The sequence below is a fragment of the Myiozetetes cayanensis genome, unplaced genomic scaffold (assembly GCF_022539395.1).
Source record: "Myiozetetes cayanensis isolate MyiCay16 unplaced genomic scaffold, myiCay2020 scf16, whole genome shotgun sequence".
Lineage (NCBI taxonomy): Eukaryota > Metazoa > Chordata > Aves > Passeriformes > Tyrannidae > Myiozetetes > Myiozetetes cayanensis.
Genome location: NW_026087270.1, coordinates 2,505,374 through 2,649,552, shown reverse-complemented (window position 1 = coordinate 2,649,552; position 144,179 = coordinate 2,505,374). Strand labels below are relative to the sequence as shown.

The window sequence follows — 144,179 nt, the reverse complement described above, 5'->3', positions numbered from 1 at the left end:
CTCCCCAAAGGTAGGAGCTTGCTGAAAACCTATAAAAGGAGCACTGTGCAAACCTATAAAAAGGGGTTGGTCCCAAACCAAAGAGCTTATAATGTAAAGACAACAAAATATTTGATGGGGGGGAGGGGTTATATAAAGCATGTAAGAGGTGCTGAAAGAAAAGAGTGTCTCTGAAATATTATATTATCATGATCTCTACAGTCCCATATCAAACCTAAAATGCAGCAATTAATTCATGGTGGTAGGAGATGTTCAGACATTGTTCAGCCCCAGTTTTGTACTGACACTGAACAGGTTAAAGACCCTTTAATCATCACAAACAACATCCCTTTCTACAGTCGTATTTTCTTTAATAAAAGCTATTTGTATCATATTAAAAAAACAAATCACCTCCTCCTAGTTCACTGGAAGCAGGCAGTAATGTACCATAGGGTGCCTACTCCAGGAGGGCTCTGAGCCTGGAGCCACCCAAAAATTCAATAGAACATCCCACTAATAGCTTTGAAACCAAAGATTCTTGAGACCTTCTTAAGTTTCTCTATGAATCCTGTCGTGCTTTTCCTGACCAACCAAAACAACAAAGTACAAGTCCATACAAGTCAGAGAGCTGCAGGAAGACCTGGTGCAAGTTAAAAAACAAAAATTCCAGTGTTGGTGGGCTCCAGTCCTGGAGTATTGTGAACTCTGTGAAAATCTAACAAAGCAGACATGTAAACAGAGAGCCATGTCTGCAGCATTTGGACTGGGTTTCTTCTGGGGGGCTGTTATTGCTTTAGCCATACCATATGTACAACAAAGTGAAACATATCTTGGTCTTCCCTTGGCTTTACTTCTTTCAGAATTAAGTGCAATGTGAAGCTCAGCTTCAGGGAGGTGATGGACAGAAGTACACCCAGGCTGCTTTCATTGTGTGTACTCACCTTCATTAGCAACAGAAGAAATAAAAATTTAGAGTGTTATTACTCCTTTTCCCCTAATCCTTCTCACCCCAGCTTTATGTCTTTTCAGCAAAAGGTCAGTCTTCTAAAGCATGATTTAAAATGTGCACTCATGAGAAGAGAACAGCCAAACCACACAGATCCTGCATGATAAAAATATACTCCTCTGTAAAGTGTGCATTCCTCCTGTGTCAAATACACACTCCCTTGCTGAGGTCGGGCTGTTTTGTAGAGTTGTGAGATATGTCTGTGAGGAAAGAGCTGATACAAATGATAGCACAGAGGAGCAAATGAAGGAACTGAGATCCTGATCATGTTCTTCTGTAAGACTACTAAGGAAATGGAACCTTAATAAAGATTCTTGAAAAAAGAGCCATATTTAAAGAGCATGACTTGGGAGGGGGCAGGTTGAATATCTCCAGAATTCTCATGGATCTGCTAGGTAAGATCCACATGCTTTGCTGCTGCTTCCCCGAAAGCACAGAACAACTGGGGCTTCATGCAATGTTTTCCTGCTGCTCTCCAAACTCCACTTTTAAGCAGCCCCACAGCCTGGTGCCATTCTGAAGAAAAGTCCTATTACCTGGAGACCCCAGAGAGCTCAGGCCCGCAGCAGAGCTGCCAGGAGGCACAGGGTAGACAATGTGTACACTGCAAACATTAAATAATGCATAGAAAGAAAAATAAAATGTGGGGATTGCACGTGCCACAGAGAGGAGTGGTGCTTGAGGCTTGGTAATGCCAACCCTCTGGATGGGGCCATGGTGTCTGATGTATTTAGGGCTCAGCAGTTCCTCTCTGGAACAGCTGGAAATGGAGGTACCTTAAGGAAGGGTCTTGCAGTGCTTGCTTTCACCATCTCCTGCCATAGGGACATTCCCTCATCCTGAAGGCCTGGAGTGATCTGGCAGATAAAACAGCTGGCAGAGGTGTGTGTGTGAAAGCAACACGCTGCTGCTGAAGCTTCTGCAGGCGCTGGAGATGTGGGAATGTGGGGAGTAAATGTGCCCTGCAGCTCTGTCTGGCGTGGGCAGGCGATGGGAGAGGACAGAGTTGCTGCTCTCAGGCAACGAACCAACCTGTGTGCTTGGGACTGGGTCCACTAAGTTTGCTGACAGTGTGTGCAATCTTCTTAGAGTGGCAGTAAAACTCCAATCTTCCAATTTTGCATCCACTGAGGCTTTTAAAAACGCTGTGAATTTATCTCTAGTCATTTGCAGGGACATTTTAATGGAGAAAGAGACATCATTATAGATTTCTTTACCTCACGCAACAGGGAAGCAGGGCACCCACTGGCACAAAGCAGAGCCAGAAACAAGAGAATAGTCCTCTAGGGGACCGGGAAAATACAGTTCTGCCTAGAGATAGTATTTTTTATTTAAAGCTTTTATTGTGTAGATTTTCCAACCGAGGCTTCTGCTGTGTGAGAATGGGCTGCCTATCGTGTGTGTTTGGGTTTTTGCTGTTGTTTTCCCAGGGATGTTTGGCGTCCTAAAGGAATCTGCAAACTACAGATGGTGCCCAAAGCAAGGAAATGTGGAATGTAGCTTGGAGTGCAACACAAATGCAGTGTCTGAAAGGCTCCTTGTCTGCTCCTGCGGGCCAGGGGAGCAGTGCAGAGGAGACTCTGTGCTCCTATTGTGTTATATCAAACTGTTTGCTGCAGGACTGTTCATTTGCCTTTTCTTTCTCTCCATTGTCCACCCCAAAAAATCTAAACACTTAAAAGCCCAGTTTGAAGAGTGGAATGTGTGGTACATTCTTGTCTTGCCTGATGGGACAATGTCTGTGCCATGGGGGGTTGCTGAGGTAATTCTTTATTGACCCTGAGTAATTCTGGGAGCTTATTGTTATAAAGTTCCAATGAACTGTATTGTGCCAAAACGATGCTTAATTTAATATCTAATTTAATTAACTTTTGTATTCCCTGTGCTGAAGAATGTTGATATGGGAAGACACCTCCCAGGAATAGGGCATTTCATGGGTTACACTTGCTCTTCAGTGGCTTGAGCTGGTTTTCAATTATTATTTTGGGTTTGGATTTAGGAGTTTTTGCATACAAGTAGAGGTCACTTTTAAGCAGCAAAAGCAAATTTAAAAACCCTAGTGGCTTTTTATATTGTTAAAGAAAATTAAGAGTAACTGTATAACCTTTGGGGTTTATTTATTTTTTTTTTTATTTTTGCATTCATCTGTCAAAAACAAGGGTATTGTCTAAATGAAGACAGAATTCTTGTAAATAAAGGGGACTGGTTCTTTGGTCTGCAATCCCACAGTGAGGCATCTGCCCTCTCTTCTGTGCTATATTCTGTCATACCATGGTGCAACAAACCAGCCAATAAACCAACCAAACACAGCTGATTGGGACAGAAATTTCTAGTCTTCTAAAAACATTGAGATAGCCTAGAAAAGAAGTCCTTTGGCTCAAGACGTAATCACAGGCTGTTAATTATTTTGAAGAAACTAAACTCTGCAATATACCTTGAGTTCTCTCCAAAAGTTGTTTAAAAAATTCAAATAAAACCAGGTCTTTCTAAGGTCAGGCATATTCAAATGGAACATTCAGACACTTTGCAACTCAGTTGTTTCTACTTCAATAAAGAGTTTGTTGTCACCTGGGTATCACCCCAACCCCGTCCCTAACACCACATAGCCTGGGTACCATTATGCAAGATGCCAGATTATGTTTTCCTTGTCAGCTGGGGGTCATGGCTAAAGAAGGTCAAACCAGTCAGTGATGTGACCCAAACAGAAATATTTTAAAAATTTGTGTATTGAACTTTAGAAAAAGCTGAACCTGTGTAATGTTGCTTGTGTCTGATTTAACCCCTCTCTGACAGCAAAACACTGCAAGAGGAACAGAGTGATTTAAATGCAGTCTGAACATGAGGTTGCTGATGTAGCAATGACATTCAGATATCTTGAAGATGTACAACTTCTGGAATACAAGTAATCAAATTTGCTAGATAATTTAATTCAGATGTTTTGTGGTTACTGGAAAACAAACAAAGACCACAAACTGAGAGAGAGGCCTAAATATCCTCTAATGATTTATTAGGAAGACTTTCAGCCTACATAAGTGTTCCTATGAAGTTGACTTAATAACTGAGATACGAAGCACAGTAAGACCAGATATTTTTGTCTTACAGTTCAGTGTAACCATATCCTACAGCAACATTCTGAAAACTCAAGCAGATGTTGTTTAAATAAATTGTTTCATGAAATGTGCTGCTCTTTTCTTGAGAAGAAATGTCCCTTTGGCTGCACTTTAGTGGAGACACTTTACTGACTTCAGTGGATGGCAGAAGGAAGACTGACTGTATTGACTAAAGGAGACATTTTCAGCTCAAAAACCATAATAATAATATAACTGAAGACCTCAGTGAGATGAAAATTTATTCCTTGTTAAAGCTCCAGAGTCAAAGACAGAGACATGATTCTCTAGGCATCATCAGGGCACCACGTGACAGCGAGGGAATATGGACAAGCCTTACCTAACATGTGTGTGAGTGAATGGGAAAGACCATTCCTGATTTCAGCAGCTTCTGCTGACTTACTAAAGGATCAATGATCTTCAAACCTGAGTAAAAGCAACAGAAGCCTGGCTGCAGGGAATGATGCCAGGGAGCTTTTCTTCCCATGCCCATTAAGGAAATGCTTTTATACGCCTGCAGGTTGCAACAGTAGATTCACTCAACGACATTTCTTGCCTCCAGTGTTTCTTAAAATATATATATATATATATACGCGCACACTGTGTCTCACCTAAAAAATCCAATGCGCAGGCTGGAAGGTGGAAAGACCTTCCCCGGATCTTCGCTCGCGAAGACTGGCCATTATTATTGTTTCTTAAAAAATCCCTTGTGGGCAGGTGGATTTCAGGCAGTGTCAGCCACCTGGGTAGGAAGTCCATTTTCAAAAGCCTTTTTTATTTTTTTTTACTCAAAAAGTGAGATTTTCAAAAGCCCTATGCCAAACCTAAAGGTTCAGTGTAGCCTGGGCAAAGCTCTTGGAGTTTGGTGGGGATTTTGATTTAAGAATCAGCTCTTCAGATCCTTAAAAACTTTACCATGCTGAGATGAAGAAATAATGATTTAAGCAGTCAAATTTCTCTCAACTGATTTGTTTGCTCTTGAGAAAGACTCTTCTGTGACATGTCCTTTGGAAATGGAATGTCTTCTGTGTCCTGCAGTGCACGTGGCAATGTTGTGATCATACAGTGGAATAAATGGAATATTAATCCATATTAGTAAAGGATCCTCTGCCAGGCAGGAAATACAGGGAACACTCAATTTGCTCATCAAAAGGTGGCATTCATGATTATTATCAAGCAGACTGTAAATGTGAATTATTCGGTGTCAGGTTCTCTGTAAAACAGAGGTGATATTTATCACTAAGAAAACTCACTGTGTTGATGTATATCAGGCAGTGACAGATAAGAGCTGTGGTATCAGAAATGGGTTTTCCCTGTACAATAACAATAATTTAATCAGCATTTCAGACGTACAGGACATCTCTCATTTTTCAGGATGTGCTAGTTTATAACAGCTTTGTGCACACGCCCTCAGACAAACTTCTATATCCTCTTCATGTCTTAGTCCTTTCAGTTGACAGTTCTTGCAGTTTTTTGTCTGTAAGTGTACAAATTTTCATTTGATTTGGGGAAATGAAAAAGCACCAGGTCTTAAGATGCTGTGTATGGGGCACAAAAGAGGCTGGGCTTACATTTCCCCCAGTGGGAACACGTGGCTGTAGTGGTCAAGAAGTTCTGCCAGTTGTTCCTCTGTACAATCTCCAGATGGCTTATGCTTGATAGGATTTCCCTCTGTGTCCCCGGCTGGAGTAAATCAGCTAAAACCTTTTGCCACTTAGCAAAATAACAGTGATTTACATTCTCTTCATCATTTATTAACATCCATTTCTGCTTCAGGGGAATTTGATATTTGGTAACTCATTTTGTTTTCAGCTCTAGGAAACCTGTCCAGTGGTGTCTCTGAGCCTCAGATCTGTGGTGCAGGAACACAAACATGGCAGGTGTATGAAAATAGAGAATTTCACTGGGAACAACCGTTACTGAAGGTGTAAAATTATGGAAGTAAATTGCCATCAGACACTAAGGCTGCAAGCTGCTGGAAATATGGCAAGAAACAAGCATCCATCAAACTCAGAGTTCTTATAATGAAGGTGCTTCACAACAGTACTGGTATTTCCTTTTACTTGAGAGATGAATAGAAATTACTTGCTTGAGTTCTTCAGGAATGTGTGTTATAAATGATGTACCAAGCACCTGTGTCTGTGCTTGGTTTTGTAGTTATATATGTTTTAGTGGAGCTGTTCATAAATGGGGCCTTTTCTAGAAGAAAAAAATTCCACAGAGGCCTTTTTTTTTTTGTTTAAGTAGATGCAGAAATTCAAGTGAAGAGAATTTCAAAGACATCCACAATTCTTGTATGTACTATAATTGATAAATGGTAAATTTGTATTTGATCTTATGAAAAAAAAAACAACCTTATGACAAAAAGTTCAGAAAGCTCAAAAGCCCCTAAAATTCTTTCCTCTAGAAACAATTCAGACTGTTTGGAGGAGTTGTTTCTTTAATCATCAGAATCAGACATCTCTTTTATGTGTTTGGCAAATTTTTACCTTTTTTTTTTTTCCTTTCATTTTGATTTGATTAATTAGACCACAATGAAGACATTGGAATAAAATGGACTGGTTACTTCTTTCTTTGTTTGAAAAATAAACATTTGGTTTGAGATCACATTTTTCCACTTGAGTGCATGAGAATATACTTTCAAGGGGGCTTGATTTTTGAAAATTTATTTGAAAAATATCAAACATGTTTCTGTTTAGCTTGCTTTACTTTTTATTAATCTGTATTATTTGAACCATGTTCATGTTCTTTGGAATATACTGTTTAGCAACTTTAAGCTACTGAGCCCTCTGATAAAAGGATGATGAGAATCTTGTCAAATTCTAGGGGAAAAAAGAAAGAATAAACTTACCTTTTTTCCACAATTTTAAATCTTTCCATCTCAGGGCACACAACTTGTACAGTCATCGCAGACTTCTGAGACATAACCATGTGAAATTATGAAAATATATGGGGTGAGAGTACCACAGCACGATGACAGCTGATTCTTAATTTCATCATTCATTATATGTCTCTTTGAGCGGCTTGAGATAAGCTGAGTTTTGTGGTTGGTATATTTATAGTTAACATGTTGCTGTGTTTTTGAGACATATGTACTCTGCAAAATATGTTAACCAGTGAAAGCGTCTGAACTAAATAAAATAAGGATAATTTAGGACATGCTGAACCCATGTAGAATTCCCCCTTCTTCTGCATCTGCATAAGGAATGAGCCATGAATCAGACCAGGAAAACAAGTTTGACAGTTCTCCTTTTGCAGGCCCGCTGAATAACATGGAGAAAGATGGAGTGAAATAAAGAAAAAAACCCAGCTACACACAAAAGTTTTGATTGTTTACCTGTTTTTCTGTGAGTCAGGCTAATTTAACATCATCATTTAAATAGCCAGAGAGGAAGAAAAGGAGAAGCCTCACCAGTGTCCTTTGACAGGACATTTGCACTCCTCATTACAGTAACAGCTTCAGTATTTGCTGGGAATCAAAGCAAGGTGGTTCTCCAAAGCCTCATTTCAAAGTGCTGTCTGCTTGCTAGATTCCACCTAATTATTGAATGATAACCCACGATCAAATACTGAAATAACAGGTGAGAATGGGCCTGCAGTAATTTCTCCACTGTGATCATGTCCTTCTATTGTAAGATATTTTTTTAATGTATTTTATGGTATGCAGCTTTTCCACATTAACATTTAAACACTTAACTTTCTATCTCTGTAGTCTGATCTTATTCTTATATCCTTCAGCCTTTCATTACATTACCATTATCTGATAAATGCACAGTTCTCTGTTCCCTTTGAAGTAGTGAATTATTATACACTATGGACTAGATCATCCATAGATTATCTTCCATGCAGCACAAGCCAGGAGATTCTCGAGAGCCTGAGCAAACACTGCATCAGGCTGCAAGGTCTGGTTTAGTACTTCCTCCAATATTATGGAAGTGAATTTTCCTTGTCTGGCTTCATCTGTAGCCACAGGCGCCTGAAGGCAGTGCAGGAATTAGAACACAAACACACAACAAACAAACATGCAAACATCACAACAAACAGCAATTAATTTGTTTTCTCTGAAGAGTGGTTTCATCATCTAAGAGCAAAAATTGTCCCTGCTCTAAGAATAGTCAGTCAGAACTAGAAGGAAGTTCCAAATTCCAAAACTCTGATTTGTAGGTCCAATATTTAAAGCTTATTACGAGCTTTAGTGACGGTAGTAAGAAGCAAGTAATGTCCCAACTTCCTTGAAATCATGTGGTCATTTAAAGACCTTCAATCTAAAAAACCCCACAAGTTTCCAGAAAATATTTATCTGCACATAATTATTCATGTTTCCCAAGTGGAAAACTCCAGCAGACTGATCTTCTGTTCTTTGTGCTGGACAATTGTTTAGAAGCTTATGGTCCATGGCCAGTTCCTAATAACTTTTTCCACTCCACACAGAGTCAAGTGGTGCCCTTAGGAAATGTGTGATTTGGTCATTCCAATTCCCTTTAATTATTAATTTCTAGTCTTCATTTGTATTTCATTGAACTGCAGAAAATCTCCAGTCACCACAGTGCCACTTCCATCTCTTAAGAGCCTAAAATATTTATTAAACTCATTAAGCTCCAGTCTTGGTAGCTAATTACAACAAATATGTTTATGGAAGCAAATCTAGCTGTGAAGATTAGATTTGAATGAGAGCTAAAAACTCCTTGCCTTCAGAGATTTTTGGTTTTCCTCTTTTTAATCTGTCATGCTGATTTGTAAAGCTTCCTCCTTATTCTGGTAACATTAGCACTGTTGATAATAACAGACACTGTTTGTCTTGGAGAAGTGCCAGTATTCTAAGTACATATCTAATTTGTCCAGACAGTTTTAAAGTCTCTTGAATTAAAATTATAAGTATAGCCTGAAGAGTTACAACAGCCAATTATGGATTAAAATTTGGAATAAGAAATTTCTAAAACAAATGAACCACCATAACTCTTAGAAGTTACAGGCACTGAACAAATTCAATCCCTTTTGTATAGTGAATGTCACCAACCCATGTAGTTGATCAGGGATCTCAGAGGGTTGAACAAGTGGAGTTAATGCTGTTTACCTAAACCTGTGTGTTTGTATTTACTGGGATAGAAGAACACATTGCTGTTGCTGGAGGTTCTTCTGGAATCCCAACCTAGCTGGACCTCCTCTGAAGCATCCTCTGGAGGGCCACCTTCCTCTCCAGAACTACAGACAGGCTACTGGGATGAAACCTTTAGGCTGTCATAGGAGGCATTCCAGAGTAGTCTTCAATCTGCCTTCCACAACAAAATCACAGAATCGTGGAATGTTAAGAGTTGGAAAGGGTTAAAGATCATTTAGTCCAAATGATCCTCATTATTTTTTCAGCAAATTCTTCCCATGAATCTAGAAAAGTGTGTTTAGGCAGCTGTAGGAGAAGTGTTAGTTTCTTGAATATTGACTCATACTTGTTAAGGATAATTGCCTTCACTTCTACCTGTGAGCCTTTCTGGAAGCTGTCCCCAGAATGACTGCTGTACTTACACAGTGACTCCCCATGAACCACCAGAATAATTCTTGTACACAGGCTGTCCAACACTTTCTGTGAGAGCAGTCTCCTCTCTCCTTCAACAGAAAGGCAGCAAGCTGAAATGGTATTTTTAAATAGCATCTTTCAGCTTGAGACTCAAAAGGTGAAGGCCAGAGATTTTTAAAAAGGCAAAAGGCCTCCCACATAATCACCCTTGCAATGGAAATATTCACTGGTATTTTTTAATACAGCTGTTTTCTTCTTGATTTATATGTTGACTGACTCTTGGGGATGATCCTGTGCAGGGATAAGGGTTGGACTCGATGATCCTTGTGGGTCCCTTCCAACTCAGCATTTTATGTGATTCTGTGAGTTCAGTAAATGCCCTGAAAGGAACAGCAGAGTGTGTAACCTGAAGACCAGTGATCGAGTCTCTCTGCTGACATCTGCTGAATGGAATTCCCAGTTTACTGGGGAAGGGAATTGTATCTTGACTTGCTTCTCAGCTCCAGTGGAGTCAGGATATAAAATGTTACAGTAGTGGAGAACAGAAAACTTCCTTTATGCACATATCAGGTCTAGCATATCCTTCAGATGCTCTGGGTTCCACCATTTCCACACTGGTGTGCTTTTCAGTCTAGAGCATGCACAGGGACTGGATGCAAAAGGGCTTCTGGGTTTGAGGTTGCCTGATTCTTAACTTTTGGATTTGGAAAAAGTGCTTAGCATTATTTTCATACTGTTTTAGAAATTATTTGCGACTATGCTTTGAGTTAAGTTACTTAGATAAATTTGGAATTGAACAGGAGGTGTCCCTCTGGCATTGTATGCTGTGATGAGACAGATTTTTAGGAGAAAGTGGCCTTTTTTTTTTTAACCAAAGAAATTAGAGTCAGATATCATAGCTTGATAACCATCTGTGTATATTGCAAAATAAAATCAGATCATGTCTGAAAGTGTTTCTGTAACTGCCAGTCACTGAGTATGTGTGTGGTGACACCAGTCAGGGCTCCAAGAAGGAGGTGACAGTGTCTGTGGTCGCTGCTCAGCCACACTGCAGTAGCAGGTACTGCTGGCTCCACATCCAGTTCTTTCCTTTAGTCTACTGCAATATTAATTGTACACTGCTGAGGATATAATCACTTCATCATTTGACTTTCCAGGGCTGTAGTCCAGGACAGGGAATGCGGGGATGCACAGCAAGTGCACATTCTGGAGTTCCAAACATTTCAGTCACTCTGAATACGGAGGACTGTCCCCATCCAAGGACTGCAGAGCCTCTTCAAAATACAAATACATTGAAGTGCATTTCCAAAAGTGCTGAAAGTCCTTAAAATTTATGATTAAGATCAGGCTTTTTAATGTATATTAGTCAAACACAAATTTAGGCTGGACAGAAAATGGCTTTTTGGGTCTTTAATGTTTCAAGAAGGATCTTTCCCTCTTGAACACCAGCAGTTATTTCTATGCCTCTGTAGACCAGAATGGACAATCACATGTTTTTCTAATCTCACTCTGTGGACACTTAGGGCAATAAAATGGAATTCTCCATTTCAAGTATCTGTGGATACCATTCCTCTTTTTTTTAATTCTGATATGAATGGTATCTTCAGGTGTTTCTCTAGCATACCAAACGAAACCTGTACTTACACAGTTTACCTAGGGCAGCATCTGACTTTTTCCAGGTATGTTGTCTTTTTCTACCAGGATATTTTGTCTAGGAAAAACTGAGATACTGTGAGGCCTGTTTAGTCATCTGATGAGTGGATCAAGGCCACTTGCAGACACCTCTATTGCACGTGGTCAGGTCTATTCTGTGGTACATGGGCAGTGGACCTCATGCATTGGGGGTGCGCTGGGATCTGACGTGTGTGCACTGAGTGGGTGATCTGTGTGAGCACAGCAAATCCAACTCACTCTGAACTTACTGTAAGTGCATAAATCAAGGATGCATCCCAGACACATTAGTCTCACTGCATTTCATTTTGTCTGGGAAAACCTGGACAGAAATATGGTAGCCCTAAGCTTCCCACATTCCACACTCCACACACACACATAATAGGTTCATGTCTTGAACCTTTAGTCTCTCTCGGGCTTTCCATTATTGTTGATACAACACATAAATCTCAGGGTAAGTGTTCTCCTGACTTTGCAGTTATTTGCCATTTTCCTGTAGGCCCAACAGTCTTTAAATCCTTTTGAGTTGCTTATTAGAGTTTTAGGTGGGAAATAACAGATGACCCTTCGTTTAGCTCTGAGGCTGATTCAGGAGAAATCTCTTCTCTCTGGAATGCCCTGGTATCCGACAAACCACTCTGAGTGATTTTTGCAGACGTGGGCATTGTTCTCTTTGTTTCATGTTCTCTGTTGTTTTCTTAGCCAAGTTGCTTTGGTATTTATTAATTGAGAGTTGTAAGTAATTCGGTTAATCTAACCCTTGATCAGCAATTTCAAATCAACATTTGAGAGGGAACGTGCCCTCAGGCAGTTGTTATTTATTCTGGTCAGGTAACTCCTTTCTGGGCTGTTTAAACAGCAACATTTTCTGTAACAGTGAGGCTGCCCAACTTAGGAAAAGAGTTTGTAAAAGTCTGCCTTTCTGTTCCTTTCAAAGTTTAACTAAGTAGACTGCTTAGTGTGATAATGATAACCGAGTCCTGAGATGGGCAGATAGCAGCATAATTAAGAATATGCAACACTGCAATATAAAGTCCAGGCATCTGGTAAGGATTAGGTTTGCTGGTAATACAAAATCATGAAGATACAAACCATTTTGACAGATCTGATAGAGAGAAGAAAGATGAATACATTACCATCTAAGCTGCCCTTGTAGCACTGAGAAATCCTGTAGTGCTGTCCACTTAAAATATTTTAACATCAAAAGCTAAACATTTGACTCTCAGGGAAAACTTCTCATATTTACACGTATCACCCATTACTAAATTTCCCCTTAAGTATTTTAAGTATTTTATTCCTCTGTGGAGGAAATATCAACCAATCTTGCTCACATTTGGGGTTTAGGAGATTTTTTTTTCTCTTTTTGGAATTTTGTAGTATGGGTAAGTCTGACTTGGCATTCCAAAGATGTCCAATAGTCATTGAAGCTCCATAGAGTTGCTTCTAGGCAGCCCATAAGGAAGAAGTTAAAATAATCTCACCAAAATATGAAAGACTGAGCTACAACAAAAGCACTGTGATAATTCAGGGGCTCACATCTACAAGCCACATTTGTAGTTAATAAACAACCAAGCTTTAATCACTGCAAGGAGGTTGCTCCCTTTACACCTATTAAAAAGTCCTTTGAAAGTTAAGCAGCCCAGGTACTCAGTGACAACTCTGACATTACAAAAGTTAGACCTTGTCATATTTATCAACAAGGAAAAGCCATAACACAAGCCTCCATTCTCCCTTTCCTTCCTCCTCCCAAAAACAACAGCCAAAAGCATTAAGCTCTATTTAGTGAATCATTAGAGCAGGTTTGTCCTGGACCTAATAAGGCAAGTGTCTGCAGCTCCAGAACGAAGTGGGAAACTGAAGAAAGCTTTGAATTTCAAACATCTTTCAGTGAGGAATTAGTTTTAAAAGACGTACAACAATAAGCCATGAAATAAGTCCAGACACCATAATTCAGGGATAGAACATGCTATGAAACTGGCAGGCGTCCAGCCCAGAGCCAGGTGCCTGTTTTGGATTAGATTCAAGTGGCCTTAGGCCACCTACGGAGCTTTCAGGTAGAATCTGGAAGCTGCTCACCTCAATCTGCCCTGCCTTACTTCTATTTCAGGTACTTGTGAAGGATTCCCAGATGGCTGGCGCTCGTCCAAACCCATCTGCTCTCAGCTCTCATTGTCTCTGCACTGTCATGAGGCAGGTTGCAGGAAAAAAAAATGTATCTGGAAAACAGAGACTTAATAATTAACTGCCCGTTTTCCTCAGTTTGCAGTGAGAAAATTGACTCATGAGAGCAGCATTTGTGTCTTGCTGCTCTTGACACCCTTAGTGGGAGATTACAAATGAGCAAGACACAAGTGTACATATATAATCAAGGGGACACAAAAGGCAGATACTGAAAAAAAAATGTCTTGCAGCTTAGACTATTATAGGTCATAAAAATAAAAGTGCTTTGACAATCTAATTCATGTTTTACCTGTCACATTCTTCTGTTTACTTTTAATTCCGTTTTATACTGGATCAGGAAAATAGGCCAAGGCAACTCAAATCCTGGACTTCAGCTGTAGAATTCTGACTGTAAATAATTTCTGCCTGACCGTGGCTGAGTCCCAGACATGAGCTGCTTTCCATAGTCCTCTGGAAGATCCAGCGCCCGTCCCAGTTTCATTCCATGAGGGTGGCAGGCGGTGCTGGCTGGTTGGGCAGAGCTGGAGACAGTTTTTCCTGCTAGATGCAACTCAGTAAAATTATCCTGTGGGCATGGGTAAAAACTAATCAGGTTACCCTCGAACAGACTAACCAGCTTCAGTTTCTGGTTATGAAGCTTTAGCACAATGTTGCAGTGTCTGCCTTGCCAAGAAGGTTTAAATCTCATTTAAATTCAAGCTGAAAAAACCCTGCTCTCATTAAAAGTGAAATGATTGAAAAGGCCATGAAATCACTTTTATTAATGTTTCAGTCTTAAAGAGTTCATCCATGGAGCAAAACAACAGCACTTTCACAGTATTTGGTATTTCTTAAAGGGGAGGAAGGGGAGGATTTTGGTCATAAGGTTCCTCCCAGCAAACATAAACATGCCTAGATTTAGACTCATACATAAGGTTGAGGAAAGCTTCAACCTGCAGGATTCCAATTTTAATGAATATTCTACATTTCTCTTATTGTAATAGGACTAGAAATCACTTCTTCTGTAACTCTCTCAGCTACCTTTCATTTGTGCTTCACTGCAGCACTTGTCTTAATACTCAAGGTCAGAATTGACAACATAAAGACTCAACTCATCCCTTACTAAACTCAGCTGGAAAAGGACTGTTCTTTTCAACACTTTAGATGTACAGCCTGAAACGATTTCATTCCCTTTTCTTCCCAACATCCATCTCTATTGAAAATAGACAAAAATCAGATACTTTCCACTTGGTACACACACACAGTGTAAGATATTATTAGATGTTGTCACAGCAACCAGTGCAAAACACTGAGTTTGTAAAACAACTGTTTGACTCCTCAACATGCTGAAATCACTTTGGAAATCAACACCACAGTCGGGGATAGTTTTGTTTGCAAATTAGGAATGCAAAGAAAGCTGTGGTAAATTAAAAACTGTAAGCTGAGCTCTTGGGATAGGGACCAATTTTCTGTTCTGCATGTGTTCAGCACCTAGCTCAAGGAGCCCTCTACAACGACTGCTACCATATTCTCCATCTGTTGTCATCATCTTTTGGTACTAAAAATAACTCTATTTGCAGAAAAATAAGAGGTGGGTCACAAAGGTCCTGTTTGCCTGGTAAAAGAGTATAAAGCAATTTAAAGGGAGTTAATACCCTTATACAAATCTCTGAAGTGATTGCTCACTGCCATTGTGGTGCAACATAGCCCTCAAGTAATGAGATTCTGGTCCTCAAAAGATACAACTTTCCAATGTCTAACACAAACCCCGCTCTCGTTATGGTACAAGAGTTTAGAGCCTTTCAGTGAACAGCAAACAGAATATCTATGCAGATCTTTCAGACAACACCTTCTTTGTGTAGTATTGCATGGTGCTGCAAGCCCTTTCTTATAGAAGCAAATATGGAACAGCTCCATAATTCTGTGGGAGACCTTTTCCTGTTTGATTGCCAAGCTGTAGTTAAAATTCCCGCTGAGAGGTCCAGCTGGGGTAAGAAAGAGATGAAGGTGGTGGGTCTGGGCAGACACCTACAAAGAGAGGATGAACACACACTGAACCAGAAGTAAAAGCATCTAATTTTCTTAGGAAATGGGCTGATACTTAATTGAAAATGGTAAAACAAAGTATTTGTGGGTACACTGCAACTGTTCCATGCAAGGGACTGAAAAGGTCCCTGAACTCCTTTGCAATCTGTGTTCCCAGCAAGAAGGCTGAAGTAACAAAGGCTCATTGATGTGAGAAGGGAGGGAAGTTTTTAATAGAGGAATCCCAGGAGCCAGCCAAAGAAGCATTATCTTGTATTAAAAAAATCTGCAAATAATGAAATTCAGAGAAAAGAGAAGCCAATTTTCTTTGCCTGACCCACAAAATTAGTAGCAAATAAAAGAAGAAACACATGTAAAAAGGACTGGAGACTAAATCTTCCCAACAACATTCTTCCTGGGGTATGTTGTTCAAAAGCATGCATGGATCCATGTTTAGAATTGCTCAGCAGGTTCAGTTCCTCTTGATCCCAACTAGGGGTGTGGATTCTTGGTACTTTGGAAAATTAAGCCCCCAGAGTACACTTGAAATTTTCATCCCAGAACTCAGACTCCCACTTTGAAACTAACTGGATACAAGCAGGAGAATTATCAGAGATCTTATCTTACACTGCAATGCAAACTGATGCTAACACTTGTAGTCACATCAGCAGAAGTCATCTTTCCAGTCCAGGAATAAAATAAAAAGCAAGCTAATATGCCAGGCTTGGGTGTGATGAAGCAACACTACCCAGAGCGGGGGAGAAAAGCACAACTTTTAGTCTCTGTTGGATGAAACAAATATATTTTGTTTACGGACATGAAAAGAAGGACCAATAAGAAATGAATGAGGAACCATTTCATCCCAATGCCATTTGTTTTGGGGGTGGAGTAACCTCATACATTCCTATCATGGAAGACAGAGGTTGAAACTTCCATATGGATTTTGTTTCTTGGCCTGGTTTATCCTTTTCTGGGGTGCAGATGCTGGCTGACTGTAACAGAGACTGAGCTTTCCTTCCTGCACGTGATGCCAAAGTACGTCTGAAACCAATACTGGTGTCTTAGAAGTAATTTGCAGGGGTTTTAACTGTGTCTTTGTGACTCTGTAGGCTGCCCAGCCTTCCGGGTAGAGTGTAAATCAGTATTTATTAAAAGCATTTTCAAAGTGGATCTTTGAACCTGCTGGACTGCACAGTTTCTCCCGTGCCATTTTTGATCCATTGTATAAATACAAATTTTGGCACGTGCACAACATTATAAACTGCATAATTGTTTTTATTAGAGTTCTGTGAGTTTGGAGGTACCTGTGCTTTAATTACACTTGGCAAGTTTCCAGGAAAACTCTTCTAAAATGTAGTGCTTGCAAAGCCTTCGCCGGGCCACCCACAATGACAGCTTTTATTTTTCCTCTATTAGTGATGGACATTTTCATTTAATTTTGGTCTGGGTGTGTGACAGAGCCCCCGTGTGCCGAGCTGCAGCTTCCCCCTGCTCACTCCCCAGCCCCAGAGTGCGTCGGGACACCGTGGCAGCAACTTGTGACGTTTGGACCCGAGCCAAGCAAGCGCTGTTTGCAAAGTTTTTTAGGTTGTCTGTCTTGCTTCCTTGGTCTCCCCTCCCCTTGTTAAAAGTCGCTGGTGACACTAGAAATGCAAGTCAGTTAATCTCTCCTAAAATCTGAGCACCAGCCTGCAGCAGAGAGGGCAGGAGAAATGCAGAACATCGCTCGGGAGGTTTCCCCACGGCAGCCGCAAGAACCCAGCACGGAGGTGGGTTTAGTTCCGCTCCCGAGCCCAAATCTCTCGTGTCGCAGGACAGAGCAAGGACAATGGTAACAAGTCAGCAGGATAGCTGGAACTTCATACTCCATGCCAGAAAGAGGGATGTCCAGCTAGCACAAATAAATGTGTAGAACTAATCAAATTAGGATGGACATGCTGTGCAATACAGAGAAATGCATGTAAGCAGAAAATTGTGTTTAATATTTGTAATCAAAAGCATTTATTTGGGACTATAACAGCCCAGTGCTACGTGCAAATTGGGTGAGGAAAAAATGTAAACATTGTTTCTTTGATTTCGCGGAGTTAGGGTGCAGCAGGAATGCTGGATCCTTTTCCAGGGGCTGTGATTAAAAAGCTATGTGAAATGAATTTAGGGGCTTATTGACAGAAAGATATCACTGTAAATGGTGGTGAAATCCTATTCCACAGAGACTAGTCTTCGCTGCGTGGAGTTTGCCAGAATTTATAAGATGCAAACTGAAAACTGTGGGTTTAGAGACAAGTTGAGGATACAGCTTCTGTCCTAGCATCACATTTTAAGGCTTCTGCAGAAAGAAGAATTTAGTAGAGAAACTGGTGAGACTGTGGAATTTTATTCTGTGATTTTTTATTCTTTCAGGCCCTTAAGGATCAGGAATTAATGGAGGAACCATGCTATGTCAACCAGTACATGTTTTTGTTACTTGCAGTTTCCACGTCAGCTGGAATATAGTTCCCCATAAACGCAATAACCAGTGACATGGTATAGCCTGTGCCACGTGTCACTGAAAAATGCAATTAGCCATCATGCAGAAGCAACTCTATTACAGTAGCTCACAATGTAAACTGAACACTGGCTAGAAATGCAGAAACATGCTTTTGGGAACACGCTAGACTAGCATTTTCCATGCCTCAGAATATTGTAGTCAGCTTCAGACTTTGTGGAAAAAACAAAGGAGTCCTTACAGTTTCGATTTATGAGAGTAGCCTTTATTTGGGGAGGGGGTTAAGAATATGATGTAAGAGTGGATCTGCTGTCAGCTGCCATTATAAGACTGTCTGGTACTGTATAAACCTGCTCTGTGGAAGTAAGAGCAAGTGCTAATGGTGCTGCAGCTGTGGGGAAGCTGAGCAGTGTCCTCAGGATGTGTCACGTTCCAGCTTTCCCCCCCAGTCCCATACCTGAGGGGTCCCCAGGGCAGGAAGCTGGGCACCAACTCTCTCTGTTTATAATCTCTGTTTTGCACAAAGGATCTTTCTGGCAGGGAGGATACAAAAGAATATCTTCTCAGGTTCTGTAACCCAGCCAGAGAGAGGAGCTGTGATCATTCATGCCAGCTGACAGGATTTGGCCTCTTCCTAAACTGTATGGTATTGATTGCATGAGTTTAGATAATGTACAGAGAGCCATGAGAGTGTGATTTGATACCAGGTGACTACATCCCTGCAACTGCACTAAATCTATACAAACCCTTGCCCAAGGTCTTTTCAAAGTTGTTCGTATTTTGTTCAACCAGCAGCCTTGTCCTGCTATGACTGTGTAACAGTTGCTGAACTCTTTAGACAAATTATATAAATCCAGAAAATGCCTTGAGATTATTGAATGAAAAATGTAATGGGAAAGAAAAGCCTCCTTAGCAGTTGTGGTGTATATGGAGCATAACCAAGTTTGGAGCATAATTTCACTTTGGAGCCTCTTCAACCCTGTGACAAAGATGAACTTGATGGGTTTTAAAGACTACCAGCTCATTCTAAAGAGGGTCATTTGTAAAGGGGTTTCTGTGAAGACTTCTCTGCTGAAAAGAGTTCCACCCAGCATGTGGTTAATCACCACTCACTATAAATGAAGGCAAAGGGCTTCTGTGCCTCTCAAGAGTGAAACATCTTCCTGAGGATAAACACAAAGAGAGCATAAGGATTGAGCTGGAAGAATCCTATGGAGCGCTTATGTGTATCCTGAGAAACACAACAAATATGTTATTTGGTAAAAAACAGTCACAGAAATGCTCAAATAGGAACGGACAGTTCAGAAACTGAATGCTGATTTAACAAAAAGAGTTCTGCTCTGATTTTACTATGTGTGTTCACTGAATATTGATTAAAACAAGCCCTCTCTGCACCATTTGCCATTGGAAGTACTCTGCCTTCAGTCATCCAGTCAGGTGTGATTTAAACATGGTATAAATTATACAAATTCATTATTATTACAAATAAATATGGAAAAATAATCTAGATTGATGGGGAAGAGGTGACAGCTCTCAGACAACAGACTTCTGTGAATCCCTCAGTTATCTCAGTGGTCATGAATGTCTCACATGAGAAAGAGTTTGCTCTAACAAAGATGGCAAAACAAACATGATGACATTTTAGTTCAAGGTTTATTTCTTCTGCGTGCCTGTCATTCATGTTACCAATAAGCATAGAATCATAGCACCACAGAGTGGTTTGAGTGGGAAGGGACCTTAAAGCTCATCTGATTCCACCCCCTGCCATGGGCAGGGACACCTTCCACTATCCCAGGTTGCTCCAAGTCCCATCCAACCTGACCTTGAACACTTCCAGGGATGCAGCAGCCACAGCCACATGAGTTCTGTGTGCAGCTAGACTATCACGATGGCCATGATAGGATAATTCTCAGGGGAAAAAAAAGTCTTTAGAAATGTATGAGAAAAGAGGGATTCCAAATTAGAAAAAAAATAGAATTATTAAAAATAATAATCCATTTTCTCTGGTAAACTCACAAGTGGAAACAAGAACATCCAGCATCTTTGCACCCAGACATCAAGGCAATGGACACTTTGCATGCAGGTGTGATCTGTCTAGAGTGGGGCTGTGAGATGTCCTGGTGAAACTCGGGCTATGCTCTTGTGAGCCTTGGTGTGGTGAGGCAGTAACTCACTGCAGGGAGTAGAGCAGCAACCACCTCCTTTTCCTTGCAGCCATGAAAGGAATCCTGATTTCCTGAGCATCTCTTCACACTGGAGATCCCTCCCAAAGGGTATTGCTACCTGTAGGGCAGTGCTGCTCAAGGCTGATGAGCTTCTACTGGGTCTCCACAATTCCTTATATTCCCTGGTAACGGAGGAGTTTCTCATGTAGGTGGAACACAAATGTCACAGGTGGATACAAATTAGTAGGGGAAAATAAAGATCTACTGAGAACCTGACAAAACTGATCAGCATAAAAAAGTGGTGGGAGCATCCAGCCTGACAGCTTAGGCAGAACAGAGTCCAGTGAGACTGTGGCATGGTAATGACTGTCTCTGAGGGGATACACACTTGCTGGTCATCTGGGGTGGGACTTGCTAGGGAGTGGGGGGAGGAAAACCTCCCTCTGGCTGCATTGTTTACTCCACTGCTGACTGTGGAGCTTCAGTTCTCTGAAGTTTTGCATGGTGAGTGTGTTTGCACATGGAACGAGCTGCCTGCAGGATTCTCTGATGTTTATGGCCATCACGGCTGGGATCTTGACTGACTCGGGGAGCAAAGTATGATGTTGTCTGAGCATGTTAACTGATCAGTGTTGCTGCCTACAGGCCAAGGAAGGCTGGGGTCCCCTGCCTAATGCCAACTCAAATTCAGACGCATGTCATTTATAGTCATGCAAAGCAGTGTCGCATTTTTTTCTTCTTCTTTGATCATGCCCAGAAACTATAAATCCCCAGGGTGAAATCTTAACTCTACAGAAATCCAGAGCAAACCTCTTTTCAGTGGAGCAAGGCTTATGGTGAAAGTTGTGGTTTTATTTTTTAAACAATTCTTGTAATTGCCAGAGAACTACATTTATTTCTCTCCCCTCATAGCAAATTAAATGTCAGTGTTCACCATCAGGTAGTCTACTGCAAACAGGCAGGTCTGTCTGTTCAGGGTGTTGAGGGCCGATAATTACAGCCCAATAATTTTCTATTTTTCTCCTATTATCTGCCATGCACAGCATGCTTTATGTGTTCTGCTCCACTGGGACCATCATAAACCCGTGGCCAGCTATTTCATTTGAATATACTCAGTGGGAGGTGGCAGGTGAATTTTTACAAAAAAACCTTGAAACTTTATCGTAATATATTCAGCAAGGTGATAATGTAAAACCTACAGGGAAATAGAGAGGGGTGAAGGAGAAATTTCACACCTGGGAACTTAATGTTTAAAGACAGGAAATGCTTTAGAAGGGAAAATATCTCAGATCTGTCTAATTCACTGCCCCAGACTAGTTACCACAAGACACTCGGTGGAGGAGGCAGGTAGAGGAGATGACCTCCCTCTCACCTCAGCTTCCATTGTGCTCTCCAGCTCCTGTGCCAACTGGAACAACAGGGCACCTTAGATTGACAGAGTTACCATTTATTTTCACAGTGTGACCCTGGGACAAGGGAGATTTTGAGTGAGATTGGACTGAGACATATACCTGAACACTCTCTGGCACAAAAGGAAGATCATGAGGTAAGGTACACTTTTGCAAGTGCAGCCAAAATCATCAGAAACAAGTTCTGTGTTGATTTCCAGCCTGGACCAGTCACATTCACTTCAATACTTCTGTTTTCTTTCAGATCATTTAGGCCTTTGATCCTTTACTGAAGTTTTCTGTAGAAGGGAATGTGTAATAGCACAACTAGATTGGTTGGGACCAGATCCTGGTGCTGTATTGGCTCAGTGTGAGAGTCACTGTGTGCAAGTCAGCTCCTTGATGGACACCAGTGCTCAGTATTCAGTTACCTGCTCGTGCCTGTCACACCTGTGTTTGCTTCCCAGGCATCTTGATCTTCATGTGAATTGCTTATTTGTTTGCCCATGGAGTGACTTTTAAAAATAATAGAAAACAACAGCACAGGTTATCTCCAGGTGAGTGGGGAGAAGCTGCATGGTTGGTCCAGCATCCTCACAAACCTCTGATCCTTGCAAAGAGGCAACTGAGAGGAGACCTCATCAGTGCCTACAAATACCTGAAGGAGGGGTGCCAAGAAGATGGAGCCGGGCTGTTCTTGGTGGTGCCCAGCAATGGGATAAGAGGAACGGGCAGAAACTGAAGAACTTTCCTGTGCAGTGACCGAGCACTGGAACAGAGACCAGAGCGGGTGCGGAGCCTCCCTCAGTGGAGATGCTCAAGAACCACCTGGATGCAACCCTGTGCCATGTGCTCTGGCATGACCCTGGCTGGACCAGACGACCCGCTGTGGTCTCTTCCAACCTGACCCCATCCTGTGAGCCCGCGCATCACCCCTCGGACCGCGCCCCCCGCACCTCCGCACAGGTGCGCCCGCCCGGCCCTTCCCCGTGTCCCGCGGCCGATCCCCCCGCCCCATTCCCGGTCCCAGGTGCCTCCCTCCGGCCCGGCCCGGCCCGGCCCCGCTCCTCCCCATTGGTCCCGCCCGCCCGTCCCGCGTCGCCCCCCGGGCGGCGGCCGCAGCGCTCTGCTTGCCGGAGGCAGCGCTGCCCGCGGCGGCTCCGGGTTAAAGCCCGGCCGGGAGCGCTGGGCCGGCTCACAGCGCTGGGCCGGCCGGGGCGCTCACCTGGGCGCCGCTCCTCGGGCTCCGCCGGCCGCCCGAGCGGCTGCGGGGCAGCGCCCAGGGCACCATGCGGGGCGGGCGGGCTGGCCCGCTCGCTCTCGGGGGCAGGTAGCGCCCGCCCGCAGCGCGGCCGAACATGGACTGTCTCCTGCTGGCCCTCTGGACTTTACCTGTCGCGATCCTCGGCGGCGGCGGCAGCTCCATGCAATTCCAGACTCTCCCGTGGCTTGGAAGCGCTGTAAAGGCAGGTCGAGAGCACTTTTCTTTTGCAGTCGCCTAGTGTGCTTTACCGTACCAGGTTGCTGCAGTCTCTGGTGCCTTGTCTTCTGCCTTCCCTTGTGAAGGAAATCTCGCCCAATACTCCTTTTCTCTCTCTCTCTCTTTTTTTATTTTTTTTTTTTTTTTCTCTTGCAGACCCTTCAGCTGTGCTGCCTCTGTTGCATGTCTCATGCAGCAACTTTAACCAGTGACAGCATCAGTGAATTGACTCATGGTTTGTATAACTCTTTCTGTGTCTGTCTATGTCAACATTTGCATGGATGCCTTTTTTTTTTTTTTTTTTTTTGGTGGAGTGAGCATTTAAAGGGAAGAAGCCACAGTGGGGAGCGTAAAGTGCAGGCAGGCTGGCTGCTGTGGGATAGCGAACCATGGGCAGGGATTAACTTGTTAAGCCCCGTGTGTTAAAGCTGAAAGGAACTATGTGTAACAGCAAAGCAAATGAATGGGATAGTAAATACATTCACGTTTCCATGCGTGATTAGAAAGATGAATGTGTGTGCAGCCACAACAGCAAAACCTCATGTGTCTGTTGTGGAAGCAGTGAGACAAAAGTAATGAAAATATTTGGGTGGGAGAGCGGAAGGAGCCGTGCAATGCAGGCTGAGGGAAAACAAACCTGGAGGGAAGGGACTCCTGTGAGCAGGAGCTCAGGAGCTGTTTGTTCCCAGGTCGCGGGGACTAACATGTAGATGCTGATGACTTTGGGATGTTTGAAGTGCAATATATGCTTTTTATTGGGTGTGAGTAGAAACAAAGTACAATAGAGAACCACACCAGGGTGCAGAAAGGAAAACCTTCTTGCGCCCTGTTCTCTGCTCACTGGGGATTCCCTCTCTCCAGCAGCTGCTCACATTTTTTGGCCACCAGCCTGCTTAGCGTCCTCAACTTCTGCTGTTGATTAACACCACCAGAGGAAAGTGAAAGCTCTTGATGTATTGTTTCCACTGTCTAAGGGAAAACAACCTATCAGTGGTTATGTTCTCAGCTTAGTGTGTGTCCAATAAAGTCTATTCAGGCAAAGAGATTGATAGTTTTTGCAACATCTGTTACAACACAAGAAGAAAGGGATTTTCCTCGTTTTTTAATGGTGTTATTTCAATTTAGGAAGAGAAATTAATTATTTTTTTAAATGCATGGACATCTAAGCATCCGTAGAGAAATACAGCCCAAAAACTAAATGGGGTTGGAAAGCAGTTTATTCAGCATGATTACTTATGTAACCAGGAATAGATGTGAAGATCCTAATTCAGGAAACAGCTAAAACCCTGGTTCTGGGACACAAGTAGTCTGTGCTAGGTCAGCACCAATGGTAATGTACTGCAGGCTTAAGACACCTGCTTGTACAGCCAGCTGAATCAGGGCCTCTCTTTTTTCCCCCTTTCTTAGGTGGTTTTGAGTAGATCTCAGCATTCTCAAAAATAGTTTTGTAATTTTTCGCATATTTTATCCAAAACAATAAACTTCTTTGACATGCAATTAGCGATGGCTGGCTAAAGGTTATTAGGTAGGATGTAATCTCTTTCTGCTGAAGGTCAGTTACAATTTGAAACCCAGTCTAATCAAGTCACTACAAAGAGATGAGGTCTCACTCAGTTAAGGCATTAATAAATTAATCTTTTAATCCATTCGAACAAGTGGTACAGTTCTGCAAAGTCTCAGTCATGGTTATCCCTAGAGTGATACAATATTTGCTGCATTCTTAGGGAAGGAAAAAGCCTCTCAAACCAGAACGGCCTTCACATTTGACAGCAATTAATACAGGGGGAGGGGAAAGTCTACAGATCTGCTGGTGATGACAAATGTCTTCAGAGGAGCAGTTGTGGGAATGTTCACAGCTATGCTAGTTAGTCTGTGCCTCTCAGTGGGGCACAAAGGAAACAAACACAGCCTGAGAGCCTGTGAGACTTACAGGGGTGAATTTATGCAGGCAAGGCTGCACACACAGAGCCTGCAGAGCTTCCAGGCCAGCCCCTGAGCGAGGGAAGGCTTCATCCCACAGTGAATGCCTGATGCTCCCCGTGTCAGAGTGGTGCTTACCTGGTTTGTGGGATACAAAAGCTGATGGCTAACTTTTTATCCTTACAGATTATGTGTTTGTGACTCCTGTCAGAGTGGATTCCAGCGGATCGTACATTTCACATGATGTTTTGCACAGTACTAGGAGAAAGAGATCAACTCAGAGTTCAAAGAGTTCCTTGCACTACAAATTTTCAGCATTTGGACAGGAACTTCACTTAGAACTTAAACCTTCGACCATTTTAAGCAACAGTTTCATTGTCCAGGTACTCGGGAAAGATGGAGTGTCACATTCTCAGGAACATGAAATTGAGCAGTGTTTCTACCAGGGATTTATAAGGAACGATAGCACCTCTTCAGTAGCAATATCTACTTGTGTAGGCTTGGTAAGTGTCTATTTAAAACAAATCAGCATTGAAAGTATTTTCATATGTGGGATAGTAGCTGAAGGTATGTAATTCATATAATATTCAGGGTACCATACACCATTTGCTGATTTTCCTAGTACCATTACTTGCTACTGCATTTAACAGAAGAGATTTAGCTAAAGACAATGAACTGCATCACACCCTTTGTGTTTGTTGACGACAGTCTTTCAGGGAATAAACAAATAGAAGACTGGCTGGTAGTCCTAGTAATTATCCCATAACAATTTGTTATAGTTTGTGATAGTTTATACATTTCTGCTCCTCTGAAGTATAAGCTCTTCCTGCCTTTGTGAACTGCTATGAATAAAGGAAAAAACAAACAAACAAACAATCCAGAAACTTGTGAAAAAATAACATTATACCTAGTTTTGTTAAGTGCTTTAAGGATGGGTGAATTTCCTAGCTCGGCAGGAGTCAAGAACCAGTTTCCCTTTGTTTCCTTTGATAATTCAAGCCTTATTTGGGTTTACAAGTCTTGATGAGTTGATCTCTTATGAATGTGTTAAATATTATCGTTGCATATTTTCCATTTGTGGCTGTCATCAAAGTTAATGAAAAATTGTTACTCAAAAGTGATTTTTTCAAGATGTGTTTGACAGTGCTCATTGCCTGCAGAGGAGTCTGCACTGATGTAATTTAGAAGAATCATCTACGGAATTAATAGTTACGGATGTTTTTTAGGCTTAAGCCCTTGCACTTGCAAAGCAGTCTGCTGTGGATGCAGAGTAAGGCAGCGTCATTTTGGCATTGGGTGTATGAAGTCATCTGTGTGCTTTGTGCTTGACTAAGGTCCAGAGGATATGTTGGGTCACCCTCTAGAAATCTGTTTTGCAAAGGTACTTGTCTCTAAGAGCTATTGAACTGTGTGACGGGACTGAAGAAGGAGCACTTGAGACAGCCAGTGTTTCCTTTGAAACTGGAATCAGTGACTTGAGAAGCCTGTTCATTAGGAAGGGCTGTCGATAACTGGTTGAAGTGGTCTGGGTTATATTTTGAATGCTCTACTCTTTTTTCTTTTTCTCAGCGAGTTAGAGGAATTAGTATCTTACAGTTCACTTGAACAGTTGCAAATGGGAGTTTGGAGCAGGTGCCCGGAACTGGAATGAAGCTTTCTTTTGCTTTTAAACTTGCGTTGTAGTGCTGAACTGTTAATACTGGATATGCTTAATTGTTTCTGGGGAAGCCTCATGTTCACAATTGCTGCTTTTTACCAGATTTACTCAGAAAATACCCTGTTTTCACTTATTTCAGTGTTTTGCCTTTTCCTCTTGGGGAAATGCTCTACCTACACACCACAGGTACAGTTTTGGGTGATCCCCCCTGTTTGGTCATGTCTTGGGTTTTAAACATGCTTTCTGAGCTAAGTGAAGTTGGGCTTGTCAAGTCTTGTCTGGAGAAGGAAGGTTCAAGCCTGCCTCAGGTCACAGAGGAACAGAATGTGGTGATCTTAACTGAGACTGAAATGGATCTTTTACCACTGTCTCGACACAGAGGTTGTTATGACTGGTAAGCTTCACTTAGGAAAGATCCAGAAGCTGATCAAAAGAGAATAAATATTGTGACGTGAATGAATTTATTCTGGCAGTACCTAGGTTATCAGCAATTAGAATCTCTCTTTAATTAGTTCCAAGGTTCAATAGATTTCACCTTAAATTGTTATTTTAAACTGGTAAATGAAGTAAACCTTTACTTACAGGAATTTCCTGTAGAGTAGGTATCCCAAAGTATAACTCCTTTATCCATCTCTTCATTTCAGTGCACCTAATGAATCCTAGGCAAATTATCAATAGGATTCTCAGTCTTTCAGTTTACAAGGCTGCCCTCTTAAAAATGTGTCGTCAGCTGTCTGTAATGACAACCACGTCACTTCTCACTGTGATCCAAATTCAGTAATCATATGTTAAGTCTGGACGCTGTGCTCTGATCAAGAGAACCTTGTGAATAGCTTCTATATCCTTTTTGCACCAACTACTTTTGTCACTTGGTTGCCCTTCTTTCCTATTTGCTTTGTTCACTGCAATTAAACCGAAAGTGGTGTTTCTTCTATATGGTTGGTAGCACTAATCTTTCCATTGTTCCTTTCATTAGCAATAGCTTCTCTACAATAAAGCTGCAGTGACCCATTCTTTCAAGCCTGGAACACCACAATGTGATTTGGAAGCAATTGCATTTCAATAGACTACAGGGACTCTTTGATCTAATTTTTTGGATGACCTAGAGTATTCAGTCATTCAGCTGTCTGTTATCTGCCATTGCCTGCAGAGGAGACTTTGGAGAGAGTCTATATGAAATGGTTTGTTAGGCAGGATGACCTTAACTTAACACTGGGAAGGAGCAAGACTTTCTTGCCTTGGTATAGATCTATTAAGAGTTGTGTGTATCTTATGATTTAATGGCTTAGTTGACAGGAAGGCCCCACATTTCTATTCTGATTTGTTGATTTGAGACCAAATGTTTCCATCTGTCAACACAATTTTCTTGGTGTGTCAGAAGGCAGAACTGGATCTATGCTCTTCATGCTCTGCTACAGTAAGTTGGCATTTCAGGAGGATGTGCGCAAGTTTACTACAGTAGTTCCTCTTTTCATCATCAAAATGTTTGGGTGCTTTGTTTTTCAACTGGAAACTTGTGGTTTTTTTCTGTTTTCTGCCCTTGCCTGCTTCAGTCAGCATCCTTTGCTTGCTGGGGCTTCTGTTATTCTGCAAGAAAGCTGTGCTTTTACTTGTTTTTTTTAAATGAAAACTGTGTCCTGGACTATCTGTGGAGAACATGATATATTCCTTCCACAGAAGCTGTGATAATTTTTTTCATGTATTTTATTAATACATTTTCACTCTCAGGGGCCCCTTTTTTTTAACTCTTACAACTTTGGGTCAATGAGTTTGTTTATGTTAGTAAATACACAACTGGCTTCTCTCTTTGGCATCATCTTAATGTGACCTGAATAGAAATGCAAAATGTTCCACTTCTTTCTCCACTGATATTCATTATGGTAATAAACCTCTTCTGTTATTCCTGCATGACTTCTTGGAGTTTCCTTCAGTCCTCTGTGCTCTCCCAATTGGTACATCCAAGCCACTGGTTTGTCCTCATTTTACATTCTCCAATTCAAACTGTTCATTCTTCCCAAATTCAATCTTTTTTTTTCCCCCAAACTGCTGATTTCAGCTAATTCTTGCTTATTCTAATTATATTTTTATTACTATTATTATTTTGTAACTAATTATTACTTATTATTGCCTTTAGCTAGCTTACTGGGAGGCAAACCATGTCAAATCCACAGAATGCAGTGGTTTTTCTGTTTTCCTGAAGGAGATAGAATCATAGAATCATAGAATAGATTGGGTTGGAAGAGACCTCCAAGATCATCAAGTCTAACCCCTGATCCAACTCTAATTACTATATCATGGCACTAAGGGCCATGTCCAATCTCTTTTTAAAAACCTCCAGGGATGGTGAATCCACCACCTCTCTGGGCAGGCCGTTCCAATGCCTGATCACCCTCTCTGTAAAGAATTTCTTCCTAACATCCAACCTAAACTTCCCCTGGCAGAGCTTGAGCCCATGTCCCCTTGTCCTGTTGTTGGTTGCCTGGGAGAAGAGACCAACCCCCACCTGGCTATAACTTCCCTTCAGGTAGTTGAAGAGAGTGATGAGGTCACCTCTAAGCCTTCTCTTCTCCAGACTAAACAACCCCAGCTCCCTCAGCCTCTCCTCATAGGACTTGTGCTCAAGTCCCTTCACCAGCCTGGTTGCTCTTCTCTGGACCCACTCCAGCACCTCAATATCCTTCCTGAACTGAGGGGCCCAGAGCTGAACACAATACTCAAGGTGCGGCCTCACCAACGCAGAGTACAGGGGAAGGATCACTTCCCTGCTCCTGCTGGCCACACTGTTCTTGATGCAGGCCAGGATGCCATTGGCCTTCTTGGCCACCTGGGCACACTGCTGGCTCATGTTCAGCTTCCTGTCAATCAGCACCCCCAGGTCCCTTTCTACCTGGCTGCTCTCCAGCCACTCTGTCCCCAGCCTGTAGCGCTGCAGGGGTTGTTGTGGCCAAAGTGCAGGACCCGGCACTTGGCCTTGTTGAACTTCATCCCATTGGAGTCAGCCCAGCTCTCCAGTCTATCCAGATCCCTCTGCAGAGCCCTCCTGCCTTCTGGTAGGTTGACACTCCCTCCCAACTTGGTGTCATCAGCAAATTTGCTGATGATGGACTCAATCCCCTCATCTAGATCATCGATAAAGATGTTAAACAGGACTGGGCCCAGCACTGATCCCTGGGGGACACCACTGGTGACCGGCCGCCAGCTGGATGCAGCCCCGTTCACCAGCACTCTCTGGGCCCGGCCCTCCAGCCAGTTCTTAACCCAGCACAGAGTGCCCCTGTCCAAGCCATGAGCTGCAGCTTTTCCAGGAGTATATTATGGGAGACAGTGTCAAAGGCTTTGCTGAAGTCCAGATAGACACATCCACAGCCTTCCCCTCATCCACCAGGTGAGTCACCTGATCGTAAAAGGAGATCAGGTTGGTCAAGCAGGATCTGCCTCTCCTAAACCCGTGCTGGCTGGGTCTGATCCCTTGTCCATCCTGTAGCTGCTGTGTGATTGCACACAGGATGATCTGCTCCATAACTCTGCCAGGCACCGAGGTCAGGCTGACAGGCCTGTAGTTACCAGGGTCAGCCTTGCAGTCTTTTTGGAATTGTTTTTTAGGACCTACTCAGTATGGTTGTGTCTGTATTCCTACCTCACTCCTCTTGCCCATTCTCGCCCACATGTGCTATTTAATCTGCATTAAAAACAGTATCTGCTATGTGCTGTAGGTTCAGCATCTCTAACTCTGCTTCCATGATGACATCTAAAAGCCTCACTGCTGCCTTCCTAGTCTGTGTATCCCTGTGTTGTCTCTCTTTATATGCCAGTTTTTGTCCCCTTACTTTAGGTTTATCTATACAGAATCTCTGTATACAATGGGTTGTTTGCAGTCACACAGTAAATCAGGGCAGAGTACAAGAGAACTTAGAGGTGTCCAGCTGTATTCTAGAGACACTCTCAAAAATAATTTATAACTGTGCATTTAGGAGCAGGAGTCACGTTCCCTTCTGAACAAGAACTCTTGCAAAGTCAAACAAGTTTTACTGTAGTCCAGTGCACAACACAGGGATTGGTGACCTAATGAGTGAGTGGTTTGCTATACGGTGTTTGTGGGGGCATTGCTGGTGCAGGAGACAGGGGAGGGTGTAGAGCAAGAACTACACATGTGCACAGAGAACCACTCATGCAATGTAAGGGACTCTCCTGCCATCAAGTCCCAGAGGAGATCTATGCGTGTTTTGGGTCAGAGAGAACAAGTACTGCTCAGTGGAACAGTTGAGATCCTTCAAAACTGTATGATACACAGTTTTATTGTTCAGGCCAAATTTAGCCCTAAGCAAACCCCTTAGAGTGGAGGCTTGAGAGGCTGCACCTGCCTACACCAGATGTGGATGTGGGCCATTCTCTCCCTTTTATTTATGTACTTTAATTAGAAGTAGTAGTAGTGCCCTCCTCTGGTTTTGGTAAGATGTGATTGAATCTGTCATTGTAAGGGGCCTCTTTCTCTTGTCTCAAGTTCTGTTATGTTTATTAGTGTCTAGTCAAGGGAAGAGAAAGAGGAGGGAAGGATGAATCATGTTACACTCGCTGAGCTGTCAGAGGAGTCCAAGATTGGAGAAAGGGTTAGATGTAGCACTGAGAGATATGCAGGAGATGTATTAATTTAGTGGAGGTTGTGTGTGCATGTCTAAGGGCACGACTTTGCTCCAAGTATCAAAGAAGCCACAAAATTAAAGCTGCTTAATGCAGTCTGGCCACCTAAGAGGCAGGCAGGGCAACTCATGTACCCGCTCTTTGTAGTCATTTAATTGCACCCTGTATTAGCATCATGTAAGTTCGTGTAACAACAGCTTCCTATTCCTAGAGCTCACACTTCAAGTCCAATTAAATATGTTGAGACAAATCCCAAGGCTCTTATGCAGACAAATTCCCATCAAACTCAGTGAGCCAGCCTGCTGGTGAGGGTACAAAATAATTGCTGGTTTCAGTGAGGTTGCTTTAGGAATCTACAGCTGTAAAAATACAACACAATTTGGCCCAGTGGGACCTTGAAGATAAACTAAGTACAGAGCTGGTGATTTTTTCCTCTTCTTAAAACTGGTTTTAGTCCACCAGAAGCCAATACACAAATCCTATGCTTTCTGCCATTATACCAGCATGACATGAGCAGCATCTGGTGTGAGTTCTTTGACTTTCTTTATATTGGTATATCATTGCATCTCCATCCTTTATAAAACACTGTTTCGATGAACATTTTTCCATTATTATTCCATTAGTCCATAATATAGTAAATATGAAAATAAGAAAAATCCCTACAGGAAAATGAGGTAACAGTGGGGAAGAGTCATATTTTTTATGATATTTTAAGTTATACTAGGCAAATACAAGACACTGTTTCTGGTCTCAGCATTGAACTGACTGATGATGACTTGTGAGATTAAGTTACTGATTGCCCTTCTCCATATCTGTCTGATAAGCTTTCTGTTTAACTCTGCCTTCAGCTCTGTGAGACACAGACAGTGTTATGCCAGGCCACACTACTGAGTCCTGATAGGTAAGAAATGGAATTAAAGAGGAATAATGATGAGAAATAACCTGCTTCTGCTTGACAGTTAAAGTAATAGAGGCTGAATTTCTTCCTGGTTTTATATTTAAAAACCTGGAACGTACATAGAGGACACATGGTGTCTCTGAGAGCACTTTACCTCCATCAGACTGAACACAGTGGGCTGTGGATGCACAGCAGCTCTCAAGTGCCCACAGGAGCTCGTTCTCTGTCACTTGTGCCTGCCCTGTTTTTGCACCAGTGGAGCATGGAAATGGTTTGTCAGTGCATTTCCAACCAGACTTCAGGCTGTTGTGAGCACTCGGGCTTGCACCCTTAGAGTGGTTCCAGAAACAGGGAACCATCCATTTGTACAGAGGTAGACAGTTCATCCTGGCCCTTCTCGTTAAGCTGCAGTCTCACCATCACTTCCAAAGGAAAGACTCTCTCTGTACTTGTAACATCAGCGTTTTTCTTGCTGTAGCAAAGTCTCTCCACAAAACTCAGTTCCCACACTTTCCCTAGTCCATTAGAGAGAAGCTTATAGACAAATGCCCTCATGAGGGTCAGAAGAGGGTGACCTGTCTGCACAGACTTGACCTCTTCATAACAGGATGCCTTTGATGTCATGAGGATTTTTATTTTAAGCGCCACTATTTTCATTTGGACCATACCATCCCCACTGCTGAGAGGCAGAATATTCTCTTCTGCATAGCTGTGAACTGCTGGGCATCAGAAATATTTCTCCTTCTAGAGGCAGATTCGAATAACTAATAGCAGCTTATAGTCACTAATAATTAACCTAAACAAGGTTTTATTTCTGTCTTTCCCCTCTTCTTCCTTCACTTCAGAAGTGTTTGAGGAAGGTACCAGGTTTGCAGACCTGGTGTGTAAAGACTTTTGTTTACCCAAAACACAATGACAGTCTGTGAAACTGTAGTTCAAGTCCAACTCAAGCTGCCCACTCCTGGAGCTCTGTACGTGACTCACGGCAGTGGAGCAGGAAGCACAGGAGTGCCTTGGTTGTTCCCTGATCCTGACACACTTAATTTGAGCAAATAGTGATATCAAAACCGGTCTTAAACACTGGTGTTTTCCAAGCTTGTTCCCTCCTTACCCTCTCTGCAAAACCAGTGCCCTGATTATGGTGACAGCTTTGTGATTTACACATTTGCACTCAGTTGGGGACTTCACTGATTCATTGTGGGCTGCCCAGTCAGAACTGGTCTAGATGGTAACTGGGAGTTTACCAGCTCTTGTAAGTCCCTACAATGTTTTGACACCTACAGTTTTGTTTGTCACAGTATTGTGTTTAAGTCCACAAGACATTTAAGATAATTTTTTCTGACTTGCAATTTTTTAGGGATGGGTTTGTGTGTCTGATGTACAGCATGTCCTGTACTCATTGAATGTGGATGGATCACTGGGATTGCTGCCCAGTACTGCAAAAAAAAAAAGCAGAGAAGGTTGGAGGTCTAAAGACTGTTTTCAGTGCCTGTGGTTTGGAAATTTGCAGTCCATGGATGGGGGCAAAAGCTGGGGCCATGCTAAGCAAAGGCATCCAGAGCAGTGATGCCCATAACATGTCAGTCCACTCAGACCATTTCAGAGCTATTTGCATTTGATTTCATTCTCTCCTGAGCATGAGCAATGCTGTTGATTTACAGCTCTCTAGGGATTTTCTAGAAGATATCTGCTTTCTCTTTTTGGAAGCTGCAGTGTCCAGTGGTAACCTGACAGCAGCCCCACTGATGTCAGCAGCCTTTTTAGTCACCCAGAGTGTTTCCTCTGAGTGGACTGCTGACCACACACAGGAGCTGTTAGCTCTGTGTGCCTCACTTTGTCACGGTCCTCTCCCAGTGAGCTGGCAGGAAAGGGGTTAATTTTGGTTATCTCTGCAGTGGGAGCTGGCAGTGGACCTACAGTCAGTTTTAGCAGCTGAAACTCAGACTTCAATATATTTTCTTTCTATTTTGTGTTAGAAAGGCTCTCACTAGCCCTTAAACGGTATCTGAATTGAACTTTAATGGATAATTCCATTACAAACAAGGTTTTCCTCTGTCTTTTTGATCATGTCACTGGGAGCAGAAATGTTGGTTCTTTCTTGCCTTTTCTCATCCCATTTTAATCCCAATTCTGTTGCTGCAGGTCTACCATAAATTACAGTATGCTAAAGGAATTTCCTATTGATTTGCTCTGACAGTGATTTGACCAGCTATGTGAATAGCTGATGGAAGCAGAACTTATTTTGGTTCAGACAGTGGAGCATTGACTAAAGCTCTGAGGTAAACATTTACAGAAGAAACCTGAAATCATAATGCCTTGCAGCTCAGCACAATTTACAAACAAGTATTAATTAAGCTTCAGTGCTGGCTTTACTCTGTGTTAGATGAGAACAACATCCTGGCTCATAATAGGTTGACATCAGTAACCTTTTATTGTTTATCATGTTCGGAAGTCACCAAGAATGAGGGTGAAGAAATGTCAAATAATCAGGTCAGATGCAAGTGAATGAGTCTTGATGGTTGAAGCTTGGTACCGTGGGAACCATTATTATTGTCCAGAGCAATTTCTGGAACATGCAAGTTAATTTCTTTTTTTTTCCCAATGTTAGTTCATAAGCTGGGGAAATCTGCAAACAAGTTGTACAGTCAGATGAAAATCCTTTTCCTGAATCTCATGTGTGGCTGCCCAGCAAGTTCCTGCCAAAAAACAGCAAAAGACAAAACGTTTGATGACAAAGGTAGTAGGTCTTGAAGTTAGTCTTACTGGAATAAGAAGGCCCTGCACAAACCTGCTTCATAGAGGAGGGAGCCGAGGCAATAAAGTGATATTTGCTTGCACAGACAATGGGGTGTTGCCTTTTCACTCCCCTGGGCATTAGCATTTCAGGCTGCCCCTCTCTGTACACAGCACACTCGGGGCTTTATTCTTTGAGGACTGGGTTCTTGCTGTTCACAGTGGGATCACTTGAATGCTTGTGCCTGCCTGCCTAATATATGTTAATTGAAGGACTTTTGTGTCTCAACATCTTTATTAATATTAATGGAATGAGATTTTTAATAGACCTATACAAAATATGCTTGACCTAGCTTGAGCCCTCACTTTTGTTTTTATACTTAGCAGCACAGTGTGGCTTCCAACTAATTTAAGAATGTAATATTATATTCTGTGGCAGAATACACAAACTAATGAAATATGGATTACTCTTCAGACCTGCAGTTTCCTTGCCATGAGATATAGAATTTATATGACACCAGAATATAATTAGTTCTTTTTAAATCATGAAATTAAAAACAGATTTTCTGTGTGCAAATTATTGCACTTAGTGAAAAGAGCGAGCATTTAAAAATAATTCTTTTTTGACCAGGCCCGTCTTATGCCACACACTCCTTTTTTTAGGAAGAAGTCATCGAAACAGTAATTCTTAAAATTAGGCTAGACTAAACCTGAAGAAATATTTTGGGTTAATATTGCTATTAAAGTAGAAGCTGGTCATGGTAAGGGATATGTATAAAGCAGCATTAGAGAAGAAAGTTTAAACTTCTGTATAAATATGGCTAGCCAGTGTAATTTTTTGTTAACACTTGACAGAAAGTTATGTTAGTTTATACTTGCATCTAACAGAATAAGTAACTATTAAAATATCAGTCTTGGGCTAGGGCTGAGGTGGGTTTTTTTTTTTTTTTAGAAAGACATTTTGAAGATGGGAAGCACCACTGGCTCATCACAAAAGTGAAGCGTGTTTCTCCTGGCGGACCCCAAAATGCACGCTGTACATAATCCAAGGGGGTGCTATCTAATCAGGTTTTGCTGAATCAGGAGTTAAATGGAGGAAAACAGGCTGCTGATGGGCTGACCCTGTGCTGTTCTCATGGACTTCTCAGACTTGTAACACCAAGCAGTGCAATGAGGCAGGAGCTCAGCCACTTTCCCAGAGAATCAGCTGCTGCTACTACTGCTAGAAAATGCACTCAAGTGCTTGGCATGTAGTGCCTGCAGTTGCCAGATATGTTTCAGTGTATTAGTGCCAAGTGTTTTCGTTCCACTCTGCTGCCAGAGTGTTCTGACAGTGAAGGAGCAAAGGAAGCACAGTGGCCACCAAAAAATACGAAGCCAAGAGTAAATGTAAAGAGGTTATTTGACCTAACCCAAATCAGGCCCTGATAAAGTCACGTCTGGTGTTGAGAGGAAAAGACAATGGCAGCTTTTGAGGCTTATTGCCCTTGTTAGACAGCAGAGGGACTTGCCAGTTCAATCTGCAAAAATGTGCAAGGAGACGATCAGTGTCATCCTGGAACACCTGTAGGGGACAAGACCCCTTTCATCTGCTGCTGGTGGTGGGAAAGCTGAGGAACTGCAGAGAGGAGAACACTGTTACAGGAATGGTTAATTGATTCCTGTGTTTACCAGAGAGAGTGGGTGGTCGTTTTAACTGCCTGAGGCACAGACAGTCCTGCAGGTCCAGCTTAATGAAGACCATCCGTGGTCCCAAGGACAGTGTGGGAGCCAGGGCAGGACAGGGTACAGTCGGTGCCACATGTCAGTGAACATCAGGTTAATGGGGTGGTGACAAAGGGTTGTGTTCTCCATCAGGCTGTGGGACAGACAAAGTACCAAGGAAAGGACAATTTGGACCAGAAACCTAATCATAGAGGCTGGTGCATCACCACAGACAGGTGAAGCTGGGAGCAAAAACGTGCCAGACTTGGCCTCTGAGTATTGCCCTGGTTCTGTTCTCAGCTTTTGGGTTACAGTGCCATCAGAAGTTTATTTTAGTTGTAATTTCCCAAGCATTTCTTGAAAACTAGCTTTCTGATGCACAGAGCAGCACCACAACACTAAATTACTTGCAAATAGCTCGAGGGCTGAGGGAATAGTGTATTTTTTTGTTGTGGCTGTTCACATGATTTATTTAGTTATTTGAAAGACTATAGATTGGGAAAGTCAGGAACACACTCTGATGTGACAAACAACACAGAAGGAAATGTTCACCCAGAATGAAGGTCTGTCTTCTGCAAACTGAAGCATTTGGTCGTTCTGCCTCCACTGCCCTACTCCTGTGTTAGGATTAACAGAAGAAGATGTGGAGGATTTCCCATGGGACTCTGTCTCCTGCCCACCATCAGCCTGCCCTGGATGGTGCCCATATGCTCCAAAACATCAACAGCTTAGCTTTTGGACCTGACTTCTTGTGTTTGAACTGCCATTAAAAAGGAAGAGGAATTTATATATTCACACATACTTTTCTATACCAATGCACTGAGTTAGTGCCAATTCTTTAATCTTTGTCTTACAAAGGATGGTGCAATTTGGCATCCATTGTCTGTTAAATACTAATCTATTTGTATATCCATAAAGTTGCACAGGGCAGTGCTCTTTTTGGCTGTTGTCTCTTCTGCAGTTCAATAACTGTATTATCTACTAGCAAAATAGTAATTATCATTTAAAACAACACCTTCTTCCTTCTTCCAGGAATAGACTTAAATTTTAAAGAGAAGGTAACTGTGATTTGTCTTTGATTTTTTGAATATGTGGGTGGATGTTGGGTTATTGTAAAAAAAATTACAGAGGTTGTGTATCAGTCTTGCATGACTTCCTTTATCATTTGTTAAAATATGTTAAAGGAGTAAGTCTCTAAATTATTTTTATAAATTTTATTTGCTATTGAAAACAAGATTAAATTTATTTCAGATTAGTGACATTTCTGAGAGTTAGTGATGGTATAAATAATCTGAAAAACTATGAAAATTCAGTATCCTATTCAAGTCCCTTTGGGGGGGTTCAGTGAAGCCCCAGAGAGGGGTGGAATCAAATGTGGAACCTTGGGCTGAAACTATTCTGACAGGATGGGGAGTGTAGCTGTAAACCCTCTCTTATCTTGCCAGCCTTGTCTGTGCTGGCTCTCCCCAGTAAGAGGCCTGATTGATTCATAGCAACTGATGGGCAGTTTAAAATTACAAAGCTTTCAGTTTCCTTGTTCCTAACAGATAAAGAGGGTGGGCATTTCCTGATTATATGGTATACACTCAAAATATTTAGGTTCCCCATGGTGGTATTTGTGCCTAATTTACTTCCAGAGCACATTAACACCGCTGGTTTTCTGCAGAGGGAGGAGTGTGTGGTGTAACATGCTGTGAAGAGAGGAAATGTTTCACAAGAGCTCCTTCTGGCTTTTCCTCTGTTTGCATTACCACCTGGAAAGAAGAAAAGGTGGAGTGACTGACTGATGATCCAGATGGATTGCAGGAACACTCATGTCTTCAGTCACAACTTGTGAAGTGGGGCAGACTCACACTGAGAAGTGCCAGGATTGTGCTTTTAACTCCTGGAAGCTTCTGAGGGAAAATGTGTAGGCACAAAGGGTGCTTGACTACCATCATGCCAGTAGTCTTTTGGCAGGCGGTGCCCCTTTAGAGGCCACTGAGCCAATTAGAGCCAGTTATTTTGGGGAAAATCAAGGATATGCTCATATGTGGGACAGGGCTTTTGAGGACAGGCTCTAGCAGAGAAGTTAGAATCTCAGAATGCTAAATCAGAGGCTGTGCAGGGCACGTGGAGCTTCAGAGAGACTGGGAATGGAAGGACCAACATGCACCATGTTTATAGATGTTGGTGGGCTTTGATGCACTAATTATTTGACTCGTGCAGCACTTCTCAGCAGACCAGCTGTGTCCTGATTTATTTCTAGGCAAGGACTCGATCCAAGAGCACTTCTCTCACTGCTGGCTGTGTCCCGTGGTGTCAGGATGGAGCAGGGAGAACACTCAGGCCTTGGGACCATGATCTGCATTTGAGGCTGAGGTGTCTGTGACTCTCACACACTTCCCTGATGTCCCAGAGCCTTGGTGACCCTGACAGCACATTCCTCCCCTTGGAGCTTTTTTTCTTAACCTGTGCTTAACCTGACCTTTGCTTAACCTGCTGTTCAGTAGATTCATTGCAGAAAGAAGGTCAGGCTGCTTAGGAAATTTTGCCTTCTAAATCTTCTGCTGATATATATTTATTTTTTTTTTACCATCCTTTTATAACTTTGCAACATACTGAGCTCCCTTGTCTTCACTGCATCTTTATTTCAATAGAAGGCCTGTAGTGGTAACATCTGTGCAATAGATATCTGGACATCTTAGACTAATTTAATATAAAGAATATCTCATGGAAAAAGAAGTTGCTTTCAGGCACAACCTTCCCTTTGTCACTTCAGTTTTCCTATTTTCTGAGATCTCAGAGAACATCACAGGGTTACTTAGAGCTTTGATGCTCCACAGACTGTATTTTGAGAGCCTGATATGTAAGGTACTGTGCTAAAAAACTACTGTACAAATGCTTTCATGAAGAAATGCTCTTCACAGTGTGTGCTTGCTGACAGGGATCCAGGCCCTCCCTTCTTGCATCAGTTCCTGTGGGACTGCAGAGATGGGGATGTGTCTGTCCTCTCTTCACCTTCTTCTTTGTCCTCTGTTTTCACTTCTGATTCTCAAAGGTAGAACTGATTTCTTTAATAAGAAGACACAAGTAAATGCTTCCACACCATCTTTCTTAGGACTCATCCCTGCTAAACCATCACATAATTCACAGGCTTACGCTGATTTTTGCCATCACCAGACTTTAGTATTACCTTTTGTGACCCCTTTAGTTCAGTGGGCACAATTCAAACATGGATCTGAATACCTGCAAACCACTCCAAATACTGGTTTAGGCTTGTGTTTTGGGCTCTGACCTTGTCAGCAGACAAGATGTCAGGAGAGGTAAATGGGTGCCTTAGGTTGAAGAATGGATCACTTTATGCTGAAAACCTGGACCAGTATTAAGGTAATATTTTTCTGTGTCCATTTTAAAGTAGTCATGGCATGATGTTTTATTTCATACCAAACCAGGACCTCTTTGTGGCAGTTTCTGCATGTCATCACAGTTATTTCTACTACAGAGATAAAAATAGTACTCAAAATTACTTCTGATCAAACTTCCATTTATAACAGTGTTATAAAATTCTCTAGTCTGGAACAAATCCAGGCTTCCTGCTTTTAACTTCAGCACAGTTTCTCCAGCAGAGCAGTTACACCATGCTCACCTTTGGGCATCATCTCCTTAAAACAGAAGTGCTGGCTAATTTGTGGGAGAGGAGTGTGAGTGTGTGCAGCTTTAAACCAGGACAAAGATGAGTGCAGGAAGACTGAGCAGTGCAGATTGGTAGCACTTGGCTACAAGGAGATTAAAAAAAAAAAAAAAAAAAAAGCTTTCTGGACCTATGGCACACTTGGCAATATAATCTGGGGAAGGCAGGTTTTGTGGCCGTAGGCAGGGCTTACAAAATGAGGCTTTTTCATGGCATGGAACACAGATGTGAGGTACTGCACTTATCTTAGTAAATAACTCCTTATTCAAATGTCCATTATAAACCAAGCTCTGGATGCTAAGGATGTTTGTATGGCAGTCGAAATGTTATGTGCAGTTGCCATTGTACAAGTTTCTTAATGTTATGGAAAACTGAGAAAATGATGAGGTCTTATTTAAAGTTGGTGGATCTCTAGGGTGCTGCTGCCCTGTATTTTGGGTTTAATCATGTGAATTGCAGTCAAGGTTTTACTGATTTACCTTTTCTTGGGTGGGGGGGAAAGATATTTGGAGGCACCGAGGCTGCTCTCCTGTTTCAAAGAGAATGTTAAAGCAAAAGAACAGGAGCACGGGCCAAGCTGCTGAGGGACATCCTGAAGGCTGGGGCTGTAGCTCAGAATGGGGCAGATGGAGGCAGTTTAATAGAACCACCCAGCCAGGGTCAAATGTGAACCTTCACAAGTCTCTCTTGAGCATTTTCTGGGTTGATTACAAAATCCTGCTTATAAAACTGAGACATAAGGAGCAGAGGAGCTGAAATGCTGAAGAACTGGGACTTTAATCCAGATAACCCAGGCGCCAGCCTGACATTCTCACTCTTGGGCCATCTTTGCTTCTTGTTTTCCATTCCCTTAATGGTCTAAGCTCTTTTGTTCCACTCCCTTCTCCTTCCCACATAGATATTTCAACATATGTATACGTCTGTGTATGTGGAATATCAGCAAAGCTGATACTTTGCTCCCTACAGAGTTCCTTGTGACCACTCTCTCATGTAACTAATCCATAGCAATGTATACTCCAACAAGGAAAATTAAAAGGTTGGGAACCACTGACCTAACTTCTTAGTAAGCAATACAGCTGGCAATCAGATGTAACCCGAGCCCCTCGTTATTGGAGCTGCCTGAGCTATTCATAGCAAAGCAGAATTGCTATGGGAATTGAGCTGGATTTATTTTGCTTGAATGCAAATTATCCCAGGTCAGACAGGCTCAGATCTTCTGCCCCCTCAAGTTCATTTGCATCAGCTCTGCCAGGCTGAAGTTTATATCTGGAGAATCTTCACTGGGGAAAAGTGGGCGTGGGAGGTGAATCACCACCGTGGAGGGCATTTGCTTGGGGCTTTGATGCAGTTGGTGTAAGTCACTCTGCAGCCAGGACTCCTGAACAGAGTGAAGGGGTTGCCATCAGGTAGCCCCATGTGGTGACCCAGGGCTTGGGCAAGTGTCTCTCTCTGTTGCCTGTAACCTCAACAGGGCTGTCTTGTAAGGGAGAGGGAGTATTTCAAGTTTGACTGCTACTCTCACTCATGAAGTGTTCTGAAAGGTCCAGCTGCCAAAGGCCCATCATCACAGGAAAAGCTGTGTTTTCACTAAAAAAAAAAAACCTCCACTCAAGTTTGATTCTAGTGCACATGATTGTAAAGGGTAAAAAAGCCTCTTAAAATCTCAGTTGAAAATTGTTCAAGAAATCAGAAAGAAAATAAAACACCAAAGCCCTTCAGCATTATTTTTTTAAAATCTCGTAATTTATAGTGTTGTTTCCTGCAAGGCCTGATTCATGACTTTTTAATGTTTGGAGTTGCCTGTCTGATAGGGAGGAATGTTCCTGATCAGAAACACTCAAGCAAGCATCTGTTAATGCTAAGTACCTATGGAAAGGAATTTCCATGTCCTGATTTTAGTTGTCTATCATCAGTTCTTTTTTTTTTCTTTTTTTTTTTCAGCTGTTCATTTTCAGTGTCACTATACCTTAATGTTATTGGTTTTGCCTTTATCACCACTTTAGGAGCAGAAGCTTCATTAAGAAGGTATGCACTTTCCCTAGAATATTGGTACATCTGAACTCCAGCCACGTAAAATCGATTAGCTGTACACAAGGGAGGAGGAGAACCTTGCCAGAACATTTTTATTTCATCTCATCCTTTAAGCAGCGTAAATAATTTGTAGCAAACCATCCTTAGGGTGAAATTCTGCCTGTCCAAAGATCTGATAAAAATCTGGCCATCTTGAAGTTAAATTTCAGAAATCTAAGAGTGACATAAATGGTGTTTAGTATGTGCTGTTACACAGAATGAGAGGACAGAGAGAGAGATGCATTTTCTATGGTTTTGAAGATTTCCAAGAGGTCAACCTCCTCTCACACCTTGAGCATTTTTCTGAGGCTGGGCACCCAGTTATGTGGGATGTATGATTAGGGAACTAAGCAAGCTACCCTCTGAAATCAGTTTTTCTGTTATTCTTGATGTATCCTAAGTAACTAATCAACTGTCAGACAGCACATGACAAATAGTAGGCTGCCTCTTTTTAGGAAAAGTGAAGCATAAATGCACTCATTAAATAATCCCTCTGTTTCCTGTTTGCTTTGTGATGGATTTCAGAGCTGTCATAACTAATAAAAGATGTAGATTTTATCTTACAGTTGCAGGGATTTGCTTAAACAGGCCATGCCCCTTGTACAGCTACCAAGGACAAATCTGAGCTGTTGGTTTTAGCTAATTGTCTTCCAAAACCTTTACAGGGAGCTAAAGAGCGCTACTGAAGGAATTGTAAATTAACTGATTCTGAGTGGAACTTGGTAAACCTCTGGCACTTCACTTAAATATTGCTGGTGTATAGTTAGTGTCATAATGCTGTAGTTTACATTAGTATTTTTCTTCTGTTCATTTATCATGCTCACTTCTGTGTTTTGTTTTGCTTTTTTTTTTTTCAAAAACCCAAAACTTGAGAAATGAGGGAGCTCACATACTGACAAGCAAGTATTTAATCTGTGGCAAAGCAATCAACTTTGTGTTAGTTCTAGAATATCTCATTACCCTGCAATAAATACCAATTTAATACATTTAAATACCAATGTGACTGGTCCAATTACTTTAAGTGGAGGAACAAATAAGAATATTTCCTTATTTGCCATATGCTGACAGGGGGTTGCATAAAGATGTTTGAAACAAGTTCAGTCAACTGCAGAAATACAAAGGCACTATTCAGAGATAACGCCCTCTTTGTGCATATAGGAATAATTAAAGACATGCAATTTTGTTACCTTGTTTTAATAATTGCTAAATGTTCTGTGTAGCATTGCTTTTAAGCAACCAAACAGAGTGGTCTTTCATGACTAACTCAGCCTGGCAATTTAAACATTGTACTCTCCTTCTGTCAGATCCTCAGGTAATAATAAAATGCTATATTGTTAAGAACTCGTAACATTTTACATTTGTAAGAAATTTATATTATGTTAGAATACAGAATAATTGAGTTATTTTTGTGAGTCAGATTCTAAAGAAAAATGTCATCTGCTGACAATTCTCAAGTCAGAATAGGCAACCAATGATTCTAATGCTTCTTTCACGATAAAAATATTTTAGTGTGTGTAAAGGCCATTAACTTAACCTAAACATTTGCTGTGGTACAGAGCCAGGTATTCCAATCTGGTGAAAATCAGTTAAGGTCTGCTGAGGTTATTCTCATCAGCCAAGGACCCAGTCCAATAAAACATCAGTTCTGTACTTCCCTGACTCTGGGATAGTTGTCAGGGGCTGCCCATTTACAGACTGGATACTGTTCTGAAGGATGGGCGCGTTTTTTTGGCAAATGTAAAAGCTAGGGAAAAGTTTAGTTAACTTAAATTCTCTCTTTCCTTCAGTGTGCCTGCATGCCTTTGTGCTGCCTGGTTTGGGATGGGATCAAAAATGAACATGCTCCGAGTTTTACTCGTGGGATTCCTGACTTCAATAATACATGTGTATTATTGGAAGCCTCATGAGAGTCCATTCTCACCAGTTTCCCAGAACATTTTCTTTCCCAAAGTGGTATAAAAGCACTCTGGAAATGCTTGCAGAGACAATGTTCAGCTCAATGGGAGCTCCTGGGTGCTTAACACTCTGTAAAAGTCTGCCATTAATTTAACAATCTGTGTATGGATTTAGGGTCCGGGCTTTTCACTTTTGGTTGGTGGATCATGGATCGTGTCCCTGTCACGGTGTTTCAGGAGCTTGTTTGACTTACCCAGTGCTTCAGTAACGTGGGTAACTGTGTAATTGCCCTTCTGAAGGGGGACAGAAACAGTGCGTGGAGGCAAAATCCAGCTCAGCCCTGTCGCTTCTGCAGCCACTCCCAGAAAAGGGGCTGAGGGTCAGAGTGGAGAGGGAACGAACTTGGTTAATTACTGTGATTTACTGCCATTGGCTTGGCTGTTTGCTCCTGATGCTTCCCGAGGGTAGAAATATCTTTCACCTCAGCAACACTTTTCTGCAATTCAGCTCCTTCTTTCTGCTTTCCAGATATGCTGCTTGTCATTTTTTTTTTCCTACCTAATTTCACATCTTAATTTGCTCATTTTGATTATATTTTCCAGAGCATTGACATTTTGACCCTGACTCGAGAGGGCCTCAGTTAAGCCATCTCTCAAAAAGTCAGTCAGTGCTATCGGGTATCTGCAGCCCCAGGTCAGGCTGTACGATACTGCTGGCTATAATTCTTGGAAGTAGTTTTGCTTATAACTGTAGTAAGGTTATAGTCTCACATATTTTTCAGACTACCAACTTAACCCATCCCCAGAGGTGAGTCTACTTCATTACACGTTCTCTAAAGAAACAGTAATTTATTTAAACTGCTTACATGGTGCAGGATTGCTTTGAACAGCCTCGTGTGATAGCACTGGTTGAATATCCTTGCTCTGGGGGAAGGAGGAATTCATATGATGAATGTCCACAGACTTAACAGGACTTTATTCTTCCTGGGATTCCTCGGCATGTGTGAGAAAATGATATATTTACCACATTTTCAAGGCTTGACCCAAAACCTGTCCTGAACAGCTGGCACTTTTCCTGCTATCCCGGCGGGATTTTGTCTCAGGCAGCCGGTGTGTGCACAGGGACTGCCACCTCCACATGGGGTGGGACACCTGAGCTAAGACAGTCACTCCTCCTTTGTGGGCAGAGATGGGTCTTTTGTGTTTCCTCTGGGGTGCCAAAGCAACAGAAATTTAGCTGAGCATCAGGGCAGGAAATAAGAGTTCGATTAAAATGATCTGCAGACAAGATAATTTCATGAGTTTTCTCTGCAAAGTGAATGAGGAAAGACTCCAGTTTGCTGTAAGATGAGATGGTCCCAGCACTGTGATGTGGATACTAGATTTCTAGGAATCTTTGACCTCGGATGATCTTAAACAGCCAGCAGCCATAGTTCTTAGGTCATCTGTTCTCCTTGTTCCTTGTATTTCAGAGAAGTTCTTAATTTAAATTTTTATTTGATATAAGTAGAACTAAAAACTGTACTTTTTGTCTCTGTACGTTCTGTAACTCTTGTTAGGATGTGTTTGACTCAGTGGTTTGGTGTGTTGTGTTTTTTTTTTTTAAGGGCTGGACATTTGGGAAATAACAGAAGTCTTGGATCAGTCCACTGAAGTCTTTGTGCCAATTTCAGTTGGCCTTTTCTCAAGTTTTTTAAAACTTTTCCTGAGTATTTGGAACAATTTAATGGGTGTGAAATGACATTTAACTCTTCCTTTTGAGGAATTTGGTATAGACTTCATTGATTTCTTTGGCCATTGTTTTAGCTGCTCTCAGTTTAGACAGTGGATTTTTAGCACCTAATTTTATGTATATCCTCATAACATTGAATAAGGCATTTCGGATATAAGTAGGATTCCTTAGAAAAAGACATGCATATTTTTTAGCACTTTGTTTAGCTGAGATACTCTTGTTCTTGTACAAACTGTAATTAACTTTACATCAATGGTTACGTTTAGCAGAGACATTGCAGTTCAATTATTCATCTGTTTTAAGTCTCAGTTTCATTTCATTGTGCTTCTTATCTCATTATTTGCATTTGGTTTGTGAAACTCCTCTAGGTTTAATATGCATAAAGCTGTTGCCTTTGATTTAATTAGCATGTAATGAAAATGCCTTGTTTGCAGACAGAGAACCCACAGCCATGAGGCTCATGTAGAGCAAGGATTTTTCTGATATCTCAGCAGCCAAAGTCTTCACTCAGAGTTTAAGAACACAGGGGGAGCAAATGGGAGCAGACTCTGTGCTGTTCTAGTAAGAGCCCAGTGAGACCTGTTGGGAACAGATATGTTAGGTGTGTGACTCTCAAAATTGTTGGGTTGAAAATTAGTGGAATATCTACCTGGTTTTGTATAGCTAAGATTAACTTTTTCAGTGGTTAAAAAAAAAAAATCTCCTTATTTTTCAACTTATAATCTATCTTCAATTAAAAAAAAATCTTGCTGCAGATACCACGCCATCATTTCCCTTGTCCAAATTTAATTCTGAGATTCTTTTTCCTTTTGTGACACACCAAGAAAACAGAACAAGTGCTGTACCTTGGTGATAACACCTGGATATTGAGGAATTTCACAGAGATACACTGGATCTGAAAATTCCTTTTAGCCCAGAGCTGAGCAAACGTTTTATAACAAATAAGAAGTGGGATGAATGTTGCCATTTTATCTCTTCTCAACCTTTCTGCAAACAAACTACAAGTTCCTCTAATTCACTGATTCAAAATTATTTGCTGACCACACAGGTCAACATGTGTCTTTCCATTTTCTTTCCAGTGGCATGGAATATCCCTTGCAGAAGGACAGCAAATATGTGTTGTGAGGGAAAAACAAGGGAACAGCGAATTCCAACTGAGCAATCTCTTGGGTGTTCCTTCCCACCATATTCTCACAATTATTGCTATTATTAGTGATAGCCACAGTGGGAGACAGAAGGAATAGACAGGAGTCCTGGCCTTTTTCATGCTGTGTTGTCTAGACTTAGAAGAATGTTAGATTTTGTCATCCTGCTTCCTCTCATGGTGTTATAATTGCAGAAAATCTGAAATAAAAATGGAAGTTTGACCTATGTGACCCTGTCCTCATTGTGTCCTGAGCCCATCAAGGTTAATGGAAAGACATCCTTGATTCGAGGAAAATCACATGTGTCCTGAGAGCTGTGCTGACAATGGGAAACCCAATGCGTAATTTTCCATGACGGCTTGGACAGTATTTGTTCAACTACTAAAGTATTTGAGCTGGATAAATATATTGCATCTAACAATTATGGAGATGTTTCATGGGTTTGTAGAAAAAATTCCCAGAACACCCAGGAGTACAAAGGAGGCCAAAATCTGGCCTTCAAGAAACTGGAATTCCTTGGCAGTGTAAAGTCAGAAAAGACGGCTCTGGGTCAGTCTCCTGCCTCGGTGCTGTGGCATTTCCCAGCTGGCACGTTTTCCAACCAGCACAACCATAGCCATAGGTCACTTTGCTTTACCTAACACTAAAATTCAAGAACCTACAAGAAAGTGCCTGGCAGTTGTTGCCCCATTGCCCCCTTTGCAGTGCTCCAGAGGTCTGCAGCTCTGTCTGAAGCCAGATCAGCATTCTCAGCATTACTTTGGAATTCCCAAAGTGATTATTTCAATATGAATCCTTGAAACCATCCCATCCCATAGCTGGAAGAAGTGGAAAATGGTCTGTGATTGAATGAGTGTCCAGACTGTTCTATGGCACTTCCCCTTTCTTCTTGACAACTTCATAAAACTGGATGTTATCAAAAGGAAGGTATCTTTTATTCACACAGCATTTTTCAATTTGGTGGATGAGTCTGATGTAAAACCCAAAGGAAAGAAGTCTTATTGGAGATTCAGGGTCATTTCTACTGGGGAAAAAAGGGACTACATTTGTAAGGCACTTAATCACCTACAGCCTCTGTAAAGGTGCAGCAAGACACATGCAGGGCCCAGAATGCAGTTGCTTCTTACCCACCCACCCTGAATTCTCAATCCACCCTTATAATGTTAAATATAGAAATGATGTTTGAGGCTGAAACTTGGTGTACATCAGGGACAGTTTCTTACAGGAAAATGTAGAAGCTGCCCCCCCCCTTTTTTTTTTTCCATATGGTTTGAATCATTTACTAAATGAATCCTACAGGAATAATTTCAGATGTGGAAACCTTTAAAATGGGGAAATAAAAACCAGATTCACTGCATTTCTGTTTTCCAGCTGAAAAAAACCCCCGCTTAGCAGCACCCAATTATCAGTGCATTCTAGTAGATAACGATTGCCTCTCAGAACCACTGGTAAATTGTGTGATGACACACATCATAAGGATTAAAATATCAGTCTTCTTCCCTACAGGAAAGTACTTTGTCATGACCAAATGTGATCTGACATTTGAAATATGCCAACTTATTGCAGTGGGCAGGCAAGTTAAATTCCTGTCAATTATTTAAATCCTGCCTATTATTGATGGAGGCAATTTTAACCTTCATTTAGAATGTTAAGTAGATACAGGCTGAGATACGTAATTATGAATTCATGTTGAAGAAAGAAGAGGGGACAAATTGTTGATCAGAATATCTTTTCTGTTTGTTTGGTTATTATTATTCAGAGGGCAATTAGACCCTCAGTTCATAATGTGAGATATCTTCTATTGTAAAAATTAAATTCACAGTATGATTTTATGAGCACTATTATTAGGCCCATGTGAAAGGTGCTTATTTTGGAGAGTACTGCAAAGTTGCCTTTGATTTGGAATAAGAGAAGTGAATTTCCATGAAAAGAGCATAGTAGATAACTGTAGACTGTTGAGGACCTGTAAATCTCTGATAAATCTCTCCAGCTGGAATTGAGTTAAAATCAGTGTCAGCATTAGCTTAGTAAACAGTTAAAGCTGTGAAGATTTCATGTGTAACTTTCTATTTTCTGTTAAGTTTTCCTCATGGGAAACAGTTTCTTAAAGTGCAGAAAATTCCACAGATCCTTAAAAAATACAGTGCTTACGTTAGACATTCCAGCTGCTTTCCTTCTGATACCCATGGGTATCCTTCTGGTACCCATTCTGGTCCTAGGATGTTAGGCTAAAGAAGAGCATCCATTTCAGAAGGGAATAGGTGATACATGTCTCTTATCTGCATTTTTGAAGAAGATTTTCTTGGGGAAGGAAGTGGAATCATGGTCTGAGAGGACTTGAGATGTTGGGCAAGACGGTTTGCAATTGACAGTTGTTTGTCTGCACATATTTTTCTGAAGCATAAGAGATATGTAGTCCTCATGGGATGTCAGTTTTGGCAGGAGGATGTTGGCACATGGTAGAGCCTCACTGATCCAAACCAAAAATCTGTATCTAGTATTACGTATGTAATGTAGTAGAATTACCTGATGAAACTTCTCCTTGGTTTTTGACTTGGTAAAAAGGAGTGTTTATTACAACATGTTTTACAAAACCAAGAAATGAAATAAAATCATAACTGATTAATGAGCTGCATGGAAATACTTCCTCAGTGCCACCCACATTTCCCTGGCCCTGATCCTGGAAACACTTCATCACATGTGCAGTTTTATGCACAGATACTATGTGAAAACTAGAGTGTAGTTTTCCCATACTTCTGTCTTTCAGGGATCCAAGAAGGCAGACAATTAGATACTTGCTTTCGCTGATTAGCTTTCTCTTATAGGAGGGTATAAATTTTAAACTTTGTTTATTATGATTAAATTGCAGGGAGTTGATTACTAAATGATGGTGCAAAAGTGTTCAGTTGCTTCAGCTTTTGCTACTGTCTTGTAATGTACGTTTCTACTTATAGCAACCTGAGGTCTGGGATTCCTGTTTGGTAATACCTTGTTCTGAAAACCCCCTGAATCTTAATTCATATATTTTGTTTTACTAATCTATGCTTTTATGAGAAGTTGAATCTTACAAAAGCATTTCCTTTTTATGTGAGACTGTATCCTGTACACACACACACATACAGATAACTCTATACTGTGAAGAATGGGTTAATATTGCATATGACATTATCCATGGTACTGTGTGAGGGTGCTGTGCTGCCAGTCCCACAGCATTCCTGGTTCTGTGTGTTACCAAATGTGAGGCCTGGTCATCTCCAAAGTGTAACGATGCATGCTTTAATTGGGAAGACTGTCCAGCTCATCACTTGAGTAAATCTAATTTAGAGGCGCACATTGCAACCCGTCTGGGCTCTGCAGGGAGATCGCTGCAGGAGTCAGCATTTTCCAGCTGTGAGCCTTGACAGTCCTGTCTCTAACTCGTGGTGGTGTTGCTTTTTTTAGTCAGGTTTGATAAGGACACGGAAGATCGAGTTCCTTATATCCCCATTACCTCAGCAGCTGGCACGGGAGCACAACTACACATCCCCCGCCGGACACCATCCTCACGTGCTGTACAAACGAACTGCAGAAGAGAAGGTGCACCGGTACACAGTAGAGTCCCATCCCAAATCCTTCCCTTTTGGCCGTGACAGAATGCACAGTTCCCACAGGAATGGTTACCACCATGGAAGGTTTCAAAAGCAGCATTTTTGTGGACGTCGCAAGAAATGTATGTAAGGAAACTTTCTCTCCTCTTTTGAGATAGTGGCTGTTACAGGCTGTGTGGTGATCCTGAGGTGTGCTTCACATCTCTTCGCCTCCCCTTGGCATGAGGATATAATAATTTTAAATTATGTATTTCCAAAGTAAAAGATGTATGAGAAATTGAGTTTTCCTTGAAATTCACCGAATCATCTGTTTTATTAAGCCATCAGAATCATTGGTTAGTTTCCTTGTGCTTTACCTAGATTTAAATATCCCTTGCTTGATTTTTTTTACATTGACATAGTTTTCAGTAAGCAGTTCTGCACAGTGATGGAGGCCAAGTCCCTGAACTACTCTCTGTTAGTTTGGGGATAAAAAACTAATTAGGCTTGCAAATGAAAAGAAAGTCTTCAAAATAATTCATTTCTGAGAAGATAGAGAATAAGTCTTTCAGAACTCACCATTTGATAATGAAATTTTCAGCAACTATGATCTTCAAAAAGAACCTCCCATGTAAATTGTTTAAATAAGGTTTTGGAGCCACGTCTTAAAAAATACATTGAAAGATATTATCCTGCCAAGATCTATTCTGAGTCTTTCCTTAGGCCCTCAAATTGCAGAACATTTTAGAGCCCCCTTGGTCCCTATATCTGTACTTCAGCATTCAGTTGATGCTTTTTGAAAGCTGATCAGCTTCGGAGCTGAGATTTTTAATGAGGGTCTCCTGGACTGCAAACAGTGTTGAAAACAGTGTCTCAATCCAGTTATATTCTTCCAACTTCCTACTCGAGTTCTGAGAAAATGAGCAGCTTCCTTTTCCAAAGGTGTGTAAGGAAGACAGAGAAAATAAATAGAAGGGAAGGAATGAGCAAGGAGTTAGTGGAAAAGGTGTCTGGCTGAGACTGAGCCCTCTATGAGGCCTGAAAACAAAGGGCTTGTTAAAGATTCCGAAATCCTTCCCCCCAGGTTTGAAAGCCAAACCTCAAGCGCCAGATGCACAAGCCTGTGAGTCAACCTGTAAACATTTGCATTCTAATGCAGTCCAAAACTCCCTCATTCCATCCTCCCTTTCCCTCCTGTCTGATTTCCCTGCTGCAGAGCAGGGGATGATGGTGCTAAATTAGCTCCTCTGCTCTACACTGTTTTGTTTTATTTGCATTGTCCTCCATGGTCTTGTGCCTTATTTACTGTTCCATGTCTGCTTGTCCAAATTCAGGATTATTCTTGTCCTCTTGAGCTTTTACACGGTGCTTATTCCTATAATAAATGAGAGCATTTGGAACACTGTATTTTCATGACCTCCTGGCATGTAAGAAGATATTATTATATTACTCCTGTCTTATAAATGGGACTCACAGGCACAGGAGAGGTCAGAAATAATCATTGCTTCTGGGTACCAAATCAAGAAAATGGGTTTTTCTTTATCAAATACATGCTTTTGTAATTCTGTTAATTCTATGTATATATCTGTATAGTCAATAATTTCAGTTACAGCTATGAGTTCTTAGCTGCATATTCAAGCTGGGTTTGTGTTAAATGAAGAACATGGAATTAGCACCCAACTGTGATTAGTGTAAGTGATTTACCCATCATAGGAACTCTGTGTCTGACACACTGTAAAAATCTCATTGAGCAAAATGGCATTTAATTACCCACAAAACTCTTCTCACATCCTGTGGTCTTTAACTCCATGCAGTACATACCTGTAACCTTCTGAGAGAAAGGAAGGAGTTCTGAACAAAACAACCTACTTCCAGATCCAGTCTTGATTAATCTGTAAGACAAATCAACCTCCTGTTCACTGAATGAATGCAGTGCTACAAATCAAATCACATGTCATTGTTTAATGTAGTAGGGGTAAAATACAGGATGCTGAAGAAATCACTGTAGTAAAGGGAATGCTCCTTCTATGAGGTTGTTTTTTTCTTCCTTTTTTTTTTTTTTTTAAGATGGTTTAAAGTTTTTACATTGTTACATATCTGGAGTCATATCAGTTTGAAATTTTCAGCAAAATCCAGTCTAGTCACCTGGAGTAGAAAATTTCAGCTCAAATGAACAGAGGGATGGAGAATTCAGTCTGACAGAAGGCAGTCCTCTGCTATTAACCCTGCCTAGTCAAGGTTAATTTATCCTAACCTAAGAACAAAATCAAACTTGCTGAACAGTAAGGAGGAAGAGCCCATTGCCGCTTTTGGTGTCATGAAAATAGGTTGTCCCACTCACCATCTTTAAAAATTTCATGTGCTGACGGTTTGTAAACATTAGACAAGCCAGTTACTCATCTTTCAAACTCTTCTTCACAACCTGTTTTTAGATCATGAGAATTAGCTGGACTGTAGTTAGTAAATCATGCATGAAGCATTGCCGCTGCTTATGTTTTATTAGTAGTGGTGCAGTTAATTCAAGGGCAAAACTTCAATGCTCATGGATATTTGGGTCCAAAGCCTTGGAGCTGTATTGCCTTCAAAGTAGTACTTGGACACTGGTGTGCCTTGAACTGAGCTCTTCTCTCTTGGGTGAGGATTCTCCTTGTGTCTTGATGTGCTTCCAGAAGAGAAAAGTTCTTTGAGCTTGTAAAGGACAATTGTTTAAAATGAGTGATACATTTCAAAATCTTATTAGCACAGTCCTTTGCAATGTTAAATGTACTTCAGAGTGACTGAGTTCTTGAAGGCACACCACTGTTGTGCATTCTGTGGTATCCTTGATTTCCCAGTTTGGCATGCAAGGAAGTAATGTCTGTTTTAGTTCTATCTTTGGAATAACTTTCTCATGAGGCACAGAGAGGATTTTTTTTCATTACCTGAGGCTCCCCCACTTGTGTCATGTTACATTCTCTGCCGAAAAACCCTTATTGTTATCCAAAGAGTAGGTTGAAGTGGCCTTTGAGCTATTTTTTTTGATGCAAAGGCAGTGTAGGTTTATGCAGCAGAAGCTGTGGATAGCAGGAGCACTGCAGGATGTGGGGCATAGATTTCTTTTCCCATTTTCTGGCCCTCTGAGTAAATGGAGTAGAGACCATTCTCTAACTGTGCCATTGGCCATGCAATACCAGCCAGAGGGAAAAAGTGCACCCTGGCAATGGGATATTGCCTGTTGTCAAGCCCTCCTTGCTGCTGCCTGACATTTCCCTGTATTAAATAAATATATTCCCAGCAGGAATAATCTCAGTTGCAGACTCGCATAGAAGGCTGATGTCAGTCACAATAACAGGCTGGCAGGAATCTTACTTGTGGTGTGTATCTGCTTTCTGTACTGACCGTGGACATCTGTTCTGGAAAGGACTTTTTTGCCAACTGCTGTGTAAGTAGCACATGCCAAACACCTCAGGAAGTTATCAAAAGGACAAGAAAAATGTATATACTCTGTTAAAAATTCTGTTGTATTTTTTTGCACAGATGCTACCATTTTATTAGATTAATTCCTTATTTCAAACTGCTTATTGCATACAAATGTGGTTCTCCCATTTCCTTCTCCCCCTGTAGCCATCCTTCCCTCAGGAATGGATCGGGTCTTTTTTAATAAATATAGAAGAACTTAGCCAGAAGTATTAAATCACATGCTGTAAAAATAATCTGAGGCTCTAAACCTGTGATACTTCATTTTCTGATGAAACAGTTCATGGGTGATCTGAACCCTTCCCAAAACAGTTCCATTTCCTTTTAGATGCACCCAAGCCACCCACAGCAGAGATGTACATTCGCTCCGATGAGTACGGGACTTCTGCGAGGTTCAAGAGGTCGTCTGCTAAAATTCAGAAAAACGGGAGTCTAAATGTTGAAACCCTTGTTGTGGCGGATAAAAAAATGCTGGAGAAACATGGCAAGGAAAATGTAACAACGTACATCTTAACAGTCATGAACATGGTAAGCTGTGGTGTCACTGAAGTGTGTTTTCTCTGCGGAATAATGTCATGTCAGAGTAGGTCCTTTCATTGGACAAGTGGTGGAACCAAAAAGAGCAGCCTTAATCTGATGTATTACTTATGTAAAAAAGCCTTTATAAATAGATCTTTAGATTGTCACAGCTCTGTCAACAGTACTATAGAGCAAAAAAATTGGAACATGTTTAAAATTTTAAATCCTGTGTAGTCCAAAAGAGGTAGATACTCTGAAATTGAAACTTTCATTTCATTTACTATCATAAGTCTGTTTTATCTGATGTGTCTCCTACAACCAAACATTTATTTGAGAGAGCACAAATTTATTTTCATAAAATTGATATAACTAGAAATACATTTTCCTGTTTGGTTTTGCTCTTTGCTTTTGTACTACAAAACTTGAGGTTGAACTTTGACCTTGATTACATCTGATCCAGGAGTCCAAGGACAGAGCAAAGCCCATTGAAGTCAATAGAAGGTTTTCAAGTTTTTCAATAAGTGTAGTGGGTTGGGGCATAATTCTTCTGACTTAAGCTCTTTTGGATTAATCCTACAAGGTGTATAACTCCATTAATTTGTATTGAAAATTCAAGTCCAAAGCAATAACTCAGTACATATGTTTAATCTGTTAAAAAGTATTATACATGTAGGTGATATTTCCTCTTCAATAATCATTGCAGGTCTCTAGTCTGTTTAAAGATGGAACAATTGGAAGTGATATAAACATTATTGTTGTAAGCCTGCTTCTTTTGGAACAAGAGCCTGTAAGTTGTGTTGGAATTTTCATCTTAACTACTTCATTTGCTCCTGTTCACTGGGAGCACACATAAAGCATGAGAACAGATTAAAATCAAAAAACCTTCAAAATGACACTTTCTGCATTTCACTGCTTCTTGGGTTTTGATACTAAATTCCTTCATTTCATATAAATGTTCTTTAGAAACATTGAAATGCTTCCAGTAAGACAAAACTTAACAATTTCCAGAGTTTTTTTTAAGAGAAATGTCTGGAATGAGAAATCTACTTAATACATATTTAAATAAATAGAAAGATCTTGAACTGGGATTTCCAGAGTGTGATGATCAGAAGTTGCTGGAATGAGAAATCTACTTAATAAGTAATTAAACAAATAGAAAGATTTTTAACTGAGCTTTCTAGGAAGTGGTGATTAGAAGTGGTAAGGAGCCAAAATTCCCAAACTGAAGATAGCATGAAACAAAAGGTAGCAGTGGAGCCAATTCTTGTGTCAAGGGTGCTGAGACAAAAGAAGAAAAAATCTCTTTTGCTGAAAAGAAATTTGTGATGGGTTGATCTACTTGGATTATACTTTTCCTCCCAAGAAATCACCAAACATTTTAATCACAAGATTGAATATGGCTTAGTGTTCAGCTTTCTCAGGAATCAAATATATTTGTGCACTGTAATTTCAACCACCAACTTTGGAAATATCTGTGTGTCTTGGGAGAGGTGCAGTTTTATTTTACAACTGCAAGACATTCACTCATCAACTGACTCAGTCATCACATGGGAATACATAAGTTTATGTAGAACAAGTACGAAAAAATAATTCCCTTTTCCCTGACCAAGTCTTATTCTTTCAATCCCCTTTCTGGAGTACTGATGGAAGCACCTTGTTTCTGTGTCTGTGCCACCCCTGCAGGGTGGGTTATTGATCAACCACCACGCAGACCAGTCCCTGAACAGCTTTTGCCAGTGGCAATCTGCCCTGGTGGGGAAGAACGGGAAGCGCCACGACCACGCCATCCTGCTCACGGGTTTTGATATCTGCTCCTGGAAGAATGAGCCCTGTGATACCCTAGGTATGATAGCAAAACTCGTGCTGATAAACTTGTGGGTGTCCACAGCAGAAACTGGAATGGTTTGAAATTTAAAAAGTCCATTTTTGCAGATGTTGTCAACCTCCTTGAAGAGGGAAGAGCAGAATTGTTTTTGCATGTTTGTCTTTGAGGTACCTAGAAGAAAAAGAGTGTTGCTGGTACCATTGCCCCTGAAGAAGTGGCATAATAAGCTCTCTGAAGAAACTCTTTTGGGTTTTCACCTCTTCAAGGAATATTTTTGATTTTGAGATTATTTCTGAGCCACTCTTTTTTCCCCCCCATTTTGTGACTAGTTGCCCTTTTTGAATGGGATTTCTCCCTAGTTTAGGAGCAGTAAAGGCATGGGAGGTGGCACGAGAATAATCTTTACAAGTAAAGTGGAGTTTGAGAGGTGAGGTTAGACTTTCACTTCTTACTTATTTTTTATATTATGTTATAATTTATATTTTATACGTTATTGTCAAATAAAAGTCTGCTGTAATTCCTCCATGATAAACCCGATGAAGTAAATAAGTGTCTTCGTGCACCGAAATAAACTGGTTTATTAGGAGCAGTGCAGATGATCTGTGTGTTTGGAATTCTGTAGAGGAACAAGCTACTCAACTGCTTCCTTCCTTCAGGATTTGCACCCATCAGTGGCATGTGCAGCAAGTACCGTAGTTGCACCATTAATGAAGATACAGGCCTGGGACTGGCTTTTACAATTGCCCACGAATCTGGACACAAGTAAGTTTCTTCTTCTGTAAACAAGTATGTAAGTGAATGGAAACAGCACAGTTAATATAAATCAGTTGAACAGAGATCATTTGGATTGGCTGATCCTACACACAGATCATTTGAAGCCTGGAGAGTGGTGAGGAGTTACACCCAGCTGGTGAATGGTCACCAGTGGTGTTCCCCAGCCAGGGATCAGAACTGGGGCCAGTCCTGTTGAATACCTTTATCAGTGGTGTGAACAAAGGGATCAGGCATCCCCTCAGAAAGTTTGCTGGTGACACCAAGCTGGGTGGGAGTGTAGATCTGCTGGAGGGCAGGAGGGCTCTGCAGAGCGATCTGAACAGGCTGGATCCATGGGCTGAGGTCAGCGGGGTGAGGGTCAAAAAGGCCAAGTGCCAGATCCTGCCCTTGGGTCATCACAACCCATGCAGAGCTCCAGGCTGGGGCAGAGGGGCTGGAAAGCTGGAAAAGGCCCTGGGAGTGCTGGTTGAGAGCAAGTGAACATGAGCTGGATGTGCCCAGGTGGGCAGAAAAGCCAGTAACACCTGGTCTATATCAGGAATAGGGTGGCCACAGGACTAGGGAAGTGGTTGTCCCTGTATCCTGGGCACTGCTGAGACACCTTGAACTGTGGGGTCAGTTTTTGCCCCCTCACAAAAAGAAGGACATGGAGGTGCTTGAGTGTGTCCAGGGAAGGGAACAGAGCTGGGGAAGGGGCTGGAGCAGCAGGAGCAGCTGAGGGAGCTGGGGGGCTCAGCCTGGTGAAAAGGAGGCTGAGGGGGGACCTTCTGGCTCTGCAACTCCCTGACAGGAGGGAGGAACTGGGGGGTCAGGCTCTGCTCACAGGGAACAAGGGACAGGACAAGAGCAAATGTTCTGAAGTTATGCCAGGCGATCTTTAGTTTGGATATTTTGGAAAATTCCTTCATCAAAAGGCACTGGCACAGGCTACCCAGGGATGTGGTGGAATCATCATCCCTGGAGGGATTTACAAGGTGCTTACATGTGGCACTTGGGGACATGTCTTAATGGTGACCTTGGCAGTGCTGAGGAAATGGTTGGATTCGATGATCTTAAAGGTCTTTCCCAACCTAAGATTCTATGATTCTATGACTCTGATTTATAGAGAGCTATATAATGATTAGCCATTGGATTTCCATTTTATTTCTGTTGTGGTAAGACTGTAATTTTCTTAAGAATCTGCTGCCTCATACAAATTCAGTAATAATCTTCCATGGAGCTTCAGCTATTCTTTGAATTGTTGAATTCAGGATGGTTAGGTTTTGTTCTACTGTTTTTTAACAAATCATTTAGAATTTCTTTTTCCCAACTTTGTGCGTGGTTTTGATTTTCAGTTGTAGCATAGTTCAGTCTGCAGTCTGTCTCCCCAGTGGCAGCAGAGAAGCACAGTTTTCTCTGTGTGGTGCAAACCTGAAATCAAGGTCCAGATAAAGCACAGGAACTTTATTTTGAGCAGCAACATTAATGCACAGAATATCTTTGAAAAGCAAGGGTATTGTATTCTGCTGATTGGTCAAGGCATGGAGCCTTCTCCTTGTGCATGACTGAACCAGGACTGTTCAGCTTTCATTGTACAAATATTCTCTGCAGTACATACTATGACCTAATGTCTACACGAGTGACCCTGTCACAGGTTTCTGTGCATCTGAAGGGAAATAAGGAATTAAAGAATAATCCAGCTACCAGTGAAGCCTGTGGGACTTGAGCCAAAGCATTCAAAGGGACTGAATGTGTAAAATATGTATTGTTTGATCCTCTTGTCACACTAATGCAATTTCAAGACCTCAGTACATTTTTATTGATCAGTATTAGGAGAGGATCAGGCCCATAGCTTATTTTTCAAGAATTATCACATTTAATCTCATAATGTTCTCCTCCCCTTTTATTTCCTTATTTGCTTTGAGAGATTATGCATGGAAATTTTTTATTTTTTCCTTTTTCACTGTTGCCTTTGATTTACATGTTATTTAACCTTTCTTTGTTACACTTCCATACTCCTGTCTAATAAAATGCATTCAATCTCCTGGGAAAAGCCTGTGCCAGATAGAAAATGTCTTTATGACCATTTGCTTGTGTTCATGTTCCTGAGGCTACCTAGTATGTGATGTAAGACAGCAGAATTTGGTTTGTGTCATACCTGAAAGAAAAAAAACCCAAACTTGTGACAGCCTTGGAGGTCCACTGTGAATATGTTAACCAAAGGGTTTCATAGGAGGAGAATGCTGTATGATGTACAGAACACAGTCTGTGGTCCACTGAGAAGCTTCAGTGGTTAGACATTTTAGTGGTTTGTTAGACACTTTAATTGTTTTCTTTACCTTGTGTTTTTACCTGAAAGGTTAACAGTTCCTCTGGGTGCTCAGAGCCCGTTGTGTCAGTGGGGTATAAACTGGGGATTCTCTGGCTGCAGTGCATGGGAACAAAGTATTTTATGAAGGATTCTAAAATATGAGCTCAATTGGTACTTCTTCTGTCCATCTACGGAAAGAGACATACATTTCAGGAAGTTTGGAGCCTCAGCTGGTGGCAACACATGCAGTAACTCTGATGAGCCTGTAGTGATTTATTGCAGTGGAGGAATGAGTCCAGTAAATTAGATATTCCCTGCACATGCACAGATTACATTCATAAAGTTGCCGAGGTACTGCAATATTGAAGCAACAGATGATGAAACTTCTCTCCAAAACACACTGAAATCCACAGACAGTACAGTGAGTAAATACAGAACAGTGAAAGGAAAGAACCTAAAAATCAGCTTTATTATATACATAAAATCCCCATAATTCATCATTATAACATGGGTTTTTTTATTATTGCTTATTATTCTTTGTATCATCCTAACACCTCTCCTAGTGAAAGCAGGGCCTCATGATGCTCAGACTGAGCAAAGAACCCCATAAGAAGCAGTATTCCCACTGAAGAGTTAAATTCTAGACAAAGTGAATGACACTGTATAACAAAGGTGAGGGAAAAAGAGCAGTTTGCTTGAGATAATACAGCAAGTTAGTGGCCGAAATTAGAAAAATAATAATGTTTTCACATTCACACCTTGTATTCTATTCATTCACGCCCATTTCTTCTGCTACAGGTTGAATGCAGCTCTCTAGGCATGAGCCCCACATTCCCTATGGAGTTCAAGCATAGTGTTGGTACCCTGGCAGTGTTTCTTCTGCCTCCAAATTTTGTCTTGCTTCTGTTTAATCTAGACTGTCACTCTGCCACCCGGTTCTCTTTTCAGCTTTGGTATGATTCACGATGGAGAAGGGAATGCTTGTAGAAAAGCTGAGGGCAATATTATGTCTCCCACGCTCACCGGAAACAACGGCGTGTTTTCTTGGTCTGTTTGCAGCAGGCAGTACCTCAACAAATTTCTCAGGTAGGTCACATGTAAATCTGGGCTGGTGCCAGGGAGCGCAGCTTTAGTAACTGGGCTTGAATTCTTGAACAGCATAAAAATGAGTAAAGTGTGAAATTCACCCCTTTTAAAATGTGCTCCAGCCCATGAGGTGTGTGAGCCCCCACACTCAGCGTGGAGGTGGTGTGGCGTGTGAGTGCTTTTGTCCTGCCTTGTTTCAAAAGAAACATGAATTTCACCCTCCAGGAATACCCTGCAGCAAAGACTGGAATATCGTCCTTTCCCAGGCATTCCTGTCAGCAGCTGAGTTTATTAGAGAATTAGTAGGAAGTGTACACAAAGGAGGGCAGACACAGCGGTACCAAAGTCGTTACAAATGTAAATTAACATCAGTGGCCTTTCTCACTGGAGTTTCTCTCTTGATCTAGCTCCTGACATGAGTAAAGGACGTTCTGCATTTTTCACATCCTGTTTCTGAGGGAAAGACAAAAGGAAAAAGAGAAAGATGCCAATAATTTCTCCAGCATGTTGACATAACTCAGTGATGCTTTTAAAGGAACTGGTTTTCAGTCAGTGTTTAATTCATCATTACATTAAACTTTGCCTTATTTTTGTTTGTTATATGTGGCTAGATTCTACACAGTTACTAAAGAATGTGTAGGCAGTGACCAAGAGCAACCCAGGTTTTAGATGTTAATTCCTTAGAGTGAGAATCAGGCACCTAAGTTGTTCTGTGGGTCTGATCCTTGAATTCCCAGTTAATATCACCGAGTAGCAGCCAGGAAGGTAACAGTTCTGGGTTTTTTTCCTGCTGCAGTGATGCAACATATTCTGAGTACAGAAGAAAATTGCAAACTAAAAAGTCGTGTGTCAGTCAATGTACAGAAAGTGAATGCTGGAATGGGACAGTGTGCCTGCTGATTGTGTGGATCCCTGAGCTGGGGAACCCATTTAAGGGAAAGAAGCAGACTAGGTCACCTTGCTCTTGGTTACCAAGGAATAAAGGGAGGAAAAGAATTTGACATCATTCTTTCTTGTTGTCACAACAGTCCCAAAAGCCTGGAAATTCCTGCTTCCTTAAAACTTTGCAGGTCAGGCTACCAACAAGATGTCAAGATCTTTTGGCTCCTGCAAGCAGATATTCTCATTTCAGAGCGTACCTCTAAAACTAGTTAAAGGTACTGTATACCATATTATGTATTTGTGCTGGTCTGTAGCAAATTAAAATATTTTGATATAAAGATCATAGTCATGATTAATTTACATTCTCATTATAGTACAGCTCAAGCTGCCTGCCTGATTGATGAACCTAAGCAAACAGGACAGTATAAATACCCTGAAAAACTGCCAGGGCAGATCTATGATGCTGATACCCAGTGCAAATGGCAATTTGGAATGAAAGCAAAACTATGCAACCTCAGCTTTGTAAAGGTACCTATCAATATACTTTTGAGAAGTTAAATGACATTAGAGAACTGAAGTACCCCGAATAAGTACAAGTAATACAGTGTTCTTCAGAGGCCTGGGCTGTTTCTCTGCCTTATCTTGCTTGGCAATTTGCTTTGAAGGTACTGGCCCTTTTGAGGAATATCACAGTCCCAGGGGAGTTTCAGAAGGAAATGTGTTCTTTCCAGGAGTCATAAGGAGTGCAGTTGGATGCATGTGAGCCATGGGCCCATGCCTGCTATGCTAAGGGGAATTAGCAGGCGGTAGAGTTTTGATCAAAGCTTGTGTGGGGTGTGGGGCAAGAAGGACTAAGTTTCTTGTGTTTTATACCTTGACAGCAAGAAGTCTGGAAGAGATCTGTAGGGTTATTTTAGAGCAATGAAATCCTCTTGACGTCATGATGAAGGATTAATTTAGGTTAACCCATTATTTTAGTGAGTGTTACACTCCTTACTGATCTCTTCAGAGAAGGCGTTTTTTTAAATAATCTGGGGTGCTCATTCTGAAAAGAAGTATTGTAATTTCTTTCAGTTCTGTTATTATCCTGGAGTATTTTGATTTATTTTATGCTAACTACATTTATCAGGTGATGGCAGCTGTGTTTCTTCTACAGCTAATAGACAAAGGAGAGTGAACAGCACTGTGCACAGACTGCCTTTCCAGATATCTTGTGTGGTTTAGAAAATCTTGTGTCTTCACAATATTATAGTCCCTGTAGACCTGATGAAATATTTGCCTTGAACTTTTTAACACTGTTTTTGTTCTGCTATAATCTCACACTCAAATAGATTTAAAAAATATATAGTGAAATGGTGCATAAAAAAGAAGGATATGGCTGTGCTATGAACCTTAAACCGAGGCTTTTCTAAATTCAGGAAAGAGTTTATTTGTATGTCATTTAAGGTACCAGAGGCATGTACCATTTTTAAATCTTTCTAAACACCAGGAAATAATTAGAATTATGAGTACTGCAGTGAGTACTTCTTCCTTTTCAGGATATATGCAAATCTCTCTGGTGTCACAAAGTGGGTCACAGGTGTGAGACAAAGTTCATGCCCGCAGCGGAAGGAACAGCTTGTGGTATAAGCATGGTGAGTTGTTTTATAAATACAACAGTGTCATGCTGACATGGTTTTAGACTGTTCTGGGACAAATACAAGCTCCCATCAAAGCCAGTTTTATCCACCCCCCCAGATTTGCTGTATGGGCTTCCAGATTGCTCTGTAAAAGCTTCCCTTGCGATGCACGGTCAGGACGGGTCCTCACAGTGGTACCTGTCTGATGGCAGGGTGTGAGGCCTCTCCCATGGAGCTGTGGGATAAGGTATCTCTGTCAAATCTAAATCAGTAAGAAAATAGACCAATTATAACAGAAGATAGATCAGTGCTTCAAATTCCACTCTCCTATGAGCATTCCTTAAGCTGTAAAATTTGCTGTACAGACTAAGGCCATCATGCATATTGTCAGCAGTGATCTCCACAAAAAGCACTTATTTGTTTGAGTCAAATTGCTAATTTACTCTCATTTTATTTGTTTGTATTTTCTCTCATCTTGTTTGTTTGAGTTTGAGTTATTTGTTTGAGCTGAGCCTTCTAGTTTACTGTCATCTGTACTTAGCCAAAATATTTTCTTTTCCTGTAATGTTTCTCCCAGTAGAACATTGTTTTGATTTTCAAGTTCCTGACAAATGTTCTATTTTGCTTTTTCTCATTGTGCAGTCTTTCCTAATTGAATCATAAAAGGGAGAAATTCTAGCAGGCTATTTGTAAATTACATGGGAAATCTTGAGGCTCTGCAGCACAGGGCCATAAAATAACATGGATTTTTTTGGGAAGAATGAGCCAAAAAATCACTCTCCAAGAGAACAGTTTTGAAAATTTGTACCTCAGAGATCTTCAGCTCAGAACTTGGAAAAATTTTAGGACATTACTTACCTATACCATTGTATGGAGCAATGTCCTACTTCAGAGTCCTTGTGGGTGACCTTACGTTTATTAAGGTCGAGCATTGGAGCTTTTAAATGTGGATTTTTAGGTTTCTTGCACCTACTAAGTAGTGCTAACTCTGATGGAATGTTTTTTGGCATTCTCTTGGCAGTGGTGTCGAAGAGGACAGTGTGTGAAATACGGGGATCATGGTCCCAAGCCTGTGAATGGCCAGTGGTCAGCCTGGTCCGAGTGGTCCGAGTGTACTCGCTCGTGTGGAGGTGGGGTCACATACCAAGAAAGACACTGCAATAATCCAAAGTAAGACATAGATGTGAAAAGGTATTATTTTTATACTGACTATTCATGTTTTTAGAACAAAAGATTAACAGAGTCCGTTTCCTTAGGGAATAATATGTGTGGAAATGTTTGTATGACCTTTCTTCCATGTCCAATATGAGCAGGCAGTGGCTGGAAGACAGGACTGTGTCCTGGCACTAGAAAGCAGTGGCTGTCAGGAGACTTGCTGGAGTACAGAACACCTGCAGCCCGACTTTGTCCTTTTATTTTGTGACACAACATTTCATGAAATCCCTGCAGAAGTAACGAAGGACCATGCAGACATATTCACACCTAATAGTCTAAGAACAAGGGGAAAAGGTCTTAAAAGCTGTTAGGACTTCTAATGAGATCATATTATCCAGGATAATAAACCAAAAATGTTTAAAGTCAATATAAAAATGGCTGTAGACAGATGTCTTTGTATCTCTGTCATGTTCTTGGCATCCTTTCATGTTTCGTGGGTCAGACTAAAGGTGCTGAACCCTAGAATTGTGTGCTAACTCCTGAAACATTTCTTCATCTAATTGATTTCTTATCACTGTGAATGCTACTATTCCTGATAATGGTATTTCAAAGCAAAGGTTAAATTGTTATCTGACCAGCATCTTTCCCAAGTCCTCAATTCACTGCAACTTACAGGTAAAATAAGAATTTCACTTTTTTATTTCATACGCAAATTCAGCAGGCATAGACACATGTATCCCTCATTGCACACAATAAAAACAGCATTTAAACTGCAGTAATAAAAAACAGAGAAAATATGACACAGTTTATATGAGGCTGTAAAGAAGCCTCACACCTACTATACAGTGCTGCAGTAATAATATCCACGCTTCATATACTGTGTTATAGGAAAATGTGAGTTAGTTAAAATAGCCTTTATTACCCTCAGTCAAGCGAATTTTTGCAGATCTGTAGCAGAGCATTTTCTCAACCTTTTCTGTTGTTTCTCAGTGTATTTTGATAACTAAAATTAGTTGGATAGTTTCTTTTATTAAGCTGCTTACCAAGAGAATGCAGGGTCTCAATTACAGGGGATATATATATATATATCACAGAACATGCTGAGTTGGAAGGAACCCACGAGATCATCGAGTCCAACCCTTAGCCCTGCACAGGACCATTCCCAAGAGTAACACCATGTGCCTGAGAGTATAAATACGTATATTTTGGTCTTCCTGGTTTTGTCCGTGTTTTCCTTGCTAAATTTGCATGTGTGCTCACTGCTCTTTGCATTTATTCATAAACCCTTCTTGCTCTCCTGATGTTACCAGGGAATGTCCAGTAATGGAAATGGTTCAGTTTGGTGCACTGGTATAACTGGTAAAGATTTCCAAGGGTCTTCCAACAGAAGCTCTTTAGAGTGAAGTGTGTCAGTCCCTGTAGCATTATGCATTTAGAACTTGCAGTCAGAGTGTTCTGTCTATTCTAATATCAGTAAAAATTGATGCAAGACTTGATGTAACCCAGTCAGCTTGATGCCAGAGCTGAATCATGCTTACACCAGATTTAATTTCATTGTATTAGTGATAACTCAGAGCAGAGAGAAGATAGTACAGTTCTCTCAGTTACAGTGATGGAATGACAGATTCATAACTAAGCCACACAACAGTGCACGAATATCCAAGTACCTGTATTTCCCATCACGGCATTTTATATGAATGTGGAATAATAAGAAAAATAATACCATCCATTTTCACATGGAACGATTTACAGCCTAGTCCCTGTTCATTGTTCACCTCTGTTTCACACAGAAACACAGAATAATGATTCCTTTCTTTTTGAGCTTTCAGATGTTTATGTGTTTCGGTACGTATATGTATATTATTTTATATGTGATATATTTATTTCACTTTTCCTAATCCAGATTTGCGTAGGAGGTAATGTTTATTTTGTTCCAAAATTTGATAGATTATTTTTGACAGCAAAATTTTGGAAATGACAAATAATGAAATTTCTCTAAGAGATTAGAACAAAGGGTGTTGAAGAACTGTGAAGAATCTGTGAAGCATCTGTGAAGAACTGACTGGACCCTAGAATGAAGTCTTAGTAATGGAATTCTTATGAACATCATGGGAAACTTCTCAGTTTCTGGTGATTTTAAGGGTGACCCATCTTACCAGAAACTTAAAGACAGGTGAACTACACAGAATCACCTGCATGTGTTTGTGAAATTTTCCTCTTGCAGATAATATCCAGTTCAATTCCCTTTCTCTGACCAATTTTCAGGCAGCCCCTGTGGTAACACCCACACAGTTCTGGCTTCGGAATTGCCACCAGAGTTGTGCACAAATTCCCACCAGCAAACACCCATGGGGGTCACCTGGAGTGCACAGAGCTGGGCAGATTTGCTAAAATCATTATGTTTCTGTAAATTGTCACAGTGTAATTTCACGGATCTGGTTTTCATACACCACAACACTTTACAACGGAGGTGCTTTTCCAAGATAGAAATTGATTGCATAATTTAATAGTTTAGCTGGGAAAGAACCTGAAGAGTGCCTGAGAGATTTAAATTAATACCTAAATCATATCTGTGGGACTGCATCCTACCACTTCACAATAGTGCATTGTTCAGCAAGAGCAGAATGGAGTTATAGGCATGTATGCAATCAAAACTGCTTGAACACTCTTTTGGGTATAATATCTGTAACAGTGATTACAGACAATGCAGATGTAAACTGATGCAAAGTAATGATGCCATTTAAAATGCTTCTGAAAAATGAAGACTCTGAAAGACCTTGTGGACCTTTCAGATTAATGCAGAATGAAGTAGCTTTGTGATACTATCGCAAAACAGCCACAATATGAGAAGAATTGTTCTTACTTGAATTTAAATGATTACAAAACATGAAAAAAATGGGAGTCCAGAATTTTGGAGTCTCAATTCCTTTGGTATTACATAAAATGCTTCCCTTGATCGGATTAATTCCAGGATTTCTCACTCTCTGTGTTGCATTCAGTGAATATCATATCAGATAAAATCTGTCCTCAGAAGGACACTACAGGATTAATTTAAGATACTCTTGTAGCATTTTATTAGTTGAATCTTATATGATTATTTACATCTTTGCACTTATAGTCCTTTTCCAAATCCTTTTTTGGCGATTGGTGGTTTTTTTGCTGGCCTTTCTCACCAAATTTCTCCCTTTTCCAGTTATCCTCAGCGAGGCCTCATGCATGTCAACCTGTACATGCCAGCACTGGGGAGGTCACAAAGGGATAAAGCTTTAGGCTCTGTCTGGATTAGGAGCACTGTACCACTGTAGAAGTATTGGAATACCCTCCCTGTGCAAGGCATTCCATTGTAAGGATGGCTGCATGAACAGTTTCTGGAGGCTGTCAACTCAAAATCTACTGGTGATAGAAACACCCTCCAAAAATTGTGATTTTGTCCGTGTAGATAATAGTCTTTTCTCAGAAATTTGGGTCTGTAGATCTCCATCTAGTTTCCTGTGAATTACTTAACTCTTACTGACATCTTGTTTATAAAAATGAAGGTGGGGAAGTTTCCATCTTCTCTAGCCAACAGTTTCAGTAATGGGAGTGTACTGTAATATTAAAATGCTGTAACAGATCTAGGAAACAGAATGCCTCTTTCAGAGCTCTCCTAGTTTGAGGAAATTTTATCCCATCCTCAAATGCAAGAGTGCAGCTAGAAATCACAATCAAGCCATAAATAATTCTATTATATTGCTTGTTTGGTGCCATTTACTTGGAAAGGGGCTGCTTCTTTTCCTTACACTGGAGCAGATTTGTTCTCTGAGGCTGAAGGAGTTCAAAAATCATGCATGTGCTGAAGCTATAAAGAAAGTCTGTAGAGACTTGAGTCAGGACCCAAGGGTTTGACTGCCTTAACTCAGAGCTCTCACCAATTGCACAAAGTCAACATAAATACTCCCTGACTTCACTGATGTTCCGTATCCTCCCTACCCTTCACAGACTGAATCGACACCAGCTAGGACAGAAAATTTGACTTTAAGACTTTCACCATTATACCCATTGTCAGTAGCTAGCAGGTGGCCTCAAGAAAAATCACTGGAAGTTGAGGGGTTTTTTTCCCCCGGCACATTTTGCTTTAACCCAGTTTTAAGTACAGCAGCAGGTGGGTTTCCATCTCTTCCTCTGAAAGGCTGCTTTTTCTTTCCAGAATTCTGGAAGAGGCAGATATTGGGTATTCACAGCCAATTCAAAACATAAAAAAGCAAGTCCCAGCTTGGTTAGAGAGTTAGACATAAGAGGGTTAGGATTTATAACAAAGCAAACAGAAGAAGCACCTGGATTTTCTCCTCCATGTTCCACTGAACTGTCTCCACGTTACTCCAGGCATGACCATGTCAGGAGAGTTGCATGGGATACTTGGATGTGGGGAATAGTCTTTAGGGATTTAAACAAACAATATGTTGCAACTGTGTCTTTTATACTATTATTATTTTAAATTTATATTGTTTGTTAATATATTACTGTTTTTCAGTATCTTTTATATTATTCTAGGGTTTTTTCCTTAACTCCTGTGTAATATGGGCTAGTTGTCCATGGAAGTTTATAGCTTGCCTTCCAAATATGTATGCTCCCTAATGTTTAAAAAATCAGTATATAAATGAGTGCTGGTGCAGCTTTGGTACATTTCTTTTCACTTGATGCAAGAGTCGTATAATACAACGAGCAGTTCTTAGAACCTGATGTTTAGAAGATTTGGTTCAGGACTTGCAGATGGGTATCTGAGCACTGTGAAACTGCACAAATGACATCAGTGAATTCCCGAGTTAAAAAGAGCTACTCTTGCATTTTGCATTGTTTCACAATGCCCATGCACAGACCAAAGAGTTAAAAAACTAGTGTTCTGATAATGTAAGATACTAGCAAAGTAATAGAATATGCTCTTTCCATTCTGTCCAGAATGAAGGGAAATATCCAGGTAAGGTTTGCTGAAGTGGATGTGACATGTTTAAAATTATCCCTGAATTCCAACATTTTCCTAAAGCAGGATGCACAGTCCTTGTTTCCCCTGTTTAAAAGCACATTTTTTCAAAACAATTTACAAAAGAAATGAACAAGCAAATGTAATCATTCCTTCTCTTTGTGTTTGATCAGTGTTATGTTATTCTTTATTAACTCTAATTGCAGTAGGTAATTCTTTGCACATGTTCCTGGGTTACAGCAGAGTAAAAATAGCTCTATAACAAGATTGAACCAGGCCAATACCAAATAGCCCTATAAATTTAAATTACTGAAAACATGACTCACCTCAATGGTTGCATCTTTGCTGAGTTTGCAGTGATCCAAGGAGATAATTCATGGCAACTGCTTTGCTTCGTTTTAGGAACCATGAAAATTAATGGCCCATGTAAGAAATACTGATCTCCCAGGACAGTCCATCCAATCCTGTTCTTTGTATTCTCATACACGTGTAACATGCCAATCACACAAAAAGGACATTTTGCAAAATCACTTTTTTCTCTCTTTTGTTTGTTTGTTTGGGTTTTTTTTGTTTGTTTTTTGTTTTTTTTTTTTTTTTTTTTAAGGCCACAGTATGGTGGCAAATTCTGCCAGGGTTCCAGTCGTGTTTATCAGCTGTGTAACAACCAGCCCTGCCCAGCAAACAGCCTGGACTTCCGTGCCCAGCAGTGTGCAGAGTACAACAGCAAACCTTTCCGGGGCTGGTACTACAAGTGGAAGCCATACACCAAAGTGGAAGGTAATTATGCCACACAGTCACAGGGAGCTCGAATTCACCCGTGTTCTTTGGGCAAATATCACCCCATGTAAGCAAACACACAGTCAGTTGGTTTGTTTGGGATGTGTTTGCTTTCCAGCAGAGCTGAATCCAGCCTCCTGTGTGATCCTGTATAGACAAGCAGAACTGATTTGGGTTGTGAATCCTGATCCTTGTCCTCAGAGTGACTCCCTGGCTGTTGCTGCTCCCCTCTTTCATTTTATATTATATTGGTTAATCTGAAACCCAACCAAAACAATTTCCATGGGTTTTTCAGCATGGGAAATGTAAGCTTCCACAATAGCACCACCAGAATCTTCCTTCCTTTGGAATGTTCTCAGATTTCGAAACGTAACAGTAAGTCAACCTTTTGACTTTTCTTCTGGTGTAGTCCCATGGCAAGTGGAAAAACAAACAATGTACTGGCATACATTTTTTTAAAGTCATCTTTTACTAAGAGATCTTTATCAAGTTCAGATCTCAATAACTATTTATTCTTCTTTGTGCAAGCAAGTTTATTTTTACTTTATGCATCTTAATTTGTGGGTATTTTGAATCAATATTTGCTTTTATCAGAGAAAACAAACGTTTTCTCCAGTCTGAAAGCCCAATATGTAGCTGCAAATACTTGAATAAAAGTGTGTGGATTATATCACATTGTAGCTGCTTTGTTTAAGCACCTGTACAAATTTGCTTTTGGTGATAATAAGTACATAATTAAATATATATACACATACATGTACATGGAACTTTCATTCATAGCCTGATTATATTGTTTCCAAAAGTCTTTGCAGACAGTTTTGTGGGTGTTTAGAAACCTGTGTCCAAACAGCCAATGTGAACATTTCACAGCATGTAACAGTGGATGTTGTATAATAGGCAGAATAATATATCTTGTTTAATAGAAATAAAGGTGGCCTACACTGGTTTTAAAGGTGGGGGCTGCATTTCGTAAAAGGAGCTTAAAATTAGGGACAATATGTGTAATTTTCCAAAGCAAGGTGTCCCCAACTGACTCTGAACTTGAAAATGCCTCTCCTTACTCTCTTAGCTGCTTTAAAAATCTCCCCTGAGATCTGCATTTATAGACCCGAAAACATGAGCTGGTTTTCAGAATTGTTACAGGTGCTTTTCCTCTCTAGAAAGGGCTATTGGAAATCCAGCTGCTGACTCAAGAATAAAAAGATACTATTTTGAATCCAGTTTCATGTTATTCAAAACTTAGTTGTGCTTTTTATTTGTCGCAGTTACTATTTGTATTAAAATTGTGATAATATTTACAATTGCATGACTGGTTTTGTCTGTGCAGAATTAACCAGCCCTTTATAAACCTAACAGACCATCCACGTGTAAGAAGAAATTTGACAATGGCTGGGATTTGCTGGAGGAAAAATGCTTTTATTAGGGGGAAATCTGGCCTCAGTCCTAGCTTTCAGCTGAAAATTTTCAGCTGACTATTTTACCATGTTATACCTTTTCCAAATTTTAACTAAACTTCAAATAAAATTATTACAGTCTCCCATTTCTCCTAATAAAAATTCCGTTTGAACCTGTGGAACTGAAATCCGGGCCCAGCAGCAGAGCTGAGGCGATGTGCATGTTTTTAAGCTGGGTTTGGATTCTTGGTTCTGTGTGCAGACAAGCAAACCCATTTGTGCATAGCATATAATATAATATAATATATAGCATAATATAAGCCACTCTATTTAATTCTATTTCTGCCCATCTTGGTGTCCTGAGATGTCACCATGCACAATTAATCCTTGTAGCATGTCCTTTAGGATTCAGGAAGAAACAATAGCAAGGTGCTTTTTTTCCCCCTTTGAAACTGTGCTGCAGGTCTGCTAATGCTTCCTTGTCCTTTTCTGTTTGTTTGTTTTTCCCCAGAGGAAGACAGATGTAAATTGTACTGCACAGCTGAAGACTTTGACTTTTTCTTCGCAATGTCCAGCAAAGTGAAGGATGGAACCCTGTGTTCTCCAAATAATTTTGATGTTTGTATTGATGGAATATGTGAAGTAAGATAAAATTAAGTTTCTTACAATCCTATTGTCTATTTTTTTTTTAAGTGGGCAGTTGACTCCTTTATGGAAAATGCAGCTGTTTCTTCAAATTCCCTTGTGTCTGAGTCCTTCACTTGTGCCTTTTGGTTGCAGCAAGTAGGGTGTGATCATGGACTTGGTTCCAAAGCTGTATTGGATGCTTGTGGAGTTTGTAAAGGAGATAATTCAACGTGCAAGTTCTTTAAAGGCCAATACTTGATCCAGCACAAAGCTAATGGTAAGGAAAACTGTTCCACATGATCATCAACTCATAGCTCTGCTCTATCCACATGTAATATATTTGACTCCTTGCTCATTTGGGCAGTGGCTGAGGGTCCAGATGTGAACTGAAAATCACAGGGAGAGTGAGAGGAGAGTTCACATTTCTCCTGTTTCTTGGTAACACAAAAGCTATGAGCATAAGTCTTGGTCAGTTGAGCATTCCTCCTGTTGCTTAAGCCACATTTTCCCTGAACGTGTGAATTTCCTCTTAAAAGAGATTTTAGTATTCAGACAAGTAAAAAAATAGCTGTCAGCAGCTCTGACTGGAATGGGACTGTAGAGCATATAAAAAGCAATTCAGAGCATAATGCCAAACATGACAGTATTTCTGTGTCTATTTTCAAATTAAGTTGGCTGGAAGCTGTCCAGCTGATTCAGTGGAAGATCCAGTCACTGGGAGGTGGACATTTCTTTAGTGGAACTGTCACAGGCTTCTTGGGAAATAATGTCACTGTCCTGCAGTTTCTCAGGCATAAAATGAAGACAAGATTTCTGTACCCAGGGGGCATTTCGAGAGTACATTTGTTGCTGATGATAAGATATGTCAATACTGCAGTAATATAAGCCAGGAAATTGGTAAGGATGTAGTAATAGAGCACTGGCTGGCAACAGGGAGATCCTGTGGTATCCAGGGGTTTGTGAAGGCTCTGTACATCCCAGTGCATCTCACCTCACAGCCCTTGTCCATGATGGAAGTATAGCTTCCAACTGCTGTAGGGAACTACCAAGAAAACTTGGTAAAACAGTTACAGTGGAGCCACCGTTAGTGTGTTCTGCATTTTTCTGAGGTGAACTTGCTTCTTCTTGTCTTTAATCACAAAGAAAAATTTCAGGGATTGACATACCTCAGAGTTACTCTGATCACAGGCTCCATAACGTAGCGGGGTTAAAATCAAAACCAGTTTTTCCTTGTGAAATCTTGGTGGATCAGAACAGCTGTCTTAATTAAACTGCAGTAATTTCAGATTGGCTCAAAGGTGATAAGCCATCTCTGTCTGTGTGACAGCTGCAAACATGTTGCTTACTTCTTTGCTTCCAGACTACTACACGGTGGTGACGGTCCCGGCCGGAGCGCGCAGCATCCATCTCCAGGAGATGCAGATCTCCACCAGCTACCTTGCAGTCAGAAACCTGGGGAAAAAGTACTATCTGACAGGGGACTGGACAATTGACTGGCCAGGAAAGTTCCCTTTTGCTGGGACAGTTTTTGATTATCAACGCTCCTTTAACCATCCAGAGAGTCTCTATGCAGCGGGACCGACTAATGAGACGCTGGTCTTTGAAGTAAGATTTCTTCTGTTTATTCTTCCCCTGATGTCCATTACAGAATTAGTAACGACAGCTGGAGCTCTGCACTGGAGCTCTCAGCAAGATTAAAGAATAGTGTTGAGTCACGATAGCATTCAGACTTAATTGTGTGGTCCTGCTGGATTGAAAGGCCTTTCACTACTTTATCAACGTCTGGAGTTTAGTAAACTGTCACAGACTCAGGGAAAAGGAAAGGGCATAAAACTCACCATACAGCATCATTTCTCAGTTGCTGCACGATGGTGATAGAGATTATAAATGCATCCCATACATGTAAAAATTAAATGTAACATTATGTCAACAACTCAGTGGTAACAGGTTCAGATAATGCTTCTGAAACTGCAGGTGCATGGAACCGTTTTCACATCCACCTTGGAACACAATCAAAGTACCACACATAGTTTCCTGTAGAATTTCTGTTGATTCAGTTGTCTTATTATATATGTTTATCTCACAATCAAATTTGAATCACCTGCTTTGTCTGCCAGATGTCCTGTGTGGAAACTGTAGTTAGTAGGAAGGAAATTTGGTACTTACATCGTTTGTTCCAGTTGTACAGTTTTGAAATTGGCCAACACTGCTGCTGTTCTAAGGATAATCTCTTCCTGCATTGGTTTACTTTACTGTATTTTCTTTTAAAATGCATCAGATCATCTGAGGGTCCATTTCTGGCTGAATCATCGGAAGTCTTTGCTCCCTGTTAGCTCTGTTGGTTTGCCTGCTTTGTTAGAAACCTCTGACAGGTCTTTGGCTTTGTAACTCAGCTATTATGTCTGCTTTGATGAATCCTTCCTTCCCTGTGAGAAGGAAGGAGCCCTCTCCAGAAGGGATTTGGTTCCTTCCCACACCTTCCAGCAATACTCAGGTCAGTGTAGTGTATCTGGGGAGCAGGGGAGTGAGTGCTGTACCCCCTCTGAGGCAGCATCCTGCAGTCCTTCCCCCCATCCCATATTCCTGTCACTGAAATCCACTCCCTGCAGACTCAGCAGGGAGCCCAGAGCTCTCCATCCCACCTCCTTGCCCAGCTTGGTTCTGTTGAACCAAGAGAGAGAGCAAGCACAGACTGTGACATGAAATATATTCTTCAAGGATTACATAAACTTTCACAAGTATCCAGTAAAGTGTTTATTTGGAATGCTGAAGAGCTTTACTGTTATTCATACTGACTGAGTAATGCACTTAAACGTGGCTTTAAGAGCCACTGAGGGCCACGGACCATGAACACATGTTAAAGCACTTCAGGGTGAACACATGTTTTAGAAGGGACAGTTTGACATGGGTTAAGGCTGTGTATTTTCACAAATTGCCATCATAACTCTCAATGCCTTTTTAAAACATTTTTCTCCATTGAAGGCATTTCATTTTGGGTATGTGTGATAACAGGGATCTTCCTTTAGTCCAGGGAAGAGTTTGGTCTGAAAGTCACAGACATGCTCCCCTGACTGCAAATCATCTCTAAAACAGCCTTACACCAAAGAAACAACCACACTTACAAATACTGTGAAATGTTAAGCTGAGCTCTCAGGAATCTTATTTGTCATAACACAAAGTAGGTTTGAGAGCTGTATTATTATGGAGCTAAAGTATGAATAATAAATCTCCTGCAAGACGACTTGGCTGCATATTCTGCACATACTTTGCAGAATAAAGATTAAAGAAAAAAATTTTAATGCCAAATAACAGTTCTATTTTCATCCTATCAAATTATGCTAAACAGTTTTATTAAGATGTAACATTTAACTGGAGGCTGTTTCTCCTTTCAGAGCTTATTTAAGCTTCCCTTGTATTTTTATTGAAATACCTACACCACTGGCATTGGTAGCTGGGAATTCTAATGACTGAAAATGTTACTGTTATGTATTCCCCAATTACACATATCTGTGAACTGCAGTTAAGGACTTTTTTCCCTTTTAATAATTTAAGCAACATTCAACAAGCTGAACTTTGAAAAAAAAAAAAAAGGCAAAATTTTGTATTCAGAGATCTGCATTAATTATGATTTACCAGTAACTCTAAGGTTCAAAAATGCCAATGAAAACTGAAGAAAATATACTTTGATGAGAAAACACACATATTGCTGAAGATCTGCTTGGAGCAGTAATAATGAAACAAACCCTACTTCCACTATAAATACAAGAAACTGATAGAAGGCTGAAAAAAGGAGTGTTTAAGCATACTACAGTGTAGCTTTGTTTTCATTTTTATCTCATCTGTAATTTTCAAAGAAGCATACGGGAAAAGTCATGCCAGCAATTTTTTTATTCAATTAGGGTTTTGATAAGATAAGGTTTTCCAGGGTTTGGACCTCAACTTCTTCCTGTAATCTTTAGATTCTTTTTCTTCATTTTGTAATTAGGTTGTATTCAAATGATATTTAATACCTCTTTTCTAGATTGGGTTTGTTGATTTACTTTTTTTTTTTCCAGAATACTTCAGTGTGAGCCCTTGTAAAAATGCACACTGCAGGTTTTGAGTAAATAAATTGCATGTATAAATACAGGAACTTTTATAATTTGGGTGGGCAGAAAACACAAGGTTTTGTAGCTGTATTTGTTGCTATTCCACTATGACTGAAAGACAGATTAGCACAGCTTGTGCCCGTTTCATTCTATAGTTATAATTTCTCTGCACATTCGTGTGGTGACTCAAACGGCTCAGGTTTTCTGCTTGGTTTCTGCATGCAAACCACTCTGTGTGTATCCAGAAAGCTCAGGTTATGCACGTCCTCGGAGCAACATTCCCAGCAGAGGATGGGACCAGACAGGTCTGGCAAGTCTGTGCTCAAGGCAATCACTTGCTTTGAAATGCAGTCATTCTCCAAAATATCTTCTTGAAAGAGACATCTGAAGCGTGTGTTAAGAGAGAAGGAGGAGATGCAAACAAGAAAGAAAAAAAATCTTTAAATTCCCTATTGTCTTGCATACCACAAGTTCAGCCTTGCAGTCCTGTGAAGTGGTTTGTATTTCTGTTTTCTTGTACAGTATGTTCCTGAGCATCTGCTTTTCTATCAGGCTTTTCAATAGTTCAGCTGAGCACGTATCATTTAATCAGACTTTCAAGTCCTCAACACTGTTCAAAAATGGGTTAGAGACAAGAAAAAGACATATAAAGTGCTTTTCTTACTTACCCTAGAATTTCACAAAACCCCGTCCCCAGCACATACATATATTTATATATATTTGTGTATATTAAATGTATGTAATTATGGAAATGGGTCATACCAGAAAGGACAGAGGACAGTGAATCTGTAATTTAACTGGGTTGTGGGAGAAAAAGTACAAATTATAGTGGCCAAATATTTTCAGAAGAGGAGGAGGAGAACATTGTGAAGTGAATGTGGAATTAAATATGTATGACTAGTATTTCCTGAGCACAAGTACTGGAAGGGTAAATGCATGATGAGATTTTAGGATTCATCAGGATCCTTTCTGGATTGTTCAGGAATTCATTTCATACATGGAAGCAACGGGAAAACCAATAAAATGCTGTCCTTCAGAACTGGTGGATCAGTGCCCCTCTGAAGTTAATATTAGTGGTGCTTTGGTGATTGTGGGTATTTATAAACCAGTAAGAGCTGAAAAGAAAAATATTCATGGATTCAGGAGGCAGTTCCTGAAATGGCCCAATTTAGATTACATGAAATAACAATCAGTGGTCAGAGGGGTAGAAATATGATAGATGCTAATCTAGGATGAGAACTTTATACCAGTTTTTTAAAATACGGTTTCTCTAGCATATTTATCTCATCTTAAATAAAAATATGCTGGAATTTTTTTTTAATGTAGTTGCATATATTCAGCTCATTTGGGTTTAGGTAATCCAAGGTCAGCACTTCAAGTTTCAAGAGCTTGCCAGTGTTTTTCTGTTAACTGAAATATATTTAAGTTGGGGAGAAACAATCAGTATATTTATCACTCATTTATCTAGCTTTGCAAACAAGGGCTGCCAGTGGGCACCAAAATCCTTTGGAGATGAGGCTGGCAGAGGTGAAGGACATTGCCATCACAGGACTCTGTCACTACAGAACGCAGAACTCACTTGTGGGTTGTGATATTTGGTGAAATATTCACCCTCCAGAACTCACTCAAATCCTGTGAAAGATTCTGAAAGAGCAAAAGAACCTGAACTATTACGTGGGCATGAGAAACTCTGCATGGCCAGGGATTGATGAACTGACTTAAAAACACAGGAGTTTTATAATTCGGTTTTCCATGCTATCAGTAAACAAATGAAGAATTGACTGATTTGAGAAGTCAAATATAATTTGAGAAAGCACTGTAAAGTTTTCCAGGTGAGACAGGATCAGTATCCTCACTGAAGTTGACCTCAATCTTGCTGAATCAAGAAATTGCGAAATCTTTGTGGAAATAAAAGAGAGTTTATTTTGACATCAGTAAGTAACAGATGAAAACGATGCTTTGTAAAGAGGCATGGGAAGAGAAGGTGAATGGAGCTTCAAGGCAGGAATATGTCTAATTAAATCCAGGACATCACTTCCTCTTTATCAATAGGGGAAAACAGGAGAAAGGAGGCCAGGTGGAATGGCTTTACTGATGATGTAGCTGCCGCTGGGAGAAAGCCAAGTTGCAGTTATAAAGGATTACATTTATTATTAGCTACTAGATGATAAATTTGTACTGATTTCCCCTAAAGAGAAAGTAGGCTAAAGAGAACTAAGATGTGCTTATAAGATACAGATGTTGATGCAATACAATGGATAAAAGGGTTCTCCTGTAGTGAGGAGAGTTTAGCTGGACAGTGTCCCTGAAGGTTGTACATTTAGCATGTGAACAGTGAAAAAATGGAGACACTATAACAACGAAGATAAATTTGAAACAGCTGAAGTAGAAATGAGATCATGTAGGACCTTTCAAGGATCATTCTTTTTTTTTTTTTTTTTTCCTTTCAATGACCTTAGTGGACTTGAAAAACAGTAGTTTGTCATAAGCTTTTAGTTAGGATTGTGTTTAAAGTAACTTTAGAAATATTGAAGAGATAAAACCCCTTTTGTTTTAAGGTTTGGCTTAAGTACTCAATGGCTAATTCTTCCTTTACTGCTTTCCAAACAGGTGTTCTCTCACTTTCCTTTGAAGCCCTGGTATTAGCCACTGTCAAGGCCTCCATCCAATAAGTGCCCATTCAAGACAATGGTCTTGTTTTAAAACTTGTTTTAAGCAGTTTCCCACCAGCACCATATGCTGCATGCTTAGATTTATCCTACTGAAACCAGAGTAAATTCAGAGAAGTCAATGGAATTAATCTTGATGGAGCAGAGAAATTGGAACCTGGCTTAGGATGTTGGATGTTGCAATATTTATTGAACAGCGTTGTACATCCACAGGGGATGAAAGGTGCAGGTCTCAAGCAGAGCACACCAGGCACTTTTCTTCCACACAGACTTCTCCATCTGCCCTCATGCAGATAGATTAACGTGCTACATCCCCCTAAAGAAATTATCAAAGACTTACAAAGCATGGGAGTGACCCAGGAAGTGCAGCTGCAATTTGAAGACATGGATAAAAGCTCCCATGGATGCTGGGATTCAAAGTTTGGGCTCATGCCCATTTTGTAAGTTGGGCTCGTGCAGAGTGTGTGCAGCTGAAAATGGTCCTTTACCTGGATTTTTTCTCTGTGCTCATCTTCACTTAATAAGTGATTTGTAAATGTCTGTTAGTCCTCCACAGACCTAATGAGTCTTTTTTAGGCTTGTTACAAGCCAGGCATTAGTATGCTTTCCTATCTATGCACTGGACAAAATATTGTGGAAGAAGGAGGAGTTTAGCTTGTGTAAATTAAGCTCTCTTAATTCAGCCTGTTGCAAGTAACTTCCCATACACATCTTAGAGTAAAAAACCCTGACAGCCACTGAGTCAATCATAACAAAGCAACGTGGGTAGACTCTTTAAAAATCTGCCTGCAAAAGAGAGGTATTGTACTGGAGACTGAGGATGGCCATGGGAAAAAAAATAAAATCTCAAACAAAGGAGCAGATGCACAGCTAGTTTGGGGAATTTATTGGTTTAGCTCTCACATCAAAATTAGCAGCAAAAGGAAAAGGTTCTTTACTCAGGAGAGTTCAATTTATCCATTGTTTTAACATTTTGTGCCCTAAGCAAAAGCCACAGTTCTTTTTCTTCGGGATAGATCCGGCAGATTCCAGCCCTAGAGCCTGTGGTTTTCCAACTCAAGAAGCTGTAAATTTTATAACTCTGCGCCCTGCGGTCAGAGCTGCTGAGTGTTGTGTCTGAAGTCAGGTGGTTGGTGTGTTAAAGGTAGACATTAAACAGTTCTATTGAGGAACTGGAAATGTTTAAGGAGGTTGTTTGCCAGCTGTAAATTTGGGAGCAAATGCCAGTTGGCTGAAAAGATGCTGGAATGCATCCAGTTAAGTAGACTAGCACTGGAGGTCTTTCCAAATTTGTAGGTCTGATAACTTGGCTGAATATGCAGACTTCAGTTATTGGGTTGTTAAGAAAGGGCTTTATAATGAATGTTTGAAAATACGATAGAAAACTTTTTATATGCTCGTTACTTTGGCAAAATTGCAACTTTGCAAAAGTATTGCATTCCTGATGAAAACCTGGTTGAACATTATACGTATACTATTTTTCAGCTGAGTTCCAGGGACTTTAAAACATACGGGTTTGTGCCCTGCAATATTTTGTTTCCAGTGCTATTCCATAGTTTGATTTTGCCCTCATTCTACATAGCTGGGATGATGCAGGAGGACAGACACCTGACTGTGGTGCAGCTCTTGCTTGGTAAACATTCCCTCTTGTGGTCTGCTGGGTGGGAAGGGGCTCCAGCTTTGGCTGCCAGCCAGGAAACGGAGAGGAAGTTCCCTTCACCTGCCTGTTATAACTGTGGCTATTTCCCAGTGTGCAAGGAGGGGGTGTATCCCAAGGTCTTTAAATGCATATGGCCCAACTTGCCAGGGCTTACCCCCCAGGCACTCGCCCAGCTGGAGTTCCTTACACCACTGTGTGGTTGTTCTCTGAAGTCATAGATACTGATGTGTCTTGTTCTGACTCGTCCAAGATCATTTCCTCTTCATTCCCTACACTCAGGTGAAGCACCAGGAAAAAAGTTTTAACAGGAGTAAAACTTTTTGCCATTTTACCTTCTCATCCTCCCTCTCTCCTGTTCTGGATTCCGTGTTTGGGATGCATTCGTTCTGTTCCTTGCCCCTGCTGTCACAAAATAACGAGCACTTTCAGAAGACAAATGTTCAGTCTAATGCTTCAAGATATTTTTATTAGAAAGGTTTTTAACTTTACTGGGTTTTTGGCCACTGACACAGCACAGTTTTATGATGGTTGTCAGAATGAAATGAGATGAGGACTAACCTTTACATGAGGTTTTGCGGTGTGGACAAAACCTCCTCCTCTTTTGACACTGCTTATTAAAAGGCCAGACAGAATTTCAGTCTCTGCACTTGAAGGAACACAGAGCACCTACTGAAATGGGAGAAAGTGTTTCTGGCTGCCTAAGATGCTGAGATTTGTGCTAATACCTTGAACTCGTAGGACCTTCGGATGAGTAAAAGCAAATTGAAGAATTTTGAGGTCTGGTCTGTAAGAAAAATCAATTGTTTTAGCTGAAGAATAGTTTTCCAGGGCGCAACTCTTACTAGAGTTAACACCCCCCATTTTTTTCTGAAGCACGTGTTCTGAAACTTTACACTTTAGATACTTGTCTCAGTTTGTCCTTGAGAGAAGAACAGTTGGGTAAACAGGTTATTGCACCCTGTTTTACCTGGAAACTCTAATGCCCACGGACTTGGGGTTCAAGATTCAAAGTGACTGTGGAAAAGCTGTTTTAACAAAGTTGGACTTTTTGCTATCGGCACTCAGATAGCTTTCTGAAAAAAACCATTTATATAGAAGAGATGTTTTCCTTCATGTGAAGGGGCTGTTAAATCTTATAAAACATTTACATCAGATAGTGATGAATATTCAAGGGAAAAAGAAAGCACCTGAACAAAGTTACACTTGGGAATGGTTTGAACCAAGTACAGCAACAAGGGCACAGAACCACACATTGCTGTATTCTCAGTCTGGATCATTGTTGAGGTTCCCTGACTGAAACAAAATCTTTGGCTACTAAAAATGGAAAATACAGCATCCATATCTCTTTTTTCTAGAAAGGTAAACAGTATGCAGTCCAGATCCTTCATGTGTTCAACATTATTGAGCTGGAGGTCATGTAAATTTGGTCTGAATTTTCGCTGTCATGGGCAATTTCTGGTTTCCAATAGGTACATTTTCAGAATACTTTAAAACCCATGGCTACATTTCAAAATGTTATTATATTCCTGTGTCTTAAACAACATAAATGCGAGTTTGTTGCTATTTTATGAAATCAGTCTATACAGAGATCAGTTCTACTTATACGGATTGCTGAAGTGCTCAGGTCAGACGTCATGTGAACTGAACTGATTATTAATGTTTTGAATGGTAATCATTAACACAGACTTGAATTATACTTGAAATGCTAATGCTTATCAAAAAGCATATTTAGGCACTGAGGTTAACTGCACCTGCTCTTTATATTAGTATGACAAGATCCATATTAGTGAAGAATTAAAACTTATTAGAGCTCTGTAACTGTAAACTGTTGCAGTGTTTCTATTAGGTATGAATATAAATGCACTTTGCTGCCAAAATGTTTCTAAAATAAATGTCGTTAAGTAGAAATTTCTCCCCAAATTTAGGTATGTGTCAGATGTTCATGCATCTTGCATTGATTATAATTCAGCCTTGAAATGAATACAGTGAATTTTAGAAAGTTGCCTGCATGAAAACTGTAATATATTCACCACTAAAATAGTACACCCCTGAGAGCTTGGCTCTTGAGCTGAATGACAAAGATTGTTATTATAGTCAGTAATCACACTTTCTGCAAATTTCCTAACACATTATGCTAAAGTCATGAAGTAGAAGATTTTTCCAATCCTTTCTCCTCTGTAGACACTCAAGGACAGGTTCTCTCCCGAGTCCATCCCCTGTGGATAAACTCCAGCCCCTGCCAGTGCGTTCCCTGTGAGTGCAGGGACCAGCTTGGTCAGGGCCAGGAGCAGAGCACCGAGAGCTGCACGGGGGCAGCACAAATACTGCAGTGCCAAGAGTCTTTGGGTGATATTCAGTGTCTGCTGAAGGCATTTCTGCTTCACCAACCCAGTCAGGTGCCCCCTGATTCACAGGAGGATCGTGTGTTTCTGCACCCCTCTGTTACAAGCAGGTGTAAGTCCAAGCAACACTTTGGTGTTTATTGCTTTGATGGCCATCCTGAAAAACCTTTCACAAGCATGGTGTGAATACATATATTATGTATGTATCATGTTCAGTTCATCTTCCTTCAGACTGACAGAATGCCTTTTTAACCCCTCCTTTTTTTTTTTTCTTCCTTTTTCCAACAACCCCCAAATACCCCTCTATAGATCCTGTTACAAGGCAAAAATCCTGGAATTGCTTGGGAATATACATTTTCCAAAACCAACATTGAAAACAAGACATCTGTCAGAAAACACAGCTACTCCTGGGTGACAGTGCAGTCTGAGTGCTCAGCTACCTGTGGTGGTGGTAGGTAACTTTCCAATTGCCAAGCCTCCTCTGTTTCAATTTTTTTTTAAAGCATCTCAAGCTCTTCAGCTGCCTTTAATTTTGCGTATGTGTATTGATACATACAGGGGGTTACACTGAACACCTGGTCCTTATTTTTTTACCTGACAATTTAGAGCACAGATGAAGTACCTTTGTACTTTATAGTTAAAAAAAAAAAAAAAAAATCCATGCCAGGCTCAATTCATGTCACTATGACTCAGTCTTTTTTGTTTAGGTCAATCCATATCTGTATGATAATCTTGCTTTTGAAGTAATGGGGGAATTAAATACGTACTTTGAAGTTGCAGTTGGGGAACATTGAAGGATCCTGAATTGAAGTAAATTAGGTAAAATGAAGAAAATTTATTCTATCTGTGGAGAGCAACGGAAGACTAAGATATTATCAAGACCTTCACTGAAAGTTGCACCAAATCTTCTCACTGTTTAATTACTAATATTTTCATGCTGCCAGGTCAAAGTCTGAAATTCCATATAAGCTAAAGATTTCTTATTACCATGTTCCTCTTGCTTTGCACAGACCATCTATTGGTTTTTTCTACATCCTGGATGTTCTGTCAGTGAAAGTAATTTTGGGGTGTAATGAAAGCAGAAAACTGGCAGGTGGGAAGTCTTTAATGCCAAATAACAGAACTGGGTAATGAAGGAAATGCCATGTTGTTCTCCTGTATTGGCAAAATAGCCCATCCAGGTGAAACTCAGGAATATCTTGCCAGTGTGTTGTCAGACTTCACAGCATCCCAGTAAAGGGTTTATGGAAGAAAGACCCACCAGGAGCACTGCAGCCCTAAAATATGACAGCTGTATTTTCTTCCTTCCCTTTAAAAGGTTACAGCATGGATATAAAAATGATGGAAACAACTGTGCTTCCAAATTTGACTCACTGTGCCAAATGAACTGTGTGTGAGGTGAATGATAGATCTCAGTTAAAAGATAAATCTAGAAAATCACTTCATCTCTTAAGGCATTTGCAGTCTTCTCTGTAACCTGTCCTGATGCTGACACTGGATTGAGTTTAGGTACAGGAACCTGCAGAATTCTGGAGTCTGTAAAGATATACTGCAAAAAATGTGCAGAATGTCTATTTGCAGTTTGTAAGTGCATAAGGAGGGCTCTAAACAAGCACTGTTAGTGTCTGCAGAGAATTAGGATTGAAGAATCACTAATTTTTGCTGGGGGAAGACTTTGCAAATTATGCTGCTTATAACTGAAATGTTTCATCTGACTTCAATAATACAGAGAAGGAAATCAATGTTAAAAACATGTTGCTGGATAAAACCCTATTTTATTTAGTACAAGTCAGTGGAATCGTACCAAGGATGAGCTTGGGCTTGTTTAATTAAAATTGTTCCCTACTGCTGTTTCTCTTACATTTTGAATTAATGTTTATTGCAGTGTAATTTTTTTCTAATGCTTCCACAGGACACATCACTGCAAAAGCAATTTGTTTGGAAGACCATCGTGTACGAGTCAACACCTCCCTTTGTGGCCCAAGGATGAAGCCTTTGACTGAAACAAAACTATGCAACACCAGTCCCTGCCCAGCACAGTAAGTTCTCTGGGTTTTTGTACCTGCTGGCTGTGCCTTGTGCCTGAGTGTGCCAGGCACATGGAATTGTTTCCCTGCAAGATGAACCCCTTTGTGTTCTGTAACGTGAAGCAGGGATTGTTTAAAGATGTGAGTGGTGTGGCTGCTGCCCAAGGATAACAGTGTCGGTGTGTCTGATGTCTGAGCAGGGCCTGCTGAGCTCTGTCACCGTGCTGGGGTGAGCAGTGTGACACAGAGCAAAGCCAGCTCGCTCACGGGCTTCTTCTGCCACCTTTACTCATCTTGAATCACTAAGCCCATTTCCTGAGTAAAGTGCTACTCCCTGTGTGCAAGCCTGGCCCCCACGACTCACATTCCACATATTAGATTAGGTTAAAAGAGCCTTGTGAAGTGTAATTAGTGATTTGTGGGCAAAATGCCCCACGGAGTATTGTGATAGCAAGAAGAGGACTATCTAAACCAAACAAATTGTCAGCAGTGCTCCTGGTGCCCACAGAAATAAATATGAAGGCATTGCCTATGCGAACAATCCCATTTTCTGAAAGAAAGGTGAGATGCAAAGGAAGACACTGACATATAGATAAGCACTTAGAATCCAGCTGGTCTAAATCAATTTAAAAACCAAGGGAGTTGCACTGATTTATAGTAGCTGTAGTAGGGGTCCTTTTGAAAAAAAAAATGTTGTGTGCTCATATAATTAAACACAGTATTATGTGGCTTAGAATATAAATAGGTAGATTGGGATATAAATGGCCATCTTTCTTCTGCTTTTTATTCACTTTTGGATTCCTGACTTTGCAACCTTTGCATTATTTCAATTTTACATTAAAGATCACAAAAGCTGTACTAGGTCTCACAAGACATTTGGACTCCAGAACAGGAGATTTTCTAAAGTGATACGTTGAGAAAATTGAGAGTGTTTCAGTCAGGGGGAAAGAAATAAATCTGAAGATGCAGTGAAGCAGAAGAAGTGGAGGAAGGGTCTAGACCTGGTGTCATCTGCCGGTTTTACTCTGCGGTGATAAAAGCAACAGGGCAGTAAAAGCAGTTGGCTAAGCCCATACTTCATAAAATAACACATTTAATGAAGTTTAATAGAAAGCATTCCTCTTCTCCCCCAGTCCAGAAGAGGATGATGGGGCAAAGCAAAAAGATTCATATGTTCTGCAGTGACTTTGTTCTTATTTAAAAATCCATAGTTTGCAATATGTTGAACATACTAAAAAATAGTCCAGTAATAGTTTGGAATTTCCTGCAGAATTTAATGATTACAGCAGAGTACACAAAATCCAAATGGCAAATTATACACTCTGACCACAAAACAATAGAGATAAGGTTTAAATAACGGTAACATGTGACATGAGAGCCCCGTGTTCCTGCTTCAGCAGTTTCTTTACATTGCGTTTAGCCACATGATTTTCTCAATACCAGCCTTAAGTAATCTTTGTAGCCAAACACAGTCTTTTCATATGCAACTTATCTTTTGCCAGAACTATTTTTATCCAATGAACTCAGCACCGTGCCCACAGAAATGTATTGTCTGTGATGTCCTCAGGAGTGTTTTTAAGCTCTTTATGCCTACCTTCATTTTGATGTGGCATCACTGTAAAGCTCCACCCAAATCAGATTAAATTCTACTGACCACACACAAAATTTCCATTTCTGATTAACCAGAGACCCTGATGTACTTTGAACATCCACTGATTTACATATCACTGAAAATGCTCAATATCCATTTTGACACACAGTGCAGTGTCTTCATGATGAAATTGCAGCTATTCTATAATTTGCTACTATAAAACACATTTAATGACTTTAACCCTGAAGAGAGTACAAAAAGAAAAGATGTCAAAGCCTCAAGCACCTCAAGGGAAAAACAGTTCAACTCACTAATTAATTATTCTTAAAATCCTTAGGATATATTGATGTGTGGAGGATCTACATGTAGGACCATGCCTTAAATTAACACATTGCCATTCAACTGAGTGAAACTATGCCAGAATACCTCTGCTGAGGAATCTTTCCAGAAAGTCAGAGCATGTCATATTTCCCATAAACCTGAGACTGCCAACAGAAAAAAAAAGTAAGATTAATTAATAAATAGCATGGAGGAATGCTTAATAAACAGCAGACAAAGCAAACCCAAGTACAGCAGGCAGAACAGGCGAGGGAAGGAGGTGACTAACAGATGAGATACAAGTGTGTCAGTTTTGGGACATAAAAGAGGCTCCAGACTTGTAAAGGTCAGTGAGGAATAATGGTTGCATAAGAACAAAGGCTTATTAGTCTGAGTGGGACCAAACTACTGTCCCAACAGTAAGAACACAGAAAGGCACCAGCGCTGCACACTGTTGTTGTTGGAATTCAGAGCTGCCAAATCTGCTCATAATTATTTAGTTATTTGAGCTAATGAAAGATACTCTGGGATCACAGCCCAGATAATCTTGGAAAATGGCAGTTTACTAGAGGACATTAAAGTAGGTTTATTGCCCTCTCCTCTGTGAAGAAGGGAACCTTCTGGGCAGTTATGGTGAATAAACTCTTAAAGTGAACACTTCTGGTTGGTCTACCAGTCACCATTGTCAGAAACATCAAGGCAAACTAATTAAAAGTTGTAAAATGGATTAAAACTCTTTTCCCAGAAGTTTGTAGTGCAATGGTTCAAATATTTATAAATCAGACGAAAAGGAAACTTCTGATCTGTTCTGGAATTACATAACTACTGACTTTTCCCATTAATATTTCTTTGTCCTTAAATTAGTGCCTTTTATATTGCCTCTGCTTTTGGCAGTTACAGAAGTTGCTAGACTCTGAGAGCTGGGATTTCTTCTATTCCCAAGGGGATTTTTCAAAAATAGGCTTTTTATGCATTTTTCACAAATTAAAATTAGCTTTGCTTTCAGGCAGATGTGAACAGACAGGCAAGTGGGATGCTGTGCATCTTTCACACAGGAAACAAAAAGCTTTCTTATCCTTAAAATTGTATGTAAGTAGCTATTCCAGTGGTCACAGGACTGATGCTGTGAGAAACTGGGGAGCAGGATAGACCAAATGGTCAGATTTGAGACAAGAACCTTTCTGTGAAGCAAATAATTAAAAATTTGTAAAACTTTTCTGAAATTCTTGGTTTAATTTCAGTGCTGGGTCTTTCAATAAGAGTTCTCAATGAGTAATGATTTAGTCATTCAGAATTTTCTCTGTTTCTTCACTTCTGTTTTCCTATCTGGCTGTTATTTATGGTCTTACTTTGGAAGCCTTCGAGGACAAAGACACTTGGTTGAATGTTTCCAAAGCATTCCACAATGGCTGGGGACCCACTCAGGGCTTCAAGAATAGAAATACTGAGCAGTTCTTGGCATTTCAAAACTGAACTTACCCCAAACAACTGGCAGTAACTCCTCAGACTTTGTGTCACTTCAGGGACATGACGTGTAGCTGCAGCATGTCTGTGCCTCGAGCACAGATTTGCCCAACAGCTTGTGCTGGTTAAATTTCCTCTGTTTTATTTAGATTCTGCATTGTCTGTCTGCCAAATTTATTAGTCTGAAGACATTTAAATCATATAGTCTTAGAATCATAGAATCCCAGAACGGGTTGGGTTGGAAGGGACCCCAAAGCTCATCTCATTCCAACCCCTGCCATGGGCAGGGACACCTTCCACTAGCCCAGGTTGTTCCCAAGCCTCTTCCAACCTGGCCTTGGACACTTCCAGGGATGGGGCAGCCACAGCTTCCCTGGGCAACCTGTGCCAGGGCCTCCCCACCCTCACAAGGAAAAATTTCTTCATAATATCCAATCTAAACCTTCCCTTCTTCAGCTCAAAGCCATTCTCCTTTGTCCTTGTGCTTGTCCTTGTGAAAAGTCCCTCTCCATCTTTCCTGCAGGCTCCCTTCAGGCACTGTGTGGCCTCAGTTAGGTCACCCCCGAGCCTTCTCTTTTCCAGGCTGAACAACCCAGCTCTCTCAGCCTTTCAGAGCCTTTTCAAATCCTCAGGACACTACTGACAGGACTGCTGCTTTTAGCAAGGAAGTTCTTTTTGGTGAATAGAGGCCAGTAGAGTTTGTCCGAAAAACCTTCATGTTTGTCACCCTGTCTGAGTGTATTTAAGCACAAACACTGTAGGTACATGCTCAGCTAAACTGGCCTTTCTTTCCCTTCCATGCCAACTTTTCATTACATCAGCTTAGGTAAATCTTCCTCCCCCATCCTGTGTTCTGAGAGAGATAGAAAAAGGAAAAGTCATAATCACAAAGGGCACAACTTTTTAATAATCAAACCTGTCTCTTCAGCAGCTACAGTGGCAAAAATGATCATCCTGTCAGTTCTTCAGAAAATATTTTTCTTTTCCTGTGTGAGATGTGTTTTTAATAAACAGCATAGACAGGGTTAAAAAGGAATGGTGATTTGTTAACCAGACCCTTATATTTTATAAACTCTCCACCAGCCTCAACGGCAGCGTCTCTCTCAGTCCCCGTGGAATTCCAGATTCCAAGTCAGATTGATAGGCAAGCTGGTTCTAGTAGATGAGAACTGTAAATAAGCAATACTTGTTTTTCTAGTTGTGTGACTTATATTTTATCCCTAGCAAAATGTTCCATGCTTTGAAGGTCGGTAATGTAACTACAGCTCTCTGATTGCTTGAGCAGATATCAGTCCATCAGGAGATCGGCTGAGCAGGGTCCCTGAATAATTCACATTTGATAGGTGTCTCATGTGTATTGATTTTATAAAGCTAATTGCACTCCTGTGTTTCTAACATGCCTTTCCTCCTCTAAGCTGGTCAGCAGGTGAGTGGAGCACATGCAGCAAGTCCTGTGGAGGAGGGCAGCAAAGTCGCCTCATTCAGTGCGTCCAGAAAAGGGCTTTCCAAAGAGAGGAGGTGGTGGCCCATTCCCTGTGTCCTGTCAGCACCCCCCCACAGGTGCAGATGTGCAATACTCAGGACTGCCCACCAGAATGGAGCCCTGGCCCGTGGTCTCAGGTAATTCTGGAGAAATTTTAGTCTGCTGGCATAAGGAAAACATTGCAAAAAACTCTCCTCAAACACTAACTCTGTGGAGTTCGGTGTTTTGCAAGTGACTTCATCCTTGAAGAGAATATGGAAACCATGTATGTATAAACATGTAAACTATATATGCTTTGTAATCAGCCTTCAGCAGTGCTCAGGCAGGAGGGCTTGCCAGAAGCAGACAGGTGGTGATCTTTTAGGTACACACAAATAGATGGATAATTCCTTCTGGTTTCGTAACTTAAGGCTCTGTGAATTCTTCAAGCCATTAACCCTCTCTGAGATTACTCCCCAAGCAATATTAAGTTCTCTCAGAGGTGACAGGCAGTCAGGGAATGAAGAAGTATTTGGGCTCAGGGTTACACACACATATATGGATTATGGGTTGATAAATTTGTGATTTACACATTCACTAATCACTTCTGTACTTTTAGAGCAGCTACTCTACTGCCAGCACTGCTGCTGCTGATACTGCCATGAGGGGCATGAGGCCTGGGGGAAATTCTGTGTGTACACCCCCTGCTTTACACACCTGGCATTGAACCACCTGAGCTAAAAAACACACAGATGCTCACACAAAACTCAGCTCTGCTCCATCTTTCACTGCTGTTGGTGCTGTTGGGAATGGTTAATGTAAGGATAAACAAAGTACTGAGAAATCTGGGATTTAAGGAAGAGCTGGCGGTGCACTTATATCAAAAGGAGCTACATTAATTTCATTTTTCCATCTTCATTTAGTGAGATTCGAGATGGATTTAAATTTATTGAAAACTTTATTACTTATGTGTTCTGTTCTTGGTACTGTTACTCTTTAGGTGTTCAAGAAGAACACCTTGACCTCCACATTCCCAGCTGAGAAGCACAGACTGCCTGTCCAGGGCAGTGCCCTGGAATTTACTGTGACAGATGAGTAACCACTCAGTAGTCCACTGAAACAGAGTTTTAACACTCCAAAAGGAACTTCTTCCAGTGTATCTGAAGGAAACCTTCAGTGTGGCAGGAGATTATAAAAACCAGATTTTCAAACACATTCACACTTTCAGACTTTCCTCCTTTAAAATAAAGAAATCAGACAATTAAGAAAATCCATTTTCCTCTTCTTTAAGAGGTGTAAAATTCAAGTTGAGATTTCAAGTTTACAAGTCCTGCTGAAATGTAGTGAACAGGCCCATTGAACAAGTTAGTAAAGATTTTAACATTCAGCTGAAGACTGTTACATCACAAGCTCAAAGGAGTTAAGAGAAAAAAGGTGCAAAATCATAGAATCACAAAATGATTTGGGCTGGAAGGGACCTTAAAGCTCATCTCATTCCACCCCCCTGCCACGGGCAGGGACACCTTCCATCACACCAGGTTGCTCCAAGCCCCATCCAACCTGACCTTGGACACTTCAGGGCTGGGGCAGCCACAGCTCCTCTGGGCCTCAGCACTCGCACAGGGAAGGATTTCTTCCTAATATCTAATCTAAATGAAGCTTCTCTACACAAATCAGTGTCATTTTAAATGAAAAGACTTTTTTGTTTGTATTGGGGAAGGATTAAAACCACAGATTTTCAACATGCAGGTATCTCTGTTACATCCTCAACACAACTGTGCTTTCATGAAATGTTTTAAAAACACTTGGAATTTGATACAAGTAGTAATTCTGCCTTGGAACATGCCCCATAATTATTAGTAGAAAGAAGAACAATTAGAAGAGGAGGCAAGAAAGTAGGAAGCTGGCAGCATTATTTCAGGGCTGTTTATTTCTTCATTTCATCAGAAATGGTTCATTCAGGCATTTTATTGTATGCTCAGGCAGTGAAAGCTACAGAATGCCTGTTCCACTGAACCATGGTTCAGCAAAACTTATTTATTCACTGGTGACTTGTCCTAAGATGCAGCTGGCAATTAAAACAGCTTTGGTCAAGCTTCTTAACCACTGTCTGTATCAGATTCTGTCTCGTGAGATTCCCTTTGTGAAGGAGTTATGTATCGATTCCCTGGGTAGTTTTCTCTGCCTCTGTCTCATCCCTCTAGGCCAAGGTGAGGACAAAATAACAAATAGCTGAGAGCATCTTGCTGTGGGAGAATCTGCCACGAGAGGTTAGGACCAGCTTTCAACTGTGCTGAGCAGGGAAAAAGCACTTCGTTCACAAAAGCATTTTGCTCACAAGTCCAACTTACCTCATCTGTGGAAAAGAGATATTACTCTTATATTACTCGTATCTGTTCTATATGGGGGCTGTGAGAGTTCACAGCTTACATTAAGAGAGCACTTAGAGCAATGTTTTAGAAGTGACATGCAGATGTTACTGTCCCTTATTTACCACTAGAATTTTAAGTTTGCTTATATACAATGGCAGCTACACAGCGTGTTAGCCACGATTTCTACGCTCTGGTGTAAAATACAAATAATGCCAATTTTCATTTCCCCTACTTCAGACAAGTGTTTCTTTCCATCACAGTGCTCCAAGACTTGTGGGAGAGGTCTTAAGAAACGGGATGTCTACTGCAAAAGTGCTGGTTCTCCCAAGGTGAAAATCTTGCCCGAAAGTATGTGCAGCAGAGACCACAGACCCGAATCCCAGCAGACCTGTGTGCTGGGACGCTGTCCCAAAAATGACCGGCTCCAGTGGGTGATTTCTTCCTGGAGTGAGGTAAAGTGGTGCAGTTACATGGCTCACTGCCTGCCTTTGCTGCTCTTGGAAATGCTGCCTTAGGGACACACACGAGCCATGGGGAGGACAGAAAGCTGAGCTGTCATTTGAAAATCAGGTGTTCTAGGCGAGCCACTACAAAACACAGATTTAGTTGGATGTACCCTGCTGTCTTCATTATTCAGAAATTCCACTGACTTGGATTCGCATTTCAGTTTTCACATTATGGAGCGTGGTCTTTGTGGGTTTAGTTCTATAATGCTTTTATAATGCACACTTTGGGTTCCCTTGCAGATTCCCCTTTGTCTGACCGTGTTTCTGTAGGTGTAAGAGGTGTGTTTTGCCTCTGCAGTGCTCAGCCTCCTGCGGCCCGGGCGTGCAAAGGCGAGAGCTCAAATGCGGCGAGAAAAGCATCCAGGGGAAACTGCTCACCTTCCCTCAGAGGAGATGCAGAAACATCAAGAAACCAAACACCAAGCTGGAGGAACCTTGTAACAAGGGAGCCTGTCCATCACAGACATTGTATAACATGGTGTCTGGCTGGTATTCCTCACCCTGGCAGCAGGTAGGAACGGGAAGCTTTGTCACCTCTCTCCCTGTCCTGGCTATTGCTCTTTCAGCCCTGTTTCATGTCTTGGTTCTAAGGAATTTGCAGAAGGACCGAGTTTCTCTGTGCAGTAGCTCAGGTCATATCCCCTGGTGCTGTTCCCTGCACAGCACTGCAGAACATCTCAACTCGAGTGTGACTGCTGCCTCCTGGGTCGTGCATGCCCTGGAAGGCAGGTGAGGTGTCAGTGCTGGGTTTGGAGAGCACCATATTCCATCATATCCCACAGAGGGAACACTGGCTGGAGTGGCACAAACAGCTGGTGGGTGTAAAATGCTGACAGCCATGCCTCTGTGACCATGGCAATGTGAGCCCAGGCTGCCCAAGTTAAAGCCAGCTCCAGCCTTACATTCTGCTGGAGCCAAAAGTCCAGTGGTACACTGGAGCCATCCCCAGTACTAACAGCTCCCATGTGTCTCCTGCACGTAGCCATTCCCCAAAGAAGGCCACAGCACTCAGCCAGTGAAACATGATGCAGCTGGTCCACATCCATCATGTACTTTGGTGCAGCTCATTTCTTTGTCCTGAAACTGAAGAATGTCACCTAAAAATGTTATTCATGCTTGAGAGGCACTACATTCCATTCTACTGCATATCTCTGTGCACAATGTATTTGAGCATCTGCACAGATTGCCTGGAATTCCCTAAATACTGTGATTAATTGTGGGATCAGTCTGTATTTGTTTCTACATTCTTGCAAACAAGCTTCTGTATTTCTGGAACTTATCTACTTCATGAGTCATATATCAATGAGACACACACTCATTTAATAATATTTACATGAAACAATGTATGCCTGACAATTGCAATCAGATGAAAACGATCACATTTATCTTGAAGACAACTTTTCATGAAACACATACAAGTAAAAGGCTTATTAATGTTAAAATACTTCATAGCTCTTCCTGCAAATGCATAGTGGTTTTCCCCAGATACTGCCATAATTATGGTTCCACTGGGAGTTTTACCTCGGTTCAGGCAGCAGGATTGGGCCCAGAGGCCCAGAGATCAAAAGAAATCAGAGCAGACAGTCAGGAACAGGTTTTCTAAAATGTTCAGTTTCTGTCTCAATGTCTAAGTAAGGAACCAGATTTTCAGCTGAGTCCTTAAATAACCAAAAGACACACAAGTCTCTGAAAAGTTGGTCCTGGTGGGGGTTACTGAACAGCAGCACATCCGATCCTGACCTTCCTTGCTTTGAAAGTCTCATCCAAAGCCCTAGAAACTGCCCCCTTTGGCTCTCATGGGCTTCCAGAGTCTCTGCAATGAAAGCTTTTCCTTTTGTCCTCAGTGCACGGTGACCTGTGGAGGGGGGGTGCAGACCCGGAGTGTGCAGTGCCTGCGCCAGGGGAGACCGGCGTCGGGGTGCCTGCCCCACCAGAAACCAGCTGTCCTGAGAGCTTGCAACACCAACTTCTGCCCAGTCCCCACGAAAAGAGGTAAAACTCAGCTCTACCTGCTGCAGCAGAGTTGGTTCTTTAGAATTCTGTAGCCAGCAAAACCCGCCTTTTCATTACACTCACTGATCTGGCACGTTCCTTCATAAATGGCTTTTTCACAGGCTTCCAGATCGACAGCAACTCTCTGATACTACAGCATTTCTCTTCTCAAAGTGAACCCTCTTAAAGCAAATTCAAGAGTGTGACTGACACAGGAGATTTTAAAAGCAGTATGTGAAATAGTTATGCTGTTTAGTTCTGAGCTGCACCTTTATATTCTCTTGTTGAGTAACAAGCATCCTATGCTGGTACTGCTTTGTGATTAATAATAGCAACTTTGGAGCTAAGCAATAAGAATTTGCCATTTACTTTTAGTCTTTTGAAGTCAGACCAAGCTTCAGATTGCACCCAGGTCCTGGGACTCCAAAAATGTTTAGAACATCCTTCAGACATGCAATCAGGGAACACAAAATTAAGCTCTCTCCACACTTGTATGTCTGCTGTATCCCTCTCTACCTCTTCAGTGTGAGGAGCAGGGAATGATGGAAGGGGAATTCTCTCAGTACCACCACAAAGAGTGGTGCCTTACATATATTTGGATGATCACTGTTTGTGACTCCTTCCTAACTATGTGAAAAAAAATCATGGAGGTCCAGTTTTGCCCCACATAACATTGGTTATCTAGGTATGCTAAAGCACTTTAAACTTTAGCTTTCAAAATCCTGCACATTAATTGACTTGTTACAATTTTAAAACTGGGAGCTGAAAGTAACCTCTATAAAACCCAAGCTGGATTGCAAGAGGAAGGTGGTAATGGAGTTGGGAGCAGAGGTCAAGCTCTGGCCCTGCATCTTGTAAACTGACATTAGCCAACCATCCCCAATGTCTGCCCCAATTCCTGGCATTCCCTGTGCACAGAAACCCTGTGAAACCCAGGGAGATCCTAACCAGTCTACTGCATCAGCTCAAGACATGCAGAGTATCAAACTGATCTATCAGGGGACCTTAATCCAAACAAGGATATAGAGATGAAATGGTCCTAAAAGGGATAAGTAAATAGTTCTGCTGTTTTTATCAGTAAATGTTCCTAACACTTCACATTAACCTTTCTAAAAGGTTCTGCTGTACTTTGGAGTTTCTGTATAACTCCCTTTTCTGTTACATAGCAAGGACTTTTCTTTCACCCCTGTTTTTGCCTGCTATATTTCATGTTTGAAGTACTGTCTGTTATTAATTTTGGCCTTGGCCTGTTTCTCTCTCTCCTCACATCTGCAGGAGCCCTTTCCCCTTTATTATACCTGGGTCGTCAAGCTCTAGAGATCAATTATCTCCTCACTGCTCTCTAACTTTCTGTCTAAACCAGCAGAAAGAGAGGAAACCAGCTGTGCTGGAATCACATTGAAGCAAATCAGTCTCTATTATCAGCCATGCAGCTCCAGCTCAGTGATCACAGGCAAGAAATTAATGTTTCAGGGAGAGTTTGCACTTTTCTGGACAAACCAGGTCATTTCCACCCCTCTGCTAAATGCAGTGAGGGTCACTGTGACTCCTAGTAAATCCAACTGCTTAAATGAATGAAAATCTGAACAACGTATAAATACTTGGGTAAATAGAAATAAGGGACTGACAGCCTGATCCCCATCCACTGAATTTTGTGGGACTCTTTGTGTTCCTTCCAGCAGTCCTTGGATTAGGTCCCAAGTGTAAAGTTTCCAGCCATACCTCTGTAATATTAACACTGCCCTCCGATCTTCAAAGTGGGCATAAAGATTTATTAATGTTGCCTCCTCCTCATACTTTTTTTTTTTAAAGAGTAATTTGTAATTTTTTAAAAATTCACCCTTTCGTGGCAGGAGAGCTTCTCCTGTCTTACTCAGAGCAGCTTTCCTTCCTCTGTGTGGTGTGTGCTTTTCATCTCTTGTCTGCTTTGGTTCCTCCCAAATTGTCTGGTGACAGCAGGGGAAGGAATGGGAAGGCTGGTGCTGAGCTCCAGCTGCATCCCTCCTGGCACTCCGTGGGGAATGGAAAGGCAGTGCTGTGGAGTGGGAAGGCTGCAGTTCAGTACTGAGCTCCCCACTTCCTGGACAAGTGTTTGTTCAAGAAAAGTCTTTTCTTTCCCTACCATTAGAATTTACAGACAGGCTTACGTTTTTGAAAGCTGAGAAAAAATGGCATATTAAAAAAAAAAAAAGGAAATTATTTTCTTATTAATTCAAATAAATTTAGAAGTGATAAAAGGCATACACGAAAAAAATCACCTTTGCCATGATATAAAAGGAAATAAAAAAAAAAAAAGTAGTGTTGATTAATCCAAAGAAGTTCATATAAAGAGATGAAGATGACTTCTGGCCCATGAAGAAGTTGTCTGTGCCATGTGAGGGAGCATTTATCTGCTGTGACTCAGCTTAGCTGATCTGAGAATGCAGACAGTAGCTAGATTTTTCTTCAGTCTCCTTGTAAATTCCTTTTATTGACCATGTAAACAGTAGTTCTGAGGGTTGAATGAAATCTTTTCCCATGCTCACAGGAGATTTCTGTTTAGCCATAAATTTTGCTGAACCTCATCAGGTCCTACTGCTCTCTCAGACACGGTGAATTTGTTTATAAATCATCCATTGGATCATCACTCTGCTCATTTAAAGAAACATAAAGCATCCTCTACAAAACTGGAAAGAGGAGCAGCTATGAAATATTTTTAAAGCAGCAGAGCTGTGTGTATAAATGATCTGTACAGAAATCGAAGAGAAATAAGACCTTAATTGAAAAATACGATTTACCTGTACTTGTAATTAAAGGCTTTTCAGAACTAAATGCTGTCAGCCTGTCTCTTTTCTCATTGCACTTAATTAAGATTTCACCAGCGTGGTATAGTCATAGTCCTAAAAGCCTGATTCATGGCATTAAACTGAAGTGTCTGAGAGAGAGATTTCTGAGGTTCCCTGCAGAGTGGAACAGAGAGGAAGAAGTGCCTCTGGAAAGTGCTGGGACACAGACACGGAGCAGAGCACTATGTGCACACGAGTGCTCAGAGCAGGGCCCAGGCACTCCCATTTCCATGTGTCTGTGTGGACACTCACAATCCGAGCTGACACTACTTTGAGGTGCAGGTAAACTCCATGTGATGATGGTGGCAAGAAGCAGTTGGCATCAAGTGTGGAGCAGGCTGATATGTACAAGTGCCTGGCTTTAGAACAACATTTGTAATCAGAGATGTAAACACAGATAAGTTTTTCTATGCTCTGATGTGGAACTTCCTTCTGTTTTCCTGAACTTCAGAGCGTGCTCTGAATTTTTTAATTCATTCAGCCTCTGGACCCTCCTATGATATTAGCTCTATCTCTATAAATTAATAACTTTGATCTCTTAACAAATTAAAAAAAGAAACTAGTATTTTTGAGATGAAAGCTCACTCATGTTTCCTTTCCTTTGAATTGAGTCACCCATCATGTTTTTAATATTTACAATTGCATACAAATGTGTGGAAAGATTGCCTGACTTGCAGGCTTGCTAAAAACACAGTTTTACCATATTGCTTGGATTTCTTTCCTTCAGATGATCCTTCTTGTGTGGATTTCTTCACTTGGTGTCATCTGGTGCCCCAGCATGGTGTCTGTAACCACAAATTTTATGGCAAGCAGTGCTGTAAATCATGCACAAAGAAGAACTGATAGCAGCGCGTTATCTGAACCCTTCAGTGACAGGATTCTCTTCTTCAATTTATGTTGGAATTATCTCTACTTTGAGGCAAGACATGGTGCCACATAAACCACTGATGGAAGAGACATTTTTTTTTTTTCTAAGGGAATGTCTGAGGTACAGTAATTGTTGGATATGTGTTGAAAAAGGAATGTTTCTTTTTTTTTCTTCATTTGCTGACCTCACTAAAGCACAGGGTACTATGGATCACTTGAACACTGAGACTCGAGGGGAAGTTCTTCTTTCATTAAAAGTGTCATTTTGCACTGTCACATGTTACAGAGGAAGAAATTAAGGCAAGGAAGCCTTTTCTGGCTAATTTACCAGAATGCAAAGCAAAAAAGAGGTGGGGAGCTGGAGGAGGAAGGCTACAGCGTGGCAGCAGGACAGATCACACTGTCAAAAGCGTTTCCTTTCACAATTTTTTTTAATGATACCGTTGTCCCAGGGTAAGGAAAGTGTTTGCTGCCACAGAGAGACATTCCACTGGCTGTTGGCTGGAGAACACAGTGTCACACGTGTGACCACCAGAAGTAAATAGTGCACTACAAAGATTTATGGTGCTTCTCTATCAGACTTGCTGCTGGAAAAGCAAGTTTTGCATCGTGCTAATTGTTTTTATTGTTTTGAAGAATTCATTTTCTGCTTTGTGTAGACACTCAGAGGTGGTTAACTAGTAACTTGAAATGTATTCCTAGAAATACTCAGCGTTAGAATATTTGGACTTTTAATATTGCTGTGTTACAAGTAAAATAGGATTTCATGTTTCAACTAACTCAAGGAACTCAGATTTATTGAGCTCAATGGTTATGTTTTCAACTTTCTAAGCTCATTAAGTATGTAATTTTAAAATTTAAACTTGATATTTTAAAGTAGTTTTGTTTCAGAAGCTAGATTGTTTGAATGCCAAGATACTGAAGAATGTCTTCTTTTTAATCTCAGATCTCTGCAAATTTTGATTCATCCATTACCCAAAGGAAATAACAAGTATATTACAGACCATTAATTCATACTGAACTTCTCTGAACAGTTATTTATTCACACAGGTTATATGGAAAGAGAGCTTGAAAAAGATAAGTGGATTATTTACTCGAACCAAATAAAAGTCAGTTCTATTTTTATACACTCTCCTAATACTTGTATTTAGTTCAGAATCCACCAGCAAACAAAAGAATTGTAAACATAATGATGTTTGTAACCGTTCAGTATCGAGGTGCTCGGTGACACGATCAAATGGTGCAGTTCAAAAGGTTTCTGCATTGAAAAAATCCCCAACCTATTTGCCAAACCCATCTGAGACAGAGCTGTGTCCTACTGTAATTTTCTGGGGAGTGCCTTTGAGGGACGTATTTATCTAATTCCACCCAATCCCACAACTTTGTTTGATGAATGTAGTTCAGTTTGACTGGTTTCTTAAAGTATGGTTTCAGCATAAGATTAGCCAGCTCAGCACTAATGCCAGACAGTGGTCACTTAAAATTAGCAGTTCCCTCTGCAACAATTTAAATTAAAAACATGTATTCTGCGATACTCTAAGAAATGATGATTGGAAACATATCTCAACCTACACCGCTCTGTCTTGATATTGGACATTGTGTAATTATAACTTTTTTTTCTAGGAAAACTACAAGGTTGTTTTTGTTTTGTTTTTATAATTGTGACCTTTTTATTATTTTATGTAAAATAATTAATTTATTAATGCATAGCTTTTCCTTTATATTTCTTTGCTCACTTCCTTAAGTGACAACTGAGGAAAGAAAATGGTAGTGTCACAAAGTATGAATTATGGTGTAAAAAAGGCAAAAAACTATAAGTGTAATATTTAATTATTTTATAAGCTTTGTAATAAAATACTCTAACTGTTTCATTATATTTGGAATTGTAAAATTCATGAATAAAATATGGAGGTTATAAGTAAATATCAAGTAATATAAGTGCTGTATGCCTTCCCTTGCATCTGTGTTGATTGTCCCATAGTGGGTTTAAGGGAGAACATTATCCTGTTATCTCCTGCTACGTAATTGGCAAAGGTCTGTGACTCTGAGCTGGTTCTGTGGAGGGGCAGAGCTGCCCACAAGAAAAGTCTGTCCTCTGGGGAGTGGCCTTTTAGGCACTGTGGCTCAGTGTGACCTTCCTGCCCAGCCATGGCCCTGCCATTCAGGTCTGGGGTGGATTAATTTTGGGGGGAACCCGCAGAACAGTGGATCTGAGTGTTAACAAGCCATGATGATGAATGGGATGGAGGTCACTCCTTTCAGGCACTCAAAGTCAGGCGTATGTGCTGAGGTCATGTGAAACTTCTCTGCTTTTGAAGGTCCCATTATCCTGGCTGGTGAGGAATGCACGGCTCGTTATTCAGGGAGTGAATGTGTTGGAGTTGCCTTTTAAGAGCAGAAGGTGTTTCTCATTTGAACGCCTGCCCTGCCACTGAAACAGCTGAAATGTGCCCATTTCGGGCCCAAAAAGGCGAAATGGACAAAACTTCATGGGTTTATTTTCATAACAACACAAAAGCTAAAATAGACAAAAATAAAGCTGCCCCTCTCTATGCAAGACAGACCTGACCCACCTCTCCTCTCACCAAAGACAGTGGAAAGTTGTGTATCCCTGAACCAGCAGGATTCTTCCCGGTGTGTGTTTTATCTGCAAGGTGGTTTGCAAGATAAGGAGCCTCACTCAACACAGCATTAGGTTTTACAGCCTCTCCCATCCGCCTGGGGATACTTTATTTTTCCAAAAATGACTCGTCTGAGAAGTTTCCAAGCCAATCCCTAATAGCGACTATATCAATTCACTGGATCATTTCAGATATATCCTCTAACAGATATTTGCTGCTTTTCCCTTCATTCACAATCACTCAGTGCTCTCACAACAGCCAGCTATACAGAGGGTTGTTGATAGGAAATACTGAACATGCCTCTGACTCACAGTACAACCCAGTAGGCGATAATAAGCAATAGATCAGTCTGCTCCTGAAGGACTCCCAGCAAGAGCTCTTTGGAACAGGATTTAGACTAGTGATTTAAATAATTAATATGCCCACACAAGAATTCAGACTCTATAAACTGCTTAGTGTTCTGGGCTAGAATTTTGGAATTAAAATGAACCGACGGTTGTCAGTGAATTACAGTGTTGGAGAGGGATGTTGAAAGAGGAAATATTGCATAAAGATGTGCTATTGTGTGCTTGGATCACCCCCAAGTCCACAACTGTTTTACTGCTGAGCCCTTACAACGGTATTTGGTATACAAAGCTTGGCAGTTTTCTAGAAGTATATTGCTGCAAGGCTGACTTTGTAAATCAGAATGGGGTCTTTTCACAAAGGAACAGCTCCATTTCCTGTAGTCAGATTTCATCACTCAGGTAAAGGATGCATCTGCCTAAAACTCAAACAGATATTTAATGAATAGCTTGATTGTGTAAATCAAACTTGACTCTCTCGGATGCCCAGAAGACATGAAGTGCTGGAGACAGATGAATGTTTCGCTGCATGTGGTTTTATGGTAACATGATCCATAGCCCGTATTTCCTTTATTTTTCAGCAAACCCTAGTCAAAAGCATCAAGAAAATAAATTAACGTTATTATTTCCATTGTAATTGAAGTGCAACCCTACTGAGTCACTGGGATCCCATTGTGTGCAGCACTGTGTGCACGTGTTGTGAGGAGCTCACAGTCCCGAGTGTGCAACAAGAAACTACAGGAAAAGAACGTGTTATCAGGGAGCTCGTTGTGATTAGGAGGGAAAGTGCTGCTGGTGGCTCACTGTCTGGACACTGCACAACATCTCAAAGGCAGCTTCATGCAGATAAGATCTCAAAGAGCAATACTGAGGAACTTTGTCCTGACTGTTTCAAAAGCAGATGCTGAGCATTGCTGAGGGTACATCAGAAATAAGGTGTGTTCAGTGCTGAGTCCTAACCAAGACAGTGACTGTCCCCAGGGGAAAGCAATGCCAGTAATTGGGGACTACAGAGATGTGAGGGTTTGGCAAAGCCGTCTTTCCATCAGAAAAAATCCTGAAATAAGGAGGTGCAGCTTCTAGAAGATGCTTTAAATCCCTCCCCAGGCACTACTGTATGAACATCAGCCAAATCAACATCAACATCAAAATCAACATCAGCTAACCTTCCTCCCTACTTGCTGTGCACCACTATTGTAGATATCCTTCATCCCCTCTTCTTCAGAACAAGCCCAGGTTCAGGCTGGGCTGGAACATGTCCTTGGATGTCTATCAGACTCTGAACACAAGCACAGTGTGGAGCTGATCCCCAGCCTTGCCCTGCAGAGGGCACAGGTGCAGGTGGTCATTTACAGCATCTGTCTCACAGTGCCATGGGAAGCCACAGCCTGTACCCTAAGGAGAGGCATCAGAATCACCCTCTGGCCTGAGAGCTTGTCATGTAACAGCCAGCACACACCAGGCAGGGCTGAGGGAAGGGATGTAAACATTTTCCATGAGAGACACTAGGGCAGAAAGAGCCTGAATGTCCCAACGGGGCTGAACTAGGGACAAACCCTGAATATCTCAATCCACAGGGCAATGTAGTAACACCAAAACCAGTTTTTCTTATGTTCCCTGAAGAAAAACATCTATTACAGGACCTATACTTCAAACTGCTAAATATTTTATGTACTTTCTGTCCAATAATAAGAAGTATTCAGTCATGAACAGAACCTGTATTAATTTCTGGATTCTGCCAACAGAGGCAGGAATCTTCAGCTAAGCCCCAACTTCCAGGCTTACTTTCTAATCATTAAATCAAGCTATTGTCCCCATACACTTCAGCCTGAACACTGCAGTGTGCCTACTGCAACTTAGGACAGGTCTTTAGTATCCCTTAGGTGACTTGAGCTGCCAAGCATTAATTTATTATGTTCTGTTGTGATAATGTTCACTAATCCTTTTGTAATAACACAGGGGAGCCAACACAAAAGCTCATTCAAAAAGAATTTGAAAGGGTTTATAAGGGAAATGTTTACTCATGAAGGTCTTACCTATGGGGGAGCCAACAGATCTAGGAGAAAAGCACACACAAGAACTTCCTTTTTGGGTTCTTCACCTTCTCAAATCACCTCAGCATCTGAATTTGGTCTGTCTGATAGGAGAAAGTGAAGGTATTTTCCCCAAAGCAGGAATGCTCTGCCAATGCTCTGCTTCCATGGAAATAATGGGCCTCACATTTCCATGTTGTATGTTCAACGTAACTGTTGAGCAAGGAAAAAGTAGTTGAGGTTTCTATTTCCTCAAAATTCATCACCAAAAAATGACTTTTATAAGCTACTAAACAAAGTATTTTTGTAGTTTTCATTTTGGGGGCTTTTGGTAGCTGAAATATAACGTTTGGTGGAAAATGATAAAATAAGTGTTCTATATATATTTTTAATATCCATTAAAATATTCATTTCACTGGTTTTGTTTTCCCCCAAAATGACATAAACAGAAAAACACTGCAGAAAGTGCTCATAGATTATTCATGTATCAATGATAATGTCACTTATTTATCCACAGGACCTAAGATTCAACATACAAATCATTATTTTACCCTCCACAAAAAGATACCGTGCTTTCAAATCCATTAAAGGAATTTTGACTTTCAAAGACTTTAAATGGAGAGCATCCTTCATTGATAGATAATATTTTGACTGGATCAGAACATTTCACTTCTAGAGGGAGATACTGCCTGTCAGCAGAAAGCTCATCAGCTCAGGCTTTGTAAAAATAACACTGCAGTTGCCAAGTTGTGCAGAACTGGCCACAGCTTGCTCATTTTGGTCTTTGCTGGTGTGTGGGGCAGACAGTAACAGGCTGTAAACACAGCTCTCTCCCAATTAAATGTAGGATATACTTCTTCAAACTGTATCATTTCCCACAATTTCATTTGGAGGGTTTTGGTGTCCACTTCCAAAATACTAGTTGCAAACCCAAAATTGCGTATAAACAAACTGGAACATCTCATTTGAAAAGCATCCAGACATTGAGTGAGACCATTAGATGGTAAAAGGGTTTCTGTGACACACACTGACCATATTACATGGAACTGGAGCTGGCCTTGTGTCCTGTGGTCAGTTAACAGCTAATGCTGAGGTTTTTTGGCTCTCAGTTGTAATGGAACTTGTCAGGAAAAACTTGGTATCAGGTTATTACTCAGGTAAGCTGAAGTGTCAGCAACAGTCTAATTTCCAGACCTATGTAATATCAGGCACTCAATGCAGCTCTCACAGGCTTGTAGGAACACTGAACTCCCTAGGACACACTGTATCTCTGAAACACTCACCAGCCCTTTATTTACTCCTTAGCACAGTGACTCTACCCTAGAATTTACACACTGTTGAGAATCCTGCCCAGTTTCACCAGTCATACTCCTGAAGAGTAAATTAGAGGAGGGTAATCATAAGGCAGTAATACAAATAGTAAGGCAGAGCTAAAGCCTCCCTGCCTCAGTGCAGCACTGCAGATTGGGGGTGAGCACTGGGGAAAAAATGTCATCTGAGAAGGCAGATAGTCACAGAACTGCTTATGGAACAGGTGAGAGTATAGCCTGAGCTATAAATGAAAGTTTGGGATCACAGGACTCCTGATCTCTGCCCTGTTGTGATCAGTAATTGCAAGACTGAAGCGAGGCCAGGCTGACCTGTGCTTGCTGGCTTTGCATTTCATTTGCCCCACTCTTTGGTGTTTCTTCTGGTCTTCAGGAGGGACTGGGAGTGGGGTTTTCATCTTGAAGCATAACTTGGAATTACAAAATAGAGAGGAATTTGTCTTCTGACTCACAAAAAGCAGAGACAAAATACTGTACAAGATTTGCCAGTGCTCTCTTGTTTTTGGTTGAGTGATTTGCTCAATTTTTTTTTTTATATCCAATGCTAAATTTGTGGTCAAGAAGGAGGATTTTTTCACCCAGTTAAGATCATCTGGCCATTTTCAAATGCATTCAGAGAATCACAGTATCATGGAATGGGTTGGAAGGGACCTTAAATCTCATCTTCTTCCACCCCCCTCCCCTTCCCCAGATTTGCCCAACAGCTTGTGCTGGTTAAATTTCCTCTGTTTTATTTAGATTTTACACTGTCTGTCTGCCAAATTTATTAGTCTGATGATATTTAAATCACAGAGTCATAGAACCATAGAGTCATGGAATGGTTTGGGTTGGAAGGGACCTTAAAGCTCGTCTAACTCTGACCCCCTGCCATGGGCAGGGACACCTTCCACTGTCCCAGGTTGCTCCAAGCCCCGTCCAACCTGACGGGGTCCTTGAACAGGTCCAGGGCTGGGGCAGCCACAGCTTCTCTGGGCAACCTGTGCCAGGGCCTCCCCACCTTCTCAGGGAAGAATTTCTTCCCAATATCCCATCTAACCCTGCCCTCTGCCAGTGTAAAGCCATTCTCCCTTGTCCAGGCCATTGTCCAAAGTCCCTGTCCAGCTCTCATGGAGCCCCTTTAGATACTGGAAAGCTGCAATAAGGTCACCCTGGAGAGATTCCTGATATCAGTGCACATATGTTAACATCTTCTACAAACTTCTGTGAATTACCAGGGTTTGAATCTTTTATGTTCTGTATCTAGTCTGCTGTAAGGAAGCGGAGAGTGTTTTTACAAGTTCTTCACTTGCTCTGAGGAAGAAATAGGAGAAGGGGAAGAGAAAAGTGGATCCTCTTTGGATTCAATGTGGACTGTACCCCTCTGACATAGCCTGTTGTTGTCAGAGACTGGATTTGCTAAAACAAGTGATCCCTTTCAGCCCTTTAACCACCTTTCTCTAGGTCACTGTATCCAGTATCCTCTTTGATTAGGTTGGTTAAATGGTTAATTTTATTTAGTGCAGGCACAACTCATACCCCATGTCTGCACAAAGGCAAGTGCAATGGGGTCCTCGTGTTGACAAGTAAAGCCCTCATCTGCTGAGAGAATGTGACTTAAAGGGAGACTAAAAGTCTTACTCTAATAAAGGCAATTCTAGAAGCTGCTACCCAAACTCCACTTGTCCACATGTATACAATATGTATTGTATACTTTTTACAGGCTGTTAATCTCTTTTTTTGTATAAGGAAGTTAATTAAGATGGAAAAAAGCCCCCCATATTATTTCATACATGCCATGCCTGCTTATCAGGCAACAGCCAGAGTGAGGTAGTTCCCCAGCTTCCTAGACTGCACAATCCCACTTTGCCCAGGAACAGAGTGCTGCAGGAACTGGGCTGTTCTTGGTGCTGGCTTTTGTAAATGCTCTTCCCTGAACTTCTCATTAACCTTCTGAACCCCATGCCTGCTGGATGGATCCCAGCCAGCACCCTCCACTACTAAAGGGCTCTTTGAAAGGAGAGTTTACACCTCAGGTTCCAAATTGAGTTACTGTGGCACACTAACTACATAGAAGAGGAATGCAAACAGTGGATTTGCCTTTGTAGAAACAGCGGTCGATTAAAAAATAAAGTCCCAATAATGTGAGAATCATACAGTCCTGAAACCTTCAGACATTTTGGCACATAGCTCTGTCTCTCTCGGACAATTGCATCCCCTTTTTCACTGCTTCCCTCCTCCTGTTCCAAAGCTCCCCCATGAAGCCATCAGGGGGTGGGAGCAGAGAGTGGGTTGTGAAGTGTCCTGGGGTAATCCACTCTGACAGGGAACTGTGCTGATTAAAAGTTATGGCTTTGGAACAGTAAAGCTCCCACTGCTGTCCACGTACAAGTTGCTGCTTTCTATTTAAACCTTAACAGTCACATCTAATCAAGAGAAAATAAGGACATTTTTATGAATTCCATGAGAAAAATTCCCCTCAGGTGTAGGTTGCACGGTTTGATCAGCTCCAGTATCATGTTTTAGCGTCTCATATTAATCCTGCCGATTCGGAGCCAAGAATTTAGCTTTCAAACTCGCCTGACGGCCAGGCAAAAACGTTTTGGCAATTTGTTATTATTCCAGCTAAACTTGCAATATGCAAATTAAGATTTATGGCAAATGAAGGCTTAAAACTATGCATTTATCTTCACGTGGAAAAGGTATCATGTAGTTGCAAGGTGCCAAAAAAATACCAGAGCTGGGCAGAGAACAAGCGAATTACAACTCCCAGAAGGCACTGGAGAGCTGTACATCAGCATTTGGTGTCCTGATGACAGGAAACAAACTATTTCACAGTCTGAGATTTTCTGGAAGATATGGAGTTGACCCAGCCCTCAGACTAAGTATCTCATTTCAGTGTTTCCAACTGAAAACTGTTAAAGTGTCAGGTAAATCTAGGTTTTTCAACAAGGCTGAACTCAAGGAAAAATTATTGTGTTATGGAATGTAAGTATCCTGTTGAAAACACGGTGATGGGAAAAAACTGATTAAGTACAGATAACATTTGTATTCCTTTCTATCCTCCCATCCTCTCCCTTGTTCCTCCATGCATAAGCAATTAAAATCACTCCCAGTCATGTGCCAATTCAGCTCTACTGCAGTCCCAGTAAGGCAAAGAGACAAGATACTGCCAATTCCCTGCCTCCTCTTTCTGGGGAAGTCCAGAGGAGCACAAACCATGGCAGCCAGATCCAGAGGTGCTCTGGAGAGATGCATTCATTCCTGTGTGGTCTAATTCCCTGCTCTATATTCTGCAGAACTGAAGACAATAGGATGACACATGGACTGGAGATAGATCCGTGCATACTTTCCTTCGTAAGTCAGGGTTTCCAATGAGAAGCTTTGGAAAACTGAGATACATGCCCAAAGTTCATCTCAGCCTGAGCCTTGGGGTCCAATTTTCATCTCAATCAGAAATAATTTCCCTTAAGTTAAGGGATTCATAACCACACACCATCAGTGTGCACAAGCCAAACTCAAGCCACATCTGGTAACAAGGGCTCAGAACAAGAAGAATGTTAAGAGAACAGCACAGATTTTTTTCTGTCTGTCCCCTCACATGCAAACCACAATTACTAGATTCTCAAAGCTGCTTTGCCTCACACACCTGGCTTACCAGAAGAACAAAGTAGCCTTCATTATGCTCCTTATTCCCTATTTTCCCCTGACTTCTAGGAATACCACATAGAATTTGAAATACTGGTGTTTCAAGGCTTGGACTCAGCTGATATAAATACATAATTCTGTCTTGAAGAACAAAACTGGTTTAATTAAAGGGATTTGGTGTCCAGGACATGTGGGGCTGGGTTTCCTCAGCCCTGACTGTGCAGAAGCACCTGGTAGCTGCTGTGGCTGAGGAGAGGGTGCTCTCCAGTGTGAGAGCAGAGAAGGGCACAGCAACGAGATCTGAGTAAGAGAACAAGCACAGAGCAAGGAAAAGACCTTATGTGTGTTCTTAGACAGCCACCTAGTGAGTTTAGGGAGGAATCAAGAGCTTGAAGAAAATTCAGAGACTTTGGAGTTACTACAAATACAGTGCTAAAACAGTGCTAAACTTAGCACGTATTTCAGAGGGGCTTTGCCTCTGTCAGTGCAGTAGCAGAGCACAAGGGCTCTTCAATTACTGAGCAGCTCTGAGATAACATTTCTTATCACTCTGCGATACTAGAGATGAATGTTTGCCTGAGAGTTCAAGTATTAAAAGAGAAGCCTGAGGTCTAAGTGAATTTCAAAGTTTTGTTTAGGAACAACTACATGTATGTGGTTTATATATATATATATATGTATATATACAACTTACCTTTTTCTTATAAAAGGGTCAAAGTCCAGAGGGAGAGATAGAATCATAGAATCATTAAGGTTGGGAAAGACCTCTAAGATCACCAAATCCAACTGTCAGCCACCACCTTCACCACTAAACCACATCCTCAAGTGCCATATCCACAAGTTTTTGAACACTTCCAGGGATGGTGACTCCACTCTTAGCACGGACAGCCTACTTCACTACTCTGGTGTATCCTGCCATTTCTGTCAACCCAAATTTGAACGTGGTTGTGAAAATAGCATGAAGTCTTTTGAGTAAGAAAAGAGAACCTGTAAGCCCAGTTCACCTCAGAATAGCATTTGCATTGGCAATTGTGTGTGCTGAATTCTAGCTCTATGAAAGAAAAGGAAATAAAAAATCCCTCAACCACAGGAGTCCACAGAAGAACACTCAAGTGTGATTTCTGAGTTTGCCTGTGCAAAGTTATTCCAGGGAGGCCTCTGACAAAGTTACACACTTATTGTCTCACATCTCTGCTGGTGCTCTGGATGCTCACAGAGCCACAACATGCAACTTTATCCCTGTGTTAGAAGGACACAGAATGTGTGGAATTATAATGAAGCAGCCAGAGTCAGCACCTCATCAGTCCAGCAGTTACCTATTAACCGCTGCTCAGTAAATTGCTTTTTGCTGTGAAGCTCCCAGATGGTCTCTTTTTATAACTGTGATCACTGGAAGGAAAATTTAAAAAAAAGAGATCAGCTGAAACAGAAAATTAAGACACTAGTGGAAAACCTTATCAAAACTGTGGTTCTCAAAAGTTTGTCCACTGATTGGCTGCAGAGGAGTGAGCAGGTCAAAGAAGAAACAATTAAGCCCTGATGATGGTACCCTTTGGGATGCTGTGGAATTTCTACTTAAATATTTATTGTGTCCCTGAACTTAGATACAGAGAACTGCCTGAGCTGTGGATCATGTCAATCCTGAACCACTGCAGCCTTGGACATATAGTTTCTTTGTTCTTATGGACTTGCAGTGTTTGTAATCCCCAAGTCTAACAACATAATAGCATCCTAAATATAGCTGTGAATGCGCTTTGAATTCCTCTCAGAAACATCAGCTCTAAATGCCTAATTAAATATACTTGACACAAAAAAAATAATTGCAAGGGGAAGAAACCTCTCTTGTGAGGGCCAGGTGATTTTAATTAGGTCTCACTCAAAATCTTCCTTGCCTCACATGGCTCAGAGAGCTCTCGGTCACACTGAGACGGCACGCTGTGCTCCAGGCCTCTCCTCCTTTCCCTTTCACGCTGTTTGCTGCTCTTCTGTCCCAGTTTCTCCCTGTTCCCTAGGAATTCACTGTCCTCCAGCCTTCTGAACTTCCCAGACACGTGGGGCTGGGGCCATTCACCGATTTCTTACTTCCCACACCTCCAAAGAGCTCGCCTGCACATATGGCTTGCTTCTGTGTAGAAGCTGAACATATGCACAAAGGTTCCACACAAAATCTGTGGAGGAGGAGAAACAGTATGTATTTATTCCAGAGCAGAGTTACAGCCTCTTCATCCTCCCACAGCCACCAGAACTGGAGTACGAACTCAGATCTCACTGCCTTCCTCAGAGGGCAAGAAGGGTTCAATCCTGATGGCAGCTCCAGAGCCTGAAGGGTATCCCTGGAGGGAGGGTGGGTACCACCCCAACAGCAGAGATCCTCACAGATTCACACTGCTGCCTACACAAGCCTCCTTTTTCCTCTTTTGTACCCAGGGAGGAATTTGATGCCATGCTCTTCTGCAACAGTGCCCAGGCATGTGAGATAAGCACTTTTCAGTGCCTCACTCAGATATTTAAGGCTTTTGCATTAAAGAATTGAGGCATCTCTAAAGTACAGTCTTCAACCTCCCCACTTCCCAGCCACAGTTATTAATAGTTAGCAAAATTTATATTCCATGAGAATTGGGATGAAATGGATATCCAGTTTGCTCTGAGGAGAGATTTACAAAAATAGAATTATTTCAGCCACTTCAGTGTAACAGACATTGATTGTCACGATTAGCAAAGTCCTACAATTCTTTCTTGTGGGATTTCTCCTTTCTTGGCCTTGAGTATTTTTAAGCATAGACTTTTGGCTTGATATTTCTTGTGTGTGTGCCATTGGTTTAAGCAGAATTAAGTGTCACAAGTGTCACAAGTCTCAATCTGCCCTGAATTATAATCTCCACAGCTTCCATGATTTCTCAGGGTACTTCTCCAGTTTAGTACAGAAATCCACACAAACTTGTTAGTAAAATTCATGCCTATCAGACCATGCAGTAGGCATTGCTTCTTAACACCTGGGGATCTAGAAAATATATTTTCTTTATGTTAGACACGCAAATGAGTTTTTATCTCAGGTAATACCTGCATGACACTAATTTCTACATTGTGTGGTTAAAATCTTTTCAGTAATGGTCCTTAAAAACATCTTTCTGAGTACCTGAACCCCCTGGAGCAGTTTATCTGTGTGTTCCCTTTTGTTCTGACACAACCTTGTCACCAGAATCACCTCATAAGGTGTCCATTAATAACCATATGACATTTTAGAATTTCAGAATTAATACAATTTGTGAGACATTGCAGAATTTAATCCTGTAGGAACAATGTTGTGAACAACTTCTGAACCTAGATAGGTTTGGGCACAGCTGCAATTTTGTTCTGGGAGTTCTGTTCATGCATTTGACAATTTGCTCTGCTGCATGAAGTGAAAAGTCTTGGAAGGAAGGGAAAGTAGCCAAGGAACTAAAAGCAGGCCAACTTTCTATATCCCTGGGAAAATAGCTGACTTCTCATATGAATGACCATTAAGTTGCGTTCATGTCTCTGTTGTTTGAAAATAAGGACAGAACTTGATTAAATATCTTTGTGATTATGGGTTTAACCTTTAGTGATTCAGGGCAAAAATATCTCTCCAGGGTCTTCTAATTTAGAAAGAAATGCTACTATCATCTCTGTGAAAACCTCTGGAAATTGAAAATTGGTATCCCCCAAAGCCTCTGGAAAATACTCTAAGTAGACTGGCAAAACTTGAGCCATGAATTCTCTTGTGGAGGACATTTTGGTGGGTTTTTATTGCTTCCCAGACCTTTAACTACAGAAACATTCATTTTAAATCTTCATAGACCTTTCATAAAACTGAGTTTGGATTATTTTATTGTTTCTATCCCTGATTAACTAACTTTTTAATTTTGAAGGCAGGCAAGAACATAAAATTACAGCTGAAGCTGTTGAAAACTTAAAGTATGGAACTGCTAGAAATTCACCTCTGATGTCAGAGTAAAGCCATTTCACAGGAGTCACATTGTACATCAACTGAACATTCACAGGCCTATGAAATTAAATATGTACTGGAAATTCTTTTACTATGCTTTTAATTTCTCAAATCTGACATGCTGGCACAGACTGTGGCAGAGTAACCAATGGTAGTAGGAGAGCATATGGTTGTATCCCCACTGCACATCATGTAAAAGCTTCTATTATTGTCACAATATGATACTGAACATGAGGGACACAAGAGCACAAATTTAACTATTAAAATTTGCTGGGGTTTTCTGATGAATTCAGCTGAGCTGCAATCAACCACACTACTGCACTACAGTGTGTGCAGGCAAAAGGTGCTCTGCAGGCATGACTTGCCTGAGGAAGCAAAGTTTCAAAGTCATTTCAAGGATACAAGAAACAAACCCCTACATTTGCCGGATGACTTGCTTGAAAAAACCCGATTTGTTCCATTTTCTTGGAAACAACCTCAGAGACACAAAGTTGTCACAGTTTTTGTAAGACAGGAGAAAGGCTGACCCACCTGAGAAAGTAAGATACACCTGCTGGTTCATCCCACTGCCTGCACGAGCACTGTGCTTGCACTGATAATACCTCAGGGCTCGGATGACAGAGCCAATGGAACACTCCTGAGCCTGCAGATAGTGCTTCTCTCTTGTCAGTGCTGCTCAGGGCTAAGCATATCTAGTTTTGGAGAAAGCCTCATATTTTTGATCTGAAAGAAGCCAAAAAAAAAAAAAAAAAACCTACTCTGTTTTCACAGATTTAGGAGATTTAAATTCAGGCAGTCTGTGAAACTTCAGAGAAGCAAAAAACTTCCCACAGCTCACCTAGAACTTAAAAGAGGTATTTGCTCATTCTACTGATGTTTTACACTCTTCACGTGAGACAATCCCCTCCACTGATCTCCCCCAGTGGTCCTAATTTCAGCACCAAATTGTTGTACCACAGAAGCAGACTGTGTGGTGAGATGGTAGAATAGATGATGATAGAAAAAGTCCTATGTCATATGGAAAATCTTTGAAAGCAAGTTACAAGTGCTTAGATTATTAGAAAGTGAATGATAAATCCTTCATTTATACATTTTTTTTCACATTATTAGAAGAACTGCTATACACAACCACCCTCAGAAGTGTATTATCCTTGCTGTTTAGCAGGAGTAATACCTGAAAATTTTTACCTTTTCCTCCCTTGTTCCCATAACAAGACATTAAGAGGGCTGTGGAACAGAACTGCAAAAGACTCCCATGAACAGGCCCTGAAAACAGGGGAACAAAGATGTTGTTGAGGTCCTGTGACTGGAGCTTGTTGCTGTGTAAGCGTAAGAGGAGCTGATCAAGGGTTGGGGTGAGGTTTGGAAAAGCACATGGTGCAACACAAGAAAGGTGTGGAACAATGAGACAACTGTTCAGGTCGATCTGACAGCCTCGAGCTGTTTGCAAAGCATGAGCAAAGTCTATACATAAACACAGTCCTACGTTCCCAGCAAGTGATAAAACTCAGCAAGGAACCCCTTACCTCTACTCTTATATATTATACCTACATATTTCTGAGCTACCTTTGCCATCTGAGTCGATAAAAACTGAAGCAAGTTTATTAGTGTTATACCTGTTCCCTTAATACACACCTCCAAAGGGTGTTTAATGAGAGTGCCTTTCCCAGCATGTAACCCATCCCACTAATCCCACTGCTTCCCTGCACCAGGCACTACACAATGCATAAATGAGCAATTGCATTCAGATTGGTTTTGCCTGAAGGTTTTCAGCATATGTGGATCTCCTTGTATGCCTTAAGAAAAAATACTCCAGCAAGTAAAAACGTGAATGTGTCCTTAAAACTGCCCTTCTGGAAATAGCTCAGCCTATTTGTAAGAATTCTTGCAACTTAGCACATGCTTCATCTTCAGCTCAGAGTGTTAGCCAAGTAATAATCAGCACTCAGCAAGAATTAGAAAGCCAGTTTGTCACAGTGAGGTCATGGGGAAGATTATTCCTGCTTTATGTCTCCATTTATAATAAATATTCCATAGCCTGTCATGGAAAGGATGTAGAACATATTTATACTTCCAACCTCCCTTTTCACATACAATTTATCAACTTGTCTGCTGAATTCAAGAGGAGCCTATTCCCTCTTGTCATTTTTTACGTGCCTCCCGGCTCAGAAGGACCAATAATCTACCTCAGAGTGCAACAGAGATCTTGCCTGCCTGTGAAAGTTAATGTAGCACAGATCTAGATTAGCAAAGGTATTTATAGGTATTTCCTTTGAAGGTAGAACATAACTGTATAAATCTTTTTCTCAGAGTCAAGTCAAACATCTGAGGCACTCACCTCATATTTAGGCTGCTTGTTACCATCTGCTGAGATATCATGATTCAATTTCACAACTTCATCTTACTCCTATCCAAGTATTTATTGCCAGATAAGTGTGGGCTTGGAAGAGCAGCCTACATGACAGTGTAATGGCTTTGTCCTGCTCTTTCACAAACACTTGAAGGAAAATCTAGTGCATTTCTCAGAACAGAAACATTCCCTTCTCTGAAAAAGGAAACAGGGAATGTGAGCTGTGTCTCACTACGTGGCAATGAGCTATTGGAATAACTTGTGGTAGTCATTAATGAATTAGTCCTATCCTAAGGGATCTCATAGGAACATCCTAGATAGCACAGTTATCTCTACATCTGCATGCAGAAGTGCCAAGGAAAATGGTGATGGAGTTGGCTGTTGCACAGCTTGATGGGAGCATTACATGGAACCATTGGCTGCAGATGGGACTGACTGTGTTGGGAAACCATCAACTCAATTCCTGTGTCTTGACAGTCAGGGAGCCAAAGCAACTGGTCTAATCTACAATGGGCGTCTTCCAACATGACATCCCCCACAGCCAGATGGCCAAAGTTCAGCAGACATCAGACACAATTTTCCTAGGTCCTCTGATTCCCTAAGGGAATGTGGCAAAGGAGCTGGTTGTGGTATTTTTGCACAGACTGGAGACTCCTTACACCAATAAATACCCCTGAGAATATTTGGAGAACAGCACATGCTGATGACAGTGTGCAGCTTGGTGTTGCTAACTTTGCAAAACAGGTTCTTTTCCTTTTCACTCCGTACATATTAGCAGCACTGCAGTGACCATGCAACTTTAAAAATGAAATAACACAATAAATCAGACCGAGGAATGTATTTTAATTCAGGTCCCAGACCACTGAACTGTTATAAAAAGGCAGGAAAGAAAACATGTCAGCTAAGATTTCAACAGGATGGTATCTTAGAAAGGCTTCTAGTTTGGAATTGGCCAGCAAAGAGAAACAGCATTTATTTACAAGACACAAAGACATATGTTGTATCTGTGTCCACTATAAATATATAACAAATATTTTAATGCCTATTGTTGAAGCAAATTGAGTACAGACAACTATTTATTTTTACAAAACATATGGGAATGATCATGAGGGAGTTATTTTTTATTCAGAAATTCAGGCATGAAGTTTTGAGGAACTTCCAGTGGTACTCCAATAAAATAATTGGTTGGAAAGAAAAAAAAAAAACAAACTACCCACAACCTTTTTTTTCTTCTATTAAGAAAATTTCTAATCCTAATTATCTTATCCTAATTTGTTCATCCCGTAATTCTTACCCAAATGGCTTTCACTAAAGTCCACTGGATAAAGAAGCATTCTTAAGTGAGTGAAAAATAATAATAATAATAATAATAATAATAATGTAAAAACTAGTAACATAATTTCAGCTTCACAAAGAAATAGATGTTTGTCTTCAGACAGTAAATGAGAGGTTTATCTTGAGAGAAACATAAGAAATAACTTGCATATGATTTTTTTTTTCAGAACAGGATAGCATTTGCTGCCAGGGTTGTGTGACATATCACAGGTGAACTGATTCAATGCCTGGCAGTATTTAACTGTTTCACAAAAAAGGCTAACAGAGGAAATAAGTGCACCTATCCTTGAGGGGAGAGAGGACAAGGATGATGGAAACAGAGAGGAAGAAGGATTCCACCCCCCCGAGGCTGAGAATCTGTTAAAACCTTATACAACTTCATGGAGCCAATTCACACAATTGTGATTGCAGGACAATAAATCAGAGAAAGGCTGAATGAATAGATGAACGGTGAAAAAAGACCCACACTGAGAACAAACCAGTAACCACATCTAGGTGCTGAAAGGTGTCAGGATGTATTTCAAGTCTTTAAAATGACCGTCTTGTTCTGATGACCCAAAGATAAGTACCCTCACCTCCATCTCCCAAATTTTTCTTCAAAACAGACATCCCCTCTCGGTTGCAGAGCTGACCTGGGTCATTTTCCATACCCTCTCCTGAAATCTCCTGACACCAGCACCTGGTCCTTACCTCAGGCTGCCTTGCCTTTACAGTAGTTATAGCCTGTTTTCCATATCCAGTTAGCATCACATCACGCAGTTCACTGGGCATTTCCATCATTATTCTAAGCAGGATTCTATAACGTTTTAGTGGTTTTGCTTTGGGCCATTTCAGTCCTCTAACCTGAGACTGCCAGTAAATGGAACAACAGACTTTACTTTCTGATTTATAGACACACATACACAGATTTTCCCCTGACGTGGAAAATACTGGTGCTTATCTGAACAAAATGTCAAGTGAGCTTAAAAACACCAGTTTTATGTGTCTTTCTGAAGCTGCAGCACTTTGAAACTATCAGCATGGTGCATAAACCAGTCAGCAGCTATTAATGTTTAATTGTCCTTTTCCCCCAGCCACTTGCAGTTGAGAGGGCAGCATTGGCATCTCCCGTGCTCCAGCTGGGGAGACAGAGGCAAGGAGTTTATGTCCCTCCTAAAGTAACATCTACCATTAGGATCAGCTCTGCTTAGAGCTCAGGAAAGTCACCTTAAAACCTTGTATTGTATTCAATCCCACCTACCTTGCTGAATCCTTTCCCTATTAACAAGACCTTAAAGCATTTTGCTGAATGAATATTAAAGGAAACGATTTAAAAGTAGCAAGAGGCAACGAGTTGAAAAGTGAGAATAAGGATTAAAAACTTGCAAAACATAAAGATGTGAGCACGGAAGAATAAAACTCCTTAGAAGCAGGTAGTAGGTAAGGTATCTCTGGTTAAGGTGAGCTACACATTTGTCATAAAAGCCTCCTGCAGACCCATGAACAACTATATTTTAAAAAATCTGATAAGAAACACTGAATACTAACCCAGACCAATATAACTAAGTACTATTTCTTGTTGACATAAGCTCTGTAGCTGAGTGGTTCTCGGTTAAATCTCTGGCACTTAAGAGCAGTGAGAGAAGAACACAATGAAATCTTGGAAAGCAGGCAAAGACAGATGGAAAGGGACAATAAATGAGCGGGTGGAGAGACAGACAGAAAAATCTCACCCAACATTTTATCTTCCATCTGCTTCTCCTTATAACTGTACCTTCACAAAATCAACTCAAGACCCAGATCTCCCTTCCTGACACTGGAAATGGCACAAGGAGTGTTTATGACAGGGTGGAATGTGTTTAAACACACAAAAAACCGAAACAACAAAATTAAAATCTGAAGGAAAGCATCTGAGAGCAGACACTTCTGAGAAAGATTTCTTTAAAATAAAACAACCTTGTGTTTCCTTTGTTTTCCCATATTGTTGTTTAATCTCCTTCCTAAAGGGGGGTCTGATCAGCGAGAGATAAGCAGAGAGGAGATGAATAAAGGAAAGATGTAGCTTTGAAACAATAATATCTGTTTCTTTTTGTCCCTCTCTCAAGTATCCCCTCCAGCAATGTAGGGAAGCAGGAGGGAACTGCTGGGGTGGGATTTTGGCTGCAAGCTTGTGTTCCAAACAATACATTTTTGCATGGCAGAGGATATAGGATTTTTCATCCTTCCCATCAGGTCTAATGATATTTGACACTTACAAGTTAACATATACCATGTTGTTTCAAAACCTTGTAAATCATTTTCTATTTCAATTTATGTTGCTCCTGTGGTGAGAAGGGAAGACAAAAACCCCTGAGTGATTAAAAGCTTGGTGGTTACTGAATGAGCTTCCAGGCTCAATAGAGACAATGAAATTTGTAACAGGTTTTCTCTAGGAGGATTGGTGCCTGTGATGCCATGTACCACATCACCAGGGAGTGCAAGGATAAGGGTTAATATTTCCTTCTGTTATCAAACATGCAGGGTTAGCATGAGACCAAAACTTTTTCTTCTTTTGCTTAGGAAGGGGAACTTTGGTACCTAATATAAAGTTAGTTCTTCAAGAAATAAGTGATAGATAAAGCATCCTTATATTCTATCTATCCATCTATCTATCTATCATGCAGCCCTGGATTACTTCTTCAAGCAAAACCAAACAACCCCAACATTCAGGAGTTCTGACTTGCCATCTACATGACCCTGCATCTACTGTAACTATCACTTTCCATCCTCATTTATTGGACTCAGAGAGAGTACAAGAAAACCATTTTCAACAGGATTAGCAAATTTAGAATCAATAGGTTTTATTGATGCAAAGGACAGAAGGATTTCTGGCAGCAAAAGAAAACATACACCTCCACTTGAGGCTCTCACTAATTTCGATTTCTTACTTAAAAGCAGCAAAACACTTCTGAGTTGTCCCTGGTGACCAATTCCTAATGAGAATGGGGTTGGCATGAAACATTAAATCAGTGCAACAAAGGACACTATTCCCTGACACTGAGTAGTGGGGTTTTATGGCAAACCCATACTGATTTCCAGACCATTCTGTACTCAAGCATTTCAGAGTGCTGCAAAGACTTTGCAAGAATTGCAGCACTGAATTTTATCAGTTGTGTCAGTTTGATTGGGTTGTATTCTAGCTCCAGAGATGCCAACTACACAGTAATATTTTATTGCTTGTATTGCTGACAAAGACTGTATTATCCAGCTCTGGAAATGTACTTAGAGGGCTGTAAATAAAAAGCAAAACTTTGCAGAACTAATATGCAGGTTGTGAATGGCAAGAGGACACATTTACAATAGAACACTGTTATCACTTTCTGGCTGTTTTAGCAATTGAATAATGATGGAGGGAGCTACAGCAACTTTGCCTGGAGTCCCAGAGGAGATCATTGTATAGGCTAAGAAAAAACCTCTACATCTCCATCTCCCTGTATATTAGTTACCTATCTCAGGGAGCACTCTGTGGAGTAACTATGAAATACAGTCTTGTGGTTAAATATCCAAATTAAATACAGAGAAGATTAATTCTGCTGAGCAGAAACTTTGCACAATGCACACCATGCCAGCTATAAGGCACAGATTTGGTGCTTCTAAAGAGATGCACTGACCTGCACCCACTGCCCATGGCCACCCTTTAGCATATGGTTAATTTTGCAGAATCACTTCTGTGTTCAGTATCCCTGGTGACAACACCAGCTCAGCTGGTGCAGTTTACTTCAGCTGACATCCTAAAGAGCTCCTCTGAGACCCAGGCCTGCAGAGTTTGCATTTCTGTGTTGTTGAACCTGATCCAACATCCATTCCAGCTGGTGGAAAGACTCCTAGTGACTTCAGCATGCATTATATTGGGCCCTCGGTGCAGTTAGTTGCAGTGACAGAGTTTGAACGCTGAAGTTCTTGAACACTTTTGCTATGTGGGTACTTCACAATTTAAGGAACAAAAAAGACAGAGCTAGAGAAAGCTATTTTCTCTCCCTTTCTGTACTCATTTTACAGTCTATCACAAAAAAAACCCCAGCTTCTCCAAGCCACTGAGCAACTGTCCTTGCTTTTATATTCTTTTGTTCTTGGAAAAAAGTCAGACAAAATTATCAGCTGCATTGTCTCAATATTAAACAGCTACTTCAGAGCAAGGGCTGTCTTACCTTTTTCCCCAATATTTAGCACTTCAGAAGTGGATTGTGTTGAGAGATGAAACGGATCAGCCATTTCATTTAGTAAATTCCAAAATCCTAGTTAAAACCTGCTTCTATCTCAGGCATGTCCCTGTATCACATAAGGCATGCACTGCCTTGATCATGGAGCAAGGGAAGCAGTTCTCTCCAGAGACTCAGCTGAAGACTTCCCAAATATCACCTCATCTTAAATACCTTTAAACTTGCTAAATGCTGAATACTTTAAAACCAGTTTCAACAGTTTGATTTCCCACCACCACAACGTGTGCTTAAAATTGCTATTGCTTCTGAAATCCACAGGATGCACATAGAACTGAATTCCTTTTGTAACTGCAGTTCTCTGGTCTGATCTTACTAGTTCTGTGATTAAATATATTAGTTCTGAGCAGGAACTCCTACTGGGAGATCATCAGGAACTGAAAGTGCTTAGGAGCAAAGAGGCTGTGTATATAACAGGATTTTCCATGTCTTTGGTATTGTTTCTTTTCTTAAGTCCTTCCACAGTATGAGATAACATGAGAAATTAAAGTTACTTAGTGATCTCACACTGTATTTGTCCCTTCTAGCAGCCAACCCCTTCCCTTTATTGTTTAGTGAACAATGCTTACCTTTGGTGACTGTGCTGCAAACAAGGCTTACCATGTTATGAGCCACTGAGATTTGAATTAAGGGGAGTTCTATTGCTTTAAGAACATATTTTGGTTTGAGCTGTGGCTTTGATTTGGTTTTTTTTTTGGTTGGTTGGTTGGTTTGTTTTTTTGTGGGGTTTTGTTTGTTTGGGTTTTTTTGTTTGTTTTGGTTTTTTTGTTTATTTTGGTTTTTTTAAACTTAGCATAAGATGGCTCATCAGGAGAATAACATATCCTGCAAGATTGTTTCAAAAGAATGAGGATTACAGGCTATCCATGGAAACAATCTACTCGAGGTATTTCCTAGAGATATCCTATCACTGTCATAGTAAAATTTCAATGTGTGAGGCAGATAAATATGGATGGCAACTGAGCTGCAAATTGACCTTGTAGGCTTGGGATAGATTTAGTCACTCCTGCCAAAAAAATTTTCAGGTACATCAGAGATTTGTGCCCAGGGGTCCTCTTCTTACCCAACTAACTTGTAATCACAACTGTCAGCTTCAGAACATTTATATGACCCTGTGGAGTGTAATGTGACTCAACCATCTGAATGTGAAATTCGTTAGACAACTGCAGCATGCTCAGTGGGAGCAGATTGTGAGACAACAGTGATGTATAAAAGAAGATGAAAGAACAGGTTAAAGGGTTCCTGCAGTGGTTTTGCAGGTTTGGGAATAGGTGTGCACATATTATGTGCCAAAGTGCCTCCTCACACACCTCCAAAGGGATCGTTTGGATGCTGTGAAAACTTCAGCAATAACAGAACCTGACACCTATCTCTTCCAGTGTCAGGGCATAGCAATGATTGCACTGCACTTTAATAAGTCTTGCCATTCCTTGTTTATCAAGGACATCAGGCTTTGAAAGAACAACTTGCTTGATTATAATTTTGCTGTAAGAGGTGTGAGCAGCCCTCCCTCACATCACTTCACCCATTATCCACAGCACCTCTCAGCCTATGCCAATCACTCATCTGTAAATCATTCTAATTGTATAAAGGGGTTTTGAACACTACTAACTTGTGTCTAGTACAAGCGGGGTTGATTTATTAGTCCTCCCCCATTTATACTTGTTTTAACCTTCACTAGTCCAAAAGGAATCTGTTGATATAGTGAAGGGCTCTGTGTAAAACTGAACCCTTTGGCAGGATCACACTGAGTTATCAGTTACACATCTTTTTTTTCATTTAAGTCTAATTTGACTTCCCATGTCCATTTCCCCCCATAATTTCTTCTTGCTGAGGTGGGCACTTACAGAGAAAGGCATTACTGCTGGTGAAAGAATCAATACTTCCATTGCAGGACACTTAGAGTGCTTCATCCTGCATCCTGTGCCCTTCACATGTCAGGAACAGGATCAATTATGAAGATCTGTCGGGTTTGTTATTACATGAGAGCACTTATTCTGTTAAGAGGATAAGGCAAAGTCAGCAAGCCAAGAACATATCAAGTCAACGACAGTTTCCAAGCCTGCAGTTACAGCCTAGTGGCAAGACAAGAATATTCCCTATATTCTAAACTCAGAGTTAAGAACAAAGGGACACTAAAGAAATGTAATTGAGAACCACAACATACAGCCGGAAAATATCCGAAAAACTCTTACCAGCAGTGTTTTTGCCTAAAGGCTTCCCCCAAAGGCCTCTCCTCATAAAAACAGTCAACTAGAACAGCACTTTTCAGATCCTTTTTATACTGGACCAGGAGAATTACTTCATCTTCCACAGCTGGCCCAGTTCAGGTTCTCAGGGAATTACCATTAGGGCATGCAGCTGTGGCCTTCTCTTGCCTCTCTAAGGCAACGTCAGCTTGAATTTACCAAAACTAGCAGATGCCCAAGTGCACTGTAACGGGTAAAAAGAAAAGAAGCAGGAGCAGAACGTGGCTTCCAGACCTTTAAGAGCTTGTTATTAGTGTGATAAGCTCTAGTATAGTAATTGGATAGGCTGTACATCATATCACTAATCTTGCAAACACATTCAGTTGCTGACTAACAAGGTTCTAGTTCCATACATGTTCCATCCATGCCCAATCCAGGCAAGGGCAAGGCCAAAGACAGGCTTTGTTTCTTTAGGTTTTATAGTTTTGCTTTTCTTCACAGAATAAAAGAGGAAGATGTGCAGAATTTCCTGCAGTGCTTTTCAACTAATGCTTTGAAGGTGAATTCTGAATATTTAAACTTTTCCTCACAGTGGGAATTCTGGTATTTGTAGCCACTGCCAAGGAAGGATCTTTTTACTACTCAACTGGTTGAAACTGAAAGTTTCAACACTGCAGAGTCTGGGAGAGATGCCAGAACTGCACATTCTCTGTGTAGCTTCAGAGCAGGTATAGTGCAGGGACTGCATGGGAAGGTATTATCTACCCTCAGCAAACATCTCATCCTAGTTTGGAAAGGTCTGTGTTGAGGGGGAAATGTTTTTTTCATTCTGCACTTCCATTCAGCAGTGATTTAATGAGCTAATTAGAGCCGACATTCGAGGTCCAGATCCTAAATAAGCTTAAATACCTACTAGCTGCTGCATCTCATGCCAGTTGCAAGCCATGTCCCCTGGAGGATCTGAACCCTGACTCTGCTATGAGGAACAGCCCTACATATTGAACCTTCTCTTGCTCTCCAGTTAGAGGAAACCCAGGCACATGGAGATCAGTTCACACTTGTGTTCAGCCCTTAAAGGCAGCAGGCACAGATATGACTCTGAGAATATGAAGAGGAATTTGACTCCAGGTGCCAAACCCAGAAAGGTTTAAGTTACTTCAAAACCCTATATGAGCTACCACTTAACATTTAAATACCAAATCAAATTGTTTCCCTTAAAATGCATGAGGGGCTGAGGATCTGCTTGGAGTTACACATCATACCACCACCACCCTGAAGAGATGAGCTCCTGAGCTAAAGAGGGACATTAAAATAGGCTTTTCTCTGTCATTCTGCTTTATGGGACTCAAGGCAGAAAGCATCATCTCAGACCATGTAGACCCAGTTCTCTTAGCTCAGCATGGTCTTGGCCAGACCTACCCACTAGTCTGTGTTATTTCCAGGACCAAATTTTCTTCTCCTTACAGATTTAAACTCTCCAGAATGCAGTGGAGATTTTCCAGACATAGAGGTCAAAATGCATTGAAATGCTTAACCTTTCTTGTTTCTTGTTATTCGCCCATATATCTCAGGGACAGCTTTCTTTTAAAATGTGAGCAGTCTCAAAATATGTATTTGCATATATGAAACCTGAGTTTGCATCCTGGGAATGTGACCCCGTGACACTCGTGGCACTGTGCCTGTCCAGAGTCTGCTGATGTGTTTCACAAGCGATGACAAGCTGCAGAGAAACACTTAAGAAGAAAAGAAATGCAATTCAAAATGTTTTATGCTTATCTACATTTGTAATCCCAGTCATGGATCTTACCTGTTTGTAAATTTCAAAGCAAAATACCCCTGAACTTGCTAAGTCAGTACGGATATGGATACGCTCATTTTTATCTTGCTACATAAAATTAGACACATACCAGGCAACTGTGAACTGATTAAGAGTCTCTCCAGCAAAATAAAAGAAGATGGGTCTTGTTATCGACTTGGTTGCTGACTCTTGACAGAGGCAGGGATGTAAGGTGCATTGAGATGCTTATGAGATTCCTACTGACTCTGATGAGAACTTTCAGCAGTGGTTATGTGCTGAAAAGTGACTGAATAAATAGCATTGTGAAGTTCCAAATTTATTTTCTCTCAAAGTCTTACAGAATAAATTTGCCCATTTTACAGGTAGAGATGCATTTTCTCTCACTGACAGCCCTGCAAACTCTGAAAGTCACAGATGTGTTCTCCCTTCATTGCTGTTCTTCTGAAGTGGTGCCTTAGTTAAAACTCTACTGTTAATGTAAGAGAGAAAAATTATCAAAGCTACTTCCCTGCCACTCAGTTGATTCTACAGGATTCTACAGAACTTTCTCACGTTCTTCAGCAGTTCACCTTTCTGGGTTGCTTATGCAAAAACTGAGCAATCCCAAATTAAACAAGCCTTGTACTCTGACCATAAGAAATATCCCATTTGTGTCCACTTCAAATCAGAGGTAAAAATGCAGTCTTTCTTACCTAAACTGCTGCTGTGACAGGCTCAATATTAAGTTTAGAGTGCTCACCCCTGTGCTGTGCTCACCCTGACAGATCCCTCCATGGACATGGGTGCTGCAGTGGCCATGGCCTGTGAACTAAATCTTCAGACCTTTTGCTGCTGCTCTGAAGTCCTCCCTTGCTCCAGCAGAACTCCTCTCTGGAAAACCCCTCCATTCAGCCACATACATGGAGACCATCAGCCTCATGATGTCTCAGGACACCACAACCTGCAGTACATACACCTGTTTACCTTCAGAAAGAAATCTTTTAAAAGCTCTGGAATGTAAAAAAACCCAACTAGTGCACTGTCTAAAATTACTATAAATCTGTAACCATAGTTAAGGGGGGGATACACAAATCACTCTGAGATTTGATTTCTCCGAATCCTAAAGATTCGACATAAAAATCTAGTTATGAGGATCGTTTAAAAAAATGAGCTTCAGAACATGAAATGTTAAAGACATTTGCAATCTTTCAGAGAAATAGTGTCTTGTTCAAGATCAGACTTTACATCATCCTCTCTAAGTTGTTTGAATGCTGACTTCTTGCAGGCAGGTCAAGTAGATGTGAAAAAATATTGGTAAATGTGTTTCAAAAGTGTGATGTAACAGACCCAGTGCTGGGATGTCATGGTCTTCTCTTCTCAGAAAGGGATTAGGGTCACATTTTGATAGACATTTCATTTTTAAAGATGTGAATAAATACTTACTGACAGTTTTGAAAAATTTTAGTGTCTCACTCTTGTCAAAATCTTTTAAAACCCAGAAGCCTCTCAGCTGCTTTGAAAATTCCAGGAGTTACTGAGCATGGCAAATGCCCAAGTGACTTTAAAAGTCTAATCATCAGTGCCTGTAAATGGCTGGCAAAAGAACAAGTAGAACAGACCCCTTACAAATTTAAAGCAACAGACAAATAGATCACAAAATGTAATGGGATGTTTTGCACTGCTCTGATCCTGTTTCTTTTATTAGGATCACGTTGTGTCAGAGCTGACTGCAGGATACAGCTGTGAAATCAGGATGAGACAAAAATCAGGCCCAATATGAATATGTAAAAGCCATAGCAACACTCCTTGTTTGTAAACTCACTGGGATGTCATGATCCACCTTTTGTTGGGGATTTCAGGATTTTGACTAGGAAATGAGCAGAGTTCTTTGCTGGATTTCATCAGCATGCTCCCAGCAAAATCTTTTCCAAAGGTGCTCATGAGCTCCTGCATGAGAACAGGATGAAAACACCCGTGAGAGAACTGGACACTACTTTCCATGGATCACTTCAGGACTCTTGATTTGAGTTCTCTGGATTTTTCTGTCAAACCACCCCTTAAATGGCAGCAAAATGAATGTGATGCATGGTTTGAAGAAAGTGCATTTACCTGCCAGTCTGAGCTCTTCTAGATGGGAAAAAAATGAAGCATAGGATAATAAAATGATGCAGGAAATCCCAAATATGAACTCTTACCATCCCAAAGTTAGTGAGATCCTTTACCCACTAAGCCTTCCAGCAGACCTCCAGCAAATGAGGAAAGGTGCAGTGTCTGATACCAGTCTGGTAATAATACTGAACACCACTTAAATACCAACCAAATCATGACTTTAGAGGTCTCATTTTCAAATAAACTGAACATTCCTGTTGACCACTTTTACTTAAAATTAAGGAATTACTGAAATAGTGTCTTAATTTCCAGCACCCACTCCAGCAAAATACCTGTCTACTAATATAAAATTTTATTAGTACTTATTTAGTGCCTACATTCATAGAGAGGACAGATCTGGATCCACACTCCCTCACAGTCTGGGACTGTTGACATCAAGAATACTTTTAGACATAAGGAAAGCACTAGGAGTTAGTAATTTTGTTCCCATTTCAACTTGCTAATTTCCCTGGAAATTGGAAAATCTTGGATATTTCCATTAAAAGTTACAATTTTTTACTTTTTTTCTCATCCTTTAATGCACATCTAAGTCTCATGGACCAGACATAGTAACAGATCATGTCATGTTCCAATTTGTTCATGCCATGCTACAAAAATGCTGATTTGAGGTTACACTGCCATGTTTCTGTATTTTATTTATATTTGTCTATTGCTAAGCCAAGCATTTTTAACTCCCAGAGAAACTTGCAGCCACAGGAAAACTGGAATTAGATCAAAATGTCCATATGGCACCAGGGGCATCCTCCTTGGAGTGCAAATAGAGCTGTGGAGAGCAAAGATCCCTCTGCTTTGTGTGGGAATGAATATTCAAAGCACTGGTTCTCAGTCAAGCCCTTGGATAACTGACCCAACCAAAATCAAAGGACTGCAAAGTGCCTCTTTTCATGGATGTATGGTAACATCTTCTCAGGGTCAGCTCTGGCCTCTGTGAAATCTACATTTTTTGTTCAGTTTTACAGATGCAGTCTTCCACACAGATTCTGCAGTAACACTAGAGGGCAATAATGCATGAGATATTCAGGATTTCTGAGTCTGGGAATGTCTGAGATGGGTGGTCTTCATTTGTTAATTCCTCATTTGCTTCACATGTTTGCTTTATTTTAGAAAGAACTTGTTCTGCGATAAGAAAAGAGGAAGAAAAAGCTTCACAGAAGACCAAAAATTAAATATCACTTGCTTGCTTTCACAGTGCTGAGATATTCTTAAAAGAAAGTGAGAAACTCTTTTGGAAGGAGGTCTGCATACAGGGAAAGAGTGTCTCTTCCAAACAAAATATTAAAGAACATTTCAGAGTGCCTGAACTTCTTTCATATTTTGGTGAAGCACTGACACAGAAAAATGTCTTGGAAAAGAAAGAGCAGGAAAAGGGAAAATAGAAAGAAAAAGTGAAAGAAAAAGGGGAAAAGAAAGAGAAAAAAAGAAAAAGTTCATAGAGATAGGTAGAATTTTAAAAAATAATCCCTTCAGTAGAGGTATGTTACCTGCACAACCCGAAGATTGTACCTTCCCTACTGTTGAGCCTCTCCATAAGATTTTTCTTTAAAGCCCGTTGATCTGTAAACTGAGAGTTTGGCAAGGGAAGGGAGGAAGGGTTTAGTTTGGTTCTCTTTGCTCTTGGACCTGATCTATCACACTTTCCTACAGTGTCCTGGGTCACATACTCCTGTAACAACTACTCTTTCTCAGGTTGCTGTTAAAAAAGGATATTGTCTAAAGCTTGGACACTCTGTAGTGCTGGAAAATAAAACAAGAATCTTCACATCTTGCTGCTGTCAAGTCTCAATGAATTCAAGGAATCTGGATGGCTTTTTGTCTTGGATGCTTGTCTCTGGTGATTAACATCTTCAGGGTGCATTCAGACGTCAAGAGAAGGTTTTGCTTAAAAAAAAAAAAATTTAAAAAAAATTCTTTTAGGGACGTCAAGTGCAAAATTAATGATTCAGGATCCCGTCTGGAAGAAAGAGATATAAGTGTGAAGTGAACCTTTAATGGTCTGTAAGAGGGAGTGACTGCTTAGAAGAGTTTTTATAGCACTGCACTTCCTGCTACTTCAGTAATAATAACACCAGTAACAGTAATAAGGCCCACCTCTGATATTTCACTTCCCATCAGCAGAATGCAAGTAATTATATTCATTTCTTATCTTAAAGCAAGTGTTACTGAAGAAAGGAATGTGATAATGGGATGTTGGCTACTATCTGTGTTTTTAAGCCATGCAGTTTTGTCTCCTGTATTGAGGCAGGATGCAGGGAAGGAGCAAATATCAGCCAAAACTCTTCTTGAGCACCCACATCCTAAATAGATCCCTGTAATTTCTTTAAAGGTGAGGTGGGGATCACGTCATGGCCCATGTCAAAGGGTGTCTGGCTCCTTTGAGTACAAAAAGAGCATGTTGGTTAAATTTAAAAGCCTCTCCATTTCTGCTCTCAAATATGCAGCACAGGACTAGCACAAGGTCACAACACTATTGGTGGGTGATGACACCTATCAGTTCAAGCCAGGCAGCTTAAAAACAAAAGATGATTTTTTTTTTTTTTTAAAGAAAAGGAATTAAAGAGAAGTCTTAAAATGCTCATCAGCCTGAACAGGCTTCTATTTTTTTACCCTCTTACTGCCAATAGGAAATTATCATGTCCTATGAAATTAATTCAGGTCATGATAGTGCCATAGTAAAGCCATGGCAATTCATGGAGATTGCTCAGAACAGACTCTCTGTTTTCCTGTTGCATTTAATGAGCCTTTTGGTTGAAAAATTTGTTGTGCTGCACTGGAATTCCAGTATAAGATAAATGTGGCTCCCAAGTTTTTGAGCCCATCCAAGACAATTACTGAAGTTCCATTGTTTCTACTTTATGTAACTGTGTTCATAGGTCTGCACTCCCTCTTGTCTCTGGCAGGGTATGAAAGGGAGCACTAAGGACACAGGTCAGGTTTCCCTGAAGAGATCTTGCCTCTCATACCAGTGTTCCTTCTGCTAATCCAAACGTAAAGATGAAGAGTAACAATTCATTTCAGCCATATATTATTAATTTTAAGCAGTCTAGTTTTTCTTTCAGCCACTTTCTATTACCCACATGTAATGACCCTTGCCCACATAAATCAGCCAGGAAGATTTAATTCCCTTACTGATGAACCCAGTTCTGTTCATTTCCAGACTCTTCCTGCAAAACTCAGAACAGAATGTTCACTTTTTCCTTAGTCTTCTTGAAGAAGTAATGCAGAACTAAACCCTCCTGTAAAACTTGGAAAACTGCCCTTCAGCCCCTAAATGCTGACTATAACCTGCAGGAATTTAAAGTGTTTTGCTCTCTTGTATTTAGCTCTGCTATTCTAGATTATCCTTGATTTTTGCACTGTCCATTTTTGTTGAATGAGGTGATAATTAAACACATGCAGTCCACAGAATAGAAAGTGTTATTCAAAACTAACCAGCAAAGGTCACAGAATAAATACATTGACAACTTGCTAAGAAAGGAGATTATCCAAAGTCTTGACTTGGTGTTATTTCAAATCCCACGACACAAGAGAGTTTTTATTCCCTCTCAGTTCCTTTGTTGTTTGGGGATTTCTATGTATTGCTTAGCTTAAATTTCTGTCAAAGCCATCCAATCAACTCTGCTGACTGCTTGGTGAAATTCCCTTCTACACTTGGGTCGGTATGTACTGAAGAAGAAGGTTATCTGCACTATTAAACCTTTGACTTCTTGTCTTTTGAAGAGATCATTTTGCATTTTGCTATGGCAGAGCTGTAATTAGATCTGTTAATTAAGGACAGAATGAACTTTTTAAAAACTCTAAACCCCTTTGCATTTTTGATAAGTTTGCTTAGGTTGCTACTGACCTTCATACAGGGTTTGCCACTGCTTATTAATTGTTAAATTTTAATTAGGCATGCTGATGAATGTGCTAGCCTTTGCAATAAATAAAAGGTAGCTTCATTTATAATCGGATATTTACCAGTCTGCACTGAAATGATCTTCTTTCCTAGAACACAGTTAATTTAACATATTTTGATAACAGTAATTGGGGGTCTATAAAAACCAAATGCAAACAGATAAATATAATGACTCCCTGGTTCAAAGATTGAATTACCAGTCCTAGCAAACTGAGCTAGGACACCAGGTCTTAAAAACATTCCACAGGCACTTGAACTAAATGACTTCAACAGCTGGTCAGATATTCACGGTATTTTACTGAAATTCCTTCAAAATGTGTCTTCCAGAGAATAATCAACCCTTCTTATAGAAGAAGCAGGTCAGACTGGGGAGATAGAGGAGTAAGGGGATGAAGAAGAGCATCATCTTTCACACCTAAGGTAAATGAAATTTTGCAGCACTAGTGAGCAACCTGCTTTTTTCTTTGCCAGTAACACCCGTGGCCCATCCCAGTGCCTCTGTGCCCCAGCCAGGGACTCCACAGATCAACACATCAATAAGGCTGTAAAGCAAAATAGTGGGAATCTGTCCCAAACTCCCTTGAAATAAAAGGGTACCAAGAATCAAAATAATTATTTTGGATTAACCAATAGCCCCACATTGAAAGAAAGAGCAAGTGTCTTTCCTATGTGATTACTCTGGGAGAATTGGTAACTACACTGTTTAAACTGGACCTCCTGCCACTTTCACCTGTTGCCTCTGTGAAGGATCACCAGAGAATCTTCTCATGAGGAATAAGATATTTAATTAGCCATGGACATGGCCATGAAGCAGAGTTAACAGTCACCAGCTCCTGACACAGCACACTTAGTCTGTAACTTTATCCCTGATTTCAGTGCCATAACTCAAAGCCACACTGTGAAAATACAAGAGACAGTGGTTGAAGTCCTGGTAGAGGAAAGTGGCAAAAATCACCCTTAATTCCCACACAGTCCCTGCCAAACTTCAGATATCAGTGGCCAAATGCTTTGCACCCATCACATCTGTAAGGAAATGCTGCTGCCACCAGTGCTGATTTTCCAGTTATTTCACTGTTTGCCTTCAAGAAAGAGCACATATGACTCACTTTTTACTGGGAAGTTTGAGTATCTCTTCCCAAGGACTGGATAATTAGATAACTATCACATTATCTGTATTATTACTGACGAAATGCAACCTAAATTTCATTAGAGATGGTCCAAACAGATTTTGAAGGCTGATGAAGTGAACCACTCAGAACTGTGAGTGCAGTGCCAGGGGTTCACTGCCCTCTGACCATCTCAAAGCATGTGGCCACTGCTGTGTGGTTTGATGCCAGTTCTTCCAGTGTCAAGTGATGCTTTCAAGATTCACACTGCAAGCAGCAGGGCCGAGGATTGACTTGCCAGGGTGATTTCAGGCAGTGATGAAAGTAGGATGTTTCAAAGGCTGATGCTTTGGGAGCTTTCTACCAGACTGTGGGAGTATTTTGTTAGTGGTACACCTAGTTGTTAGCTCGACTGAGAATTCAGAGACAGGAGGCAAATTTCATGTTCTGTGCCCTAATAAGTATGTCTTCCCAGAAAACAAGTTTCAGCAGACTCTTTACGCGGGACTCAGTGATATGTGTTTGATTATCTCCTGACACTGAGAAAGAGACCTAAGCCAGTTTTCAGAGAGTATTCAGGCAACCTGTCTGCCTTTAACCCTGTTTTATCCACAGACGTTCCTGCAAGTCTACGGAGAATCAACTCCTTCCTTTTGAAATCAGGTGTGATTGCATGCTTGGCTTCACTTTTCCCCGCAATGAAAAAGCAAGAGAAATAGCTGAAAGCTTTCCCCCCTCAGAGACATAAAAATGACATTACATCTTCAGCTCAGGGTGGGGCATAATTCCCTGATCCTTCCAGACACAGGCTGACACATTTTACCTGTGCTGTTGATTTAAGGGAAGACCAACACCCTAGAAATACAGTTGCTTCTGAAACAGAATATGGGGCATGAAATAGGGGCTGCATATCAGTCTTCTTAGTAATGATCTCCTCAGAGCTGCATTAACGAGCTGGAAGTGAGGAGAGCAGAATTTCTTCCCCTTGAACTTAGACTAGCAGCAGGACATGAAGGAGCTGTAATAGAATGTTATTTTACAAGAAGTAAATAATGTAATAGAGTCTATAAGGATGTCAGCAGGAGAGTTAGAACTGTCATAGCGTAATCCTGACTTGAGCAGCAATGTGTGAAAAAGTAGCCTGCAGCAGTTTTTCCAGTGCTTCAATAATTTCTGCTTTCTCACTGATCTTTGTTTACTCTGCTTACCTTGTCAAAAAAATGTTTTACCTTATGTTAAAATGCTAGCTAAAAGAGGGAAATGTATTCCCAGAAATCCCAACTTTTCAAGCATACACATTTTGTTTTCTTTCCTGTTGTTGTTGTGGAAAAGATGGAAGAATTGTATTCCCTTCACTTAAAAAATATGAAGAGTAGTAAAACCATAAATAAAAAGAAGCCGCCTGTGTCTTTGTTGCTTCTTTTTTCCTTCAGACTAATGAATAATTCAGAAAATTGGCAGTATTAGACTTCACATCCTTGTGATATGATGGTAGATTTTCCAAAGAGTCCTCAAACGTAAGCTCAGGAGGGTCATGAAACTACACAGTTATCATTTTTGGAATGCAGCAACATCTTCCAAGGTACTGCAGCACCTTTATATCATCATTGAAGCAAGGCAGACAGGGCAAGTTTGCAACTAAAGAAAATGGTAAGTATTAAACTGAAGTTACAAAAAAAGGGGAGGGGGGCTAAGTCTCTCTTTTTGTCATTTCTCTTTTCATATGACATCTATTTAAATTTTCTTAAAGCATTATTACAGAAATGTTGTAAAGACAAGGGGGACAAACTAATCCAAACTTTCAGGATGGTTTTGCTCATGCCTTGACACCGTGCAAAGAATTCAGACTATGTACCCCCAGAAGAAAACTCTCACAAGCCTTCCCTGGCACAAATTCCATCTGACTTTCCACAGGATTCAGACTCCTCTATTTTCCTTTTTAAAAAGTGTTGCTTCTGCTTCTGTTACTCTGCTACCTGGTGCTCTTGCAGAACCCAAGCTCCTCTGCAGTTCTCTCACCCCATCACACTCAGAGCCTTGGGAATACTATGCCATTAGTTTTAAATTCAAATTGTATTGGCTCCTCTTAGTTCGAGACAGACCTTTAACATCAGTCTGGTGTAATGTGTTTGTATGGTATATTTGTCTTGGTTTTAAGGAAATACATTAAAAACCTTTCACTGAGAATATGAGATATTGCATTGTCCTTGAAATTGTGTTTGGACCTTCAAAGCCATTTAATCTCAATTAAAGCAGAGCATACAAGATAAGGTGCTCTGAAGATGCATTAAAGCGTGTTCTAGTGCCAAGCCTCCCTGCTCTTTGACACATCCTAAAAGCACTGTGGCACTGGTTTAGAGGTGTGGTTCAGAAAGCTCCCTGTGCCCCATTATCCATGGATCATTAGCATAACTCAGAACTCTTCCAGTGCACTGTGCCAGTGTGTGCTAACACGTGCTGTTAATGTATGAAGCCTTGACATGACAGATTGTAATGCCTCTGGCTCTGTCATGTCAGAGGCAGTTTGTGCATTAAATCAAACACACCAGGGGATTAGATAGTTAAGAGATTGGAAATGCACCATAGAGCCTTTTGATTCAGAGTCACCATTTGTAATCCACGCTGGAACTGCAAAGTGCAACCAAAAGTTTGACCTCAGACGGATGGACGGTCAGAAATTTATTTGAAATGAGTTTAGGGTTCTCAGTGCAGTCCTTCCACCATGGGATGACATCCTTCATATCATTCCTACTGGGATCCTGAGGGCTGTGGGTGAAATGAAGCCCAGGCTGCCCTCACAGCTGAGTGAGCACAAGACATTTCAGGGTGACATGAGCGAGTTTGTGCTGCCATTGATTTTGTTGCACTAATTCAGAGGATAAACAGAGGACTCAATTCTCCAGAGTTATCAATCTGGCACCTTTCAAGCACATTTAGATTGGCATGGGCTTTTGTTTTCTGTTTTCTTTTTTTTTTCCTTTCCTAATTACATGTTAAGTGTAGCAGTGTTAACAGATGTCACTAGAATATAATCTCCAAAGATTTCAAGAGCAAATAACACTTGAAAAAAAATTGATTCACAAAGAAATGTTTAGCTATCACGATCATTGAGAACAAACTACATTATTTTCTTAAATGCCTAGTTCAAATACTGGTTTTGGAGTTATTTTGACAGAAGGTTTTGTCAAGGGTGCCAGCAAACAGTGTTGAATAACAACCACACAGGAAGAAGATGGTGTAACAATCAGAATTCACCAGTCACAAGGATGAAAGGCATTGGATCATGGTTTTTACAGGGATCTAACCTCCACACCTACAATATGGTTCATATAGCAAAATTCTACTGTGCCAGAAAATACATTTATATTTTTAACATAATAAAAATACTATGAGTACCATGATAGCCTGGTTCTTTTTCCTCCTTGCTTTTTGAGCTTAGGAAACCATTTTTGTATTTCTCCCCTTAATTTGTTAGCTGATTTTTTTAAAGCAGCTCACTTACTAAGTAAGTCTGTTGCCAATAAATTTACGGCTGGTTTGACAGATAAATTTTAAAAAAAGAATTATGTAGGAACCTGAAGTAATGAATCCATCAGAATGCCTACTTAGATCCCTACAAAATAATGCTCTCAAAAGCACAGAGCTCCCACAGCTTCCAAAGAAGGGGGTGAAAGCACTGACAGCAGAGCTGTTTTAGTACCTCTGCCCACATGTGGGCATACACACTAAAAGTGATGCCCACAAAGTCTGTCATATTTCTGTCATAATAATAACTGATTAGTAGTTAAGCTTCTTTTTGGAGTTCATTGTCATTGCCTCTTTATTTTACACTAATAGACAACAGTAATTTTTTAACATGTCTATTTTGGATATGGCAAAGCAGGTCACAAAGAGATGACATATAAATACTTCACACAAACTTTGTAGCTCATGTACAAGGACTTTATGTTTGTTTACTGCTACCCTGGTCTACTGCCACAAGTAACACCAGCAAAACCAGAAGAATAACCTGTGAAAATTGACTTCTATGTAAGATGAGAATATCCCTGACCCTTATCAGAACCTCTGTTGCTCGTGTTTTCCTGGACCACAGCGCCTGGAGCTGTATCAGCACCTCCAGTTCAGGCAAGTCCCTGACCTGCCTGGCTGGGAAGGAGGACTAGCCAGAAAGAACCAGCTTGTCTGGCCCCTCGAGGCATGGGGAAAGCAGATGTGCATCTGTCTGCAGCCTATCATAGCTTTCTCTCACTTGTCTTCCCTTCCAGCTTTGCTCCTGGACTTTGGGATGAGATCTGCTCCTCTTGCCCATCCTGAGTAACTTAAGGGGTTCATATTCCCCTGGGAGAAAGACCATTAGCACCATTCCCACTGGCATTTTTCCACAGACCCTGAAGTCTCCAGCACCAAGAGACTGCCCCAAACCCATTGCAGAACAGCTTCAGCTGTGTGTGAATGCTCTTCCTCTGTGCCACTGAAAAGCAGTTTCAGCAAAGCACATCAAAATTGTGCACTTTTATCCTCACACTACTGTATTCTCCTCGCTGTCCACTGCTTAAAATGGTAACAGAATCTGGGTTGTATCTTAATAATCACCTGTTTCAGGCTCATATTTCCAGTATTTCGGGAACTATTTCAGTGATGAACTGTAGATGGAGTTATTAACCCACCAGAAGCATCTGACAGAGGAAAAGGAAAAGGCCCTCAATGCATTCTACCTCCAAAACATTTCCAATCTTTTCAATTGTTTGTTCATTTACTAAAAATAGTATGTTTAAAAGCACAGAATGGAAGAAGGCTGGAGTTATCGAGGCATATGACAGATATGACAGATACCTGGTTTGGAAATGCCACGGGATTTCTTGTCCAAACACCACTGTTCACCTCTGAACACTTCTTACCAATTCTACACCTGCAGACAAAGAACAAAAGCCATAAACACAACAGGAAAAGAACAGGAGATATTTCAGGATCAAAAAATACACAACCAACCTACCCCTCAACAAACCACATACTTAGAAATACAAATAGCCAAATTTACTTGATTACATTTCATTTTAGGAGTAGCGATAGCTCCTCACTGTCCCCCAGCTACCAGTTCAGATCACAGCTCACTCTCTCTCACATTTCAGCCTTGTTTTCAGCTGAGCTTCACCAGTATTTGAACTTGGGTAATGATCAACCCACTCTTCAGTAACATCACCACTGGGTGAATGCAAACAAAACCAGTTGCACTTTCCAAGACGTGTCATCAGCCTATTGAAAATATCAGGATGACGTTCCCTTTGTAATGGATGATCTTCTCTCAGTTGTTACAATGCTTGCACATTTCTAAGGAAGCAGAACACCCAGTCTGCTGTAGGTTAAGAAAAACCACTGGAACTGCATCATAAGCAAATTTTATTCCTGTTCAGTGATTTATTTAAATGCAGTTATCTCTGAAGGATAAGAAACAAACCCTCAGGGTATTCACAGAAGCAGGGAGTGAGGGCACAAGGGGATTTTTCACCTTCACATTGAATTAACTGACTTTATTCTAAAATGAGGGTGGTCAACCAGGAGGATCAACCAAGCATTTGCCCCAGACTACAGAATACAACTAGCAGAGGAACTCTGCTGACCTGAAGGGGTTTTGAGTAACCTAAAATCTCAGCTGTGGGAGCAAGTGAATTAACAGAGACTACTGGGGCTGAAAACTAACAGCCAGTCCTCAACAGGATCCTGAAGAGCTATTTGAATTTTAAGACACTCCTCACCTCCTCCTTCTCTAACTGCTTTCAAGGGCTTTAGTATGCATTTTCTTATCACCCTCAGCAATATGAAGATATCAAGACAAGGCTGAGAAAGTTAGGAAAGCTGGTATGATCTCCTCTAGCCAGCTGTTCTCAGCAGCTCATGCTGAGGCAAACATGGAAGCATCTTCTCACCTCAGGAGATTCCCAGGGGAAGCTCTGGAGCGAGTAGGACACAGCAGCCATGGCACCACTGCTGACACAGAGCACTCAGCAGGAGGCACACATGTTTATAAAACTTTGTAAGAATTTATTATGAGGTCAATATTACTTGTATATTTTCAATACTCACATAGATTCTTCTTTACGTCTCCTGAACATGAAAGAACATGTTAATCTCCATAGTATGTTTTTCTTCTATACTCTATATATGCCACTATTCATATATATCTCCACAGCTGGCCTTAGGTCAGACCTTTAATTTGCAGCAGGCCATTGCAGGAGGTGGACTAATTCTGAAAATTACCAACACAGACATTCATTGTTGTCAATAAGAGCAAGATAGTCCTGGTAGCCTCCATATAAGCTGATTAATATTAAATATCCAAGCTTTCTTATGCAGATAATGCCACGAGATAAACTGCACACAGAAAATTGCTCACATTTACAGGGACTATGAAGATCACACCTTTTAGCCAACTTTAAAGTATGAGAAGTTACCATTTAAAAATAAAATCCTTTGAGAAATGTGTTATAATCCATATCATACTACAATTATTTGAGCTGAAAAACCTCCACACCTAGCAAGGCAGTAATTTGGTGGCTTGCTAGAAGAAACAAGCCATAAAAACGTGTTCATGTTAAGATCCCACATTAAATGGAATAATTACTTGAAAAAAGGTATGTCTGATTCTCTGTTACCCCAGGACTACTCCAGATCTCTGATTAAACAGCCTCAGACCATCAGTGGTCTTTATGCAGCAGAGAAGAATGGGAGTTCTGGCTAATAATTATACACTGGAGAATGTATAGCTGGTTTTTGATGTACTGCATTGAAGGCACCGTGGAAATGCTAAACGAGAGGTATCAGAACCGTCGGTGTGGCCGTGCAGAGCAGCTCTGTGCCACACATTTTTGGCAAGGCACCACTAGAGGTCTGTCTCTGCCTGTGCTCAGTGGTGGCACCGCTCCCTCCTTCCTGGAGGGCCTGGACACGAACTCACATTTTGGACCACAGCTTCTCTTTGTGCTTGAGACAATTTACCTCATATAACCTGAATGCTGGTATATAACACCCACTTATTGAATTAACTGTGTAACAGACCAATTAACTGCAGATATTTCTCTCTCTAAGTGAGCAAATGGGATTGTTGTCTTCCTCTCCACAATATGACAGGTTTGTAGTGAAGAGTTAAAGGAGGCTGGATAAAGCAATGTAGAACTAGTCTGAGTGTGATCCAAGAACTACTGCAGGCAGTGGGACTTTTGCTGTTGACTCCAATTGCACCAGAATCTGCAAAAAGCCACTTTACTAAAACAGAGGTGTTCATTTTGCTGCATCATTTTAATAGACTCATGTATGGCTCCACCCACTAATGCAACCTTTTGGGTTGTGTGTATGTTAACTAATCTGTCTCCTATTTTGTACTTTTTTTCAGGCTGGCTCAACCAGTTGGTTTATTAAGGGGTTTTCACACTCCTTACACATTAACCCTGACTTGCACACTCAGTCCTCAGTCCCCAAGCGGTGTGAGAGCTGAGCTCCTGAGGAAATGCTGCCACAGGCAGACCCAGGGTAGCAGCTGCTCGGTGGAGCACATAAATTCCTTCCCGTGTGATTCAGTGTCTTTGGCTGACTCCTGCCAGAGAGCCTGCACAGAGATCCACCTCAGCATCACTGCCATCTGTAAATTAACCTGTGGCAAGGAAGGCAGCTACAGCTTCCAGCCATTTGTGCCACCTCTCTGCAGAAATTTGCTGCCTCATGCCAGGATTAAGAGGACCCCCTCAGGCACTGAGGTTTGCACATGGACTGTTCATGACAGGGTAGCAAATGGCTCTCCCATCAGCTCTCAGAGATCCATCTCATCTCTCCCTCCTTTTTGTCCCCTTATTAGAGCCTTTAGCATCAGTTGTTGAAAAGAAGTGGAGAATTGTATAGCATTAGGTGTCTACAGACTTGAAATCTGGCTTCAATCCATTGTCATTGGCACACAGTTTGGCTGTACTAAGTGGATTAGGGAGCACATCCCTTGCATATGTTAAAGTCCCTCCCAGTTAAGAGTGGTGCAGTCATCTAGCTTATTTTCCCTCACAGTAAATAAACAATTCTTTCTTTTGGTGTGTGGACCTGCTAATATCTCCATTTCCATTTGAGAAACCAAGTTAGAGTGAGTCTGAGTAGTTTGCTGAAGGTCCACTCACAAGATTTTTGGCAGACCAGAGAGAAAGAATGGAAAAGATAACTAGAGACTTGGATATGCAGTGTTTCATCAGGCTGGCAGCAGGTTCTTAGACAAAATGAAAGTACTGTTCCACAGAATGCTCAATTACTCCATGGAGTTCAGTATCATTTAATGTTATGGGGAATATGAAAGACAGTTGTGTTTGTCTGTCTAACAGACAGACTTTTTTGTGTTGGACTCAGTACAAAAGTCCTCTTGCAACAGCAACTACTCCAACCCATTGGATGACTGGAAAAGGTTCACTGTCAGGTACATATTCCTTAAACACACCCCCATCTTCCATCCTGCTCTCTCTGGAGGCAGGATGTTTCACAGAAGAGGATTTGTGTTGAGGTTACCACTCCAGCCCAGAGGAGAGAGGAAAGCTCTATTTCATGAGGAATATCTAGCAAGCAACTGCAGATATGGTTATATATTGCAAAGAGGATTTTCAGGGAAGGAAGAGCTATTTTTATGACTTTTCTCTAAGGTTTAGAGGCTTTCTTCCTATAAAAAGTATCGTGTCTTAGTCCAGAAGAGCTGGTTCAGGGTATGCCATGGAACAAGCAAACACTAATGACACAGTTTGCATCATGGCAGGAAGACTAAGCTGGTTAAGTCAATCCAAGTGGTTTTCCCCTTCCATGGATGGGAAATCACCCCTTTCTGACCTGATACACACCCTTATCACACACCAGGTGTGGAAATCAATATGAATAAGAGAAGAATCAATCAAAATGAGAGAAGACAGAACCTCAAAAGGAGCTTTTCCACCTTTTTTTGCCCCAAGCATGGTACAATGGTTGTAAGGGTAATTTTGAAACTAAGGGCACTGCAATGTTGTTTTTGCTTTGCAAAGCAAATGCCAGTTCTCCAAGTGCAGTGGCAACTGATGGCAGCTCAAGGCTATATCCATTCTTATTCCATGAGTGTACCAGGAACTAGTAGTGCTGGGAGCTTGTTGTGGAAAATGAGGGCATCTAAACAACTACTTGTTTACATAAATATTCTAAATATGCCTTTAGTAAAGCACTGGGGTTATAGAACTAATTACCCTGCTCGTCTCCTCACTGACTTCCATGCCTGTACCTATTCCCCTTTAGGGTGGATATCTCATTTTTCATATGGATCTGTATATGCCCTGGCTTTTATTGATTATTATGTGAAGATCAAACCAGACACGTGTTTCTTCCTCCTCAGGATCCTGTTCCCAATGCTACATTTATTAAGCAAGAATATTATGATCAAGTGTAGCAAAAAATTAAAGCAAATTAAAACTAAACACAAGCAGTCTATTTACATGCTTATTCTTATTTAATGATAGACTTCAGTGCATGTTTATCAGATACTCTGCCTTGCACTTAGAGAAGACTGTAGTCAACTCACACCTTTCCCTCTCTTAGGTCAAGGAGCTCTTTCTTTAGCAGCAACTGCTTTACCTAGTGAAGATCTCTCCCATCTTGCCTTTGCCTTTCAAGGAAGCTGGAGCTCCTCAAAAAAATCCTTATCTTCTTATTTTTCCCTCTCATTTTCATCTTCTTACTTACTCATCTGCTTCTTACAGAGTCTGTACCTTCTTTTTTCCCCACCATTAATATTTTAAAGCTGGCAAAGTTCTAGCCAAATAGAAATATCCAGAGAGAATGCCTTTCCAATTTAGTTGAAGATTGTAAATCACCTATGGGTTGGGGTTCTTTTTTTCTCAAAATGAGAGAATTCTCCTGGATCAGTTGAAACAGTTCATTTCACAACACCAATGTTTCAGGTTTTATTTTTCAGGATTTTTTTTCTCTCAGAAGCTTCTAAATTATGTTTATGTAAATTTATCTGTAAACTAACTCAAAGGAGTGTTTCTGAAATGTAAGAAGTAAAACCTAATCTTTTTTATAGTTTTTGGGTTTTAGACAAAGAATCTTCTGAAACTGAAAACAATCATGTTTATTAACCTGAAGCTGCATTTTTTAGCAAATTACTAGTGCTTGCTTATAGTCCCCAGCTGGGCAGACAGACCATCCAGGAGGAAGTTCACATGATGCTTTTGCCATCTGAATGGCTGAACCGATCTGGTGCTTACAAAAAGATGTGTGGGAAGAATATCTGTGATAACCCACTTCTGGTACTGAATGAATTCCATTTTGGAGCAGCAGAGGGAGAACCCCACCACAGCCAAACTACTCCTCAATAAGTAGACAGACCATCACTGCCAGCAGCCTCTCTTCTGGTACTGTTACTCTATGGAACTTGGCTTTCAGTGGATTAGAGTTTGGCTCAGAATATTTTCACTTAGCTCTTAACAGGTCCATATTGTTACCATTACCAAACCTTTCAGACACATCAAGGAAACAAAACTGAAAAAGAGGGGGAATTTTAGATAAAGCCAGTGAGATAAATCTATGCTCCTAAACAGATGCTACACAATCACACACAGCTCAAGATGCCAGCTCCTTACGATCCTATTTCAGCAAGTCTTGCAGATAAGAAATTTAACACAATCTCACCAAACACAAGCCAAATCAGCCTGCAGATTTCATGGGTTTCAAGCAAGTAGAGAGAGCTATGACTATCCACTTTGATTTGCATTGCCCAGGCCAAAGAATGTCATCCAATAAATCCTGCTATCAAGTGAATTATTCCTTTCTTCCATGTAAGCAATCCTTAGATCCAGTAAGTTGTGGCTGAATTATAGCACATCTTTCAGGAGGGCATCCAGCTCCCTTCCATCCTATAATGCTTACAAGGTTAGGCACAGAGCCCAATAAGCCATCTTCTTTTCCATTTCCTACTGCTGGAAGTTAATCCAGCCATGATGGGAAGGTAAACTTATGTTGTTGTGACAGATTTTCATATACCACTGCCCTTACCCTGTGCCAAAATTCTACCTTTCCTCAGGGAGATAAGTATCTCTTCAGAAATGATGACTGGGGTAACGGGAAGAAATCAATCAACAAGAGGATCACTATCTACAAAGGAAGTACTTCTCATTTGGATCTTATCCCAATTTCTTTTGCAAACTTTGAGAAATTTGAAAAGCAAAGCAGAAATTGGAAGGAGGAGTGAAGAAGACAAAATGACAAAGGGCAAGAATGTGAAAATATCTCAGATTTGTCTTGTGCCCCCACTGGAAATTTTTGAAAATAATACCCTGAACTTTAGGAGTGTTTTGGTTTAACCCCAGCCAGCAACAAGCACCACGCAGTCCTTGACTCGCTCTTCCCAACAGGATGAGGGAGAGAGTCAAAAGAGAGAAAGTGAGAAAACTGTGGGTTGAGATAAAGACAGTTTAATGGGCAAAGCAAAACCCACATACACAAGCAAAGCAAAACAAGGAATTCATTCCCCACTTCCCATGGACAGGCAGTTCAGCCATCCCCAGGAAAGCAGGGCTCCATCATGTGGAATGGTGACTTGGGAAGACAAACCCATCACTCCAAACATCAGAACTCAGATCACAGACTCTGGGTCTTCTTTGGGTCCCTCTCTGTATCTACCAATGCAGAGCAGCGTATAAAGCGCAGGTAAATTCCTTACCTAGGTGCTGGTTTGTGGGGTAAATTTAGAGCATTAATTATAGCTGTGTCTAGATGAGTGCAGACTGGAAATGATCCTATTTATTCTACTGACAGGCATCTGAAATCAACTTGCAGCTTAATTTGTGTATCTATTGCATCATTGCAACAAGGAATACATTTAATAAGCAGAATCCCAACAATTTCAGGGTGGAGGAGAGATTGTTGTTGTTGTAGGTGTTTGCCATTGATGACATAAGCAAATACAAGATGTCCCAGCTGCAACCCATTCTGCTCCCTGATTCAAGATTTTAATGTGAAAATGGCTATTTTTAGGCTAGAGCTCATTTGAGGTTGTTCTGTGTCCCCAGCATGTAGCTGATTGCTGATAACCTATTTGGGGGAGTGGGGGTGAACCAGTGCAATCTGCAAACATTATGAATCAGATAGACTGAAAAGCAGAGCAGAGCTGCAGAGACCTTTCTGAGATTCAAGTCTGATCTCCGATACTCTGCCTTCTCTTGAAGATCCACTCTTTAGTTATAAGTGACACTTCTTTCACATTTTAAATAGCTGGCAGAAAATAAAAAGGAAAAGATCCTAAAATGCTTTTGCCAGACTAGTCAATGCATTTAAGATTAAGCTGAACATTTCTATACATCAGTGACCTTTAAAATCTGTTAGGAAGGTGAGATGTTAGGATTTAGTCTCAGCCAGGTGATTGATGTTTTTTTTTCAACTGCAAAGCAAAGCTATAGCCTGTAGTCTAAAGCCTATTTATAATCCTCTTTAACAGCACTTGGTATAAAGATACAACTCATTTCTTTGTGAAAATAGCCTGGCTCTGCAATAGTGTGATATATTTAAAGAAAACAAAGTAAGGACCTGGAGCTTGCCTCCAAGATATATATTAAAGAACTGTCAATTATTGCCCTGCGTTTGAAGGAATTTTGTTAATAAGAAAACCTGGTGGCATTCCCGCAAGTTCAGTGTCAATAAGGGTGTTTAATTCATCCGCTTACCTTCTGAAACAGATCCACAATGACAACAAACAACAACAGAAGCAGCTTTGTGGGTGGGGCATTTGTTTCTCGGGCTGCTCCCAAGGTTGTCACTTTATACCATGTGCAAGTGCCGGTGCAGGAAGAGCAGGCTGAGGGACAAGTGCCAATTGACAGTAATGCTCAAAGCAGCCCTTTCACTCTTCACCTGGTCTGCTCCACTGAGCTGTTCCTCCTGTGCTCAAGGAAGGCACACCCTTCCTTGTGTGGGTGTTCGCACGAGGTTTTACCGTGCAGCTTTTTCTCCCTGTCCTTACAAATGTAATGGAGAGAGGGAGAGGAGGTCTTTTTCGTTCACTGGAGCACAGAAATG

At 40.9% G+C, this 144,179-nt stretch overlaps 1 protein-coding gene across 1 annotated transcript; it reads left to right on the top strand.

Moving 5' to 3' along the window:
- Positions 1-22,856: 22,856 nt before the first annotated feature.
- On the top strand, positions 22,857-100,076 carry ADAMTS18 (ADAM metallopeptidase with thrombospondin type 1 motif 18). Its single transcript, XM_050311749.1, has 23 exons — positions 22,857-22,964; positions 23,135-23,213; positions 25,085-25,401; positions 50,485-50,752; positions 54,394-54,593; positions 55,288-55,371; positions 56,268-56,427; positions 57,066-57,171; positions 60,422-60,559; positions 61,816-61,969; positions 62,980-63,075; positions 64,082-64,230; positions 69,777-69,949; positions 71,855-71,985; positions 72,124-72,247; positions 73,331-73,575; positions 83,039-83,180; positions 84,642-84,768; positions 89,545-89,749; positions 92,224-92,415; positions 92,768-92,980; positions 94,314-94,461; positions 98,014-100,076. Exons 1-23 carry the CDS (start codon positions 22,857-22,859, stop codon positions 98,127-98,129), a joined length of 3,675 nt encoding a protein of 1,224 aa, XP_050167706.1. The 3' UTR covers positions 98,130-100,076.
- The last annotated feature ends 44,103 nt before the right edge of the window (positions 100,077-144,179 follow it).

Bases quoted from the DNA above. Each gene is read 5' to 3' on its own strand.
- ADAMTS18 (XM_050311749.1), top strand. From the start codon at position 22,857: ATGGACTGTCTCCTGCTGGCCCTCTGGACTTTACCTGTCGCGATCCTC. The intron at 50,753-54,393 runs GTATGTAAGGAA...ATTTCCTTTTAG, and splicing joins TTGTGGACGTCGCAAGAAAT to ATGCACCCAAGCCACCCACA. The intron at 60,560-61,815 runs GTAGGTCACATG...TTCTCATTATAG, and splicing joins TACCTCAACAAATTTCTCAG to TACAGCTCAAGCTGCCTGCC.